This window comes from Erythrolamprus reginae, chromosome 3 (genome assembly GCF_031021105.1).
Source record: "Erythrolamprus reginae isolate rEryReg1 chromosome 3, rEryReg1.hap1, whole genome shotgun sequence".
Classification (NCBI taxonomy): domain Eukaryota; kingdom Metazoa; phylum Chordata; class Lepidosauria; order Squamata; family Dipsadidae; genus Erythrolamprus; species Erythrolamprus reginae.
Window position 1 is genome coordinate 178,085,598 of NC_091952.1, and position 144,179 is coordinate 178,229,776.

At 40.3% G+C, this 144,179-nt stretch overlaps 2 protein-coding genes across 8 annotated transcripts in view; both read left to right on the forward strand.

Annotated features, from left to right (window-relative positions):
* The first annotated feature begins 22,066 nt into the window (after positions 1 to 22,066).
* HIVEP1 (HIVEP zinc finger 1) lies at positions 22,067 to 117,131 on the forward strand. Of its 7 annotated transcripts, none has more exons than XM_070747260.1 (10): positions 22,067 to 22,226; positions 24,168 to 24,303; positions 30,237 to 30,366; positions 71,428 to 71,481; positions 79,190 to 85,044; positions 99,152 to 99,279; positions 103,105 to 103,280; positions 104,727 to 104,828; positions 111,755 to 112,272; positions 115,272 to 117,131. In XM_070747260.1, exons 3-10 carry the CDS (start codon positions 30,321 to 30,323, stop codon positions 116,427 to 116,429), a joined length of 8,037 nt encoding a protein of 2,678 aa, XP_070603361.1. In that variant the 5' UTR covers positions 22,067 to 22,226; positions 24,168 to 24,303; positions 30,237 to 30,320; the 3' UTR covers positions 116,430 to 117,131. The 7 variants fall into 7 exon arrangements, with proteins under 7 accessions (XP_070603361.1, XP_070603367.1, XP_070603366.1 ...); XM_070747266.1 differs by having other exon boundaries at positions 99,155 to 99,279; XM_070747265.1 differs by lacking the exons at positions 22,067 to 22,226; positions 24,168 to 24,303 and adding an exon at positions 26,228 to 26,310.
* Positions 117,132 to 142,684: 25,553 nt separating this feature from the next.
* The window catches only part of EDN1 (endothelin 1), a 10,596-nt gene continuing 9,101 nt past the window's right edge, over positions 142,685 to 144,179 (forward strand). The window contains exon 1 of the mRNA XM_070747268.1: positions 142,685 to 143,026. Within this exon, the coding sequence (XP_070603369.1) occupies positions 142,963 to 143,026 (64 nt within the window). The 5' untranslated portion in view covers positions 142,685 to 142,962. The remainder of the gene's footprint in view (positions 143,027 to 144,179) is intronic.

A 144,179-nucleotide genomic window follows, 5' to 3' on the forward strand; every position in this document is an offset into this window, starting at 1 on the left:
TCTAGTCTGACTGGCATCCGGTTCTGCCAGCATTGTGAACGTAAAGGGGGCACTTCCCGTGCCTGGTTTTCAGTAACTGCTGATTCATGCCTGGGAAAGCCCAGGGAAATGGAATAAAAATGCTCCGGCGAGCCTCGGGAGAGACGACCGCAGAGGGGGGGGCTCTAGAAGCCCGATTGCGTCAGCAGAGGTCGGCCAACCCTGTGATAGCAGAACCATACCAGAAAACAACAACAGACTTTTCTTATAGAGGTTTGGCTGCGGTGAAACTTGAAAGCCCTTAGCAGTGGCTACGGTTGAATTAAAATTTAAAATAAAATAAAAAGGGGAGAGGAGTAATAATGGCAAACGTAGCAGCGCGGCGCTCAGTTTTCTCCACAAGTGTGGACTCCTTCCCGCGCAAATTTGAGGGTGAGGAAAGGCTCTTCCCCCTCCCTCGCGAGGCTCTTAGACTGGGCCGAGACTGAGGACACCGAGAAATGGGTTCTGGCTGTTGCCGAGAGACGAAGAGGAGGAAGCGGACTGGTTTTCCTGCGGGTCTCTGCAGTCCAACTCCGCCTACACGTGGCCCGCTGCAGCCCGGGACTTGAGAGGGTCTTTTGTCCTGGTCTCGGGTGGGAAGTTGCCGTGGAGGGTGTTGCATTTCGGATAATTCCCTACATGGCGACGGGGGGGGGGGGGGGGGGGGAACCCACCGTACCCATATTGGCCGTCCGGATCATGGTAAAAAAAATAAGGCAAAATAATAAGACTTTCAAGGGGAGATTGGACTATCGTTTGTCTGGAATAATGTAGGGATTCCCGCTTGAGCGGGGGTGGGGTGCGGGGTGGGTTGGACTAGATGACCTACAAGGTCCCTTCCAACATAGATTATTATTATTTTTTTGTTATTATTATTTATTAGATTTATATGCTGCCCCTCTCCGAAGACTCGAAGATGATATGTAAGTAGGTAGGTAGATAGGTAGGTAGATAGATAGGTAGGTAGATGATAGGTAGATAGATAGATAGATAGATAGATAGATAGATGATAGGTAGGTAGATAGATAGATAGATAGATGATAGGTAGGTAGATAGATAGATAGTAGGTAGGTAGATAGTAGGTAGGTAGGTAGGTAGGTAGGTAGATAGGCAGAGGCAGGCAGATATGAAAAGAAAATAAAGAAAGGTGTTTGAGGAAAGTGCCTGCATTATTATTATTATAGAACAATATTCCTCCACCTGCCCCAAGATCGCTCACTTCCCATCCTGATTGGTTATTATATCAACTTTTGGGTCAGGATGGTGGGTGACCTCTTGTAAGATTTGGATTTGGTTGTGTGTATTTATGTGTGTGTGTGTTGTGCTGACCTTTTAAAATATAAACGGTTGGCTGAGGTCCGGAGTTCTTTAAAACTATGCAATAAATAATTAATTGGGGTGTACTATAAAGGGAGCAGTGCATTTTACCCAAAGACCTAAGGACAATATCACTCATCCAAAATGAAAAGCCCCCTTTGATTTTGACAAGGCAAAAAGACATATTTATAAGTAGGGTTAGAAAGAATCAAATGTCACGCATTTTGAGCACACAAACACATACCAGTAATAAACAGCAAGACAACAGATGCTTTTCAATATTTTGTCAAACCACAGAGAATGTAGTGCTAGGAAAAGGCATAAATACCAATATTAAATTAGGTTTGATTACTAAACATTTCACATGGGATTACTGTACTAAACATTGTTCTAAATGGGATTGTTTAGTTAATTGTGCATTTAATTTAATCATTTTTCAATATCTGAATATATATCACTATTTAGGTTTATCACGTTAGAATGGTAGTGCATGGAATTTGATAACAAAGTACAGTATTATGAATTTAGATTGTTTAATACAGGTGTGAAGGATTTGTATCCAAAGGTGGGGAGGTACCTTGGCTCCAACCTGTAAGCAGCTTTCCCTGGTGATTCCCTGCTCCATGATCATATGAAGATCTATCGTATTTTAAGACGCCCCTTAGTTTTTGGGGAGGAAAATAGGGAAAAGAATCTGCTTGCCCCATATTAATCTGGCTAGTGTCCTTAGTCTAGTCAGCTTCAGCACATTATTTTATCCCCTGGTTAGGGCTTTAAAAAAAACGTTATTTGGAGAGAGTAACAATGAAAGAGCTTGCAAGCCAGTAAGAGCTGGAAACATCATTAGCACCTAGAAAGAAACATCTGGAAAAAGTACAGCAATGAAAAAAAACTTGCAAAAATTTAGGGCTTGGAAAACATTCTTCGCAGAGAGTAACAATGAAAGAGCTTGCAAGCTGGTAAGAGCTGGGGACATTGTTAGCACCTGGCTAGGGCTTGAAAGAAACATTCCAAAATGGAAAAAACCCCTGCAAAGACAGGGTTTGGAAAACATTCTAGAGCTGGGAACATGGTTAGCACCTGGTCAGGGCTGGAAAGAAACTTATTCAGAGCAAGTTAGAGTAATGAAAAAATCCCTGCAAAGACTTAGGGCTTTGAAAACATTCTTCACAGAGAGAAACAATGAAAGAGCCTGCAAGGTAAGAGCTGGGAAAATAGTTAGTAGCTAGTTAGGGCTGGGGAGGGGGAAAAAAGCTACATTCAGAGTATAAGACACACCCAAATTATCAACCTCTTTTAGGGAGGAAAAAGTTGCATCTTATACTCTGAAAAATAATATGGTACATTTGAATTCAGGAGGTTCAATGATGTGGCACAAGGGTACAATAGATTAAATTCATTTCTGACACCCATTCAAAAAATGCTAGGATGGGAAAGAATATATCGAATAAATTGCTAGTATTCTGGAAAGAACAAAAGTCTGCTTTTATTATTTTATAAATAACTCAAGATAATGGACATATCTAATACAGTATTCCTTCCTCCACCTATTTTCCACATAACAACCTTGTGAGATGAGTTAGTCACAGAAGTGGTTTGCGTACATAAGGCAAAACTAGAAATCCCAGTTTGGTTTCTACACAATTGCTTTAACCAGTAGACCAAACCAGGTTATATTCAACGTAGATCTATCTCATGAGATTTATTCTGCATAATCCAAGTTTTGTTACAGATAGCAATAGCAAGCTGTGGAAGACTTTGTGTTGACACGGTGAAGGTGGCTTATATTGATAACACAAATCTTTCTTACACTGTGTTATAAATTTCCTTCCAGTCATTTGCCATAATAGCTATGTGAGTAATTCCATTTTTCCATTACACCCTGTACTGAATTCTAGTGAAAACAATTATGTTTTATTGAAGCCACAGTCATCAATGCTAATATGCAATTAATTTAAACTTTTCAATCTGTGCACATCAAACATTCAAATGATGAGTTTAGAGTCTGATAGGAGGGAGTCTTGGAATGGCATATTGCCCAATGAATAATTATTCGGTTCACTTTTTTCACTAGTTTTTCTTTCAAAATCCAACATCTGGTAGTAGTGTGGGCTCACAAAACATGTGGTGTCTTCCTCAGGTTGCATAAGAAAACAGGTTCTCCCCCACCCCCCTTTTCTTTTGCTCTCCAATTTGGATTTTTAATCTCAGCTATACTGAAATAATTACTCTTCTCCCTTTTAAAACAACACTTCAGTCTGTATCTGGTTGTTGCGGACATAATCATTATATTCTCATGCCTACCACAGGATCATGGACTCTCACCGCCCCTTATCTCATTAAATTCTAATGGTGCTTCAATTGAGAGTTTCCTAACGTTAGTCAAAAAAAAATAAATCCTAAAGACCTGAAAGCCATTTGCAAAGCTTGGGGTTGTTTTGAATCTGTTGATATTTGTTGCTTAGGTAGGGACAAAATAATTTCAGTCCAAAAATGGAAAATTTGAGCTGAGATAGATAGAAGCTTGTTTTGATATCTTATGACTACAATTGAATGCAAAATTTCTGTTGCCAAGCAAGACAATTATTCTGTTTTATCCAATTTTGCAATCTTTCTTGCCACAGTTATTAAATGAATCACTGCAGTTGTTAAATTACTAACAAGCGTGTAAAGTAAATCTTAACTTTGTTTGCCAACTTTGAATGGTTATTAAATTAAAGGTTATTTTAAAAATAGGAATTGCTCGTATAGTACAGTACTCTAAAATTTGTAATTGCTTGATGATTGCAGACTCCTACATTTGTAATCCTTGCTAAATTTCAGTAGAAATTTGCCCTGGATAGTCTTAGAAAGAAATCAGCAAGCAAATAAAATGTTGCCTGGCCAGAAAAAAATAATCAAATAACAACTACCCAGTGTGAGTTTGATTTAATAACTACTATTTTCACTGCATCATCACATTTCCCAAGTTTGTTGAACACATTAATCTTACATAATTCTAGGCAGGAGTTGTACTCATTATTTTTACTATGATGCTTGGTCAAAAATTGGCAGAAATCTAAAATCACAACGAAAGTCATATGATAATACCAAATAGTAAATATTCAGGCTAGAAATTCCATTCTTGGAATTTCAAAGATTAATTGCTAATAAAATTATGAAAATTGTGGAGAAGAAAGAACAGTTCTGTTGCCAAGAATCAGAGAATGTGATGATTATTAAACCACTCTAGAGAACCAGAATGTACCTGATACAAAATGCGCAAGCAGAACAGCAAACCTACGAATAATTTTGTACAAGCTTATTTGGATCAGGAAGATAGCTGCAAGTGCAAAAGTATTGGCATTCCCGTCGTTGGGATGCCATTAATACAATGTTCTATAGATCATGGATACTGACATTAATAAACTGGGGAGTGGGGAGATTCATTTGTCCTTGTGAGAATAAAAGTATTTTAGATTTTTAATTTATTTTACAAATTGAAAAATTCTTGGATTCCATGAGCTGCAGACATCAATAACAAAGTCTGCCCAAATTAAAAAAGTCATTAAGCACTCTGTTTACTCTGTAACTGCTCAACTTCATGAAATGTATTGAAAGGCAGACTCTTAAGAGACATTATGAAATTTAAGGCTTGCCATGTCTTTGAAAGTTTAATGAAGATTTTAATTTACAGCATACCGTATATGGTCATAATTAGTTTTGCATACTGATCACAATTATAGATGCGTTTATTTTAATGGATTTTATGTATGCGTGCTTTTCACTGCATTTTTAATTTTTAAGAAGAGAATGACACCCACTTGTCTGAAATGGTATACAGTCTCCTGCTGGAGTAGGGCATTGAACTAGAAGATTTCCATGGTCCCTTCCAGTTCTATTCTATTCTTAAAAAAATTCTAAAAATCTCCACATTCTAAGTTTCCCGCCTTGCAATGGTGACAGAGAAGCAAGAGATTTTCAATATACCAATGTCATATCAAGATGCTGATGATAAAAATGGTTGTGTACTATCAACTTATCAGTAGGATGGTATCATATTGACAATGTCCAAATTGTTGTGTTTTCATAGAAACCAAAGAGATTTAAAACTGATTTTTTAAAAGTACACTGAAAAGTTTGGACATATTCACAGAAAGTTATCAGTGGTTGCTATTCTTGATCCCTAAGTACTATTGCCAGGATCAAAGTCAGCATGCCATTAAATAGTTGCTGTTTGAAAACGATAGTGGAAGAGTATAGTACAGAGGTGTCAAACTAAAGGCCCGCAGGCCGGATCCAATCCATTGGGTGCTTAGGTCTTGCCCATGGGGCCACCCTGGAAACAGCAAAGAACTGACCCATGGTGTGTCTGCCAATGAAAATGGGCTTCCAATCTATATTTTCGGCTGGGATAGCCTCAGTGAAGAGCTGCAAAATTTTTTACTACCACACTGTGGGTGTGGCTTATTTTGTGGGTGTGGCTTGCTGACCATGTGACCAGGTGGGAGTGGCTTGATGATCATGTGACCGGGGGTGGCTTAAAGGTCAGGTGACTGGCTTAAAGGTGGCCAACTTGACATCACTCACATCAAGGGTTAGGGTTAGGGTGCCTGGCCTCTCCTCGCCTCAGAGATACAATTTCCCTTACTATTACTGAACATCCAATATATACTATTTAATTCTATGTATATATGCCATATGTGTACATACATATTACACACAGGCACACAAAAATATACATTATCTACTATTCAAACTATACGTGTATGTCTACATACACACATGCATGCACAGCTCTTCTAAAATTATACACATACAACCCCATTTACTGCGATAGAAAAAACATACCCAGAGCCCAGAAGGGAAAAAAGAGGGGGGGAAATCAACTTTTTTCTACCGGTTCTGCGTACATGTCCAAAATTTTTCTACTGGTTCTGCGTACCTGGCCGTACCCATAGCAGCCCATCAATGGATAGCCTCCTGCAACCCTCTACTAGCTGAAATGGAGCTCAGGAGCACTCGGGCCACCACAGGTGCCCCTGACACGAGTGATGTCATATTGGCCACACCCACCCCAGCTCCCCAAGGTCAAACACAGCCCAGATGTGGCCCTCAATGAAATCGAGTTTGACACCCCTGGTATCATCGTCGGCCCTTGTATTGCTTGTGAACTTCCAGGATGAGTCCTTTGTCTGATCCAGCAGTCATCTCCTTATGTTTCTGTACATTCTTGTGCTCCTTTGTTTTATTTTACTAAATATTAAGCCTCGAAAAGGAAGAAAGACATCTGACATCCTGGCAGCTTGATTGCCCTTTAACTATTTCTGTAACGTCGCCAAGAAAAGCACACAGATGAATCAGCAGGAGTCGGGACCAGCTGAGAAAATTCGTTCTTCTTTTAAACATCTAGTTTATGTATAAACATTCCGTCCGGAGACTACTTTCAAAATATGTCAAATTCGATAATAAAGCCTCTGTGTCTCCTAAATTTAAACTGCTTCCCTAAATATTGTCTAGTCGATTCTTGGCAAAAACAAAAACTATTTTTTTCCAAGAGTGGTCCCAGTTTGGCCTATACTGCTGCAGGAGCCTCCTTTTGTTAGGAACATTTTTGCTGTCAACCACAAAAAGGTGGATCAGTAAACAAGTGGCAAGAAGTTTATAAAAACAGTAAACCAAGAGACACATTTAGAAAACCCTCCAACCTCCTTCAAATGTTACCTTCTAAAAACATTTCTGGGGCCAAATTTCAGTGTAGCTTTATAAACAATAGCATAGAATTCTCAAAGGTCACATAGTACAGTTTTAAAGAGTTCAGGTTGTAAGTTGTATCCAGCAATTTCCTCTGCTGCTTTTAATTAAGGGTTTGCTAATGTACAACATACTCATATGCTTATAAACATAAATTGCACAGTTAAAGAAATCTTGCGTGCCTGAACAGCGTTATTATAACTATAATATAAAATAAATCACAGCTTTACCATGTCAGGTGATCTGCTACTCCACTGGTAATTTTTCAGACACAATAAAAAGCTTTGTCATAAGGTGTTTTATAGGTGGCACCTGTCGCCGGAAAGACTATCCAAAATGTTCCCAAAAGGAACACCTTGGAAGGATGGAAGGATGAGTCAACCTTGAGCCGGTGATGAGATTTGAACCACTGACCTGCAGATCTAGCAGTCAGATTTAGTGGCCTGCAGTACTGCATTCTACCCACTGCGCTACCTCGGCTCAATAAAGTGGACCAATAATGTCTCCGGCTAGCCCCACACCTTTCCTTCTAATTGTCGGAACTCTCGGATATATTCCACTACAGGTCTACCTTCCGACTCTACCCCATTGCTGCACGGCTAAAAGCTCCCCATCTGACTTTTGTACCGTCGTAGTGTCTTCAAAGTGTTCTTGTAATGCTGATATGAACAGGCTGAAATCGCCCACCTCTGTTGCATGGTCACTGTACAAATTAATGACCCATTCAGCCGCCTTGCATTCCATGACAGCTGCTACGACCATCACCGTGGCCCATTGTGAGAGGAGTATAAATGTCTGAATTTGTCCAGATGATCGACGACTTGGCTCAAAAATAGGGTCACCCTGTCAAGGATACCATCAAATGATGCCTTCCTAGCTGGGGGTTCCCAACGAACTGTTGGGTCCAGCCCTCCGACCAGCCAAGAACTAGGTGGGACATGAGTGTCATGCCCCATGGGTGTTATTCATGTCTCCTATTGGACCCATTGGTGAGGGGTGGTGTCTTCTTTGGGCCCCTGGCCAATTCCCTAAACCAGCATACCCTAGCTCTGACACCCCCTCCCCTCTGGCTGCCTGAGGTCCTGCTGTCCCTTGTAACAATCCTACAATCATTTGTTTTCTTGAAAATAGACTTGATAGACCTATAGAACAGTGTTTCCCAACCTTGGCCACTTGAAGATATCTTCAAGTGGCCAAGGTTGGGAAACACTGCTATAGAAAGCAGCAAAAAAATGCAATCAACCCATCGCAGGGGTGGGCTGCTGCCCAGATAGGGGGGAACACAGAGCACCCAATTTGCACTGAAAGATGTTGAAAGAAAATGCAGGGCGTCCTGCGTAAGCCACAGGCACAGTGTGGATAGTAAAATGTTTGGTAGCCCTTCACTGACCCATCACCTCCACTGACATCATCACCATGCTCCTAATTGCCCTCAAGGTTTATCAATCCATCCAGGAATTAATGAATAAAATATATTCATTATGATGATGCCATGGCCTGCAAAAAGTTTACCCACTTCTTTATACATTGCTAAAAATCCCATTTTTCTATCCTATGTATTTAATATACTCCCATATAAGTGATATTCCTTTCATCATCCCTAAAAGCTTTTGAATCTGACCAGGGATAATTCATCTGAGCAGTGAGAAATCAGCATTTGTGTGCTACTGCTTCCATATAAGTTTAGCCTGATTTTTCTTGTGATGCTACTACTGAGGGTTATTTTTGCACATTATCATTTTCAAAAGGGCAATGCCTTTTTTCTATACCACATTATCTACCACACACACACACAACATTGAAGTGGTGAGATTCTTTAGGCTAGTTTTATACTATAAAAGATTCCTAGTTGTCATTACCAACCAAATTGTAAATGTCAGAAATTGGTTTCTGTGGGGGGCATTTTAAACATGGATACCAAGAATTACTCCCAAAGCCAAACCAGGTCCCTTTAAATGCATAAAGTTTGCAGACACAAATAAAAACAGGTAGGAAAAGGCCAGAAAGTGGATCTGAGCCACAAATTAACAAGAAAATATTTTCCTTCTCAGATTTTGTTTCTGTGCTAACAATCTGTCTCAATTACAAGGTGTGTGATGACACTCTCTTAATCTAAACATCTGTAGAAAATTGAGTTATACTGTTTATAAAGATGATACATTATAATTCATCATATGTTTAATATGTTGTTCTTAAATCAAGGCGATAAGTTCAAATATATATAGATAAAAGGAAGAATTTCACTGAGGGTCCTCCGAGCAATAGCATCAGCCTTTACAACAGAGCGCATAAAAGAGGCAGTAATGTGCTCCCTCCTGGCTAGGGAATTCTGGGAGTTGAAGTCCAGATGTCTTCAAGTTGCCAAGGTTGGGAAACACTGTGTTAGAGAACATTTAAATACACGTGTGGCTTAAATCCTATTATAGTCAATTTAAAAAAAAACAATTGCAGAAATTACTCTATAACTGCTACTTTTTGCTGTCGAAAGACCCTTGTTTTCATGGATATGTTTGCTTTGTTTTAACTTCGAAGGCTTTGGATTAGTGCAATGGGCATTAAATTAAGAATCCGTTGAAACAATTCTTCCAGTAAGGTACAATCAGCAGCTGTGCACAATGAAGTGCTGAATCAGATTTATTAGCCCAAAGGGCAGGGTTATTAACACTCTTCTCGGTTGTTTCCAGTGGCGCTGTTCCAGCCATGCAACGTATCTTCCATTTGCGGAAATTCTGTTTTTAGCCTTTTATGTGTGCCAAGGCCAATACTTTTACCGTGCTTGTGCAACTCACTGTACAAGTCCACACACAAGGCATTTTAGAAGCCCTTGAAGTACTTTTAGGAAGCAGGGAAGTTCAGGCTCAGATGTGGCTTCTGAAATACACTCCCAGCCCCTTACCATTACTTGGGTGGGGCAACTACTTGTTGAAGTTCATAATATCTGTACAATTCATCAGGTGTATGTATGTGGGGGGGGGTGTAACTGTTTTAATATGGATTCTTTAATACAACATGGGGCTACCTTTGAAAAGTGTTTGGAAACTTCAGATCGTGCAGAATGCAGCTGCGAGAGCAATCATGGGCTTCCCAAGGCATGCCCATGTTACACCAACACTCCGCAGTCTGCACTGGTTGCCGATCAATTTCCGGTCACAATTCAAAGTGTTGGTTATGACCTATAAAGCCTTTCATGGCATCGGACCAGAATATCTCCGAGACCACCTTCTGCTGCACAAATCCCAGCGACCAGTTAGGTCCCACAGAGTTCTCCAGGTCCCATCGACTAAACAATGTCATTTGGCGGGAACCAGGAGAAGAGCCTTCTCTGTGGCGGCCCCGACCCTCTGGAACCAGCTCCCCCCAGATATCAGAGTTGCCCCCACCCTCCTCGCCTTTTGTAAGCTTCTTAAAACCCACCTCTGTCATCAGGCATGGGGGAATTGAAACTTTCCCTTCCCCCTAGGCTTATAGAATTTATACATGGTATGCTTGTTTGTAAGATTGGTCTCTTAAATTGGGGTTTTTTAGATTATTTTTTAATATTAGATTTGTTACATTGTCTTCTTTATTTTTGTTAGCCGCCCCGAGTCTTCGGAGAGGGGCGTCATACAAATCTAATAAATAAATAAATAAATAAACAAACAAACAAACAAACAAACTAACTAACAAACATGATCTCACTTATATACTTTTTCACTAGAGCAACACCGAGGAAAACCTTTTATTCCAATGGAGGGTTTACTGAACCAAATCGTTTGAATAAATCACCTGCATTGTCAAGGTTGCAGACGATCTGCTTCAGAATAATATCCTTGCAAAGCAATTTAATACTACTTCCCTCCACTTAACCGAAGAACAACAAGGAGATTTGCATCAAAACCTACAGGAATTGGCGCAGACAATCAGCTGAGACCTTCTAAACACTCATTACTATTTTCGGACAGACCTCAGCAAGAGATCCATTTCATGACCTCAAAAAAAAAAAAAGGATGTGCTGAGAATCTTTTCCTGTCTACCTTTTAATTTTGTAATGGGAAACTTTTATTTTCTCAGCATGTGTGACATTTTATAAGGAGTGCTTTTACTAAAATTGCCTTTATGTTTTTTTAAATTATCGTGACTGTATTAAAGTGCCCTACTAATGAAAATTATAATTCTAACAGAAACATAGTTGTATCCTTCCTAGTAGTCTTTCAAATATCCTTTGTTAGGGTAAAACAAGAACACTTACTCTAGGGATTTTGACTCCTATGGTTTGTGGGATAGCATTGTTTGGACATCCTTCAAATTAATTGTGAAACTTGTCGATTTACAATTTTTATTAATACAATACTATATAAGGGCTGAAATAAGTAAAATTAATAAAGACTGAAATTAACTAATTGGTTATTGAAATGGATGTCCATGTGCCGCCTCTATGTTGCTTGAGGCAGGCAGGATTCCCTTGAGTACCATTTGTTGGGGGTCAGGGGAAAGGGAGGGTCTTGCCTTGTCTTTCTGCTCAAGATCCCCATGGACAATTGGTGGGTCCAGAATGCTGGACTCAATGGGCTTTGGCCTGATTCAGCATGGCTCTTCTTATGTTCTTAACTAGAGCATAAAACAGGAAAGTATTGAATCTCGTAAAATGGCAGATTGGTGTAGGAAAATATTAGAATTGACATTGCAAACATTTGTTTATTGAGGTTTAACACAACTCTTTTAATGTTACATTTATATACAATGCATCAGGGTTGGGCTGCTGCCCGGACCGGGGGGGGGGGGGGGGAATGGACACGCAGTGGGGTAGCAAAAATGGAGCTCCACCCCAGAGCACCCAATTTGCATGAAAAGATGTTGAAAGAAAATGCAGGGCGTCCTGCATTAGTCACGCCCACAGTGGGGTAGTAAAACTTTTGGTAGCCCTTCACTGCAATGCATATTATTTAGCAAGTGAAAAGTACATTTTGGTACAGAATCCAGTTACAATTTTGTTTTATATGTGGTCCTATTACCCTTAGTCTTGGCTGTAAGTTTTTTTAAAATCATCTTTTTCCACTATTCCTTACAAAGGAAAAGTAAATGATAAGGATACTGTATAATGTCAAGGCTCAGAATGAAATTTATTTTATACAGACTACCAGGGAATATATCTACACATACATTAAGCTCTATACTACCATTATCATAGCAATTTTTGGACATTTCTGTTATTTCTTTATAATCTTGTATGAACAATTGAGCATTGGATGGAATCCCTTCTGGATATACTAAAATGGTTTAAAATCCTACTTTTAACACAGTTGCCAAGAAAGAAAAAGTGCTATAAACTGATATATTTTGAAATAAATGTAAGGAAAGAGAGCATTGTTCCAATATAAGTTAAAATTATGACAGCTGAACTTACAGTAAAAATAATGGGAGTCTGAAATATAAAATATCAGAAATTCCCAAGCGTGTGACATAATTATTCTCTTGGTACACAACGTCTGTGGTTCACTTGCTATAAATTTCCAAACTGGTTTTTGTTCCTGATTCTCAGTTTGTAGAGCTCTTTTATTGTTTTTCTATCATTTTTATTTATTATGATTTTTTACTGCTAGGATTACTGCATTCACGATTAGCAAACTAAAGTTATATTGTAGAACTGGCTTTAAAATATATATATTTTAACACTGACTTTTGGTTCAGAGAAGACAATGAAGAAATTTATGGTCAGGCAATTATTTTATTCAACTTGCACTTCTGAAGCATGAATCTGCACACCCTTTGTGCTGCTGTATGAGGTGTAGGAGATACACAATACATACGTTTACATGATTTAAAAAGAGACTTAAGTGATCTCCCATTTTTCTTGCAATTGTAATTATGACATGTGGTCAACACAGATGTTAAAGCACCCATGATGCTTCCAATTCCTATCTTCTCCCACAATTACAACTATGTGTTGGTGTGTGATGCCTGGCCCTGTTACATATTTCAGATTTTGTGGGGGGGGTTTTAGTAACACAATTACAGAACAACAATTGTGTGTGAACAAGTGGTAGGCATAACAACTCATCAGAAATATATATTCTCCATTCTGATTTCAAGATTATAAACGGGGAAATGCTGTAAAACAAAGTCTGTTTATTATAACTAATGGTTTTATAACTAATGTGGGTCTTGTGGATCAAATTCTCCATTCTCATGTATTCAACCATAGAAATCAAAGAGGCCAGGCTGCAAAATCTGTTGTCAAGACCACCATGGTTGGGCCCCAGATCCAGCTTTCACACATGAAATTGTTGATCTAATCCAAAAATGTGTATTATTTGCTGACAACATCATTGATGATGATTTCTATATATCAAATGCTAGGGAGAGAAGTTAAGTATCATTTGATGCCAATAATTTCTGTTATATTTTCGTGTAAATGAAGAGGTGAGTCACAAGAACAGTTCAATACCTTTATTGTCTATTAGTTAGAACTAATACGGACTGCCAACAAGCTGCAGGGAAGCCACTTTTAAGGGCTTCCCTGAAGCTTGCTAACCACTGAGAGGAGTTTATTTCTCCTGCCACTAGATTAGCCAATCAGCAGCGGGTATGCAAATAATCACTACGTATGTCCATACGTAACAATTTCTGATCCAGAAAGATATGAATCAGTACTGATGTTTAACAGGGCTGATCCAACTTCAGAATTAATCCTAAATTTAGATTAAATTATGGGAAGTCTCACATTAAGGAAAACAAAGATAAAGTGACCAAATTAATTATGAATCAACTTGCTGTTATCCTTATAACTGTTTGGTGGTGAGAAAAAAATGCAATACTGTATTTAATGAGTGAATGAGTGAATAAGTATGATTACATGCCATGGGTGTCTCTTCCTTGATTTTTAACAGGAATGCTTTTCATTTATTCTATTTGAATGCTGCTTATTCCTCCTTAAAAAGTAATTTCCCCTTCTTAAGAAATACAGTGGAAGGATTATTTCTTAAAAAATGACTGAGCTAAGACAACAGAATAACTCAACGAAGTACTCATCACATTCTTTGCTCTTGAGCTCAGCACTTTAGTTTTACAGTCAACTGATGGGCGAAGGAAGGGAGAGAGTCAAGAAGTTGCAAGCTAGGAGACTGGGAGGACATCACCCTTTGCTTCTGTTGTTGTTGTTAGTTGCAAGATCGTGTCCAACCCATTGCAACCCCATGGACAGTATTCCTCCAGACCTTCCTGTTCTTTACCATACTCTGGAGATAATTTAAGTTCATGCCTATTGGTTCAGTGACTCCATCCCCCCACTTTGTTCTCTGTTGTCCCCTTCTTCTTTTGCCCTCAATCTTTCTCAGTATTAGTCTTTTCTCCAGTGAGTCCTTCCTTCTCATTAGGTGGCCAAAGTATTTGGGTTTCATCTTCAGGATCTTGACTTCAAAAGAGCAGTCAGGGTTGATCTCGTCTAGGACTGACCAGTTTGATCACCTTGCAATCAAAGGGACTCACAGGAGTCTTCTCCAGCACCATAGTTCAAAGGCCTAGATTCTTTGGCGCACAGCCTTTCTTATGGTCCAACTTTCACAGCCATAATATTGCAACTGGGAAAACCATGGCCTTGACTATATGCACTTTTGTTGGCAGGGTGATGTCTCTGCTCTTTAGTATGCTGTCTAGATTTCCCACAGCTTTCATCCCCAGAAGCAAATGTCTTTTAATTTCTTGGCTGTAGTCCCCATCTACGGTTATTTTGGAGCCCAGGAAAATAAAATCTGTCACTACCTCCATCTATTTGCTAGGACTTGAGCGGGCCAGATGCCATGATCTTAGTTTTCTTAATGTTGAGTTTCAAGCCAACTTTTACTATCTCCTCCTTCATCAACATCAAGAGGCTCTCTTCACTTTCTGTCATTAGAGTGGTATCATCTTTGCTTTTACCCCTGTATATATCTTCCCGTACATATTTGCCCCACTGTTTATATAGGAAAGAAAGTTTGTATGGAATAGCTGTGAGAAAACCTCCACTATAAATAAGGCTATGGAGTTTTGCCACGTCCACAGCAGATTTATTAGAAACTTAACCTTGTCCATCACCATTGGCTGTACTGGCTGGGACACCTGTGGATTACAGACTTGCACTTCAGCTAGGACAGTGATGGCGTACCTATGCCACAGGTGGCACATGGAGCCATATCTGCCAGCACGTGAGTTGTTGCCCTAGCTCAGCTCCAACGTGCATGTGTGTGCTGGTGAGCTGATTATAGGGTCATACAGAGGCTCCTGGAAGGCATTTTAGCTTCCAGTGAACCTACGGGGAAATGGGGAAAGGCATTTTTACCTTCCCTCGGCTCCAGCCTTTGGAGCCTGGGGAGAGCAAAACAGTAGCCTACTGGGCCCACTAGAAGCTGGGAAACAGGCCGTTTCTGGCCTCCAGGGGGCAGGGGAAGCTGTTTTCGCCCTCCCAAGGCATTGAATTATAGGTGTGGGCACTCGCGCATGTGTGATAGCACACGCCCATGCTGTTTTGGCACCCAAGGAAAAAAAGGTTTGCCATCACTGAGCTAGGACAAATATGCCCCAGTGGTCACTTTCCCTCCCCCATGTCTCCAGGATGTTGTTTTGATCTTATCCTCAGTTGACATATACAGCAGCGTAAAGTCAATGGTTTTGCTTATCATGCTGGGTGCACCTGAATTCAGGGCACCACTTTCCACTCTAACAGCCAGAATTGAGACTTCAGAAGAAGCAGCAAGATAGGGATTAGCAATGGGAACAGCCAATTTTATGCTGATAATAGTTTTCTGCTGTTTTAAAGATGGTTGGATAGCACTTTAACTGTGCTTTGGGAAAAGAGTCTTAATTCTCCAACATCTAGAGACCACAGATTCCTCTTATTTGCTGATTACTGTAATCCCTTATTACAAGCATTCTGTTCCTCTCACTCCTTCTAACAAGTGTGGGGAATGTGCAAACTTTATTACTACATTTATTTGTTTTAAGAAAACATATGCAGCTCATCAAAATCAAGTTTTTTTTTCTATTATATTATAATCACAGTATAATCTTTAAATTTTTTAAAAATAATCCTTTAAAATACCAAAGTAATATTTAACATACTAAAAAGTACATTCGTCATACATTAAATCAAAATGGTAAGGTATCAAGAGATAACGAATCTTAGAAAATAAGAACAATTTTGCCCAACATTTAAAGACAATAGTAGGTGTTGTGGTTAGCTCTGGCCCAGCTCCTGCCCCAAGGAATGTGCATGTGGATGTGGGGGAAACATCCACATGCCGCAGGCCTGTTTTGCTCCTGATGGAATCTGCCGATGAAGCCTCCTCTGACCAAGGAGGCATGAGTGACAGGGAAGAGGGGAGTTTGGCAGACAGCCCAGGAGGAGATTAATCATCTGTATCATCCTTGGATTCTGAACAAGAATTAATGACACATCCACGCATGCGTAGAGTGATGCATTGGAGACAACAATTGAAGGATTATTACAAGAGAAAATGAGGCCACCTGTGGTTGGGTGGGGCTGCTGTAATTAGTGCTACAGATAACAAGAACAGTGTGCTGGTTTAGCCTTGTGGCAGTTTATCTGATTCATTGTTTTGTCAAGATCATGGTTTTTGTGCTGTTCAAGATTGTGTGTGGACTCTTTGGACTTTAGAATTGGACTCAATTTCCCAGTTATTGGGTGAGCAATTGGATTGCATTTAACCTGTGTCTTGTGTGTACCAGAAAATCCCTTTGACATTTAAAAATGGAGCTGTTTCTGTTTTTCTGTTTATAAAAACTTTTGGGTTCTCCTTTTATCGTGTGGTGTGTGTCTTTCTGGACTAATTACCCTGTAATTATGGGCGGTTGAAACACGCCGGCAGAACAAGTAGCAGGTAGGAAGCATGTCCAAATGACAAACATATTCCAGAATTGGGGGACAGTTGCTGCTCCTGGATCTTTGCAGCAATCTTCACATGGAAGGGTAGGGGATAGGGCTTCTAGGATTACTTTGGTTTTAATGGACTTCTCAGAGTAACTAGAGCACCGTCTTCAGATAACGTACACTTATTAGTGACTTTGTAGTTTTATACCACCACTTCGAATTGGGACCATTGATGAATTGGAAGCTACCTATTCTAAACTGTTATGAAGTTAGACTATCTATAGAAACATCTTTCCCTCATTAAAATAATTTCCCTCCAGTTTTTTAGGTTAGATTATAGAGGTGATATCATCTGGATAGTCTACCTACTATCATGAACATGCTTGGAAATGTACCCAATCAAGCAGCGGCTAGCTTTACCATTCAAAACGGAGCAAATAAATTAAGAATGAAGAACAAAATCTCTTCCAACCCCCCCCCCCCCAGATCTCAAGCTGAAAGCTATGAAAAATACATATGAAGGAAAAAAGCTCCCAGTAGTGTTTTCAGTTTTTAAAAAATGGAAAAGGGACCTCTGTCGTGATATGCAAATCTTTTCTTATATTGCAAAATCTGAGTAAACTACACTTTCAGATGATGGACAGGTTGTCTTTGACTTACAACTATTCATTTAGCAACCATTTGAAGTTATAGTGACACTTAAAAAAATGTCCTATGACCAGGTTTCATATGGCCATTGCAGCATACTTGTGATCAGGTGATCAGAGTTTGAACACTGGGTATATATTTATGCCAGTTGCATTATCTGACATGCATTTATGCCAGTTGCATTATCTCGGGGTCATGTGATTCTCATTTGTAACTTTTTCCAATTCAAGCTACTATAGGGAAATAGTTTGACTAATTGGAAATGTCCTTGGCACTAAAATTATATTTTTCTAATTTACTCATAATTGAATAATAGTAATAATGACTATGTGAACAACCAACCAGAATTAAAATGACTAGCAAAACAAAAGCAAAAATGGTATCAATAGTAATAGATACCTTGGGTGCAATCCCAGAAAAATCTGGAGCACCACTTTAACACCATTGGCATTGACAAAATGACCATTAATCAATTGCAAAAGGCAGCTTTACTTGGTACAGCTTATATACTGCAATGATACCTAAATAACATTATTAAACAACATCTGCCTATCCTAGGTTCTTCAATGCCAATGCTACTTGGAACTTTGACATTTTGTTGTATTTTTGGGGAAAGCAAATTTACCAAGTACTCGGCACTTGAAATAATTGCCCCACTTGGTCAAATGGTACATGAAGTTCAGCCAACATGTACATTTTATATGGCATTGTAAATATACTATAGTGAATATTTAAGAAGCAAGATGTGCAAACTGTGTAAGTGTGCCCTTGGTTGTGATGAGAACAAATGATCTCTTATGTTTTCCCGAAAATAAGACCCTGTCTTATATTTTTTTTGAACCATGAAATAAGTGCTTAGCCTTATTGCCATGCACTCAAAAGCCCAATTGGGCTTATTATCAGGGGATGTCTTATTTTGAGGAAAACAGTATACAGTGATCCCTCGAGTTTCGCGTCCTCGAGCATCGCGAAAGGGCTATATCGCGAGTTTTCAACCCGGAAGTAAACAACACCATCTGCGCATGCGTGCCCTTTTTTTCTATGGCCACGCATGTGTAGATGGTGGAGTTTCCCCAGCTGGGAAGCAATAAGAGCAACGGGGTGGGCGGGGGAAGGCCGGGCGGCGCGCGCGCGGGGGCCGCTTCCCAGCTGGGAAGCAATAAGAGCAACGGGGTGGGCGGGGGAAGGCCGGGCGGCACGCGCGCGGGGGCCGCTTCCCAGCTGGGAAGCAGCGAGAGCAACGGGGTGGGCGGGCAAAGGCGCGATGATCGAGGGACCACTGTATACTATATCTGTATTTACAATATATCTATGTGTGTGTATATGTGTGTGTGTGTGTGTGTGTGTGTGTGTGTATATATATATAAAAAATATGCACACACACACACACACATATGTATATACAATATACACTGTATATTGCCTACAAGACAAAGGCTGTAAGTTCAAATCCCAGTCAGGGCATGGCTAGCTGATGAGGCCAGAACAAGGCCAAAATAGATCTATTCTAGTCTCCCTTAATTTTCAAATTCAGCAAAAACATGTGACAATATACATTATACTACACATATAATATTCACTGGCAGAACTTTGATGCATATACTATATTAGTGAAATTATACTTCATTTTTCAAGAGCAAAATTAAGTATTAAAAATACTTGATTTAATTAAGAAATTAAGTAAAAATCCACAATAGAAATTGAAACCATATTCGGAAGCTATATGAAGTTTTACAATAATTTGACTGGGTCAATTAGCTCTTCCTAGACAAGAATAAATATTACCAATAATTGTAATGAAGACTAGAGGTAACGCTATGGGCCTAGCACATTCTTATTCCTAGGTAGCAATCCAAGCTGATGGTTATCTAGTGCAATAACAAACTGAACATGGCAAAATGGGTAAATACATTTTATACATCTATCAACTCCAATCAAGATGTGCAGTAAGTGTTCAAAATCGAAGGTTTCAAGCGTCATTCAGTTAACTCTGTTATAGAGCACAGTACCAATAAGGAAAGAGGCATCTGGACTATTGTAAAATGGCCCTCACATAATTAACCTGTTTAAAAGTAGATCCGATGTGGGATGTTGAAACCTATGTAACTTACCTAGAAATGAGATCATGGGACATTTCCACATACAGAAGATAGCCGCTAAGACCTGGGACCATGAATGATTGGTTCTTAAGAGTTATTAATGCATTTTATACTGTTTTATGGTTGTTATTGTAATTCATATTTGTTTATACTGTCTTTGGGGAGCATATAAATTTCACAAATACATACATACATACATACATAGATACATAGATACATACATACATACATACATACATACATACATACATACATACATACATACATACGACTGAACAGCTAAAGATCTTGCAGGCTTTTTAAAGGAACAGGCAAGGGATTTTGAGTGACTGAACTAATTGTGTTTAATCCTTAGAGGTCATCAACTCATAGAAAGTTTACTAAAGTGAAAATAAAATAATCTCCAACAATAATTTACAGCCTGTTTCTGAAAGCTGTCTTCAGTACTTGAAGGGCGATCTGAAGGCTTTATTGATGGCACTTAAGCAAGGCAGGCTTAAGATTCAGGAAATTTACTCGAGTCAATACTGTACATTCAACAGGGATTACAATAAGGTAAGCACTGCAGAATAGAATGAAAGCTTTATTTGGTTGAAAAATTTATGTGCTACCTTGAACTTTTATTTTAAAAATGAAGAAAGATGTACTTCCAATTTTTTTTAAAAGACACATAAATGTGCGCATTGTGTTATTTTAGAAAGGAGTGCGGAAAGCTTTGTGTTAAAATTTCCTGAGTTAGTTAACCTTACGTTGTGTTTGAGTTACATTCGAATGCCTTGCTGCTTAGTCTGTTCAAAAAGTGTTTTGAACTTTACATTTTTATTTATAAAGTTTTATTTATTTATAAATGGCTTTAGTGCATTTATTGGAGTTTTTTATATTTTGAATTAGTCTAGTATTAACGTCGATTTCTAATATGCTATGTCTATGTATACTGCTCAAAAAAATTAAGGAAACACTCAAAGAACTGAATGAATGAAATGAAATATTCTCATTGAATACTTTGTTCTATACAAAGTTGAAGTGCACAACAGCATGTGAAATTGATTGTCAACCAGTGTTGGTTCCTAAGTGGACAGTTTGATTTCACAGAAGTTTGATATACAGTACTTGGAGTTCTATTGTGTTGTTTAAGTGTTCCCTTTATTTTTTTTAGCAGTATATTTATTTTTTTTATGTTGAATGGGTCCAAAGAGGGACCACAAAAATGGTGGAAGTTCTTTAGCATAAAACGTATCAGGAAAGACTTAATGAACTCAATCTGTATAGTCTGGAGAACAGAAAGGAAAGGGGGGATATGATCGAAATGTTTAAATATGTTAAAAGGTTAAATAAGGTTCAGCAGGGAAGTGTTTTTAATAGGAAAGTGAACACAAGAACAAGGGGGCACAATCTGAGGTTAGTTGGGGGAAAGATCAGAAGCAAGGTGAGAAAATATTATTTTACTGAAAGATGCTTGGAACAAACTTCCAGTAGAGGTGGTTGGTAAATCCACAGTAACTGAATTTAAACATGCCTGGGATAAACGTATATCCATCCTAAGATAAAATGCAGGAAATAGTATAAGGGCAGACTAGATGGACCATGAGATCTTTTTTCTGCTGTCAATCTTCTATGTTTCTATGTAAGCTGCCCTGAGTCTTCGGGAATGGGCGGCCTAAAAATCCAAACAAGCATAGATAAATGAAACAACTATTTGTTTAAAAATCTAAACAAACAAACAAACATAGATAAATGAAACAACTATTTATGTTTAATTATTTTTCTTAAGAATAAAGAGTATTTATGCTTGTTTCATAGATGTAAATGTATACAGTCTACTATAAGACACTGTAAGAAAAGCCAATATAAAAAAACTTGTTCAACAATGTATATATGACATTTTTTTCTTTTTAAAAACCAATAAAAATATTTTTTTTAAATCGAAACAAGCAAGCAAACAAACAATAAATAAAACTAACTAAAAATAAAATAAAATAAAGCTACCAGACTCATTTCTGTGTATTTATTTATTACTTTACCCTTATTTAAACCGCTATAGATAATCACCTTCGGTGACAGCATTTATTGTTATAGTATTGGTTTTTAGACAATCTTGAGGTGGGGGAAAAAAGTCGTATTGCACGAACAGCAATGGAAAACCAATCAACCAATCAACCAAACCAAGTTTCCCGTGGCTAAAAGCAAGGCTTTCGTCGGGGAAACTCCTTCCTTCTTCTGAGGGAAAAAAAAGAGAGAGAGAAATCCCGTTGCCCTCCCTGACGCTCTTCATAAAAACAGCTGATGATCGCCGTGCAAGCCAATCAACGGCGCGCAGGGAAAACTCCGGGCTGGGCCAAAGGGGAGCAGGAGGGGGGCGGAGGTAGAGAGAGAGAGAATGAGAGAGAGAGAGAGAGAGAGAGAGAACGTGTGAGCGAGCTTTAGGCGCCTCCCCTTTTGATTTCCTCTCACGCCCACTTCCAACAGCGAAGGGGGTTTGCCTTCCTTTTCTTCTTTTCGGCTTTTGTCGTTTCGCTTGGGGGAGAAAAAAAAACTTCCAACTGAGGAGAACCGGCGCCGACTTGGAGGTAAGTTCCTGGATTTTGGAGGGGGGGGGGGATTGACAGCGGGGCGGGAGAGAGAGAGAGAATAAAAAAGGGGGCGCTTTTCTGCCCGCTTTGCCTCGGTGCGGGCTGTGCATAAATGTCTGTGCCCGCGCAGTTTTGGCTCGGTCTGTCGCAACGGGAAGGAGGCGGAGGAGGAGGAAGGGGGGGGGGATTAAAGCGTGGCTCCTCAGGCGAACGGGAAAACCCAACCAGGAAGGGGGCGGAGGCGGAGGAGGAGGAGGCGCCGGCAAAGCGCAGCCTGCATATGACCTGCCAGCAGCAAAGGAGGAACCTCCGGGATCTCCGCGTCAGCAGCAGCAGCCCCAGCGCATGGGAGGGCGGGGGTGCGTGTCTGGGTGCCGGAGGGATGGGCCTCTGCAAGGGGGAGGGCGTGTGTGACGGGCACCAGGGCTTGGCGGAGGCGGCTGGCCTCGGTAAGGACTCTTGCCTGGAGAAGTTTGGACTTTTCCCCCGGGGAGAGGGGGAGGGAAAAGCACCCCAACCCCCTCCCGCCCAAATACATGGTTTCGCCTCGGAGAGGGGCGGCATACAAATCTAATAAATAATAATAATAAGTCATAATAAGTCATAATAATAATAATAATAATAATAATAATAATAATAATAATAATAATAATAATAATAAATAAGTCCTAGGTGCTTGGGAAGCGCCCGACTGGTGATAAAATACGAAATCCAGCATAGTGATCTCGTTTGCTGTGTTGTGTTGACATAATAATAATAATGGTTTGCATTTGCACCCAAACGGACCCGAGGAAGCTTCTCTTTCCTCCAAGGAAAGCCGGCAGTCCAGGAGAAGGAGAAAACTGATGGGGATCGCTCAGCCGCAAGGAAGGATCCCCCCCACCCATTTATGAGCTGCTTCTCCCCCCCCCCCCCACGGTTCGTGCATAGGAGGGTGCTAGGCGTTGTGGGTGTTGCCGGAGGGAGAGGGCAGCTTCCAGGCAATGCTTTCATTGCACCAGTAATTTTAGTAGAAACATAGAAGATTGACAGCAGAAAAAAAGACCTCATGGTCCATCTAGTCTGCCCTCATATTATTTCCTGTATTTTATCTTAGGATGAATATATGTTTATCCCAGGCATGTTAAAATTTACCAACCACATCTGCTGGAAGTTTGTTCCAAGCATCTACTACTAAAATAATATTTTCTCACCTTGCTTCTGATCTTTCCCCCAACTAACCTCAGATTGTGTCCCCTTGTTCTTGGGTTCCCTTTCCTGTTAAAAACACTTCCCTCCTGAACCTTATTTAACCCCTTCACATATTTAAATGTTTTGATCATGTCCCCCCCCTTGCCTTCTGTCCTCCAGACTATACAGATTGAGTTCATTAAGTCTTTCTTGATATGTTTTATGCTTAAGGCCTTCCACCATTCTTGTAGCCCATCTTTGGACCCGTTCAGTTGGACCTGTTCAATAGTAATTTTTATTTATTTATTTATTTGATTTTTATGCCAGTGTTTCCCAACCTTGGCCACTTGAAGGTATCTGGACTTCAACTCCCAGAATTCCCCAGCCAGCATTCGCTGGCTGGGGAATTCTGGGAATTGAAGTCCAAATATCTTCAAGTGGCCAAGGTTGGGAAACACTGTTTTATGCCACCCTTCTCCTTAGACTCAGGGCGGCTTACAACATGTTAGCAATAGCACTTTTTAACAGAGCCAGCGTACTGCCCCCACATTCTGCGTCCTCATTTTACTCACCTCGGAAGGATGAAAGACTGAGTCATCCTTGAGCCAGTGATGAGATTTGAACCACTGACCTACAGATCTACAGTCAGCTTCAGTGGCCTGTAGTATAACACTTTATCCAAAAGGATTGTATGTTAAGTGCAGATGAAGTCTTCTGTCCTGTTTTTATTCACCGATTCTCTTGTTTTGTTTTGTTTTCCCTTTCTAGAGAAAATCGGTTTAATACAAAAACAAACAAGCTCCAGGGTGATGGCACCTTGCCCAGGCTGTGCTTAGCCTTAGAAGGCACCTTCTGCTTCAAATCACTCCAGAGCAGAGAGTAAGATAGTGGACAAGCATAACAGGTAAACACGGTGCAAATATAAGCTCACGTAAATAGAGTGGTCTTTGAACACAAATCCACCTTCAAACTACTTATGATTTGGTTAGTGATGAATAAATGGGAGACTGTAGTAATAGCAGGGCATCCAATTTCTGTAGATGTGGAGTACTTTTGACCTGCAGAAAGGGCTGTTCTACAGCTGTTGCCACCCTTCATTTGTGGTTATGGTGGCCCAGATGGGAAATTTTGCAATATCTTTTGATATCCTTATCCCTGAACTGAATGGCAAGACTTTTACAGAATTGTTTCTTTTTTCTTTTTCTACAAGAAATTGGATGCTGTTCCTTTCAGAGTGAGGCATTCTTTTAGGTAGACACCAGGTTGGAGGAATTCAGAGATTGGCTTGATTTTCCTATAACATCAAAAAATATATTCCCAGTCATTCTCAGATTGTTAACCTTGAAATGCAAGATTTACTCTAGATAGTATAGTTGGCCTATTGTTCATCAGTATCTGTCCCATTGTTCTAAAACATAAGTTAGAATGACACAATAATAGAAGAGGCTTCCATTATGTCATTGTTCCACCTTATTTATGTAAATAAGATAGAACAATGAAATAATGGAAGCCTCTTCTACAATCTTTGTTTCTATAAAAACTCCCAACTATTTTTTATTATGTCCATGTATTTGTCCATTAAAGGAAAAAACAAAAAAACAAAATTAAACTGTATTTTGTAGAAAGGCTGTGCTAGTGTTCCTATAACTAAATAGCAGCTCCAGCATTATCGTATAACATTTCATAGCTTATTAAAATCCACTATTAAATCTTGGTCAAGGACAGAAAAGTACGTATTGGAAAGTGTCCAATACTTTTCTGTCCTTGACCAAAATTTAATAGTGGATTTTAATTTTAACAAGGTAGGCAGAAAAGAGATCACATAGTGCTTCCTGTTTGATGAATGTCTCACAATGATACGATTTTTCCTGGCACTTCTTGTTTTAAAGTATGTTTCCTCAAACCATGTATAATAATAATTAATAATTTATTAGATTTGTATGCCGCCCTCTCCGAAGACTTAATTAGGAAAAGAAATTTAAACAAACATTTTTCATTCACTTGGGAAAGATGGATAATTCCTTTTTTTTTTTTTAAAGAGAAAGTGTTTGCATAAAGCTGGTCACTCAATAACTGCAAGTGAAATATAACTTGTAAAATTGGAGTTCAGCTAGCTACTGGGTAGTGGGGCAGTGTTGAAAAGTAAAATACTGTACTGTACACTGCCCAAAATATAATAAAGGGAACACTTAAACAACACAATATAACTCCAAGTAAATCAAACCTCTTTGAAATCAAACTGTCCACTCAGGAAGCAACACTGATTGACAATCAATTTCACATGCGGTGGTGCCCATTCAACTTTTTCCAGAACAAAGTATTCAATGAGAATATTTCATTCCTTCGGATCTAGGATGTGCTATTTGAGTGTTCCCTTTATTTATTTATTTTGAGCAGTATATTTATAGTGGAGTTCAATCCTTTGACTTCCAAGTCAGCCTGCCTGGGAATTCTAGGGAGTTGTAGAGAGAGAACAACCGCTAGAAGGCCAGGCGGGGGAAGATAGTTTTGAGGTTTAAAGAAAGTTCAAAGCCAGGACGGTTGATAATCCAAGGACACAGCCTCCCGCGAAAGGTCCCAGCTGCCTTGCAAAAAACCAGGGCTTCCCAGATAAGCCACTTGTTGCTCCGAGCTGTTGGGATCCTTCGGGGTGGGAGGATCTAAACGGTAGCGAAGGAATTCCCCCTCCCCCTCTCCTCCCTCCCTCCCTCCCTCCCGCTTGCAAGTTCTTAGTTTCACTTCTGCCCTTCCTCGTACGAGGTCTAGAGAGGAAGCGAGGAAAGCCCCTCGGCCACCCCTTCCTTCCCCAAGCCCCGCCCCTTATCTCCTCGGCAGACGGAGAGAGGGGGCGGGGCCCGGGAGACCCGATGACGTCACCCGGCCCTCTTCCTGCAATAGAAAGTGAAGGAAGGTAAAAAGCAAACCCTCCCCCCCTCTCCTTTCCATTTATCTCCCCCCCCCAAAAAAAAGGTCCGGAGGTGCAGCCGGTCGCGCCCTCTACGCTCTCCCCCCCGTCCTCCCTTACTAGAATGGGGGAAGAGAAGAGGGAGGGGGGGGGAGAAAGAAAAAGGGAAGTCCAGCCCCAGCCCCCCCATTCTTTTAACCGTGTGTCTCCGCCCACCTGACACCTTCTTTGAACCCCCTTTTTTGGCTTATGGATTGTTCCTGAATCCTCTTGTACAAATGCCCCCCCCCCTCATTTGCGCTTTAATTTCTCCAACTTCCTCGCCCGGACCTCCAAACTCTGCTTTTTTCCGCGTCCCCGATTGTAACGTGCCCACCCACCCTCACCCGCTTCCCCTAGCGCCCCTGCAGGCAGGGTGTTTTCTCCGGTCCAACTGCTCCCGGACCCCGGTACCGCCGCACCCTCTCCTACCCGGGCTTTTGTATAGCGGCGGAAGGGGATGGGGAAGGTGGGCTTGGAGGGGCGGCTAGGTTCAAGCTTGACTGCTTAATCCTGGTTGTAAAACGTCGGAGGGAGGAAAGGATGGCCTCGGCGTCTTGGTCTACTACGGGCGGGAAAAGAGGCTTTGTTGGGGGGGGGGTTCTGCAAGGGAGGGTGGAAGCCGGGGAGGCTGTTGACGTGTAGCCCGTGGAACATGTGGACTACGCGGAGAGGCGGGCAGTACGATAACGGGGAAGGTTCGGCGTCGAAGCTCCTCGGCGGGAATACGAAAAATGCGTTAGGTGTGAAGCGGCGAGCGAGGGTTCCTCTCCTGAAGGGAGGAAAAAATGACGCGACACCTGCCTCTCGGGAGGCAGGCGGCAGAGGCTTGGCTGGAGCCGGAGTTCCTCGGTACGAGCAAACACCTCGCACGGACGTGAAGGAAGGTAGCCGCGGGGGAAAAAGAGCCCGGAGAGACGGCAGGCGAGGGAGCTCTCAAGTTGGGAGCAGATGCGGGGAGAGTTTGGCGGCGTGGAGGGAGGGGCGGTGAACTTCCCGCCAGGATGAGGCGCGGTCCCCGAGGAGACGGCTTACTGGAGGGTGCGTAAAGGGCCGGGGGGGGGGGTGTTGGGTGTGGGACGGCCACGCTTGTGCAGCCCTCGAGGACCGAGGCGAAATGTTTCTTGAGGCTGAATCTGCTGGGCACAGCAGAAGAGCCTTCGCTCATTTCCCAGCCGTCCCCCTTCGCCCCCTGGGGCGTTTTTCCGAGTCCCCCTTTCAGCTCATTCCTGGCTTGAGCCTGGAGCGGCTGTGAGGTAGAGTTGAACCGAGGAGGAGGTGCTGAAGGGGGGTGAGGGGCGCTGCCGTGTTTATATACGTCTGTGTGTGTGGAGCCGGCGGAGGGATGCGTATGGCAGAGAGAGGGGGGAGGCCTTAGCGAGGAAGAGGATTGTGGGGAGGGTGGGTTTATATATATTTATATATAGCGCCGGGTCATCTTTGTGGAGGAGGCTGTCAAGTAAAAGGAGGATCCCAGCCGCCGCCGCCGCCGCGTTGGGGGTCGCCGAGCTTCCCGGCTGCTTGCCGCGGTGGCTGCTGCTCTTCACGCCGGCGCCGCCATCAGTGGCGGCGGCAGCAGCAGCAGCAGCTCCGGCTGCCTACTGAGCAGGGTTGCGGGGGGGGAGGACTCCAGGAAGGGTGGCGGAAGGAGAGACCGAAGCGCGTACAACCCCCACTCCCCACCCCGGGGGGTCTGCCAGCTTCCTCTTCTTTTAGCACCGCGGAGCCTCCTTTCCCTCAGAAGCTGAGGGGAAAACAAGCCCGGTGCCCCCTCCCCCCTCTAACCATGAAAGCTTCGGGCCAGGGAGAGTCGGGCTCGAGGCGGGAACGCGAGGGCCGGAGAGGAGCCTGCGCGGCTCGCGTTGGAGGCTTTGGCTGGCGCGGTTCGGTTTGGCTCGCCTTGGCGCCTTCGCTCCCGTTTCCTCCCCCTCCTCCTCCTGGCCTTTTGGGCTCCTGCGCGCGCTTGTGATTCGGTGGGCGTCCGCAGCAAGGTAGGTTTTTTGGGGGGGGGGGGGGGGGGGCTGTGGCTGCCGGGGCAATCCCTGTTGAGTTCTCCCTCCCTCCCTCGGGTCGGTCCTGGTTTGCACTCGTTCTCCTCCACCTCCTGGCATGTGTGCTGTGCTTTGTTCAGTTCTGCGTTGCACAGGGGTTTTCCCAGGCTCCTCCCTCTTTATTCATTCATGTTTTTTCCCCCCTTTGCAACAGTGCTTCTCACAGGGCTACCCGCCGTCACTGCGCCTCATTTCGTTTCCATTTGCTTCTGTGTTGTTAATTCCAATGGGGGTTTTCTGTCCCACCCGCCACACACTATTCTTTCTTCTTTCCCCTTCCTCAGCTACTCACATAAAGAGATACTCTATGTTTTCCTATTTGCAAGGAATTGTCACCCAAGCGTCTTTTATTGTCCTTAACTATTCTAAAAACAGAAGGGAAATCCTGCTGGTGGCCGGCGGAAGTACTACTCTAAAAAGAATAAATATTATGTAATGTGCTTTTTATATATCGAGTCTAAAAATTCTTGCCAGGGTAAAGGATTCATTTGCCATTAATAGCGGACCTGTCGGTACTCCAGCATCTGGGATGAATTGTGAGGGAAAGACTGATATTTTTAAATGCTGTTTTGTCTAAGATGTGGGCAGCATATGTTTGATAATAACCACGACAGCCAATTAAAGAACTAGCATCTCTCATAGGGGTTTTCACATTTTTGTTTACCTAGCATGGCCCTGAAGAGCCATAGCATTTTAAAAACATAGGAGTTTTGTAACTAAGGGAGAAATAAGTTCACCTCATATTGGGGTCAAAAAAATTAACTCCTTCTCTATAGTACTATATATATGCATTTGTGAATCTCTCCTTTCCCTGGATTATATGATTCCCAATAATTATTTCAGGGGGGAAAGGTGGCTGTACATTAAATTTCCCTCACAAATTTAATCATTCTGTTGAAGTGATAAACCCTGAATAACATATACACTCTATTAAAAACTAACTGAAATGAGTAGTAAAGGTAAATTCGAATTCTTTTTCCCTTGAGCAATACAAAGCACATTTTGTGTTTTTGCAGGGTGCATAATTTGTGTTTGATGGAAATCCAAAATGAGTTGCTAGAACTTTTGTTTAAAGACCTTTTGAGTTCTGTCTGAGATCTGGGAAAATATTAGCAGAACAGATTTGAAATACCATATTGGATTATTCATTATATGCACATAATAAATATTTCTGCAGTGGAGTTTTAAACTATTTGTGGAGATATCTCCTTCATGAAGGGTTTTACAGTTCCTTAAAAACTGTAAGATTTAATAATTTTGATCTGGCCCAGCCACTTTGCCACACTCTTAATATTAGAACCTATTATTCTGGTCACATATTTTGATGACCCAACATGGTGACATGGTATACAAAACTCTGCTCAGGCTGGCATGACAGAGGATTGTCTTTTTGAGATACTTCCATTAGAAGTGGGTTGAAACTTTAAAATAGTTTTGTTTTTAATATAATTGTGGATTCGGTTTCAAAGTGTTCTATATGTTTAGTAAGTCATAATTAATGTATTGCTTTTTAAGTTGAGCTTTTTTCTTGAGGTGATTGTGGGGAAAATTATATTGAGTATAAATAAAGAATGAGATAGTTAAACATTTGGTTCTAAAATACATTGTTTTTAAAGATTATGCGAGCTACACGTTAATGGGCTATTTGCTTCTGTGCTATTTTCTGTGCCTATTCTATAAAATGCAACATGAAGAAGTAATTACTTTGCATGTAAAGTTTAACCTGGTCTACTGTGATTACTGGCTGTCCATATTGTTATAATGTAATAGGTTGTTAAATTGATATTGTATGTTTAGATCACTGCTTCTGACATTACTTAATCTAATCTTTTCCTCCCCCAGTATGTGGATTAATTAACCCTATTGGCACATTTATGGATCTTCATTTGATCTATTCTCCATTTCTGCAAAACTACCTATGATTGGATGAGAATGCCTCGAACAAAACAAATAAATCCTAAAAATTTGAGAGGTAAGAAAGAAACATTTATGTAGGAGTGTTAATATTTCAATGAATGAATTTTAAGAAAAATAAAGGAGTAATTTTAAAACTCGCTTTCAAAAATTAGTGTACTGTAGTGGCAGTAATTTCAAGAAATTTTGCACTTAAATCTATCTTTGACACATGCACTTTGGTCTGTTTAGTAATCTGTTTATTTATTTAATTTTAAAGGTTAATATTAGAACATTAAGTTCATACATGGTATGGTTCCTGATATATATTGAATGCAACCAGACTTTTGAGGCACCTATCACATTTCAAATTGGCTTTGGTTGTTGTTTTCCTCAAAAAACATTCTAATTTCAAATGCTTTGTATAATTTACATGAATTACACCCATGTCTTGTTTAGTGACTAAGTTACATTCAAGACTAGCTGTTGAAGTGAATGGTCACTAAATGAACACATGAACACAGAGAAACACTGCAAAGACCTCTTGTCATCTCATTCAGATAAAGTTCTTCATATAGTTGGTTGAATGTTATTCTCAGATCTACATTATTGTTAGGTGCATGAAATTTGGTCATGAATGCAGCTTGGTTGGAATACGTTTTGTTTTATTATCATATTTGTGAATAGTTGCTAACTGTGGTAGTCATTAACTGAGGAGTGGGTGGAAAGTACAAGGAATACGCATACACACATATACATATACCCAATCTTTAAATTAGGATTTGTGATTATTTTATGCCTTGGCTTGTCCAAAGGAAATACACAGTAGTTTCTGGGTCACATATTACACAAAGGTGTTTTTTTTCCTGGTGTGTTCCTCTGTTTGTAAAAACGGGTAAAAAACCCCCAAGAGTGCATTGCTAAGTACTGTTCCTTCACTGCTTGTCACATACATACATTTTGTTGGTAGGATTAGTAAATAGATTAGTTGGTTTAATTAAGAGTGGAATGAAAATTATACATTTGGAAGGTGTCTTTCTATGTACTACTTTGCATTGTCCTCTCTAATTAATTCAGTAACCAATCAAAAGGTAACACTCTTAGTACTGTTTTTTAATTTCTCATTCATTAAAATATATTATTTTATTACAATCAGCTTTTTATTTGAGATTTTTCTCCGTTTGCTAAATGTATTCCATCTGTAAAATAATGCGCCCCCATTTTCTTAAAATACTAGTATAATGCCCTGTCTTGCAGTGAAATGCTTTGCTAAAAAGGTGATATATGTAAATTATTTATGAATTAGAAAATTTGGTTCAAGTTGAAGAATATAATTTTTCTATTAATAGGTATTGATCTCTTCTCAGATTTTCCACTTACACTTTTGCAAAACGTTTTGATGATTCCGTCCAATTTTTGTTAGCCCTCCAATTTTTGCAATTATCCTTTAATTTGATGCTCCTTAGGATTAGAGGTACTTGCTGAGCTAAGGAAAACGTAACTGTAGAAATTTACTTTCTTAACATATTTATCAACTTGTTAAGTTTGCAAACTTGAATCCTCATCCTTATTCTCCTTATCCTGTATGACTCCAACTTCCACCGTATGTGAATTTGATAATGAAGCTTTTCCTAACCACTCATGGAGGATTCTGTCTCTGTGATCTTAGTTTAGAATCCATTTTCACTTTGGCATTCATAATTTACAAAAAGACCTGTCTTATTCTAATACAGAGGTTCTCAAACACCAAGCCGTGGCCCACAATGGGGCCATGGAAGTGGTGGGTAAGCATGTGCATGCACAGCTCCATTTGTGTGAGCAGCGGGCACATATACCTGCCACTTGCATGAATGGAACTGCGTGCATGTTCACCCAATTCTCACCCAGAACCATTCTCTCTCCTTTCCCAGGTTGATCCTCCAAACCACTGTTCTAATACAACTAAGTATGTTTAACAGATATTAAGAATTGAAATAAATGGTTAAATCTTTTGCAAAATAAATTATACATAGATTTATGTCTTTTCTCATATAGAGGTCATGGTGGTTTACATAGCAACAATAACTCTGTGAATTAGTTTGGACTGAGAGATAATTCCCAAAGTCCGTAGTATATTTCCTGTAATCCTCGACTTCTACAGGTAGTTCTTGACTTACCACCATTCGTTTAGTGATCATTCACAATTAGAGCAACATTGAAAAAAGTGACTTACGACTGGCCCTTACACTTATATTGTCATAGCATTTCCAATGTCACGTGATTAAAATTTGGGACATGGCAACTGGCATTTATTTACTATGGTTACAGCATCCCAGGGCCATGTGATTGCCATTTGCAACTTCCCAGACAGCTTCCAAAAAGCAAAGTCAAAGGAGAAAGGAAGATTTGCTTAATAACCACATGATTCACTTAACAACCCCAATAACAACCATGGCAAAAAGGATTGTAAATTGGACAGAAGTCATTTAGAAACTGTTTTGCACAGCCATGGAAATTCTGGTCCCAATTCTGGTTGTAAGGTGAGGACTATCTATACTTTAAATACTTTAGTTCCTTTATTGCCTGCTGCTAAGGATGAAATATACTGTTTAAAAAGTTTTGGCCTAATGGCAAATAAGATCACACTTGTTTGCTGCAAATTTTCATTACTCAACAGCTCAAAATATTGCACAGATATATCAATAGAATGTACATTCAAGACAATTGGAATAATTAGCCAAATCTCACTGGCAAATAAAAAAGGGAAGAAGAGCCAGCTCAACAACATATTGGTGTGGTCTCTCACTCTCTTGTTAAAACAGTATTGATTTGCTAGGGTAGAAACATTGTCTGTGTCAAAACAGTATGAAGAAATGTTAACCAGTTTTTATCTAAGGCAGGGATTCTCAAAGTTACCAAGACTGCAAATCCTCTAAAAAGTTAAATGAATTTTTGCCAGCTCTCAGGAAAAACAAAGGATTTCATTCAGGCTAGGATTGAGCAAGAGATAAATGAGCCCACTTGTATTACGAAATTTTAAACTTTAATAAATGTTTTTACACTTTACTAATACTGTACTTACTAACATGTAGACTTCTACAGATGCTCCAAAGAATATGGATGTATTATTATGTACCATGCCTGCAAAGATGGTAGAAAAAACATTTTTTTCCCAACAGAAGTAAAACCCCATCATTGATGGTCAATGTTAATACATCACTAACATGGAATGAATAAAAAAAATTAGGTACTACATCTTGCAGAATTAGAATATTCTCCATGTTAATGCCATTAAAAGCTGTATTGCATAAATTACATAGTGATATAATCAAAGCAAGTCACAAAACCTTACAGATAATGTTGTTAATGATAAATTTTAATAAATACAACATTCTCTTACAACATTTTGTAAAAAAAAATATAAGTGATTATAAACATTTTCATTTCAAAAATTGTGTATAAACATCAAATAAAATGTTTTTTTGAGTTCACAGAATCCTTATGCCTCTGCCAAAAAATGAACAGATTGGTAAGCATTCAAAAATTCAAAAAACAAGCTCGATAGAGGAAAATTTAAAAAGAAAATAGCAAACCTCTTGTAAATATTCCTGGGAGTTGCAAGTTACAGTTTGAGAATTGTGATAGGTTGCCTCTTGAATAAAATAAAAAGGATTTTCTAAATTTTGTGCTTAGAATAAATACTGTGACTTGAGTATTGTCTCATAGCATGTCATAAGATTTTATAGGATTACATGTTAACCATGGCTTATATGTTGGCTACTGATGCTTTAAAATGGTCACCATTATTTGACCAAAAGGTTCAGCAAAGACAAAAAGAAGTATGCTTGAGTTTTGCTTGCAAGGGTTTCAAAGAAATGCTATCTGATGCTAGATATGCTATCTGAATCTGAAACAAAAAAGAGAGGCTTTTCTAGCAATTTGATTCCAGTATAAACATATTTCAGTTTTGGAATGAACATAATGCAGAACATCTTGACGCAATCCCATCTGTGCTTGTAATGGATCAGAACTAGGCTGAATTACAAAATCTGGAGAAAAGCTGCAGGAAAGAAATATTTTGCCCCATTAAGATCAATATTTTTATTTCAGAAATTGACATATGCATGGCTGTTTTCAATTTAAACTCAGGACCCAACATAATATGAGTAAAAGAAATGGTAGGATAAGTTCACTGCCATATTCATGTGTGAAAAACAGTATTCTCCTAGTTGCTGGGTAAAACACAAATCAAAATCCCATGATCCCAAAAATTCTATTCATATTTATTTTATTTATTTATTTTATTTTTATGCCGCCCTTCTCCTTAGACTCAGGGCAGCTTACAACATGTTAGCAATAGCACTTTTTAACAGAGCCAGCCTAGTGCCCCCACAATTTGGGTCCTCATTTTACCCACCTCGGAAGGATGGAAGGCTGAGTCAACCTTGAGCCGGTGATGAGATTTGAACCGCTGACCTTCAGATCTAGTCAGCTTCAGTGGCCTGCAGTACAGCACTCTACCTGCTGCGCCACCCCGGCTCTTTTATCACCTTAAGAGCTAGGGTTTGCCTCGGGAATTATTTTATTCATCCTTCTTGTGTAGTTGCTATTTCCCAGAGCTCCATAATTATGCACCTTACTGAGAATGCAAGGCTAGGATCTTTTAGGGCATGCCAAAAATTCAGAACATGTTTACCTTAATTTTGCTGGCGTGTCACTCCCCATTCTCCCAATCTACCCCCCTGCCAAGGACAAAAGAGGTCTGTCTGGATCTTGGGTCTGGACTTTTGGAAATTGCCGAGATAGCCCTCCTGTCACAGCACACACACCACGGAGTTTCTGAAAATTGCATGAGAGTGCTTGCATGATTTTGGAGACCACAGGCCCCACATGTTAGCAAAAAACAGAATGACTTGTCATCTATGATGTTTATGTCATAGCTTTACCATCACTGGGCTAGATAATGTTGTTCTCATATTTCTGGGAATAACTATAATGATGTCTGAGAAGAACCTTTTAAGTGAACATCCCAACTCATGTTGCTAATCATCATGTTCCTGTGTTAGTTACTGTCCTGGGGTTAGATATTTAAGCTTCGTGTGATTATTGAACAGCAAGTGAAGGCTATACTCAAAAGAATATCATGCTTTTCTTTAGATTTAGAATTTTCCTTTCCAAATAGAAAGGGAGCACGAACACATTAGTGATCTAGCTTTTGGAAAGGAATATTAGTCTCAGCGGGTGGTGGTTCATGGCTGACCCTATCTTGGCTTTGGAGCCAAGTAAAGTTCAGCCTGGTTGGAATTTGGGTAAGACATCACTGGTAAGAATCAAGATTAATAAGGAGTCTTATACAACTTTTTCTGAGTAACAAATTTTTTTAAAAGCACAAGTTTTTTTAAGTTCACCAGAGAATGCTATTTAATAAAATATACGGTATTAGCCATAGAAAGTGCTATCTGACTCCTTATTCCTCCCCTCAACTATACAGTAGACTAACACAGTTCCTCTACAAAGACTAAGGGTGAGACAAAAAAGAAATATAAAAAACAATAATGTCCTGTTATTGTCCTAAAAAGAAAAAAAAATTAAGATTTGGGCCCAGGAATTTCTTTTGAGCTCACAAATTGAAACTGGTTTTATATAAAAATCTATTCTTGGATACCTTTATTTTCTCAATTGGTAAAGTGAGAAAAGTTGTTGTGTTGCCAGTGTTAAAAATGGAGATTCAGTAATCCTTGGCAATATCATTCAATTTTTCTCCAAATATACTAGTTTAGCCTGATCTATTTCCTACCCAGCTCTGATCTACTTAACAGATGCTCTAGGTTATACATATTTGAGCCATAATAAATATGTGAATTTTCCAGATGGTGCAACACATTTTATTGTATTTTTAAAAACTTCTGTGCTATGAGAGTTATATTAGAGCAGTTTCATTTGTCAATCTGTCGCTTATCCTCCTGTTATATTTACTATTTGTAAGAGTAGACTGCCTAACTTGAAAAAAAACCCCTACACTTAAATTTTCTGTATTGCTCTATAAGCCATAATATTTAAGTTACATCAGGGTGGCATATAATTGGGTTGAAAGTTTTTTTTCATTTCCCAGTAGAAAAAATGCTGTTGAAATGGTAGCATTAAACATTCAATATTAGTAATCATCCAAGCTATGAAAACAGTTAAAATGTATTCACAAAATTTTAACAGGATTGTTTGTCTTTTCATTTATTTATTTTATCCCTTCAATTTCTATGGCTGCTCAGTTGCAGAAAACTTTTGTTCATGTCTCACTGAACTCAAGGCTTTGTTAATAGTGAAGAAGAATGAGTAATACTTTCCTTGAAAATTGCAAAAAATATTCTGAGAACAAATTTAAGTTTCTAAGTAATGTAACTTGCTGACCAATAAATTATAATGCTTGCAACACTATCCCAAACCCACTTTAGAAAATTAGAGAAAGCAAGAAAAAAATGGTAAAGTCAGAGACCTGTCATGTTAGCTTTACTAACATTTTTTGGAGTCTAGCAAACATAATCCTTAAAGTTTGGGGGGGGGGAGATAGTAAAGCTACAATTAATGAGAAATCTAGTGTAATAAATTGATTAAATATGAATGCATGTTTGTTTGAACATTATATACTGGTAAGTAAGAATTGGTTGAAAGCATAAAAAGGAACACAGCAACAGAAACTAAAGTTAAATATCTGCAATGGGAAGACACAAAATATCCTTAGAATAAAATGATTAAAATGTAAAAGCAGAATAGTATAATGTAAACTATTTAATTGCATCCAACAAGTGTTAATTGTGAGCAACTCTAATAATAGTCTGTTCCTAAAAGGTGTATTAACTACAGGAACATAAGGATATGTTTTTTCCATTTTTCCTTAAGCTTTTACCTTTTTTTAGAAGTGTTAAATATTAATTCCAATGAAAATTTAAGGGACAGCATTGTCTGAAATTATTTCTGATTTGTGGTTGTTTTGTTCTTTGTTTGAAAATTCTGTAAAACTAACTGTTCAATGGATGAGAGATAAAGCATGTTTCATACCAAATATTTTAATACTGTAATTCAAAATAGTTCTTGCCTCTAATTCAGTTAGGTTAGAAATATAATTTTGTAGTTATGGTATTTGATTGTGTATATATTGCAGATATGGTGGTTGAGTTGTGTTGAATTTGACTTGTGAGAAAACAAGGCCAATTGGACTTTATTTTAAATTGTGCTTGCAATTCTAATGGAATTCCATGTTTTTTCCCTTTTCACTTTTTTGGGTTATTCTTCTAAAAAAAAAAATCTATTTCTGCCATTCTCTTCCTTTTTCTTCCTTATCTGTCTTCACTTAGCAACTAATCCTTTGGGATCCTCCCTGTGCACTTTATGAAACAGGCAGTTGAATACAGTCATGGACTTGTACCTGCTTGTTAATTTGAACTCTGTGCTTCTAGTAAACAATGCTGCAAATGCGTCTCTCGAGTCAGTACCCTAACGAATCGGTTTCTCTCCCATAGGCTTTGGAAACACAGCTTTGGCAACTGTAGCAAAAACAGTTTTGAGGTGGGGTTGAGGATTCTACTTAACCGAGAGCTTTCCACCTTTCTGAGAAATCATCTGTTTGGATATTGTTTCTTTTAGGTTCAGTGCTTAATTCTGCTCCATTATTGAAATAGGATTTTCCAGATTACTTTGCTTAATTGCTTAATAAATATTTTTAAATTTATTTATTTATTTATTTATTGGATTTGTATGCCGCCCCTCTCTGGAGCCTCGGGGCGGCTAACAGCAACAATAAAGCAGTGTACAATAGTAGTCTGATGTTAGAAACAATTAAAAACCCATTAATATAAAAAACCAAACATACATACATACCATGCATAGAATTGTAAAGGCCTAGGGGGAAGAGGGTCTCAATTCCCCCATGCCTGACGGCAGAGGTGGGTTTTAAGCAGCTTACGAAAGGCAAGGTGGGTGGGGGCAATTCTAATCTTTGGGGGGAGTTGGTTCCAGAGGGCCGGGGCCGCCACAGAGAAGGCTCTTCCTCTGGGTCCCACCAAGTGACATTCTTTAGTTAACGGGACCCGGAGAAGATCTACTCTGTGGGACCTAACTGGTTGCTGGGATTCGTGCAGCAGAAGGCGGTCCCTGAGATAATCTGGTCCGGTGCCATGAAGGGCTTTATAGGTCATAACCAACACTTTGAATTGTGATCGGAAAGTGATTGGCAACCAGTGCAGACTGCGGAGTGTTGGTGTAACATAGGCATATTTGGGAAAGCCCATGATTGCTCTCGCAGCTGCATTCTGCACGATCTGAAGTTTCCAAACATTTTTCAAAGGTAGCCCCATGTAGAGAGCATTACAGTAGTCGAGTTTCGAGGTGATGAGGGCATGAGTGACTGTGATTCTCCCCCTAGGGTAATGGACGGACAGATGGAACTGTCCTTGGGAGGTAAGACCCACAGCCACTCCATCTTGTCTGGGTTGAGCTTGAGTTTGTTATAATTTTGACCTGATTGTTTTTGGAAAGGAATGCTCTTGTTGGAAAGCCATAAAAGGAAACAGTTAAGTAAAGTCTAGGTTGTTTTGGAAAGGATCAGTCAATGACACTTCCTCCTAATTTTTATAATGGCCAATATCAGTCCTGAGTGACTTTTATGCTACTAGTGGACAGTGGACTAATGTGCTCCTTTCTCTCATACAGTTGAGATGTTGACCACCATCACTATCAATTCACATCAGAAAAGAAGAACAATTTGTATAACAGAATAAGAGGGGCTTGTTTGTTTAAAGCAAAAGTCTTCTAAAGAGACTTTTCTCTTCTCTAGTAGGTTATCGTAGACCAATATTTATGAATCCAGCGTGGCAGTGCTGAAATCTAAAAAAATTCCCTACTGGTTCTGTGGGCATGGTTGGTTTGGAGGGCGTGGCTTGGAGGTCAGGTAGGCATGGCTTGGTGGGTGCGGCTTGGTCATGTGACTGGGTAAGTGTGGTGAAACTCACTTAACAATACTCTTGCTTAGAAACCAAAATTTTGGGCTCTATTTTGGTTGTAAGTTTTTTTTCCCCTTTTCCTTTCCCTTCCCTTCCTTCCCTCCCTTCCTCTCTTTCTTTCTCTTCCTCCCTTTCCTTCTTTCTTTCTTTTCTGTCTCTCCTTTCTCTCTCTCACACACCCAGCAGCAAGGGCGACAACAGAGCTTGCTTTGGTTCTCTGCCATCCTGGAACTGCCGCACCGGGGAGTTTTCCTGCGCAGCTGCAGTGCCAGCACCAGTGGCAGCTGCAGAGCATATCCTGCACTTCGAGGGCACAAGGGTGGCTGATTGAGCCCGGAAGTGGCACTTCCCCCACCATGGGCTGGATATGGGGGGGTGGAACCTGAGGGGAAGGCAAGTGGGGTTTTCCTCCTTCCCCACCAGCATCCGTCTTACCTTCTGCTGTTGCTATCAGTGTCAAGCCGCTGCCGAACTTGGTGATAAATTAACGGCTTGCCACACAATCTATAGAAGACCTGACTGTTGTAGGAATTGGGAGGAGTGAATACCAGGAGGGAACAGATGCAACCACTAGGGCTGGAAGTGAGGAAAGGACTGGCCACGCTGGCACAATCTGACTGGACAACATGACACGTTTGTGGGTGGGGACAAGGGATGTGAACTTTCAACCGAGTGGGAAACTCAGATTCAGGTTTCCCTGTGTAGGTACCAGAATGGTTGCAGAAATGAATTGGAGCTTTGAGGAATACTTTGACTTGGCGTCTGAGTTAGTTCGGATATTGTCTGGAATCTTCACATTCAGATTGAGAGCAGCAGAGGTGGAGGCAGAGGGGAAGGCAAGCGGGCGGCAGTTGGACGAGCCCAATGGATCTTCCTTCCCTCCTCCAGTGCCAGCATTGGCTTTAACTTGTGTTGTGGTGGTGGCTACAGCGCTGTCGCTCTGGGATGGCAAGCGAATGTCCATGCTGCTGCACGTGCACATACATTGGACTACTGACGCTCCAGCATGACATCAGGCTGGCTGGGATAGGCATGTGCATCCCCAGGATATCCCCTTGCAGCATGAGCAAGCGGTGACCGGGGAATAAGTTAAGGGGGTGTGGCCAACCAGCTGTCGCTACCAGATTAGCAGAGCAACGACGAGCACTGGTACAGGTACACCCAAACCGGTTAAAACTGTTAGCATTTCACCCCCTGCATCATGGATAGTTTTATACAGGTCATCTTTCCTCTTTGTTTTTATTTAGATTTCTAGGGCTGCAAGGTGTATAACTGGTACTGCATTGCCAATACCAAACTGGGTAGTACAGTGGTACCTCTACCTGAGAACGTCTCTACTTAAGAACTTTTCTAGATAAGAACCGGGTCTTCAAGATTTTTTTGCCTCTTCTTAAGAACCATTTTCTGCTTAAGAACCCGAGCCCGGAAAAATTTCCCAGGAAATTTGAGAGCAGCACGAAGCCCCGGTAAATTTCCTGCCATTCCTCCTTTAACCCTGGCCATCTCAGGCTTTTCTGGGCTGCTAGAGGAGCCTTTCGGGGCGCTTAAGGAGGCTTTGGTAGCCCAGAGCGAATGAAGCATTTTCCTTTCTCTGGGCACTTGGAGAGGGAATAAACCACTTCGCTGTGGTGACACCCTCACGCTGCCTCCTATACACCCAGCGCGAGGTTGCCTCCTGGACCATCTGGGCACGGAAAGGCAAAAGGGGGCGCTTTGCCCCGGCCGGATCAACTCAGCTTCAGCCAAACTGAGGAGTCACCACAGTGAAGGAAAGGCACTGGCTACAAAGCGAGTGAGCGAGAGGAGAGGGGAGCCCTTCAGCATGGGAAGGAAGAGGAAGCAGGTAGCAGCAGCAGCCGCCTTTCGGTCAAACGAGCGGAAGGTTTTCCCCTCTCACCCACCTGGGTTTCTCTCTCCGGCGCAGTGTATGGGAGGCAGCCTCACGCCGGGTGCATGGGAGTCCCTCTTTTTTTTAAAGCCTTAAAGTTTTGGATTTTTTTGATTCCCCACCCCTCACCTCCTTCCTTCGGCAGTGACTGTCCTCTTCTTCCTTCTCCTCCTCCCACCCAAATTCTGAGCTTTTATTTCTTTCCCAATGGGTTTGTACACATTATTTGCTTTTACATTGATTCCTATGGGAAAAATTGATTCTACTTACACACCTTTCTACTTAAGAACCTAGTCATGGAACGAATTAAGTTCTTAAGTAGAGATACCACTGTACAGTATTAACTTTTTTCCGATCTTTTTTTAATTATTGGAAATGAAAGTATTGAAAATCAATTAAACTCTTTCATGTACAGTATTAGATATTTCATGGGGGGGTGGGTTGCTTTTTTAAAGATGAATTTGCACCAGTAAATATAATGTTACTGCTGTGATTTGGTATAAGCCCATCTCTTGGGATCAGGGCTGTGAATTGGACACTTCTGGCTTAAACTATGCAGAAGAGATTTAGACAATATGGCAAAGTATAGCCAGCTGAGTTTTATAGTCTCTTCTTTGGGGCAGCATCTATGGCGAACCTATGGCTACAGGTGGCACACGGAGCCATATCTGCTGGCAGGTTCATTACCCTAGCTCAGCTCCAATGTGCATGTGTGTGTCGTCCAGCTGATTTTTTGGCTTGCACAGAGCCTCTGGGAGGGCGTTTTTGGGTTCTAGAGAGCCTCCAGAAGGATAGGGGAGGATGTTTTTACCCTTCCCCGGCTCCAGGGAAGCCTTTGGCGCCTGAAGAGGGTGAAACATGAGCCTACTGGGCCCACCAGAAGCTGGGAAACAGGCTGTTCCTGCCCTCCAGAGGGCCTCAGGAGGGGAGTTGTTTTCGCCCTCCCCAGGCATTGAATTATGGGTGTGGGCAATCACGCATGCGTGATACTGTGCGCACATGCTCTTTTGGCACCCAAGGACAAAAAGATTCACCTTCGCTGTCCTAGACTCTTTTCAGAACAGAAGAAGACCTGGATAAGAACAGTGGAACATATCCTAGCCAATTATAGCTTCTCTCTATATACATTTGTCCAGTCTCCTTTTAGAACAGTTTAAATTGGTGGCAGTATTAGTTCTGATGGCAATAATATTTGCAGCTTAATTGACACAGCTTCAACATTCTGACTGATGGAAAAACCATTTATTTATACCTGTATTTCCACATTATACATTCCCAATCATTGTATGTCCTTTTCAATACTTTCTTTAGCTTCTACCTTTTGAGGTATTTGATGCTCAGATCTATGTATACTGTTCTAAATGAAAACTCAACCAGATTTATATTGGCTTTCTAAGATTTCAACCACAAAATTTGCCTTTTGTTTTGCTTTTATAGTAGCAACATGGGATTGATATTTTACTGAGCAAGGCTTCTTTCCTGACCAGTCACAGTTTTCAACTCATTAATGTTTGTGTAAAAGCTGAATTTTTAGAGCCAATATGTGTTACATTACACTTGCTTACATTTTGCTGCATTTGCCATTTAAAAGCCTATTTCCCCAGTTTGTGGAGATCCTTTTGGAACTCTTTGCAATCTGTTGTTGATTTTATTATGTGAACAGCTTGGATATCATCAGAAAACCTGGCCACCTCACTATTCTTTTTCAACTTCAGAGCATTTATAGATAAATAATAATGAATTAGCCAAGCTGTGATCCCCTGAGGACTCCACTTGTACACCTCTCAGATATGAAAATTATTGTTTTCGACCTAATCTCTTTTACTAGTAACTGGTCCATAATAGTGTTTGTCATCATTTCTCATGGCTGTTGAGATTGTTTAAAAGACTGATGAAGGATTTGAAAATCAAATTGTGCATTGCTTCATCCTTATTCTTATCAACAGGCTTGTGGTATTTTTAAAAATACGGGAAATTAATACAATAAATAAGAAAAATATTTCTTATTCTTCCATAATTTTTATGTTTTGACTAATTAGTGAATAATTTCTTATATCAACTTAATCTGTTTTTAAAACCGATGTTACACTGACTGTTTACTGGTACTGAAGAACATATGGCTAATAATCGCCTCCTTTAAGTGATAGAAAATAAGCCCTAGCCACAAGGCAGATCCTTCTCTTAAACATGATGCCAGTTCTATCTTATTCAGTTTAATCATCTGGAAAAGAGAAAAGAAGCCCAAACAAATATTGTAATCTTTACTTTTCCATAAGTCCTGCCTGTATCTTTAAGACTGACAAATTGAAAATATTAATAAGACAATAATTTGCTATGGTTACAATGATTTGGTCTATCTCAGCAATTTGGCTTCAGGGTAGGCTTACCTGTTTAATTTTTAATCTGTCTATACATAAAGTTGGAATTTAATGTAAAGATTTACCTACTTGCCTAAAGAATTTCAAAACTAATTTTTCTTTATGACTGGCTCTTGCCCCAGAGAAATATAAATCCGGGATCACATTTGATAATAAGTGGAGTTATAATTAACCATTCTATATGGTAATTCTCCATTTAGGAGTATTGGATATGTTCACTGCCTTGAGTTAAATATAAAAATAATAAAGGTAGGATATACCTAAGCAGCTGTTGCTTGTTCCAAATATATTTTCTGTAATTTTGGACTATAAGACACACCAGTGTATAAGATGCACCAAGATTTCAGAGAGGTAAGAAGAAAAAGTTTCTGTCCTCCCCAGCTCCCAGGAGCACTCCTCAAGTCTCCCAAGCCCTCTGCATGCTCTGTTTTTGCGAAAAAGGGGTGGGGCTTTGGGAGGCCAAAAATGGCTGTATTCGGTGTATAAGACACACTGACATTTCCACCCTCTTTTACGGGGCATAATGGTGCATCTTACACTCCAAAAAATACGGTATATTGAATTGAAATTAAATATGCAGTTATCTTCCGATTTTGAAATTTTAAGAATTTCAGTAATTTTTTTCAAAAATTTTAGCTGGATAATAATATGAAAGAAAGGTGAATCATTTTTCTTTATACTATGAATATATCTTTTATTGATCTAAAAATGTATCTACAAGTTTGCTTATTAAAAACTATCTGCAAAGTTAATATAAGAACAATTAACACTAATAAGAACAGTCAGGTTTCAATAATAGCATAGTCGTATAAGTTGGCATAAGAAAGAATATATTGATTATTTATTTTGAGTGATTCTCCTAACTTAGTAATTACAGACCCCAGAAATGCAGTAGCAATGTGGTTCCCCCCACCCAACTCAATGCTGCATACTAGCTAGATTCCTTTAGATAGGGAAAAAGTTCAATAGTAGATTCAGCTTTACGGCCCCAAGCCTACCGGCAAAGGTGCATTTTCAAAACCTTTCAAAAAGCCAGGAGGGTGGGAGTGGTTCAAATCTCCGGAAGGAATTGGTTCCAAAGGACCGGAGCCACCACAGATAAGGCCCTTCCCCCAGGGCCCACCAGACAGCATTGCTTGGCTGATGGGACCTGGAGAAGGCCCGACTCTCTGGGATCTGACCGGCCACTGGGATACGTGAGGCAGGAGGCGGTCCTGTAAGTAATCTGTTCCTAAGCCATTTAGGAATACTTGAGATATGACTGTACTTGAGATATGACTGTAGTGGAGCCTGCTTATCACAGCTACAACTGGTCATAAAGTGAGATGTCCTTATTTATCACCCCTACCCCCGCTGTCCCTAATACAGCCATGAAATGAATGCACAGGTTGGTAAGTGGAATACGGGATGCCTTGAATGGAGGAGGTCCTTAGAGCAGTGTTTCCCAACTGTGGCAACTTGAAGATATCTGGACTTCAACTCCCAGAATTCCCCAGCCAGATATCTTCAAGTTGCCAAGGTTGGGAAACACTGCCTTAGAGACTTATCTTCAGGCCCGCCTGGCCTAGGCCTCGCCCCTGCCCGAGATACTGCAGGCCTTTCCCTCCCCATCATACCCTGCAGACATTTTCTTCCCTCACCAGGTCCCTATAGGTCTTAGGCCTCAATCCTACCCCACCAGCACCCACAACCTCCTCCTTTTGAAAATATCTACTCTGCATATTAAGGCAGCAAAATGGAGCAGTTCCTCCCTTGCAAGTGCTCTTGTAGAAGTGGCTGCCATTTTGGTTTACTCACAAGGAACTATGCTAAAAAAAACAGCCACTTCCAAGAGGCAGCCTAATGGCCCAGGGATCCATGGCCTGATCTCCTTCTGCAACATGAGGTCTGAGATTTTCAAAAGATAAATATGTGATGGGGAGTAGGCCCAAGGCCTCTGGCATTCTGGTGGGACAGGATATGTGGGGGAGAAATGTTGGGGAGCACTGAGGCCTCCCCACAGTCATCCTAATGGCAAATGACTGTGGGACACTGCAGCAGCCATAACTTAATGGGTTAAATGACTGGTTGAATTTTGAGGATTTCCATCCACTGATGGGAATCCAAAAGTATAAAAGACCGCATAAAATGCCATTAAGAGTTCCACTAGGGTGAGGATGTCACACTCTTTTTATCCTACTCCTGTGCCAGGCCATCTGTTAATATGACTCTTTCTGGCATATAGTCAGCTAGATGAGAATTCAGGTGCCCCTCTTTTTCCATGATCCTCTGTAATTGAGGGATCACCATCTTTACAACTTTCCTCAAGAATGGGAAGCAAATTTGGATAACTACTGTATTACATATTACCAACCTTCCATAAATAGGGCGATAGTGGACTTAAGGCGACTTTCTTGAAAAAGAGGCATATCAGTGTCTCTTCATACTTGTTATTTCTGCAGTGAGATCTTAACTGCTACCCAGATCCATCCCACTCTGACAGCCTAAACCAGCCAGGTGAGCAAGCAATAAATTTAACGGAACAGGCATAATAAAATAACTTGCCCACACTTACTTGAAATTCATGTTAGAAATCTCCCTGTTAGCATGGTAATGACCCAGTGGTATCAGCTAATCAGATATTGACCATGCTTTTAGCTTGGAGTAAATGTTAGCAATTTTATCATTGCCCAGTTAAAATATTCAGTTAAAAGGTCTCAGCAGCATTTCATTGGAACTTCCAGGCCAACATTCCTTAAAGATTTCTAGGAGACTTTAAACACTATAGGTAGATTGCATTCTATATATACAATATGGATGGGGGGGGGGGGGGGAAAGGCTTGTTGCCCTTTTCACTGCGGCATATAAATGTATCTCAGCTTGAAATCTGTGTCTATATTATCTTCACTAGTGGAAGACATATAAAGTATCCCTGGAAAAGAGGAGCCAATGAAATGTTATTCCTAGTTTAAAGAGTTTCATTATACAGTACAAGAATTAAAGGTTGAAAGAATTTGTTTCTACATTTCTTCTCCAAAGTGAACTGGAATCAGTTCAGAAAAAAGTTTAGGAAAAATCAGGTAAAAATAAAATAAACCTGAAGAGTCCTAATTATTTTTCTTACTTTTTGCATGGACAAAATAATTAAAGATGAAAACTGATATGCTTAATTATATTTTACACATATGCCAAATATTTTATCTTTGTGTCTGGAAAATTGTTTTGAAAAAGGGCTGAATATGCTATCTCCACAGCATAGTTTTAAAAAGTATTTAATTTTTTTAAACTATTAAGGGGAGGGAGAATGGTTGAAACAGTGTTGGTTTCATATTGTTGTGTAGCTGCTTGTATGAAAATGTAAATTGCAATAGGAAAATTGTTTGAATAAAAGTTTAATTCATGATATGTATATGGTTAATATTTATAAATTCCCACAAAGTTCCAAATTCCTACATGTTGCTAGGAACAATAGTACAAAATACTTTACAATGGAAAAGTTGATATAAAGTGAATGTTACTCATTCACCAGCATCAATCTTATTTTGAATTATTGTGCATTCACTTTTAATGAACCTCCCTGGTCAAACCATCTCTTCTTAGATTGCAACATGTGCTCGACGGATTACAACTACGGCGAAGTCAAATTATAAGGAAATGATAAAATTTTAGACATTTTAATATAATTATATTGACTGTATGTTGGTTACTTTTATGTTATTAAGATTATCATAATATAACATGAAAATGAAAATAAAGATGGAGAAAAGGAAAAGGAAAGAAGAAATGTAGGATAAAGGGGAAAAGAAAAAAGGGTTGACTTCCAACTTTTTTCAATGCAATGGAATGCAAAAATATAATTACAGCCTCAACTTTTGACTTTTACACATTTGGTAAATACTAGCCATTTCTATAAAAAAACTAATCAGCAAATCCTAAATTCAATGTTTTATGTTTTTTCTGTCTTGAGCAAAAAGTTTAGAAGACAAAATACATTATTTTCTCTGATTAAAAAAGTTAATTTTGTCATCTCTGCTAACACTATCACTTTTTCCATCCATTTTTTCCATCTTCCTTTTTTTGCACATAAACAATTTTTACTGCAGTCAGCTTATACAATAAGAAAGCTCCAGCTTTGTATACAAATTATATCAACATTCAATTTCCTCTAATAGTGAAATATCTACGCTTTAATGGAGCATTCATTCCATTTTTATTCTACGTTATATATTTATTCGCCATCTAGTGTGTCAAAGTCCTAGGCAGTTGTTCCTTCAGTTTCCTCCTGTTTTTCTATATCTGATGTTTGAGATTGGTCCAGATCAAGTTGATTGTCAGAATCCATTATTTTTTGCTTTTGTTTGTGGCACAGTGGGAGTTTATTCTACATACCTTGTCTATTTCTAATTCACTTTTTCCTTCCCATCTCTTCTTGTGTCTTCCTCAGCTGCCTCAGGGACAGTTGAAAACTATAGCTTCAGTTCTTTGTGTGATAATTTCAACAGGACTATGTTGGCTAGATCAGTGATTTTCAACCTTTTTGGAGACGCAGCACATTTTTTACATTTACAAAATCCTGGGGCACACCACCAACCAAAATGACACAAAATGACACTCTAAGACACTCTCCTCTTTTTTTCCATGCCTCTCCATCCCCCGTGTGTGTGTATACACACTCTTGAACCATTTCCAAAAACATGTGAGGGCTGGGGGGGGGTTTCTCTCTTTTTATCATATGCTTTAAATCAAGAGTCACTCCTCTCCCTCTCTTTTGTTTCTCTCTCTTTCCTCTCATTCTTGTATCAATCATTTTCTCATTTCTCTTTTCCTCCCCGTTTTGCTCATTTCTCTCTCTCTCTCTCCCTTCCTCTCCTTTTCTTTCTCTCTTGCATTCTTTCTCTCTCATTCTCTCTCTCTTGCTTTCTTTCTCTTGCTTTCTGTCACACTCTCATTCTCTCTCTTTCTCTCTTTCTTGCTTTCTTTCTCTCTCACTCGCTTTCTTTCTCTTTCTCTCTCTCTTGCTTTCTTTCTCTCTCTCTCACTCACTCTCTTTCTCTCTCAGCAAAAAGTTGCAAGACTGGAACCTGAGCTTCTTTCTTCACGGCACACCTGACCATGTCTCGCGGCACACTAGTGTGCCATGGCACACTGGTTGAAAAACACTGGGCTAGATCATCTACACTCCAAGAAATCCACTCTATTTTTTATGTGTTAAATGTCCCCTGAAAGTTGATGAATTTCTTTGTAAAGTTCCTTTGAGAGCTTGTCAATTTTTACTTAAATCTTTGTTTCCATTGCCTGAGTTGCTTGAAGAGTTTTATTTCAATATTTTTACAAAATACTTCTTATTCACGCAACCACTCATTTCTTGTTTCATTCTAGTTGTCATGTTATGAATTCACAAATTATCACATAAATATGTTATAAGCTTTATTCTGATAAATCAATAGATTATAGGCAATATTCTCCTTTTCAATTCCCTCTTTTTATACTTACACATTGACAGTAATTATAGATCTGTCATGTGCAAAAAATTAGGTTGGTTGCAATGTAGATTTATTCAAGCTTATACACAAGAAATTGGTCAATTAAAGTTCAATACTAACTTGGCATTAGTTAAGAGTTAGCATAATTTAGAAGGGGTTGAACTTGGAGTGCTTGTGGGAATACAGCAACTCTAAGTTGGTAACATGTTTAACTCCCCCCCCTCCCAAAAAAACAAAACAAAACACACCGCCCTGTCTTCTACAGAATCTGGGCACATATACTGTACATGTAATTGGAGCTTTTCCTTCTCACACAACACACTTCTTAAAATCAACACTTACAGAGCTCTTTAGCGGATCAAATAGGCTTATTAAAGGGAAAAATAAAGTCCCCCCCAAACTTCAAATCCCTATGTTTCAAAGATAGAGTTAGAAAATAGTTTCAAGCTTTCTTATTTTTGCTCAACTCTTAACACTCCCATTCCTCACCTTTTTCGATCACAGAACCTCTACAATGACACGTTTATCAAAAAGGAAAAGCAGGCTGAAGTTGAAAAACTCTTTAAAATAGTAAGGTAAAATATTGTAAAATATGCAAAATTATATGCTTAAGAAGTAGAAGGCTTATTTAAGTGTCTGTTTTAAAAGTATTTAAAATGGCTGGGTTTTCCATGGCAAACTTGTTTGTTGCCCTGCTTTCTAGCTATGCTCAGTTCCAGAGCCTTTTCTGCAAGCCACAAGTTGGATTCTGAAGATTTTTCCTTTCTGACAAAAGTTTCTTCAAACTTAGGAAACTTGCTAAGCCTAGCCGATAGAGAATTAGACTCTCAAAGTTTCTCTGAGGTCACATTCATATAGCCATTTTTTTCTACTAGAAATCAGGTGTAAGTTGATTGCTGAGAAAATTCAACAGACTGCATATTTATGTTAAAAAGATCCATCTTAGGAACTCAAGTGATCTGTGCTTTGAAAAGCTCAAATGTTATGCACAGTATCCTTGATATAGGTTTTTAAAATGGGAATTTCATGTACAAAACATAGATGAAATGTTATGGTGCCAACAAGACTGCACAACTCCCACAGCAATTGAAATGCTGCTATCATGCAAATACAGGTGAAACTTAAAAAATTAGAATAGCGTGCAAAAGTTCATTTATTTCAGTAATGCAACTTAAAAGGTGAAACTTAATATATGAAAGAGACTCATTACATGCAAGGCAAGATAGTTCAAGCTGTGATTTGTCATAATTGTGATGAATATGGGGTACAGCTCATGAAAACCTCAAATCCACCATCTCAGAAAATTAGAATACTACATGCGATCAATAAAACAAGGATTATACTTAGAACAATATCGGACCTCTGAAAGGTATAAGCATGCATATGTGCACAGAACTTGGTTTGGTCCTTTCTGCAGCAATGTGGCATGGCATGGAAGCTATCAGCCTGTGGTGCTGCTGAGGTATTGTGGAAAACCAGGATCCTTCAATAGCGGCCTTCAGCCCTTCTGCACTGTTCAGCCTCATGTCTCTCATCGTTTTCTTGGCAATAAAGGTCACAAAATGGGACACAACTCACTTGGCAACTGTCTGGCTTATCAACAGAAATTTTGGGCTCAATTGTGGTCGCAAGTGGAGGACTACCTGTAGTCAGTATAGTGTGGATAAACTGTGGCTCTAAATTATAATCAGGGGCGGGCTACTGCCCAGATCGGGGGGGGGGGGGGTGAGACAAACGCAGTGGAGTAGCAAAAATGGAGCTCCACCGCAGAGCACCCAATTTGCACTGAAAGATGTTGAAAGAAAATGCAGGGCGTCCTGCATAAGCCATGCCCTACAAATTTTGGTAGCCCTTCACTGATTATAATGTAGATTATTGGCTGTTTTTCTGAATTAATAGCATTACTAAGTAGTCATTTATAAAATAAAAAACTATCACTACAATAAAAATACAAAATTATGTAAAGCGTTCTGCTAACGTTAACATATTTTAATGCAATTTTTATATTTAGATTCCAAAAGAATAATAGTGTAATGATATTGGTAACAGATGGATATTATGACTCAAATCAGTCACTTTTTTTCAGTCCAAACTATTTCAAAGGATTGTAGAAGAATAAATGAATTATATACCATATTCTTCAGAGTATAAGGCGCAACTTTTAACCTCAAAAAAGTATGTCAAAACTGGATGTGTCTTATACACCGAATGTTGCATGGGGGGGGGAGTTGGGGTAGCAGTCAGCAGCAGTGGCAGCAGCCTTTCCATATACTGCAGTGGTGGCTTTTCATGCGGTTTGGTGGCTGGCTGCCACCGCAGCCGCCAAAACATGAGAAAGCTGCAGAGAAAGAGCTGCTGCCACTGCCATTCCTGCTCAAAGCCTATGAGGAGTCGCTGCCGCCACTGCTGGCCACAGAATACGGAGTGAATTTTAATATTTAAAATTGTCTTTCTAAAAAAAGAATCCAACTCCGAGTTGGGGTTGTCTTTGCATGATGAAACCTATTCTGTCTTCCTATATCCCGGTTAATCAACCGGTTGTTTTGTTATTAAAGAAAGCAAATGGTTTGCAGGGTCATTCGGTAAACCATTTAAAAAACCCCATTACGAATAGATCCCAACCCCACGCCTTTTTCTCGCCTGTTCCCAAACATGCTCAAATGTAAAGCAAGGGGGTTCAGCCTGCTTACCACAAAGATGCGGGATTGACTGTAAACCTTTTAAAAAAATAATAGAGCATTACAGAACAGGAGGCACAAAGTTACAGAGAACCAGGAGCCCCGTCAGGACTTCTTCCATCCCACAAACCCTTCCAGGCAGATCACTGCACCTTCTTCTTTCCCCCCGTCCGTCATGCAGGCATGCCAAGATGAGTTGCTGGTTAGTTGGTGACAGCAGATAGGTTGGCTCTCTCCTCCGCAGATCAACCGAGCCTGTGTGGTTGCTGTCCCAAAGCCCTCCCCCCCAAATCGGCAGAGAGCTCCTGGGTGCTCGGGAATGGCAAAAATGCCTCCATTTTTGAAAAAAAAGAGGCTGTTTGTCATCTTTTTTTTTTTTTGCATAAATGGGGGTGGGGAAGGGATCTGGTGACCCTGCAGACAGCTCTATTGGGGACTGGGGGAAGGCAAAAATGCCTCAATTTTTGTGAAAAAATGGGTGGAAAATGGCCCATTGAGCTGTTTTTGCCTCCTAATTACCTCACCTAACATGACTAGAGGGGGAATTATGGGAGTTGAAGTCCACTAGTCTTAAAGCTGTCAAGTTTGAAGACCCCTGAGTTAGGGGTTAGGAGTGCAAGGGTCTTCAAACCTTGCAAGTTTAAGGCTTGTGGACTTCAACTCCCATTTCTGAGCTAGCATAACTGGTGGAGGAATTCTGGGAGCTGAAGTCCACAAGTCTTGAAACTGTCAAGTTTGAAGTTTGTAAAAAGTGTACATGGTTTTAAAAAGTATATATGGTTGTAAAAAGTATTCTGCTACACTGGTATTTTATTAAACAATATAACACTACAGCATTTGGTTCAGAATACTTTTTTCCTTGTTTTCCTCTTCTAAAATCTAGGTTCGTCTTATACACTGAAAAATACGGTATGTCTTTTGAATGGTCAGGTGGAATATAAATGATAATGTGCTTAACAAACTTAAAACCTGCAAATTCAAGTGGATATTGGGATGCAATAGATAATCACAACCAAACCTTTTGCATTATAGATTTTTATATACTTTTTTTAAAAAGGGCATGGAAAATGCTACATATTGCAATGTATGCTTAAATCATCAAAAGTTGACTTAAAATGATTGGTGTCTTATCAATTACTCATACAGTAATTGATTCCATTCCTACTGAAGAAAAAGCAGATGTTTGTCAGTTATTGCTTCCTTTTTCTCACTTGATAGCAGCCAGCAGTTAACTGCATAGCTGGGTTGGCACATTATATTATTCACGAGTTACATTTTCATGGGTGTAACCTACTGAATGAAATCATGATTTAGCTTGTGGTGCAAAGACAACTCACATGAAGGTAGAAATATATTTCTGTGATCTAATTGTTTAGTTGATTTCAGTAGTACAGTAATTCTATATCCTGTTTTCCACTTGGTGCTGTCAAAATGACTTATTACAGGTGTTTGTGATAACTTTGGATATATTATTTTAGTGTAGGGCAATAAAAAGATTTTCAAAAAGTATACAGGTTCTTAACCTGGAAAACGTACACAATAGAACAGCAGTAAAGAAAGGCATAGCTTTTATTGGGTAGGAGGGCAATTGATGAACTGTGATCCATAATGTTGTGACATAAATCTTGCCATGACATAAATCTTATGACTTTTGGCACATGAAGTGTGAAAGATAGATTCAATGTATCATTTTTCTTTGGTGCTTTGATTTGGAAGCCTATGGATTTGACTGTAAAACATTATGCTAAAATAAGGGTACAATGATGATGGTAGTGATATAAAGAAAGTTAACTGGAACTATGGTAGCAAGGATCACTTACCACCATCCTTTCTGGAGAATCTTTTGCTTGACAGTCTTACTGAGAAAATCAGATGGTTCCTAGCATCCCAAGTACAAAGCCTGCAGTATTATTATTTTTCTTTTATGATGAGACTTTGTATCATAAAGAACCATCTACCGTATTTAAATGATATTTCTATACAAATAGAAATCTCTTTGTATCTCTTTTCTATACAGTTTATTCATGGTGGTAGCTTCTAAATTGGATTGTTGAGTGGCCATTGTTGCTTCTTCTAGGCCATGGGTGTCAAACTCATGGCCAATGGACCAGATGTGTCACATGTTGGCTATGCCCACCTCTGGTTTAGAGAAAGGGGAAAAAGTCATGATATGTCATGTGATGACAACCTGACTGTGAATTTGCCACCCCTGTTCTAGACTAAGTAACCTTTCTTAATTGACTGAATATCCTGATTGTTTTGAAGCTTGAATTGTGAATTGTTCTGAACATAAACCAAGTCATTAAAGTGACATAACATCTATAAATGTTTCTGACTGTGGGGTTTTCTGAATAGTATAGATTCATCATGCATAGTTGCCTTTCTTTTACTGCATTTTGTCCAATGCTGTGGAAGTTCTTCTGGGCATTCATATGATACATAGAACAGCATCTCTGTTTAACAATATTATTTGCAAAGCTTGTACTATTCTAAAATGCTTTAATACCTCCATTAATGTGTAACTGTCCTGGAAAGTAGACAAGAGAGTGCCATGATTAATTTGCCCCAATGAGTTCAGTGGGTTTATGGAAACAATGATTAATTTTCATAATGTGTGTGAGGACTTTCCAGACCTAGGAAGCTTATTAAAGGCTTATTTATGTCTGCCCAATAATCATTTCAAAACCTATGTTACAATTCTGTTTCCATGCCTGCTTAATGAAAAAAAACCCTACTTATAAGTAGAGAAAAATCTCAAGAATAACGGCTATACCAGGCTTGGACAGGGATTGCAAGCTCAAAAGTGATCCTAAAAAACAATGTTTGTAATTCTATCTCGTACCTCATGTAGACTATACTATTTAAATAAATTTTAACAATCTGGACTGTGATAAGTCAACATATAAATATAAAAAGCAGTGATGACGAACCCTATTTGGCTCAGGTGCCAAAAGGATGCATGTATACATGTCCACACCCATAATGGAATGCCCTGCGCATATGCACAACCCCTGCGCTGCTCCCTACGCATGTGTACAACACCCCCCCCCTGCATTTGCGCACAGGCCTCACTGAAGGCTCCAGACTTCCAGTAGGCCTGTTGGGCTGTTTTTCGCTCTCCCCAGGGTTCAGGAAAGCCTCTTGAAGCCTGAGGATGGGAAAAAAATGGCCCAATCGGAAATTCAGAAATGAATCAGAAGTGGAGCTGCCTTAGTACTTACTGTACTTCAGACAGTTGCGAGCAGGCCTCGCACACCTCAGCCCATTTTTTTCTGCAGCCTGGAAGGCTTTTCTAGCCGATAACAGAGCTCTGGATCGATTTGGAGCTCTGTTATCGGCTGCAGAGGCCTTCAGGAAAGCCTTGCTGGCTGCAGAAGAAATGGGCCGAGGTGTGCAGGGCCTGGTTACAACTGTCCAAAGCTGAAGACCTGACAGGGAAAAGTAGGCTGGGGTGACTTACTCAAGTGAGCTTCCAGTTGGGCTCTTGAGCCATTTTTGCCACCCCCAGGCTTTCCGGAAGCCTGGGCAGAGTGAAAATGGCTGAAAAGCAGTTGGGCAGTACACATACGCCTGCTGGAGCTGACATAGCCTTGTGGGCCCTTAGATATGACTCCGTGTGCCACGCGTGCCATAGGTTGACCATCATTGTACTAAAGCCTTTTCTTGTCCCTCCATAAACATTTATTTTTCCACCCGCAAGAGACATTCCAAGACTGCACTTTTTTTCCACCCGCAAGAGACATTCCAAGACTGCACTTTTGTTTCCCTGGGTCCCGCCAAACAATGTCGTTTGGCGGGACCCAGGGGAAGAGCCTTCTCTGTGGCGGCCCTGACCCTTTGGAATCAACTCCCCCCAGATATCAGAGTTGCCCCCACCCTCCTAGCCTTTCGTAAGCTCCTTAAAACCCACCTCTGTCGTCAGGCATGGGGGAATTGACATGTTCCTTCCCCCTAGGCTTATAAAATTTGTGTATGGTATGCTAGTGTGTATGATTGGTTTTTAACTTGTGGTGTTCTTAAAATTAATTTAATATTGGATTTGTCTTGTATTGCTGTTGCTGTGAGCCGCCCCGAGTCTGCGGAGAGGGGCGGCATACAAATCTGATTAAACTTAAACTTAAACTTAAACTTCCCCTAGGAAAGAAACTCTTCTCTATGGTTTGCCCTGAATAGTCCTTCCACCTGCCAGTGTATTTGCAAAACAGATAGATAGAGAGGGTGGGGAGGGGGCTTACCATCTCTTTCCAATACATGGCCACTGGCCCCTCTGTAGAAGAAGATTGCTGAACCCTGCATTAATCTCGATGCGGAAACTGATCTAATATTTCAGGCTCTTGCCTAATTAAGGAGAAACTTCCTAACAATGAGGACAATTAACCAGTGGATCAGCTTCCTGTCAGAAATCATGGGCACTTCATCACTGGAGTTTTTAAAGAAAAGACTGGACAACCACTTGTCTGAAATAGTATAGAGCAGGGGCCTGGACTAGAAGACCTCCAGATTCTATTCTATTATAATTCTATTCTATTCTATTCTCCCTTATTCTATTTCTATTCTATTCTCCCTTATTCTATTTCTATTCTATTTTATTCTCCCTTATTCTATTTCTATTCTATTCTATTCTCCCTTATTCTATTTCTATTCTATTTTATTCTTCCTTATTCTAATTCTATTCTATTCTCCCTTATTCTATTTCTATTCTATTCTATTCTCCCTTATTCTAATTCTATTCTATTCTATTCTCCCTTATTCTATTTCTATTCTATTTTAATTCTATTCTATTCTATTCCCAGAAGTCTGTAAAAGCAATTCTTTGTTGGGTGGTGTTCCAAAAAAAACAAAACAAAGGAAGGTTTTAGTTTGAAAAACTTTTCAAAGATAGGATATCGTTGTATTATTGGGCTTCGATTTTACACTGGAGGATGACAAATACGGTGCTTCAAACCCTGGCAATCAAAGGAGCGGAAGGCAAAGCCTTTCTGGAAGGGTTTGAGAAGAAGGTTCCTCTCAAGCCCTGGAACGTACTTTGAGTCCTAATTTGCCATTCTCTGAAGCAATCCCCCCCCCCACTTCCAGCTGCCCCAATGCAGACCAGCGTGCACAGGCTTTTCTAACATGACGAAAATCAAATCAGATTCATTGCTGCTTCTTTAAGACAACAATTAAAGAGGGAGGAGTCGGAGTGATGTTTTGACTGCTGGCATTTGTGGCCTCTTTTCTTGGCAATGTTTCATATTCCCTTTGCTTTCGTAAGAGGTGGACTGCCTTTACTGTAGCTACTGTTGCCATGGAGAGATAGCGGGGGAGGATTCCTAGGATCCCTAAGCCTGCAAGAGATTATGTCTTAGAATTGCGCTTTGAATATAGCATGATGTGGCAGGGCAATTCAGGTGTATTGTGGCATTATAATTATAATGATGACCTGTCAGCTCTCGGGTAATGTGACTATTAAAAAGCTGCCTACGTATTCTAGACTACGAGAAAAAGGTATAAAGGAGTGGGTATGAATTAATTGGAAGGAACTAGGAACAGGAATTATTTCTGTGCTGTTTTAAAATGTTGCATTTCCTTTTATTTTTACAAAGGAGAAGTTTATAATATTAAGATAGCTATAAATAGAAAGAATTCTTGGGTGATATCTGTATGAAGGCTCGATTGCAGTTTATATAGCCATGTGAACAAACTTTAAATACCCAGATTTGTAAGATTAATTTGCTTTAAAATTCGGAATAGAGTATATTTTTGCCTTTGGTTGTAATCCCAAGTTTTACATTGCAGTCTAGCAGAATGTAAACAGAAATATGCATTTCTGCAGTAAGAGTAAACACTGCCCTTAGTGCAGTTAAAGTCTTTTACCATCCCAAGTGTTAGTCACTGGGACATTTTTAGCATGGTAAGTTCTTCTAGGGTTTTTCTTTTCATTTTCTCCATCAATTATTACTTCTCTAAGTGGCATTTAAAGAAAAGTACATATCGCTACTTTTACTGTAAACTCAGTTGGGAATATTTTTTTCAATCATAAATTTTGACAATTTCTTTTTCTGTAATCCTAACGTTTCAATACAGTGTTTTGGAATATATTTATTAAATTTAAATTTATGTTTATAATTAAGAGAATATAAATATGATTTTGCCTTTAGTATTCATATTTTTATGTTTGGTAGCTTGCAAATGTTCTGTCAACAACTTTGAGTAAGCTAAGCATGCTGGGTTTTGAAAGACCAAGTTTTCTAAATGCAGATAGTCCTTACTTTTCTTCTTGCTTCAAATCTTGAGATATTTATGTCACTTATGCAAATAATCACTGATGGGGCTTGGATAAACTAAAATAACTCTGTGAAACAGTTAGTTACCATGTGCCTGAGTGATGTTTGGTTCTTGTGTAGTAGATGCTTTAGACACCAGGTGGGACAAACAATCATTTATTTTTGAATGCTTGCGCTAATATATATTTGTTCCAGCATTCTAGCCATATTATCGATTTTTATAGTCTTTTTAAAAAAGATGAAATAAATATTCAAATTGTATGCACATCTGGAAGAAGATAATACCATATTTTGCAATAATTCATAGAAGAAAACTGGTTATGGTGATTTCTTAAATACTGTACAGTTAACTGAAATATATTAATAGGTAATAGCATTTATAGCAAAATAAATTGCTTTTTAAAATGAGAGATGTAATCCAGATCTGTTTAAAATTATCTGTTAAATTTACTGTTTTGTATAAGCGCAAGTAGTGATCAGAATTGATTTTGTTAGCTATACAAAGTATGTCTCTGTGGCTTCTTGTGTTTGTATAACTTCTGATTATTCTTTCTTTAGCATAGTGTTGGGGAATACTGTGCTACAAACTATAATGCTGCTTTATATTTATGTACTAGCTTTTTGTTGCGGTTCTGATATGTTTTTCTCCAGCTTCATAAATATTGTACAACAATTGCTGTTTATAGCTATCAAATGTTTTTTTCCCCTTTAGGGAGGCATATAGTTGTTTTACTATTAAGCTTCTTAAGGGCTTGAGGATCTAAAATAATTTGTTTTTTGGAGGGGCATATATTTCCCAAGTATTTTGGATTGTTAGCTTAAGTAGTAAAAGTTATTTGATAAATAGATTAAAATCAAAACTGTTTCTTCATCTTAACAATTATTTTAAACTGCATTTTTAGCTGAAAGAAAAGAATAAACTGTTTGACTTTGAGGTTTCACAGTGCAGATTTTCAGTAAATAATTCTTGTGCAACGGAAATAAAGCATGACACATCTCCTGGTTTTATTGCAAAATGCCCTTATAATTGAAGGGAACCATGGAATGTCTTCATCTGTATTATGTTGTGTCTTGAAGTGCATAGTATGATTAGAATTATATCTCATTACAATTACACAGTGAATTGTGACAACATCCAGCACAACAGCTCAGAATTCCAGTTCATTACATACACAATATAGTTTGGGCAGGCAGGAACAGCATATAGTACTGAACAGCACAATCAAATAGCTGGCATTGTGTTCAGAAACATCTGTGCAGTTTGTGGCATAGACCCTTCTTAGACCAAATTGGACATTTCAGAGAAGATTGTGACGAATAAAAGGGCTAGGATCCTATAGGACAGTGTTGGCGACCCATGTTGGCACCGAATACTGAAACGGGAGCATTCGTGTGGGTGGGAGCGCTGGAAATTGAAAGGAGCAGTTCCCCAGTGCTCACATATGTGTGAAGACAAATTTGCGCATTGGAACCTGGAAGAGCAATGGGTGATGGCTGGCATTCCTGGAGAGATGGTTCTCCATGCCACTTCTGGCATATGTGCCGTAGGTTCGCCATCATGGCTATTTATTTATTTATTTATTTTATTTATTAGATTTGTATGCTGCCCCTCTCCGTAGACTCGGGGCGGCTCACAACACAATAAAAACAGTTCCTGACAAATCTAATAATTTACAATTTAAATTTTTTTAAAAATTTAAAATTTAAAATAGTTAAAAAAACCCATTTTTAAGCAGACATACCTACAAACATACCATACATAAATTGTATAGGCCCGGAGGAAGATATCTCAGTTCCCCCATGCCTGACGACAAAGGTGGGTTTTAAGAAGTTTACGAAAGGCAAGGAGGGTGGGGGCAGTTCTAATCTCTGGGGGGGAGCTGGTTCCAGAGGGTCGGGCCCACCGCAGAGAAGGCTCTTCCCCTGGGCCCCGTCAGCCGACATTGTTTAGTCGACAGGACCCGGAGAAGGCCCACTCTGTGGGACCTAATCGGTTGCTGCGATTTGTGCAGCAGAAGGCGGTCTCGGAGATATTCTGGTCCGATGCCATGAAGGGCTTTATAGGTCATAACCAACACTTTGAATTGTGACCGGAAACTGATCAGCAACCAGTGCAGACTGCGGAGTGTTGGTGTAACATGGACATACCTGGGGAAGCCCATGACTACTCTCGCAGCTGCATTCTGCACGATCTGAAGTTTCCGAACACTTTTCAAAGGTAGCCCCATGTAGAGAGCGTTACAGTAGTCGAACAACGAGGTGATGAGGGCTACAGGGCTTCCAGAGCCAGATGAGCAGACAGATAATTATTAATCAATTAAACATCAACTAGACAAGAACTAGAAGAGTGGTATTGAAGGAGGAATTAGGGAGGATATGTCAAGTAACGTCCAAAGTGGAAATTGATGATAAGAGCTCTTGGGATTGTGATTCCTAATCTGGGAGAGTAGCTCCAACAGATCCCAGAAACAACATCAGAGATTTCTGTCCAGAACAGTGCAGTTCAAGGAACAGCTAAGGTCCACTGAACCCTCAAACGTCCAGGTCTCAAGAAGAGGATGCGAGAAGATAGGTGAGAAGGGAGGGATATGGGAAAGTCTGGAATATATTTTCAAGATAAGCAATTGATACATATATTCAGTATACAATTATAATAATAACAGACTTGGAAGGGACCTTGGAGGTTCTCTAGTTCAACCCCCTGCTTAGGCAGGAAACTCTACACTACTTCAGACAGATGGTTATCCAACATTATTTGAACTATATATTCTGACCCTGTGGGAAATGAAGAAATGCTAACCATTTTTGAGCATTATAAATTGGCTTATTGCATCACTATATTTGGGTATAAAAATTTATTGTTCTGTTTCTAGTGATAGTCCAGAGAAAACTGAAAAAAATAAATCCCCACCCAAAAGAATAGAGGAGGGAGAGAGAGAGAGAGAGAGAGAGAGAGAGGGAGGGAGAGAGAAAATGAATCAGAGAATAAGCTATATAGGCACATAAAATCATCTTGTAGCATTATTGTGACCTCCAACAATTAAAGATGTGTGGGTCGCTCTCACAGAAATTAGATACTTCAGTTAAAGGCTTCTTCAAGGACAAGTTCTAATGACCTCATGACTATTTACTTACTTATTTTTCAACAAGTAGAAGAAAACAGGGCACATTTAAAAATGGCCTAAATAAATGGATATAAATGAGAGAGCAGAAGATAGCCATAAACAAATACAATGAGTACATAAAAATGTACTTGCAGAGTACTCTTAGAAACTATATAAAATGATGTACTTTAATCACATTCGAGGATGTTTTTTTTCAAATACCCTACTTAGTTATAAATACTGGTAGTTTCATGTAATATTAATATATTTTTCTAGATATGCTAAAGTCAGCTTAATACTGCCATCTACTGTGATAGATAAAGTATCATATATCTATATTTGAAACTTTTTGGTTCTATCTCCCTCCTTTGACTCACATAAATCTATTTTAAAAACACTTTTGCTTTTGATAAGCCACTCTTGTACTTGAATTATAGTTCCTTCCATTCAAACATCATATTAAGCCTAAATTTGTTTAAAGCATGATTTTTTATCAAGTCTAAGTTATTTCTGCAAATGAGTAAAATAATGATGAATGGTTTCTATTTCTGTCTTAGAGTATTTGCCTTGCGTGTCTCAGGACTGATGAAGAGTTTAGGCAATATACAAACAAATATCTATAAATAATCTAAGAAGTCAAAATTACAGTATATCTCATATCGTACATTACATTACACCTCAGGTGTTATTATTAAATTAACAAATGCTACTTTTACATTCCTTTTTATTGTTCTTAAATTAACAATATATTGCTGCATATACATCAATTTGTGCATGATATATAAATCAGAAAGAAATAAACCATATTATGGCTTAGTGTGATTTATAGAAACATTGTCCTGTTCAGTGGACTAAATTTATTAAAATTTGCCTTCAGTAGGAAACATGAAAACACAAGGAAAATTAGAGAAATGCAAAGTACATTATGACATTGCCCATTGTTTATTTGCTGATAATTATAATAAATATATTTTACTAAGGAGATACTAATTCACAAAACCTCATACTATAATAAGTTAATCTTTAGGTTTCCATAGGAGTTCTCCCCTTCCCTTCCCCCCATTTTAAAGTCCCACTTTGTAGTCTGTATTGATGTAACATTATGAGTTATTATATCTTGTCTTGAGTAGTAAACTTTAAGATCAGTGAACAGATGCAGCAAGCAACATTCTTTTGGCGGTTAATATGATGATAAAATTTAATTGTAATGTGGCACTGATGTACTACATAATAAAGATTGTCAACAATGGCCAAATGTTCAACTGCTGATAAAAAAGACTTTTAGGTACTTCTGGGTCCCAAATAATTGCAATCTCATTACAGAGATCTAAAATGGAAAGCTAGACTTCTGAAGGTTATGTTAAGTCTCGTAAGAAGTTCCAACTCGTGGGTAGTTGGTACTTTTTGAGGGAAACAAGGCTCTGCAGGCAGCTAACCATGATTGAAAATGGACTCTAATTAGCTTGGCTAAAACCTTGTTTTTGAAATACGATAAGAAAACCTGGGTGCAAGTAGGGAAGGCATAGGATGAGGCTTAGATAGTGTTGTGGTTAGCTCTAGCCCAGCTCCTGCCCCAAGGACTGTGGATGTGGGGGAGACATCCACATGCTGCAGGTCTGTTTTGCCCCCCCCCCCTGGTGGAATCTGCTGATGAAGGCTCCTCTGACCAAGAAGACATGAGTGACAGGGAGGAGGAGAGTGGGGCAGACAGCTCAGAAGGAGATCAATTATCTAGCTCCTCCTTGGATTCAGAACAAGAGTTAATGATACAGCCACGCATGCGGAGAGCGATGCATAGGCAACAACAACTGAGAGATTATTATCAAAGAAAATGAGGCCACCTGTGGTTGGGTGGGGCTGTGGTGATTAGTGAGGCTGCTATAAATAGCAGCCTGTGGGTTTGGCCATTGTGGAGGATTATCTGATCGTTGTGTTTCGTGACTGCTTTACTGACTTTGACCTTTTGTGTGCTGCTTTTTCCCTGCTTTGAAACTAAACCAGAGCAAAGTGTGTTTCACTTTGGGAAAGAAGAAGAACTGTGAATTGCCTCACAGCTGCAAGCTAAGTATCACAGAACTGATAAGGGACTTGTACAAATTACCAGTTTGGTTGGAGACGAGTGCTCTTTGCTATCCCAAAAGAGGGCTTGGTTTAAGTGAATTTTCATTATAAAGGACATTGTTTTGAATTTTCAAACGTGTGTGTGTCTGAAATTTGTACCTGTGAATTTTTGGGAGGAGTCTACCAGAGAGCCCGACAGAACAGATAGGTTGATGTGAAAGGACTCATAAAATGGCTTTTGCAAATCTGCTATAGGTAGCCCTTGATTGAAAACCCGTTCCTTTACATTTACGACAGTTTCTCCCCACCCTCAAAGGTACTGATGACCTGATTTTGAACTTCCAATGGCTGCAACTCCACCGACCCCCCCACAGCCATGTGATTGTATTTTGGATGCTGGCAACCAACTCACCCTTACAGCCATTTGCAGCATTTCATGGTCATGTGACAATAATTTTTGGTGGGTTTTTGGGGTTGGGTGGGCAGTTTCTGGCATTTCTTTCCTGTTTTCAGCAAAAAAGAAAAAGAAAAAGGGCACTAGCTAAAATGGATTTATTTAACAACCACTTAACAACTGCAGCAACATTGTAAAATCAGGCTTGGTCATGTGACGACCTGCTTATCTGCAACAGTTTACTATCACAATTCCAGGTTCAACTACAGTCGTATATAGAGGATTACCTTTATTTGAATTAAGGGAAGGTGAAATTGTTCGGGCATAATCAAAGATATGGCACAGTGTATTCAAACATGCTCTTGAACTGCAAGAAATCTGACCCATGAGTATTTTTGTGCAGGTCCGCCCCCCATAGCATCAGTGTTACCACACTAGCAGCTCTTAGTTTCAAACTTTCAGCTCTACTTACTATTTTGTCTTGAATTACATATTTATGCCGTCAATTTGTGTAACATTATTAGTGTGATGAAACAATTGAGTGCCCACATTTTACTGGTGATCAAAGGTGGAGTATCATGAAGACTCTTTGAAGAAAAATGTGGTAGCTCAGCATACATTGCTGCTCGTATATGCACATATGAATCTTTGAAATTTAACTTCTATCTATGTGTTTCACACAATGAAAATAACAGCTGTTGGTGTTGCCTTCAGGTGTAGCTTGAGGCACGGTAATATCATTAAATCCATTTGTCTATTTAGCAATTGGTGGATTAATATACTGCATTCTGACTGGGGTTATTTAACTTCATAGAAAAGCTTTAATTGCTGCTGTTGCAACAACAGTTGTAAGAGTTATTTACCAACATATTACATCTGATGTTAGAAAAATAGTTGTATTAATACTCTTCCTATCTTAACACGTACAAGAAGTTACCAATTTGTATTAGCATTAACTTTTCTTGTATGCTGGAGGTTTGATTCTAATAATTACTTATACAAAGCTGACTCCTAGTGGTAAATCTAAGTCTATACAAGCTCTCATTGGTCTTTTGTTTTTTAGAAGTCAGGTCAATTTTTGGTACTATCTTTAATCTTTATATTGAACAGAAGTGTATCATTTAAATTTTCAATTTTAGAAATAATGAGGAATCCAATATGTAAGTTTTTCAAACTTTTGGACAGGAATGGGGAAGTTCTGATTTTGTGAGAAACAAAAATAATTTTTTGGAAGTGTATGATGCAGGTCATTAGAGAACCTAGTGCTTGGATACAGTAGAAACATAGAAACATAGAAACATAGAAGTCTGACGGCAGAAAAAGACCTCCTGGTCCATCTAGTCTGCCCTTATACTATTTTCTGTATTTTATCTTACGATGGATATATGTTTATCCCAGGCATGTTTAAATTCAGTTATTGTGGATTTATCTACCACGTCTGCTGGAAGTTTGTTCCAAGGATCTACTACTCTTTCAGTAAAATAATATTTTCTCATGTTGCTTTTGATCTTTCCCCCAACTAACTTCAGATTGTGTCCCCTTGTTCTTGTGTTCACTCAATCAAATCAACAGGAGAATTCCAATAGGTTTTGGTCATTGTACTTACTAATGCCAACATTCTCTATTTTAACAAATATTTGAGGATATGGAATATGGAGTGAACTGTGTGTGCCAGTTATGATAAATGGGAAGAAAGGAGAGGTTCATTGTGTAAAGGCTGAGAGGATAAAACAGTTCTTCAGTGAATTCTCAGAAGGAAAGCTGCGGGTCATACCTGATCATTCAGTCTGTTACCATGGTTATATACCATGGTCTTGTGGTCCTAAATGAGAAAGTCGCTGCAAATAATGAATCCATGTGTCTTTATAGTCTGTGAATTCCAAGATATTTGTGAAATACCATCTGCTTGTCCCCATCTGTTTCTTTGCAACAAATAATTAGAAATGCAGGGCTAAAAACACTGTACATTGTTTAGATTGCAATGAACTAGCATGAGAACATATAAATGTATCCAGTAATGTGAAACTATTTCATGTTTTAACAACATATTGGCTATCAAAGTCCATATAGTTGTAGATGTTTACTTGGCATGAATAAGGTTCACCATCACTGTTTTAGCTCATTTAGATCTTTTTCCACTATTTTTTTCAGGCAGTTCTGAATTTTCATGAATGAAGGCGAATATACTTGTCCCAGGACAGTGGTTCTCTTTCAAATGACCGTTTCACATGTGTCATCTTAGATCATGGCAAAAGACAAATTTCCCATGGTGTTAGGAACTAACGTTTCTATTTTGGCTCCTTGGAACATATTTTTACAATCTGACCAATCAGGCATTTGCAGTGGGGGTGTCCCTCTGACCTTTCTGCCAATCAGCTTAAAGTCCTGTTGGGAGAATTGGCGCTAGACTTATGGTTGGGGGTCACTGCAACATGAGGAACTCTATTAATGGGTTGTGGCATTAGAAAGGTTGATAACCACTATCCTAGGATAATGTTGAAGGATCAATCTGGGTTGGTCACTGGGACCAAAAGTTTTGTTTTCCGAGCTTTCAGACTCATGCTGGAGCCCATTTTCAGGGAACTTCTCTCTAGCTTAATTCTGAATTATTTTCAGTGCTAATACTGTACAGTGTGCATTAAAACAATTCAATGAAGAAATACAAGAGTGCACAGTATCCTATCTCAGACAGGATGGTGTAGAAATGCTTATGAAACCCCCCACCACCACCACCACCATAAATTAACTTCATATGGGTCACTTGAAAGGAAGACAGCTTGGAAATGTGAAGAAAAAAAATGGTCCTGCAGTGCAGGCTGACTTCTGTTCAACCTTCCTTCATTCAACCAAAAAGTCTGAAAAAAATGTTATACACATTTGCATAATATTAAGTCTCTTTGCAGTCTTGGACCCTTATATTACACAGTTCTGGGTTGTATAGAAAGCTCTGTTTGTGTTGCAGTAAACACAAGTACAACTCTCATTGGGAGCTGCCAACTGAATGCAGTCTTGTATCTGCAACATTATTTTTTTATTCCATGTTTTATGCTGAATGCTAAGAAGAGCTGCTGCATTTTATAGAACCATATGGAGGAAATGCATAGTTGGAGATAGAAGTGGGAATGTAACCGAAATAGAAAGATGTCAAACCACAAAGGCAAGGCATGGAATCATTGTAATTGCTTCTTTCATTCCCTTTTTGCTTTCAGCAGTCTGTAAAAGATGCTGTGAATTTTTGTTGTCTGAAACCCTGGCTTTGGGCACATGATAACAATAACCCCTAAAGTTTGCCACAAAGGTGGGACAAAATAGCATCATCATTGTGCTTTATCCTTGAAGAAAATTGTTGCCTGCGTGGGATTGAAGCTATTCATATACTTGAGTCTGATTGATTTAGATAGCAAGGAATAGAATTCCATTACTGGAATTAGAGTAATCTGTGCAAACCACACAAAGTCAAAGGTACACAGGATTCAAAGGCATAGGGTTGATATGCTCTGAAAAAGCATGTCAGCCCTATAAATTAAGGAGTGTTAGATAATATCAAAAATGAAATGCGGAATGCAAATACTTCAAAGCATTAAGAGGTTTTCTTTTCCTCAGTTATTTTGAGTAGCAAAGGATAGTCATCAGCCACTTCTTACCTTAGAACACTTGATACTGATTGTACCATTTGGAAAATGTTACAATGGTTTGCAGTGTATGGGGAATTCTAAATAGACACTGCATCTGCTTTCCGTGTTTTCAGAAATATTGGATTACTGTGGGCATCAATTTTGAAACATCACCGCTGATGGAGATTTCAGCTTTGATCAGCTAGATGTGGAGGTGGAATTGATTATCATAAACATTTACTGCGTAGGCAGTACTTATTTTCCATTATATATGTGTGTGTATATATTGCAAAACATTCATTGTGAAAATAACATTTTCATTCATAAATAAAAATTACAAAATTTGGAGTATCAGGAAATGCATATGCATACACGCACATGTTTATGACATGCAAATGCATAATGAAATACTTTGTGAAAGATTATTGGACTCTAATTTTGATTCAGATCCTAGTTCAGATAAGGATTCATTTGGAAGATCTCATTTTGACTCAGCAAGGTGATGTGAAAATAATAGCAACCTGTCATAGTTGTCATGGCAATAAGTTGAAACAGAGACTGTAAATCAATTTGGCAAGTTCACTGATAAAGAATAATAGTTCCAGATTTTTATTTATAACATACACATACATATATGCTGAGAACAAGTTTTAAATACTTGGGGCTTCATGAAATCAATTAAACAGGGCATTCTGAGTAGCTTTATTATAATATTCCTATATTGCTGATGATCACTGAGCACATGAAAGCATCTTGATTACTTGGATAATTTACTGATTCTACTTTAAGGAATCTGGTAAATATTTTTGCCTACGACCTTCATGTTACATATAAAATGTAACAGACATTGGGAATTAGGGAAAGAACTGTCCAATGCAGTCAAATATATAGCCAAGGGGCGGCATACAAATCTAATAAATAATAATATTAATAATAATAATAATAATAATAATAATAACCTTGGTTGATCTCAAAAATTTAAGAAGGGTCAGATTTCATTAATCCTTAGCTTGGAGGCCATCGGAATCCCTGGAAAAAGGTAGACCAAGAAGCTTATAAGGCATCCTGGAGCAAGACAGTACAAATCTCTATGCTCTCTACATGGGGCTACCTTTGAAAAGTGTTCGGAAACTTCAGATCGTGCAGAATGCAGCTGCGAGAGCAATTATGGGCTTCTCCAAGTATGCCCATATCACTCCAACACTCCGCAGTCTGCATTGGCTGCCGATCAGTTTCCGGTCACAATTCAAAGTGTTGGTTATGACCTATAAAGCCCTTCATGGCACCGGACCAGAATATCTTCGGGACCGCCTCCTGCCGCACGGATCCCAGCGACCGGTTAGGTCCCACAGAGTTGGCCTTCTCCGGGTCCCGTCGACTAAACAATGTCGTCTGGCGGGACCCAGGGGAAGAGCCTTCTCTGTGGGGGCCCCGACCCTCTGGAACCAGCTCCCCCCTGAGATTAGGATTGCCCCCACCCTCCCTGCCTTTCGTAAACTCCTTAAGACCCACCTTTGCCATCAGGCATGGGGGAACTAAAACACCTCCCCCTTGCCCATGTTGTTTTGTTGATTGATTGACTGTGTGCCTGTTTTTTATATACAGTGATCCCCCGTTTATTGCGTCCCCAACCATTGCAAACAGGGTACTTCGCTATTTTTCAACCCGGAAGTCAAAATACCATCTACGCATGCGTGCCCGTGGGCACGCATGCGTAGATGGCAACCGGGAGATCAGCTGCTGGGCGGCTTCCCTGAGTCTTCCCCCTCTTGCTGGCGTCAGCGAGGAGTTTCCCCACCGCCCACGCAAACTCCTCGCTGCCGCCCGCCCTTCGCCCGCCCACGCCGTTCATTCTCGCCGCTTTCGAGCTGAGTCCGGGAGCGAATTCGCTCCCGGACTCAGCTCGAAAGCGGCGAGAATGAACGGCGTGGACAAGCCGTTCCTTGCCGTTCGTTCTCGGCGCTTTCGAGCTGAGTCCGGGAGCGAATTTGCTCCCGGACTCAGCTCGAAAGCGGCGAGAATGAACGGCGTGGACAAGCCGTTCCTTGCCGTTCGTTCTCGGCGCTTTCGAGCTGAGTCCGGGAGCGAATTTGCTCCCGGACTCAGCTCGAAAGCGGCGAGAATGAACGGCGTGGACAAGCCGTTCCTTGCCGTTCGTTCTCGGCGCTTTCGAGCTGAGTCCGGGAGCGAATTCGCTCCCGGACTCAGCTCGAAAGCGCCGAGAGCCAGCGCCCCCCGGACCACCGCCTGTCTCCTGCTGCCCGGTTTAGCCAGGACACGAGCGGCGAAATGACTTGGAGGAATGTGAAGCTGAAACCGGCCGGTTTCAGCTTCACATTCCTCCAAGTCATTTCGCCGCTCGTGTCCTGGCTACACCGGGCGACAGGCGGTGGGCTGGGAGCCGCAGGCGAAAGGAGCTCGGGCATTGTTCTCCGGACCCTGCCTGCAGCCTGGAGAGGGAAAGGGCCGCCGCGGGGCTGAGCGGGCGGGGGTCCGGAGAACAATGCCCGAGCTCCTTTCGTCTGCGGCTCCCAGCCCACCGCCTGTCGCCCTAAAGCGGGGTGCGAAATGACTTGGAGGAATGGGAAGCTGAAACCGGCCGGTTTCAGCTTCACATTCCTCCAAGTCATTTCGCCGCTCGTGTCCTGGCTAAACCGGGCAGGCGAAAGGAGCTCGGGCATTGTTCTCCGGACCCTGCCCGCAGCCTGGAGAGGGAAAGGGCTGCCGCGGGGCTGAGCGGGCGGGGTCCGGAGAACAATGCCCGAGCTCCTTTCGCCTGCGGCTCCCAGCCCACCGCCTGTCGCCCTAAAGCGGGGTGCGAAATGACTTGGAGGAATGGGAAGCTGAAACCGGTCGGTTTCAGCTTCACATTCCTCCAAGTCATTTCGCCGCTCGTGTCCTGGCTAAACCGGGCAGCAGGAGACAGGCTTTGAGTTTTTGGCTGCGGGGGGAGAAGTAGGACTTTCCTAACTCCCTCGCCCCGCAGCCAAAACTCAAAGCCTGTCTCCTGCTGCCCGGTTTAGCCAGGACACGAGCGGCGAAGTGACTTGGAGGAATGGGAAGTCCAAATCGACCGGTTTCAGCTTCCCATTCCTCCAAGTCATTTCGCACCCCGCTTTAGGAGTCAGCGGAGAACGGTGCAACTGTTTTAAAACGATCGGAGCTTTCCAATGAGTCCCGAAGACAAACGTGTCTTCGGGACTCATTGGAAAGCCGCGCGGGTGTTTTAAAAGGTCCCCCGCCGACATGGGGGGCTCGCTAGCACCCCCTCAAACCTGGGTTGGGGGTTCGGGGGGTGCTAGCGAGCCCCCCATGTTGGCAGCGACGTTTTAAAACAGCCCCGCCGCCCCCAATCTTCGGCTCCTCGCTAGCGCTGCGGAAGTTAAAAACATCATCTGCACATGCGCAGATGGTGTTTTTACTTCCGCAGCGCTACTTCGCGAAAACCCGCTCGTTGCGGGGGGTCCTGGAACGGAACCCTCGCAACGAGCGGGGGATCACTGTATACTGTTTTTTATGAGATTATTAATTTAAATTGGAACTGGATGGGTGGGCATTGGATTTGGTATTGTGTACTGTACTGTTTTTTTATTATTGTTGTGAGCCGCCCCGAGTTTGCGGAGAGGGGCGGCATATAAATGCAATAAACCTAAACCTAAACCTAAATCATTCCTATCCCCCCCCCCCCCCCCAGTAAAATTACATGGCCATGGACATCACTAGGAGTTGAGAATGCTTCAATTTTTTTTCTTTTTCTGTTCAAGATAGTTGGAGAGTTAAGAGGAGAAAAGACTTAATATATAACTCTCACGTTAATTTAGATCAGGGATGAGAAAAATTCTGACATGCCAAGCTATCTAATTAAAGGAAGAATAGGCAATCCAAGTAAGAATTGGTAGTAGACATGCCTAGACCGATACGTTTCTTGCTGTTTTTAATTCTTTTCACTATACGGGTTAGACATTTGAATTCATGAGTGACTGTGTTTTAATTTGGTTTCTGTATGTTCTATTTCTGAGAGTTTTATTAATAAAAGAAATATCCTGCATTTTTATTGTGTTGTGCTTTTTTTTTTTGGAAGCTTAAAAAAGTTTGCCAAATGCAAATGAGTGGCTATGATGCTTACTTTTCAAATTGCAAAAAAATGATTTTGCTTTGAGTGTTATATTGTTTTTATGTGGGCAATATTTTCATTATGTGTAAACTACTCAGTAATATCAAGAATATTTTATAAATTACTTATTCAACAACTGTTAGCTGAGAAAATGTAATACTTTGAAATAAGTTTTGCTTTTTTTAGTTTTTCATATTTTTTTCTTTTAGATAAAATTGAAGAAGCACAGAAAGAACTAAATGAAACAGAAGATTCTAAAAAAGGTAAAATCACGTTCCTTCTTATTCTTGCCCATTAGCCTCATAATATAAAGAATGTGTAGTTCTGATGTGAAAAAAAAAGTTTAGTCTGATTTGGAATGATTTTAATGAAGAAAAAACATAAAATAATTTTTTTACAATAAAGCAATAAAAAGCTTGAGTTGTACTAGTGTGAAAAACATTTTTTCCCCAATGGAAAAATTAATGCTTCATGATATCCCAGAAAGTAATTATCACAATTATGTTATCATTCATCGCACATACTCTTTTAGGTTATTATTTTATTTTCTTCATGGCTGCACATATATGCAATACATACTGTGTATAACATGTATATTATGAATTCATTAAAATACAGCTTTACATCAGTGGTGGGATTCAAATTTTTTTACTACTGGCTCTCTGGACATGGCTTGATAAGCATGGCTTGGGGGTTATGGCAGGGGAAGGATACTGTAAAATCTCCATTCCCACCCACTCCAGGGGAAGGATAATGTAAAATCTCAATTTCCTCCCAATCAGCTGGGACACGGAAGGCAGAGAATAGATGGGGCAGCGCCAGTCAGAGATGGTATTTATTGATTCTCCAAACTAAAAATTTCTGCTACCGGTTCTTCAGAACTGGTCAGAACCTGCTGAATACCCCCTCTGCTTTACATCCTGTAAGATAGTACTTTCCATACTTGAAGTGCTATGAGTTATTTTGAGGAAAAGAAATTTAGAACAGCAGTGGCAGATTTCAGAATGGACCATAAGGATCAGTCTATTCTGATCTATTCGTTATGGGTCTAAAAGGACCTTAAAGTCTGCATCTTAATAAATCTCTGTGCTGTACAATATAAAACACTCAATTTTGATTTGCTAACTGACTAGAAAATTCATTTCTGGTGCAGAATTTCAAAGAACAGTCGCATTTGTGATTGCATGTTTTTAAAAAAACCTTTCTGGTTTTTTAAAAAAATAATGTATAAATGCCAGAACTATCAGAGCAGGGATTGTTTTGACAATAAAGAAGGAAGCACACTGTGTGTTTTGATTTAGTTCTTCAACTTTTAATGCTATTCTATCTTTGTTATGTAGGAAATGGTGAATGCTTTCCCCCCCCCCCGCCAAATACAGAATTTTCATAAAAATATTGACTATACAGTGATACCTCGTCTTATGAACGCCTCTTCATACAAACTTTTCAAGATATGAACCCTGTGTTTAAGATTTGTTTGCCTCTTCTTAAGAACCATTTTCACCTTACAAACCCGAGCCTGGGTGCATGGGCTCTCTTACTGCATGTGTGCTCTCTTACTGCCTCAGGGATTCCCCTGCCTTGTGACTGCCACCACCAGGATTTCTCATTTGCTTGCCGCCCCCGCCGGGATTCCCCACATCCTTTTGCTTGGACCTGCAGTTCCGATGCAGGGAACACCGGAGCTGCCCCATTCCCCTGCCACTTTCCCCTCTAGCCCTCCACTTCCTCTGCTCCCCGCGGCTGCCCCATCCCGCTGCCAAAATCCCCCCTAGCCTACCGTTTCCTTTGCCCCATCTTGCTGCCAAAATCACCCCTCCAAAAGCTTCCTATGCCACCCCAAATTGCTCCCAAAATCGCCACTCCAAAAGCTTCCTATGCCGCCCCAAATCGCTTCCCAAATCACCTCTCCAAAACTTCCTACATCACCCCAAATCGCTTCCAAAGTCTTCCAAAATCACCTCTCCTTTCAAAATGCCTCCTTTCTTCACTCCATTTGCCTTCGTTAGGACCTCGATTTGGGTGGCATAGTACGTGTTTGCCTCATTTCTCCTTGCTGCCTTTCTTCAATCCATTTGCCTTTGTTAGGACCTCGATTTGGGGTGGCATAGGAAGCGTTTGAAGGGGTGATTTTGGAGGTGATTTGGGGTGGCATAGGAAGCGGCTGGAGGGGTGATTTTAGTAGCGATTTGGGGCAACGTATGAACCTTTTGGAGAGGTGATTTTGGGAGCGATTTGGGATGGCATAGGAAGCGTCGAGGGGTGATTTTGGGAGAGATTTGGGGCAGCGTAGGAAGCGTCTGGAGGGATGATTTTGGGAGCAATTTTTGTCTGCCTTCGTTAGGATCTTCATTCCTCGCTTCCTCTCGCTGTCCATCTCCACTCCGTTAGCCTTCACTTTGTCCTCCCGCCGCTTTTTTTTTAAGCTTTAAAGTTCAGATTTTAATAATGAGTTTGCACACATTATTTGCTTTTACATTGATTCCTATGGGAAACATTGTTTCATCTTATGAACTTTGCGAACCTCGTCACGGAACGAATTAAGTTCGTAAGACGAGGTATCACTATACTTTCAAATGGTTATAGCATGTTTTGTGATGCTTTTCATGATTGGGAATAAAGATATTGACTGTATGTTCAAATGGTTATAGCATGTTTTGTGATGCTTTTTCATAATTGGGAAATACTTAGTTTGGACAGAAAAACCAACAACTTGCTCAGATCTAGCACATCGGTTGGAAGTTGATAAAATAAAAAAAAGTTATTTTTACTATAGTGCAGTGTTGAAAATATCCTAGAATCATTCTTGATGATTACAGCCAAGTATTAATCTGGTTTGTAGTGGTCCACAAGAGCAACCTGTGGAGGCCAAAATTATTCCATTCCCTATACAGAATAATTGATGCAACAGTTCCTTGGATAAAGATATTACAGAACTGCATGGGCAACAGATGTTATTCTTCCTTTCTATCCTTGCAAATTAGAAGAACCTATTATCTAAAGTTACAGATAATTTGTACAAGTAATTATCTACAGTTACAGATAATTTGTGTTGGAGGAAATCTTGAGACTCCTTTGATTGCAAGGAGATCAAATCACACATTAAATCCTCAAGAAAATTAATCCTGGTTGCCTTTGGAAGAACAGATACTGATACTGAAGCTGAAGCTCAAATATTTTGGCCACCAAATGAGAAGAAAGGACTCATTTGAAAAGACCCTGCTTTTGGGAAAGATTGAAGGGAAAAGGAGGAGGGAGATGGTAGAGGATGAGATAGTGTCATCAACATAGTGGGATGAGTTGGAGCAGACTCAGGGAGAGAGTGGAGGATGTGGATCTGGCATGTTATGGTTCATGGGATTGCAAAGTGTCAAACAGCAACAACAACAATCAACAGATAATTTTGATATTATCTGAATTTGGCTGCTATTCAATCAGTCATTTTGACTATCCTTAGCTTTGCTTTCTGGATTTTGGACCCAGAGTGGCCTGGGACTACTCCATTGGCCACATTGTAAAGATATAACCTAAAGCCATGGTGGCATAGTGATTAGAATGCAGTACTGCAGGCTACTTCTGCTGTCTACCAGCTGCCTGCAATTTGGCAGTTCGGATGTCACCAGGTTCAAGGTTGACTCAGCCTTCCATCCTTCCAAGGCTGGTAAAACAAGGACCCAGATAGTTGGGGTAAATAACGTGGCTCTGTAAACTGCTTAGAGAGGGCCTGCAAAGTGGTATATGTCTAAATGCTGTTGCTATTAAAGCAACCCAAGGAACTGGAAGAGAAGGATTGGACTGACCATATCTGGTTAGGCTGGTAATAGAAAGAGACCTATGGGAGGCTGGAATTTTTTTCCTCTGCTTGTAGGCGAGATGGGAGGGCATATCTAGATGTACTCCCAGGTATAATGGGTTCTATTCCTAGTTGCCCAGGTGAGCGTGGCATGGCTGAGGAATTGTATGCCTGGAAGAATTGGACATAGAGTGGGATTTAAGCAGATGCCCCAAGTAGTAGGGGATGTGTGCTAGGTAGAAGTACTCAAGTACTTGGGTAAGTTTGTCAACCATTTGGTACTGCACGTGTGAGGATAGTAATGATGTGGGTTCTGGATAGGAGGGCAAAAGTCTGTGGGATTGGACAGAGTGTAGGATGATTGGGTAGATGCGGTCTGCGTGACTGAATGTGCAGCAGGAGGGAAGCAAAGACATCTTGGGGAGAGATGGTAAGGGACAGAGTGGGCTGTTCTCAGAAATGACAGCTTCAGTGTTTATTACCTTCGCACTTAGTCCTGAGATTAGACCTTAGTATTCCTATCCTCCATCTGTTACTATTTAATGTAAAGTCAGCTGTAATGAGACTCATTGATGACTTAGTGTATTTTTCGCATTATGGACCATATGACGCACCTAGTATTTTCGCCCTCTGTGAAACCTAGTTTGCATTATTGAAACTCTGCTGTCTTTCTGTCTCTCTGTGTGTGTGTGTGTTTGTGCATGCTCTAGAAATGTGCTTTCTGGCTTTTGAGTGTGGCATCAGCCTTGATCCTGGGACAGGGAAGGTACAGTGGCTATTGTGATCTGAAAATCTCTGGTGGCTCTCTTGAGTTATGTGCTGAACATAGCCAGATGTAAGAGCCTATTAATGAAACTAAGCTAGAGGGATCAATTGCGATTTTTGCTATTGTATAAGCTTCTTTGCTGGGTAGCAGCTTCCATGCCTTTATTCCTCAACATTGTGGTTCAGTTGGTAGTGGATTTTCCCAGTTCAACTGACTCTTATGGGCCTAGAATCAGAGATGATTTGGGAGTTCAGTACAATAATGGGATATGATGCAGATTATTGGGGGCCTTATGCATAGCTGAAAGGTAACATACACTAGATCTGGTAATTGTTGTGGGCATTGATGATATATCTGGTTTTGAGGAATATTGCTATCAGTTCCTTGTCATAGACAAATGACTCCCCTGGAGACTTAGAGTTCTCAGCTAGTATCTTTTGTAGGAAGGAATTTGATTAATTTATTCTAGATGATTGATGGACCCAATGGAATCCAGAAGTAGCTTGGAAATGTTTCTGAAACTGTGTTGAATGACCTGTCCAAGGCCTTAGAAATGAACAGGTTGAAATGAACGGTCCTGGATCTAATATTCAGATTGTCTGTTTCTGTGAATCCAAGGAACCCCCCGCCCCTAGTTGTCAGAGAGACTCCATGAGATGAAATGACATGACATGCCTATATTGCCACTGGAGGAAGATAAATATCAAATATGGACACATATAAAATATTTATTAGTTTACCTTGTGATAATAAGAGCAGTGAAAATGGGCTTATTTCTTTGCTCTTATTGCATCTGCAGATAGTCGTTTTGCAATCACACTTCCTGCAATCTGGTCCCTCCTTGGTAAGAATCAGGTGGAGGATGTTCTCCAGAGTTGTTGTGAAGACTATTCTTAAACACCTTTTGTATAAGGTCACTCATCTGCTTGGAGTTGGATTCTGCCTGGGCAAGTCATATGGAATTGAACTGAGGTACAATCTCAGTTATCTGGAAAGAATTCCAACCTGTCAGTCCTGAGGAAGTGTTATTGAGAGGTTCAGCTTCATAGGGCCTTGGATGAAGTGGATCATCTGGATCTTTTTCAGTCTAGTTTCAGGTTAGCCTTAAACATCAAAACAGCATTGGTCATGCTTGCGCATGACATATGGAGGCATGGGATGGGAGTGGTGCATTTGTCCTTATTATTCTGGATCTTTCAGCATTCAATATCATTCTGGATTGGCATACAGGGTTGGCAGTAGGAGTTTTGTTGTGGTGGTTATCCTCTTACCTTGAGGGCCATTAGTATAGGGCAGGGGAAGGCAAAGTTAGCTCTTCTTTGACATGTGGACTTCATCTCGCAGAATTCCTGATCTAACATGATAGGCTCAGGAATTCTGGGAATTGAAGTCCACACGTCATAGAAGAGCCAACTTGGCCTACTCCTGATATAGGGAATTGAAGAGAGATCTAACCCTGGGCTTCTGCTTTGTTGAACTTCAAAGTTCAACTCTCACTAGTCCTATTTAACTCCTGTTTAACATCTGCATGAAACCACTGGGTAAGTGGTTTCAATATGTGGAAGATATTGAAACCTAGCAAGACAGAGTGTTCTTGATGTCTCTGGGTTTTGAGGCTTTCTGATTCTGACCTGTTCCATCTAAAACTCTGGATGGAGTAGCACTCCACCAGACAGAATTGGTGTGCAATCTGGGACTCACAACTCCTGCTTGGGGAATAAGTGGTAGATGTAGCTAGGGTGACTTTGCACAAATCTTCATGCACATCAGTTGCCCCAATTTGTTACATTGAGCGGTCCTAATGCCTGAGTCATTTCTTGTCTGTATTACTGTACTGCAATATGCTATATGTAGGGTGTCTTGAAAAGCATTTGGAAGCTTCAGTGCTTTCAGAATGCAGCATCACACAGTGTTGGGTACACCAAGATTTGACAAAATAATACCTCTACAGCAAGAGCCGATTGGTTCTAACATATTTCTGAGTACAATTCAAAGTGTTGTCTTTCACCATAAGACAAAATGGTACAGGGCAAAATTACTTGTGGGCTTTTGTCTTTTGTGAAACAATGCCATCTTGCAAGATTCAAGAATATTGTTGTGCCTTCCCTCTGGAAATCCCCCCCACCCCCAATAAATCTGGTGACACTGGGTATGTTGCTCTTTGGGAAGTCTGTAAAATCCTAACTTTCCCCATAAGGCAGTGATGGTGAACCTATGGTTCACTAGCCAGATGATTTTCGGCCTTGGGGAAGGTTGTTTTACCCCAGCGCGTGAAAAACCGCCCAATGGGAAAATGGAAGTTTGGAAAAATGAACTTCTGATTTGCCAGTTGTGCTGTTTTTCCCACTCCGGAAGCTTCAGGACAGCTTCCTGAAGCCCCGGAGTGCGAAAAATAGCCCAACGGGCAAACCGGAAGCCCATTTTTTTGAACTTCCTGCTTGGCTGTTTTTTCACAGTCCCAGGTTTCAGTGAGGCTTGCGCTCATGCATGGGGATGGGGAGGTTGTGCGCATACGCAGGCACAGCACAGGGGGATGCACATGCATAGGGGAGAGGAAATGGGTATGGGCATGTGCACCCCGCGCTAGTGCACTCACACACACCCTTTTGGCACACAAACCAAAAAAGGTTCGGCATCACTGCCATAGGGTTTAGGAAAGGGGTTTAATGAAACCCAGCACTGGACGTTGTTGACAGAGGGGGAAGGGGGCTCACTTTTGTATTTTATTTTATATTGTATTTATATTGTATTTATATTGTATTTTATTCTAAGTTTGTTTTATATATGTGTGTGTGTGTATTTTGCTTTGTTGTATTTATTCTGCTTTTATTGTTTTGCATTTGAGCCACCGAGAATTTTAGAAATAAATACATTTATGGAATATTCTTGTGTCAAACTTCATTTTAATCATATTCATATTAAATTCATTATCCAGAGAGTTAGCATTATTAAACTGTTCCTTCCAAAACATAAAACTATAGTAGACTGTAGTTAACTGTGCATAAATACTTAAGACTATTTTTATTTATTTGCTTATTAATCAGTATGCAAGTGGGCTGTAATGGAATAGTAAATGATGAAAGTGGAATAATAGGTATAGATACATTTCTTGTTTTCTTTTAGTCTCCTATAAAAAAGAAGTTTAAGTAATATTCTGTAGAATTCAAACAGATTATAAGAAAGTGGAGACTTTGGAATTGTCCAAATTGTCCAAGTTTTATGGGACTTTTTCTGCTGAAGCAGGTTCAGGTAAACTTGTATGAGTTTTTTAAAATTACAATAGTAGTTTAGTAGTTGCCAATTCTAAAAAAGCATGGATTAAAAAGAACTCAGTGTTGTGTGAATTGAAACTGCTTTGTAAACTAAACTGCTCATTTGATGATGTGATTTTTATTTCTTTGTATTTGGGCAGACATCGCCAAGGCTATTACAAGAGGGAGCACAGACACAGTTAAAGGTGTGAAGCGTAAAAAGATTGTAGCTGAGAATCATCAGACAAAAATACCCAAATCACCTTTGAGAACTCCAGCTCAGGCAAAATCTAAAGAAAAAGTAGAAGACCATTCAGCACCTTCTAAAATACTTCCTGATACTTCAGAGCTATTAAAAGAACCTCGTAGTTTGGCTTCACAAAATGGAAAACAAAATAAACAAAATGTGGGAACATTTAAGAGCGAGGTAGCTAATAAAATATCTACAATCGAGACTTTACTACAGACAAAACCATCTCTCTTACCTCAGTCCTTGGACTTAAATAAATGGTCAGTAGAAGAATACAGTTCAACTCAGCCACATTTACCAGTGAAGAAAAGTTACGCTAGCTGTTCAAGTATATCAAAGATAGATAACAATGAATGTATTAGCTTTGTTGATTGTAATAACTTGTCCTGTACAAATACTGCATTTGATGTTTTACTGAAAGCTATGGAGCCTGAACTGAATACTTTAGCATACGAGTGCCCTTCTAGTGGAATGCAGATTGACAAACTGAGACCAAACAGAACTGTTAACACCTCTTCCTCTCTTGCATCCAATACACAGAGTGCTCCAAGTCACGAGGCTTCATTACAGCAAAAAAATGTAGCCGTATCTCAGTTTTATCCTTGCACTTCACCGACTGTGCATGTAACAACATCAGGGAAGACTTCACAAGCACAGATGCACTCAGCTGCTCACACAAAAGAGCAAGTTCCTGCAAAAGGTGGACAACACAATCAGCAAGTAACTGCATGCCCAAATTTCACTAGTTCTGTGGTACAGCAACAGAACCAGGAAAGTCTCAAACTCCAACATATATACAGCACAGCAGTAACTTCTTCGGTCACCTCCCAGTCTTCTATTTCTCAGGCTTTTTGTCAAAATCACCTAGTAGCAAAGTCGTCTTCTCCTTTGTCAATTAACCCAGCTCTGCTACCCAGCTCTACTGCCCAGATACCTATAGCTCCTTTATACAATTCAGCCCAGATAGCTTCAGTCGTCAACCATGGCGCAGAACAAATATGTAACCTCCTTAAAGTCCAGAAGCCTAAAAAAATGGGAAAATATGTTTGTGAGTATTGTAACCGGGCATGTGCTAAGCCCAGTGTTCTTCTAAAGCACATTCGCTCCCACACAGGAGAACGGCCGTACCCTTGTGAGACCTGTGGGTTTTCTTTCAAAACTAAAAGCAATTTGTACAAGCACAAGAAATCGCACGCCCATGCTATCAAAGTGGGGCGTGTCCCCCAGCCAGACTCTTCCGGGCTGTTTCTCTCCCATGAATCAGATAAAGCACTTAGCATTCATTCAGACGTAGAAGAAAGTGGTGACAGTGATGATGAAGGCACAGCGGATGAGAGGCAAGATGAACAAGGATCATTAGAACTGGAAACGGCTCATGTAATGAAAATCCCTTTTAATTCTGGACCCTTGCGCAAAGGTAATCCCACCTCACTACGCAAATCAGAGCATCTGGTAGGCAATTCCTCATTTCAGGAGTCAACTATTCAACCAAGAAAAATTTTACCTAAGCTCATTGTTGACCCTATAAATATGTCTCCTTTACAACCTGATTGCCCCAAAGTAACAGTCTCCAACTCTATAGTGACAAATGTGAAATCAGATACAACTTACAGTGACTTGATAAAAGATTTTGATACAAACAAACATCAGAAAAAACAAATAGATATTTCTGACGAACAGCCCGGAACCCCTACAGGGGCAACAATACACGCACAGTTACAAAGACAGCAAGCAACAGACTGTTCTCAAGAACAAGGAAAATGTCTCCTGAGCCCTAGAAGCTTAGGTAGCACTGATTCTGGCTATTTCTCGCGTTCAGAAAGTGCAGACCAGACCATGAGTCCACCGGCTCCATTTCTGAAGGGACCCCCCACAACTGAAAAAGGCTTAAGTAAAATTTGTGGACCACGAATGAGCACCACAGTGGTTACCGCTGCACAGACTACTTGTACTGACAAATCTTTTCTTTCATCTGGTCAAATGAGACCACCTTTGGCCACAAAAACCCTTGAAGAACGCATTTCAAAATTAATATCTGATAACGAGGCGGTAGTGGATGACAAGCAATTGGACAGCGTGAAACCACGTAGGACATCCCTATCTAGAAGAGGCAGTATTGATTCTCCCAAATCCTATATTTTTAAAGATTCCTTCCAGTTTGACCTAAAACCAATGGGGAGAAGAACAAGCTCAAGTTCTGATATACCAAAGTCTCCTTTTACACCAACTGAAAAGTCAAAGCAAGTTTTTCTCTTGTCTGTACCAACCCTTGACTGTTTGCCCATAACCAGAAGTAATTCTATGCCTACTACCAGTTATTCAGCTATACCTACCAATGTAATACCTCCTCCACACCCACTGCGTGGAAGTCAGTCTTTTGATGATAAAATTGCCTCTTTGTATGATGATGTCTTTGTGTCAGGACCTTCCCCTCCACAGCTCCAGACTGGACACACTCGCACACTTGTTCGTCAAACAGCAATAGAAGATTCGTCATCCAGTGAAGGACACACATTTGGACCGGCGAGATCTGTAGACGAAAGTTACGGATGCAGTGTATCAAACGAATTCTTAATGGCAAGAAGCAAGTCATTTGTACAAGGCTCAAATTTGGATAAAATAAAAAAATCACATCAAGGCCGAGGGATAATGTTTGAGTGTGAGACTTGCAGAAATAGATATAGAAAACTGGAGAATTTTGAGAACCATAAAAAGTTTTATTGCTCAGAGTTGCATGGACCAAAAACCAAGGCAGCTATTCGAGATTCTGAACATAAAAGTATTGCGAACAGTACGCAACCACAAATCCTTCATTACCGAGTAGCAACGTCAACTGGTGTGTGGGAGCAGACATCTCAGATAAGAAAAAGGAGGAAAATGAAAAGTGTTGGCGATGAGGATGACGAAGCACCAACAAATGATACTGGTAGTCTGTCAAAGAATATTGCAGAAGTAGAAAGCCAAAATAAACCAGGAGATGCTGCCTCTAAACCAACCTCTGTCCTGGATTCATATAACACTTCAGTTCAGAGACTGGCACAAGATGGGTCAGAGACTCAAATCACAGAGCAAGCTACAGAGCCAAAAATGTTGCTGCATGGGAAGAATCACAGTGTTCCAATTGTGCACGGGAAAAATGAACTGAAAAGGCAAGGAGCTGGAATTTCTGTGATTCAGCACACGAATTCCCTAAGCCGACCTAGTTCATTTGAAAAAGCAGATTCTTTCGAAAGACTATCACCTATTTCTTTCCCAGCTAACAAGCCTGAGAAATTCCATTCCTTGAATAACGCAATTAAAGAAGAGAAACATCCACGCTTGAGCACTTCCCAAAGTCTTCAGGCAGCCGGAGCAATACGGCATCAAATTCATCATGAATGTAGAGTTTCTCCTAATGAAAAGAATGCAACAGTACAGCCACTAAGACTTGTCCGCCAACATAACATACAAGTTCCTGAAATACTGGTTACAGAAGAGCCAGATAGAGACCACGAATGCCAATGCAGTGATCTTGAGAAAACAGAAAAATTTAACTGGCCTCAACGAAGTGAAACACTATCAAAGCTACCCACCGAAAAACTTCCTCCCAAAAAGAAAAGGATTCGTTTGGCTGAAATTGAGCAGTCGTCTGCCGATTCGAGCTTTGAATCTACACTTTCTAGAAGTTTCAGTCGGGAAAGTAGTTTATCACGTGCATCCAGTTTCTCAGCATCTTTTGATAAAGATGAACTTGCTAAGAATGAGAATGCTTCCAAAGCAGACCCTGTTAATAAATCAATGGAATTCATCAATATTCCTCCCTGTTCAAACACACTCAGTGTGCCTGGTCCTCATTGCAGAGAAATGCGACGTGCTGCTTCTGAACAAATTAATTGTACCCAGCCTTCCGTAGAAGTATTTGACGCTAGGAGCAAGAGCTTTGATTACGGAAGTGTGACTGCATCGAAACCTGCGTCACTTAAAGAGATCTCCTCTTCCAAATTGAATGCCGGTAGCGGTGGCCCTGGACATGTGCCTCTTTTAGAAAGGAGGAGGGGACCTCTTGTAAGACAGATCTCTTTAAATATTGCTCCAGAAAAGAACCTGCCTGACATTGTCTCGCACTCTTCTTTGCAAACAGCTCTTCAAGCAGATACTTCAGCAGAGTCTTTTCAAAGGCTGCGAAGTTCCGAGACCTCTTTGGAGGACATTTCTTCAGGTGCTCAGCATCCACAAAATTATAGCAAGACTTTGCAGGAATCGGTAAAGAGCAACAACTTTCCTAACTTCCCCTCCACTCAACAGTCTGTAGGATCGAGTCTAAATCACCATGATCAGCAGTCCTCACTAAATCGTAATTCCCAAGCATCTCTTAAAGGATCAGCAGTAGGAGCTCAAAAAAATGCCAACCAGCCCTGCAAGCAAGAGGATTGTTTTGCACCTAAATATCAACTTCATATTAAAACCTTGAAAGTAGAACAGCAATACCCTTCAGGTCTTCCGGGAATAGTTGGCATGGATCAAGCTGGGCCTTCATTTAATAAATTAAATAATAACATGTCCAAGCCACATGTAGCACAGCCGTTGCAACAAACTGTTCCTAACAACAACAGTAGTTCAGTTTATCAGGCAGAACCTTTTGTTGTTCCTGTACGTATTCACAGTAATATTCCATCTTATGGCTTAGCTTGTGTTTCACCCATTCCTCAAATTCTAGTTACCCAGGATCAAGTAAGCCAGCCTCTTTGCATACTAAACACCGCATTAGTAGCAAAAGACCAGGATTCGATGCCAAAATCCCACAAAAATAACCTGAGGTGCTTGCCGTGTTCCCAGCCAACATCTTTGTTTGAAAACTTAGTTTATGAGAAGGAAGGCAAGGTGCCAATTTCATTAGGATCTTTAAATCTGATTCAGAAAGTGCCAGTGGGTGGACTTTTTCCTCAACAGGAAGCCACAGCTTCAAGTAAACGCATGCTTTCCCCAGCCAATAGTTTAGACATTGCCATGGAAAAACACCAGAAACGTGTTAAAGATGAAAGTGGAGCTGTTTCTATCACAGGTGCTGTATCATTGCATCCATTGAACATTAAACCAAATGAACTTAATAAGCAGAAGAAGCCACTTTTGGTCCGGCAGAGTTGCACCACTGAGCCCCTTGAAAGTTTCCCTTTGGATCAAGATGATGAAAGCGGTGGAGCCATAAATTCATCAGATGTCTTGCTGTCTGGTTCACCTAAATCTGCTCAGTCTAAAAGTTATTCATTTGTAAAAAAAGACTCCTTAGAACAAGATAGCCTACCAGTCTCTGGAACCACAGACTTTGCAGGCAGACGGCCTCATCAGCCTGTTCCACAGAACACGTCTTCATTTCCAAAAAATCTAGGTGACAGTCAAGAAAGGATGTCCCCAGAACTTAATGAAAACAACAAACTCGATATCCACAGCCAAGCAAATTCTGGAACTAATTTCTCTGCTGTAAATACAGATGATACACAGAGATTATCTTTTCCAAGCCTAAAGACAGCAACAAACTTTACATGGTGTTACTTGTTAAAAAGGAAACCAGTGCATCTATTACAACATGACCAACAGTCTTCAGCTTATTCTTCCTGGTCTACCAGTCCCAACAATTCCAACCCACTTGGTTTGCCAACAAAGATTGCACTTTCCCTCTTGAATTCAAAACAGAAAGAAGAAAAATCATCTTATACTCAAGCAATAAGCACCACCTTCAAATCTGACACATTGGTCTACTCAAGCAAATGGGAGAACAACTTACTTAAGGTATTTAATAACTGCATTGACTACACTTATCTTAAACGGGGAAATTCTACGTTTAAAGTATTTAAGTAGCTTTAAAAAAAAAGTTTAAGTTTTGCATTTGGGAAGAATTTTGTAGTACTGTACTCTGTATACTTTCATATTACTAATACAGTTTAATTACACTGCTAGTTACAACATGATCACATTTCATGAGAAGCATAACTTTAGCAGTAAAAAAGCCAGCTGATTCTGGAGTATGTATGTATGTATGTATGTATGTATGTATGTATGTATGTATGTATATAAAGAATTGTCCTAAAAATGAGAGTTCCAGGTATAGTTATAAAAGAAACAATAGACATCACGGTCTCTGGAACTTCATTAAAAAAATATTATACTAAGCTTTTTTTAGTTCCCCTGCTAACATCATTTAATTTTTGTAAAGTTCCATGCAACCACCCACACACCCACACCCACACACATTATTTGAACATTTCACATTTGCAGAATGGGATATATAATTTTAAATTTTCCAGATGAAGTTGAATCTTTTTTAAAAAGTGAGATGAAATATTAAAGCCTTCAGACTACTTTATAGTACAGTTTCCCCAAATTAGGGTTAACCATTCTATGGTGTGCAATAGCTAGATAATATCTGCATGAACAGATATCTTATCAAACTGAAGAAAATTTGAAGAATGTTTAGTTATTTATTTCAAACAATATATTGCCCCTCGGCTCCCAATGAACACAGGAAATGTATAATTTAAAAAAGAATACAAAACATACAGAAGAATGATGTGTGGGTCCAGAAAGAACATATAACCATTAAATAATATTAAAAATATATAACCAATAACCCATCCAACAGAAGCTCAAATTTTGGCCTAATCCAGAGCCTGGGGGAATAGCCAGGTCTTTAGCAACTTCCTGGACAGCATCATAGTAGAATTAACCTGTATATCTGAGAAAATATTGTTTTCCAGAGGGCAGATACCATAATAGAGAAGGCACCTATCCTGGGTACCACAAGATGACACTACCTAAGTGATGAACTTCACAACATGCCCACTCCTATCTATCCATTCTTTTGGAGCATAATGCAATTTAGAGTTTTAAGTGTTGATCACAACAATAATCATGACAGCAAACTCTTAAAAGTATCAAATAAAATTTTCAGTACTCAGTTCAATTTACAGATCTATTAGTAGCGCACATTCCATGAAGCACCTGCCAAACCATAGATGCTTCTATAAACAGTTGCACTAAAACTTGTTATGGCAATATAAGAGTAACTTGCACACACACACACACACAAAGTTTGTACATCAATTCTTAAAATAAGAGATCAAGAGTATACATTCACCACCTACAGGTATAAATCAAATTGTCCCATTTCCACCACCACCACCATCCCACCAATGTTTTAAGTTTAGTTCCAAGACTACTATTAAATGAAGTAAACGGTTAAATTGCCACACACCCCTCTTAGATCCCTGATTGCTAGCCAGGTTTATTTTGTGTTAATATTTCAGATTATATAAGAATTCTGACTTCAGTTGCCCAAATTACTTAATTTACTGGAAAGAGCATGTACTTATTGTTTTTTGTTTATTAGCCTCTCCTCACTTCAGCATTACTTTTGTAGCATTCTTCTCAGTTGAAAGCTGGTAAAACTCAGGTCATAGATGCTGGGTTTATTTAATAGGAACTAAAATATAGCAGATTTATAACTTTGGTTATGTAACTTTATTAGGAATGCTCAGATTAAATCTGAAAGATATAAAACAAAGAATAACTGTAAACATAAATGTCATCTTCAGAAATTACATGTAATGTTCTTACGAGTTTATACTTACCAGTACTTTTGAAATGCCCAGTGTTAATGAGAGGCAAAACATGGAAATATTCCATATTGAATGAGGTTGATCTTTATGTAATTTATTTTTTTGAGGTAACTGCAGAAGTTTATACTACAGGCATATTGCCACTATTGTTTAGTATGTTCTTTGCCTTTTTTTCTTGATAGCTCGTCAAATACAGTGGTACCTCATCATACAAACTTAATTGGTTCCAGGAGGAGGTTCGTAAGGTGAAAAGTTCGTAAGATGAAACAATGTTTCCCATAGGAATCAATGTAAAAGCAAATAATGCGTGCAAATCCTTCAGGAAAATCCCAAACTTTAGAAGGGAGGCGAACAGAGGGCAGGGAGGAGCAGCTAAAGGGGGCGGGTGGAAGAAACAAGGCTAGGCTAAAGGGTGAGTGGGAAGGAAGAAAGGCAAGGGGGGGTGCCCCTCCCTTTTCTTTCTTCAAAAGACACCGTTTCAGTGCCTCTGCAAGCAAGCTGTTCTCTGCAAAATCTTTCCTCCTCCAAGCCGCCCCTCCCTTTTCTTTCTTCAAAAGACACCGTTTCAGTGCCTCTGCAAGCACCCTGTTATCTGCAAAATCTTTCCTCCTCCAAGCCGCCCCCCTTTTCTTTCTTCAAAAGACACCGTTTCAGTGCCTCTGCAAGCACTCTGTTCTCTGCAAAATCTTTCCTCCTCCAAGCCGCCCCTCCCTTTTCTTTCTTCAAAAGACACCGTTTCAGTGCCTCTGCAAGCACCCTGTTCTCTGCAAAATCTTTCCTCCTCCAAGCCGCCCCTCCCTTTTCTGTCTTCAAAAGACACCGTTTCAGTGCCTCTGCAAGCACCCTGTTCTCTGCAAAATCTTTCCTCCTCCAAGCCGCCCCTCCCCTTTCTTTCTTCAAAAGACACCGTTTCAGTGCCTCTGCAAGCACCGTTCTCTGCAAAATCTTTCCTCCTCCAAGCCGCCCCTCCCCTTTCTTTCTTCAAAAGACACCGTTTCAGTGCCTCTGCAAGCACCCTGTTCTCTGCAAAATCTTTCCTCCTCCAAGCCGCCCCTCCCTTTCTTCAAAAAAGGGGAAAAAAAGAAACTCCTTCATCCCAGCAGCAGCTGCTTGGGTTCGTAAGGTGAAAATAGTTCGGAAGAAGAGGCAAAAAAATCTTAAACACCGGGTTCGTATCTTGAAAAGTTCGTTAGAAGAGGCGTTCGTAAGATGAGGTACCACTGTATTTACATGAAAAAAATATGAGAGGGGAGAACTGTTATATCAGGGCACAGTTTAAAACTGAAGAAATGCATGATACCCACAGTCACTCTGTTTTTCCCTTCAGAGTCCTCACTCCTAGTGAGGAAGAAGCAGTGATTTTGACTTCAGTAAAAGACAAGAAGGGTTAGCTTTCTATGATTTTACTCTCATTTGGATTGGAGTATTACAAATTTCATAATGAATAAAGTGAGCATTCTGGCTGACTCTTTCTAGATTAGTTTGGTCTGTTTAGTATTTGGATAGAAGACTATTAGAAAATTCCTGGAGAGTTGACAGTAGTGAATGTATTGTTGTCAAGAAAACTTTAAGGCTCTGCTTATGCAGTTAGCAGGAATCAAACTTGACTTGAGAACATTTTTAACTTTTGAACCATATATACTATTAGTAAAACTCATATCAGTCAATGGAATTTACTAGTATGCATTGGCTATTAAGCATTCTATAAGCTGTTTCTTTTCTTTCCTCCTTTGTCCAACATCATTTCCTTTTGTTATATTTCCATCCTATTCTCCCTAGAGCTGGGTTGAGAGCATCCAGGAATGGCTCTATCTTCTGCATGGAGACTGAGCACGTGATCTTTATTTGCATATCTGGTCACTCCTTCCTCCTCTGATGATTCCCAGTTCGGCTCAGTCTGCATGCTGAAGAGACTTCTTGAAGAGAGCTGCGCCTTTGGGCAGGATTTCTCCAAATCCTGAGCTTAAAGTTCTTTTCTCACTTAGGGGATTGCTTTGCAATCAGGCAACCTTTTGGTCTGCTGATTGGAAGCCTTTTATTGCTGGCTTGCTTAGTTGAGGTCTCAGCCTGCCATGATTTGTGGTGAGAGCTTATTTCCAGGATCTGGCTCTTTAGTGAGTGGAGGCCCAGGCATTCCTGCCTGGAGGGCGGAATGGGACTATATCATTTCTCAGTCTTCTGCCTTCTCAAGGAGTTTCCTCTTACCAACATCATCATGCACAAACCATGATACAGGAGTACTGGCTAGACCTCTGTGGATTTTTCTTCTCTTGCTCCTTCCATGAGGAGTGGGAGCTCCTCGGCTGAGGAGGAAGAATTCCAGACCCTTTCACAAGATCCAGATGCATCACCTTTAACAGGCCTTTTTAAGACAGATTTATTTAAGTCATTACTATTTATTTGTTTGTTTGTTTGTTTGTTTGTTTGTTTGTATGCCGCCCCTCTCCAAAGACTCGGGGCAGCTAACAACAATAAAGAAGACAATGTAAACAAATCTAATATTAAAAATAATCTAAAAAACCCCAATTTAAGAAACCAATCATACAAACAAGCATACCATGTATAAATTCTATAAGCCTAGGGGGAAGGGAAAAATTTCAATTCCCCCATGCCTGACGACAGAGGTGGGTTTTAAGGAGCTTGCGCAAGGCAAGGAGGGTGGGGGCAACTCTGATATCTGGGGGGAGCTGGTTCCAGAGGGTCGGGGCCGCCACAGAGAAGGCTCTTCTCCTGGGTCCCGCCAAATGACATTGTTTAGTCGACGGGACCCGGAGAAGGCCAACTCTGTGGGACCTAATCGGTCGCTGGGATTACTATGTAAGGCCAAGGCCTCAACTAATTTGGATCATGACCATGTTTCAGAATCAGCCCAGAGCCAGGGGGATTCAGGTCATCTGCTCTTTTCTGAGCCTATGGTGGCAATGTAGGTAATTTCATCTCCCAAATTATTCAGGGACAATGGGCCAATCCAGGAGTGTGATTGTCACCTTCTAGATCTGAAAGGAGGTTTTACAACATAGCCTTAGATCTGTCTGGTACATTGGAGGTTCCCACAGTGGACAAACCAGTGGCTGCCATGGCTTCAGTGGTGCTCATGCCTGTAGGGACAATGGATTATCTGAAGGGGGAAGACAAAAAAGACTGAATTGTCCTTAAGAAAGGCCCACCAGGCAGCTACCACATCGGCTTTAATTTTTCAATAGGGCATTATTGTTCTGGCTTCACTAAACACAGGATCCGATTTCCCCAGAGGATGTAAGAATTCACCAGGATATGAATAAGTTGGTGGCTACAGCTGCGTTTTCAGCAGATGCCATTCTGAATGCAGCTAAGTTCGCATCCAAATCTTTAGCATTGTCAGTAACAGCCTATAACCTGTTCTGGCTTAAATGTTGGCAGGCAGACAACAAAAACTAGTGGAAGTTGGCTTTGGGCCCTTTCACAGGCAATAACTTATTTGGGGCAGCCCTCAACCCCATCCTGGTGGAGATTGGGGCAGGGGCAAAGCCATGCCTTCCCTTTACCGAGCAAACACACGATTCTCACCTTATTTTAGGAGACAATCCATTTATTCTTCAGAGTCGGAAGCAGCATACCAAGGCAGACAGGATAGACAGACGGAGAGGTCTGGATTCCGGGGACGCCAACAAATGGCCCTTTTGAGGTGGAGGAAATCACCCCTATCATCATTCAAAATGACTGCAGGGCTGTTCTGCATCTCGGCAGTGGGCTCAACTTCCATGTCCATCAATGGGAGGCTACGGCATTGGACAAGTGGATACTCAGCACAGTGCGATTAGGTTTGGCTCTGGAGTTTCTCTCTGCCTCCACAAGGTTCTTTATCAGTTGCCCTGTATCCAGAGATGCAGCCCAAAGAAGCCTGATGGACTCAGAGATTCAGTAGTTGCTGGAGATCTGTGCAATTCAACCTGTCCCTCAGGGGGAATAGGGACAGGTCTTTTTCTGGCTTTTTATGGTAGCTACCACATCTGCACAAGTGTCTGGAGTATAAACGCTTTAAAATTCAGTCACTCCAATCAATTCTGGGAAGTATACGACAAGGTGACTTTCTCACCTCCATAGATCTCACAGAGGCATATCTACATATTCCCATCAGACTGGATCTCAGATAGTTCCTTCGTTTCTCATAAGCAGAAAAGCACTATCAATACAAGGCCATGCCGTTCGGCCTATCCTCAGCACCAACAGCCTTTACAAAGATATTGGCAGCTCTGGCGGCTCACCTTCAATCTATTCCAATCTGAGTCCAATGTTACCTGGATGACATCCTGATTCAGTCCCCTTCAGCAGGTCAGGTGGAAGCAGACTAAGGATAACAGTCCAGGTCCTTCAAGATCATGGCTTTTCGATAAACAGTAAAAGCCATTTTGCTCATACCACCAGATTACTCCATCTGGGAGCCATAATAGACACGTCCGTAGGCGTGGTCTCTCTATCTCCAGAGAGACAAGACAGCTTGGAACAATTAGCGAGGCACACCATACCACTCACATTCTTGTCACAGCTCCTGGGGAAAATGATGTTGTGCGTTCTCATTGTACCCTAGGCATGACTCCACGCCAGGGCGCTGCAATGGTTTATCCTGCGATACAAATGCTCCAGAAGCAGCAACTCACAGCACAGAATAAGAGTTTCCCACAGGTACTGCAGTCCCTTCATTGGTGGAGGTCACAGTCCTTCTCCTGGGGATGACTGTTCAAGGATCCAGACCATCTGATCATCATGATGGATGCCAGCCTTTAGGATTGGGGAGCCCATTGCCAGTCACAGATCACCCAGGGCCGGTGGACCCAGTCAGACCTGTCTCACAGAATCAATTGGCTGGAGCTCGGGGCGGTTCATCTTGCCCTGAAAGCTTCCAAGGATGCCATAGTGGGTCAACGTATTTTGATCTTAACAGACAACGTGACAGCCAAGGCCCCCATCAATTTCCAAGGGGGAGACTCATTCCAGGTCACTCATGGCAGGGGCGATGGGCAGAGAGTCCCTTCAGCCCATAAAGGCAGAGCACATCTCTAGGGTCCTGAATGTGCAGTCAGATTGTTTCAGCAGGGTGACAGTGGATCTTTCAGAGTGGCGTCGGCACCCTTCTCTTTTTCAAGAGCTGACAGTTCATTATGGGAGGCCAGTCACAGACCTGGAGGAAAGAGTGACAGATATGTAAATAAAGATCACGTGTTCAGTCTCCATGCAGAAGATTATTATTCAATTACTCAATCCTAGATGCTCTCTACCAGCTTTACTAGAAATGGCATCCAGGTAGGACCAATGCCCATTCTATTTCATGCACATAATTTTTATTTTCTGTTTCTAGCTAGCCTTTCCACTCATCCTGCCTTCACTATTTCTTGTTTCTTACTGTTTTGGTTGATGTTTATGTGTTTAAATATATACAGTAAGTATGTGTATATAATATATGCATGTACAGTGTTCCCTTGATTTTTGCGGGGGATGCGTTCTGAGACCGCCCGCGAAAATCGAATTTCCGCAAAGTAGAGATGCGGAAGTAAATACACTATTTTTGGCTATGAACAGTATCACAAACCTTCCCTTAACACTTTAAATCCCTAAAGTGCAATTTCCCATTCCCTTAGCAACCATTTAGATTATTACTCACCGTGTTTATTTATTAAAGTTTATTTAAAAAATATTTATTAAAGGCAGACGAAAGTTTGGTGATGACATATGACATCATTGGGCAGGAAAAACCGTAGTATAGGGAAAAAATCCGCAAAGTATTTTTTTAATTAATATTTTTGAAAAACCGTGGTATAGACTTTTCGCAAAGTTCGAACCCGTGAAAATCAAGGGAACACTGTATATGTGCTTTGCATGTATGTGTGTCTGTGTGTGTAAAAACAGAATGCTATAGAGATAGGGAATATAGACAGAGAAACAGAGATACTATAGATAGTAGCTGGATAGCATAGTGGTTAGAGTGCCACATTTTAATGCGGGAGAACTGGAGTTTGACTCCCAGCTAGTACCTACATTACAAGTAGGGTTCTTTTGGCAAAGATCACCTAATGTTTCATCTGTTTACGTTATATAAGGGTATAAACTAAGGAAATCATGCCAGCTCAGAGATAACCAGGATTAACAAAAGTCTGTGCTAGATATTGGGGAACCAGGACAAACTGATGATAAGTGCCCGACTGGAACCAGCCATACATGCATGAGACAGAAGATTTGGAATTGATGGAATGCTACTGCAACAATAGACCTAATGAGTGGGGATATATAAAATGTATAGGGGAACTATGAATGGACAGATCCACACTAATTGATAAACAGCTGTTGTCATAACTTGAATCAGACCAACTACATATTAGATCCTGGACTCAAAGAAATCCCAAAGAACATCTGGATTTGCAAATCTAAAGCTGGAATGTTACTTCCACCCATTCTATTACAGAGCACAACAGCTGATACAAGGCATAATACCATGGATAAATTAGCTATAGTCAGCCCTCAAGACTCATTACCAAGGCTCTTTGGAGCAGTATCATCAGTTAGCATGCTTGAAGTTATCAGTAGAGCCTTCAGAGCAATCCCTACTACTCATAATTCAGTGAACTAGTATGCACCATAGCAATTATGGAGATGGTTGATTACACAATCAAGAAAAACAGCAATACACAAAAATCAGAATCGGAGAAAGAGAAGATATGTTGGAGGTAAGGATCAAGTCAACACAGAGAGAGGTTAATCAGCTGGAGGAACTAGAGAAGAATGTAGCCTCAGCTACTGAAACAAATGCAAGGGCTGACTTCACCTGGAGCCCTTGGGATTGCTAAACAAAAGCTCAAAGCTAAGAAGATAAATTAGGCTAAGAAGATACATTAGAGAACCAGAGGCCAAGATAATAAAATGACCTGTTTTCTCAAGAACTATCTAAGGTGTACTCCCAACTGCAGTGTTACAAGACATTAACAGCAAAACCACCAAGAACAAAAACTGAATAGTACTAGAAGGACATATGAGAGAAAATAAAAATACATAACACCAGTGAAAAATGGCTGTAGGACCTAAGAGCAGACCACAGCAATTTTCCAGAACAGGAACCAGTCACCATCCCAGTAGCAGACATCCAACAGTGGGCCAAAACATGAAGATCTGGAGAGCACCTGGCCTAGATATAATTCACATTACCAGCTAAAGAAACAAACAGCAGTGCATGAAGTTTGTGTAGATGAACTAGCAACCTAGACTGAATAACACAAGGAAGGACAGAGCTGATCATGAAAGACCCCACAAAGAAACAGCATTGCCAACTGTAGGTCAATAACCTGCCTTCCCGCAACGTGGAAAGTCCTAATAGGCATTAGACAGAAGTTGTGGGATCATATGTGCCATTTTTGAACCTCACAGAGGTTCAAAACACTTGTTGCTCATACATAGAGGTCTAAACAAATGGATGGAAGACCTGACCAAACCACAAGTGGTAATAGATAAGAACCAGAAGATAGCAGTAGTGATGACTATAGGGATGCCAAGCAACATCAGAAGATGTCTTTGAAGATGAAAAAGTACCAGGCTCTTGAGAAACTATAGATCAGTGATGGTAAACCTTTTTTGGCTTGGGTGCCAAAAGAGTGCGCGTATACACGATAGCATGCATGTGTGTATCCACACCCATAATGTAATGCCCTTCCCCCTGCACATGCACACAACCCTCCAGTTGCCCCCCTGTGCCTCACTGAAGCCTTCAGAGTTCTGGTAGACTTGTTGGGCTGTTTTTATTTCCTCTCCCCACGGTTCAGGAAAGCCTCCTGAAGCCTGAGGAAAGCAAATAATGGCCAAATGGGCCAACAGGAACTTTGGAAGCAAACTTCCGGTTGGCCCATTTTTCACCATTCCCGGGGTTAAGGAGGCATTCCTGAAGCTTGGGGAGAACAAAAATGGCCAAAAAGAAGGCCAGTATGCACAGGTGTGCTGGAGTTGACATAGTGCTACACCTTGCGTGCCCTCAGATATGCCATAGGTTCACCTATAGATGATGTGGAAAGTAACAACTAGAGTGGTCCCACTGATGGTAGAAATACTTTGAGCTGTGATTTCTAAACAGAGAGAGTGGCTTCCACAGATTCTAAGAACACCAGAGTGCAGGGCTACCATAGGAATAGCTAAGATATTACGCAGAACTCTTAAACTCTCAGGCCTATTTTAGAGGATCTGAGATTGAGAAACAAATGTACTACACAGAGAGGTGAGGATTTTGTATATGTTTAATTTAATGTAATAAACCTTTGGAAGAGTATCTTAAATACAGCATTTTCCTATAGAAAGATTGAATCTCTCATATGGGATTTTAATAAAAGTAATCATTATTATTATGTACAAACATATTACATAGTACATAATCCAAATCCTGATTCCAAAAATGATACCTGTGGCCAGATAGACACACACAGGAGTAATGAGTCACTTCAGAAGTCAGTACCAATCCTGTCAAATCTGTAGAGTACGGTTGTCAAACCTTTTGCTATGCCTGAGCCACATTGAGTGAAGAAGAATTGTCCTGGGTCGCATATAAAACATATAATATAGTTAATATTTATAAATTGCATAATGTTAAAAGTTTATCATCTTGTGGGACCGCATTACTAGCTGTCCAGGGCCACATGTGGTCTGTGGGTTTGGATGTACTTACAATAGAGAGTATCTTATCATCAGGAAAAGAAACTTGATATATAATAACAGTAAATCGGACCGGACCAGAATATCTCCGGGACCGCCTGCTGCCGCACGAATCCCAGCGACCAGTTAGGTCTCACAGAGTTGGCCTTCTCCGGGTCCCGTCAACTAAACAATGTCGTTTGTCGGGACCCAGGGGAAGAGCCTTCTCTGTGGCGGCCCCGACCCTTTGGAACCAACTCCCCCCAGATATCAGAGTTGCCCCCACTCTCCTTGCCTTTTGTAAGCTCCTTAAACCCACTTCTGTCATCAGGCATGGGGGAATTGAGACTTTCCCTTCCCCCTAGGATTATAAAATTTATGCATGGTATGTCAGTATGTATGATTGGTTTCTTAAATTGGGTTTTTTAAAATTAACTTAAATATTAGATTTGTTTACATTGTATTATTATTGCTGTTAGCCGCCCCGAGTCTATGGAGAGGGGCGGCATACAAATCTGATAAATGAATGAATGAATGAATGAATGAATGAATGAATGAATGAATGAATAAAATATCTGCCACATATTCAGAGTGCAAGGATATTTGAACATATAGAACTGTGATGGCAAACCTTTGTCACATGTGGCAGGCGTGGCACATGGAGCCATATCTGAGTACACATGAGGCATTGCCCTGTCAGTTCCAGCATCCATATGCGCGCTGGCCAGGTGATTTTTTTTGGAGTTCCAGAGAGCGGGGAATCCATTTTTGTCCTAAAGCTTGGGAAGGGCAAACAACAGCCCACAGCCTAACCAGAAATTCATTTCCGAAATTCTGATGGAACCATTGGGTCCATTTTTCACGATTCACAGACTCCGGAGGCTTTCCTGAAGCCTGGGGAGGACGAAAATGACCTACCTACCAGCCAGTTGGCCTACTGGAAGTCTGGAGGTTTCATTGAGGTCTGCGTGCATGCATGAGGGGGGGCATTGCATTATAGGTGTGCCCCCATGTGCCCTTTTGACACCCAAGCAAAAAAAGGTTTGCCATCACTGGTCTATGTGAACTCTATGCCAGCACAGGATGAGATATTATCCTTCAAAATACTTAAGTTTCTTCAACATGGAATTACCTCAGCTCAGACTAATTCCATAGGATTGGAGGATTCATTGGTAAGATCATCAGCAACCAGGCTTCTTGGCTCGCTAAATTAGTTGTGGGAAATTAATTAATTAATTAATTAATTAATTAATTTACTTACTTACTTACTTACTTACTTACATACATACATACATACATACATACATACATACATACATATATATATGCCGCCCCTCTCCGAAAACTCGGGGTGGCTAACAGCAATCATAAATAGTATACAATAATAATCCAATACTAAAAGCGAATTAAAATCCCTTAATATAAAAAAAACAAACATACATACAAACAAACAAACATACCATGCATATAATTGTAAAGGCCTAGGGGGAAAAGGAATCTTAATTCCCCCATGCCTGGCGGCAGAGGTGGGTTTTAAGTAGCTTACGAAAGGCAAGGAGGGTGGGGGCAATTCTAATCTCTGGGGGGAGTTGGTTCCAGAGGGCCGGGGCCGCCACAGAGAAGGCTCTTCCCCTGGGTCTCGCCAAGCGGCATTGTTTAGTTGACGGGACCCAGAGAAGACCCACTCTGTGGGATCTAACTGGTCTCTGGGATTCGTGCCGCAGAAGGCGGTCCCTGAGGTAATCTGGTCCGGTGCCATGAAGGGCTTTATAGGTCATAACCAACACTTTGAAATGGAAAACACAATCTGGTTTATTTGCATAGTTTATGTAGATTGCAGAATTTAGTTTTCCTTGACAAAAACATTTGGGCTGTAATGTAAGGAAGACGTACCCCTTCATGTGACTGATGTGCTATGACTTTTCTTTCAAGTACCAGAAAATAAGGAATTCTATAAAATATTATTTTCATTTTGGAGCCATTTTGAGAGAGCAGAGCAGTATTTCTTTTTGTAAAACGGAGAACATTACCTGCCAGCGTATTAGTCTTTTAAAGGCTATTTTTGATACAGTTTCCATGGGATGTTTCCATGCTGCTGCTTGCCTTTTCCATGAACTATCCTTGTGCTGATGAAAACCCCATTAGGGTTAAGTGGTAAATAATTTGAAAATGTGAAATTTGCAGTCAGTCAGGATTACATGCGTGATGACGTCAGTGGAGGCTATAAGATTTCCGTAAAAAACAATAAAGAAGGAATCAGTTAAAAGAACATCCTTTTTAAAAGCTCTACCCAAGTCTGCAGAATTGAATTTGTTTTTAACTACAAAAAATATAATTCAAAATATGAGTATTTGAACTTATTCGGAATTGCAGTGCATTTTGATTGCATATGCACTTTTCTGATAGTTCATTATTTCAACTAGTGCATGAGCAGAAGCTTCTGCACAGAAGTGTTATATGTGCGTGAACAGGTAGAATCCACTATTAGGTGAAGCCTATGCAAATTTTGTTGTCTAGTAGTCTTGTCAAAAATGTGAAAATAATTTTCCAATATAGTGAAATTCCACACTCATATTTTACATCTATTTTACAATTTATAACTATAGGATACATCCCTGCCTTGAACTATATAGATGGATTTATAATCTGTGCATATGTAGGAGAGACTAGGCCCTTGAAGACGAATTTTAATAATATACAGTATTTCTCTGTGATAAATCTGACATGCAACAATAGGGGCTGACAGAAAGAGCACAATGCATATATGTAAGGTTTTTTTTAATTTATAAAAGGCATAATTTCAGTCCTAATTGCATAAATTATCTCAGGGACCGCCTTCTGCCGCAGGAATCCCAGCGACCAGTTAGGTCCCACAGAGTGGGCCTTCTCCGGGTCCCGTCAACTAAACAATGTCGGTTGGCAGGGCCCAGGGGAAGAGCCTTCTCTGTGGTGGCCCCGGCCCTCTGGAACCAACTCCCCCCAGAGATTAGAATAGCCCCCACCCTCCTTGACTTTCGTAAGCTCCTCAAAACCCACCTTTGCCATCAGGCATGGGGGAACTAAGATAATCTTTCCCCCTAGGCTTCTACAATTTATGTATGGTATGTCTGTATGTATGATTGGTTTTATAACAAGGGTTTTTAGCTCTTTTAGTATTGGATTTTTACATTCTGTTTTTGTCACTGTTGTTAGCTGCCCCGAGTCCACAGAGAGGGGCGGCATATAAATCCAATCAATCAATCAATCAATCAATCAATCAATCAATCAATCAATAAATAATCCCATTGTAATCAGTGGTGCTTCTACCTACATAAATCTACTTTGTCTCAGGTGTTTGAACTAAGGATAATTATTTTCGATCTTATATAGAAATTATGTGTTGCTTATGAAAGCAGTCTTACAGCTGATATTGATTGATCTATCAATCATGTTAACAAGGCATATTAAATCATAATATAAAAGGAACTCATTTGTAATGTATACTTGCATTCTGAATTAGTTAATATTAGATGCACAAATGGATTGGATTTTACCCTACTTATAGAATAATTTTGCCTGAGGTGGTAGATTTGATTTGTGTATTAACAAATGCTACTAATCTGCTAGTTAAACTTGTAAGAGTTGATTTACATTTATCTCAGCAGGCATTAGTTAAACAAAAGGCAGCAAAGAAATTCAGCAATAAAGAAAACTCTGAACTAAGTACTGATCAAGATATTGAGAACATAGTCAAAAATGAGCCAAGAAGAGTTAAAATATTTGATGGAGGGTGAGTGGTTTCTTTCCCTAAAGTGCTATGACTTTATTGATTATTTTGAACTGAAATCTGATTATTTCACCCTCTGTTTTTGTGTGGAATAGAATTTGAATTGCATTATGCAGAATTGATTATTTTAGTCAATTTCTAGCAAATTTGGTGAACAGCTTTTGGGGTAGACTTTAGAACAGTGATGGGCAACCTTTTGAGCTTGGTGTGTCAAAATTCGCCAAAAAACTGAGCATAACTCGGGTGGTGTGTCACCTTGAGAAAAAAACATAATTTTGTGATATTTATAGTTTAAATAACAAATATGCATAATTATCTTTCTCTCTCTTTCCTGTCATTCTCTGCCTCAATCATTTTCTCATTTCTCTTTTTTTTCTCCTCTTTATTCTATCATTTCTCTCCCTCTCTCTTCCTATCTTCTATCTCACACTCTTTCTCTCTCTCTCCCTTCCTTTCTTTCCTTCTCTCTTCCTTCCACTTTTTTCTCTTTCTCTCTCTCTCTCCCTTCCTTTTTTTCTCTTCCTTCCACTTTTTTCTCTTTCTCTCTCTCTTTTCCTTCCTTCCCCTCTTCCCCTCCCTCTCTTTCTCCCTCTCTCCCTTTATATTTATGTCTTCCTTCCTTCCTCTCTTCCTCCCTTTCTCTCTCCCTCTAGTTCACTTTTCTCTCTTCCTCCCTTTCTCTCTCCCTCTCGTTCACTTTTCTCTCTTTGGCGAACCCCCAAACTGTTCAGATTCAAGAAAAAGCTTATCAAGGGGGGTGGGGGGTTGTAAAAATCTAGTTATGAGCCGCCAAAGGAGGAAGCAAATGGTGCGATGTCCACGCAGGGGGTTTTTTCAGACTCTCTTTTTTGCGAGCCCGGCATGATTTTTTTAAATTACAAATTAATAACCCGGAAAGGGTTTACCTTAGCACCGTCTCCTGTAACACCGTTCTGGAAGGCGAGCAGGGAGCAGAGGGGCGAGGGCAGTGTTCCCTCTAATTTTTTTTCGGGGTGGGCGGAAAAGTACAGTGTCTGACTGACAGTCCCTTTGGGACTGGGCGGCATATAAGTATAAATAAATAAATAAATAAATAAATAAATAAATAAATAAATAAATAAATAAATAAATAAATAAAGTGTGGGCGTGCGCTATCACACATGAGCGAGTTCTTGCATCTATAATTATATCCTTTCTATGTCTCCCTCCCTCTTTCCTCCCTCCCTCTTTCCTTTCTATCTTTCTCTCACCCTGCCTTTCTCCAAGCCCTTCCTTTTCCCTCTCCCTATCCTACTACCCCTCACCCTCCTTCTTTCCTCCCTCCCTCCTTTTTTCTATCTCTCCCTCCCTTTCCTCCTTCCCTCTTTCCTTTCTATCTCTCCCTCCCTCTTTCTTTTCTATCTCTCCCTCCCTCCCTCTTTCCTTTCTATCTTTCTCTCCCCCTGCCTTTCTCCAAGCCCTTCCTTTTCCCTCTCCCTATCCTACTACCCCTCACCCTCCTTCTTTCCTCCCTCCCTCCTTTTTTCTATCTCTCCCTCCCTTTCCTCCTTCCCTCTTTCCTTTCTATCTCTCCCTCCCTCTTTCTTTTCTATCTCTCCCTCCCTCCCTCTTTCCTTTCTATCTTTCTCTCCCCCTGCCTTTCTCCAAGCCCTTCCTTTTCCCTCTCCCTATCCTACTACCCCTCACCCTCCTTTCTATCTCTCCCTCCCTCCCTCTTTTTTTCTATCTCTCCCTCCCTCTTTCCTTTCTATCTTTCTCTCCCCCTGCCTTTCTCCAAGCCCTTCCTTTTCCCTCTCTCTATCCTACTTCCCCCTCTCCCTCCTGTCTATCTCATCCTCCCTCTTCCCTTTCTCCCATTCCCTCCCTCTTCCTTTCTATCTTTCTCTCCCTGCCTTTCTCCCTCTTTCCCTTCATCTCTCCCTCTCTCTTTATCTCAATTCCCTCTTTCTCCCTGGGCTGCTGTGCCTGCCCTGCAGCCCCACCACGGACGGACTGCCTTAGCATTGGCGCCCCCCCCCACACGCTGCAGCTGCCGGACCATCAGCAGCACACACACACACACACTGCGTTTCTCCCTCTTTTCCTTCATCTCTCCACGCACACGCTGGCAGCACACACACACGCGCGCGCACACCCCACACATGCTGCGTTTCTCCCTCTTTCTCTTCATCTCTCCACGCACACGCTAAGCTCCCGGACCATCAGCGGCACGCACACACGCGCACACACACACACGCTGCCTTTCTCAATCTTTCCCTCTTTCTTTCTTGCTCTCTCTCACTCTCTCTTCCTTCCTATCTTCTCTCTCTCTTTCTCTCCCCCTTCCTTTCTTCTCTCTTCCTTCCACTTTTTTCTCTTTTCCTTCCTTCCCCTGTTCCCCTCTCTCTCCCTCTTTATATTTATGTCTCCCTTCCTTCCTCTCTTCCTCCCTTTCTCTCTCCCTCTCACTCACTTTTCTTTCCCTTCCTTCCCTCCCTCCTTCTGTCCTCTCCTCTTTCCCTCCCTCTCTTTCCCTTCTTTCTCTCCACATCTCCAGCGTGCAGCTGGCTTTGCTGACCCGCACAAGTCTCAAGCCAGCTGCCCCGGAAAGCCAGGAAGGTCCTCCTGCCCCCCCCCCCCGCCGAAAAAACCCCGGAGGTCTGCCGCCACCAGCCTGAGCCTCCCGTTGCTCCACTCAGCTTCGCTGTGGACCTCCGTTGTGTTTTCGGAGGGAGGGAGCGGCGGGAAAGCCCTGTGCTGGCCAGGAAAGCTGGCTTTCCGAGAAAGCAGCGCGCTTTTCAAATACAGTACACTGCTTTCTTACAACTCTTTCCTGGGCAGGGGGAAGGGAGGAGGCCTGCAACCCCTCCCCTTGCTCCCAGCGGCCCCTGCGAGCCAACCACCGTTCGATGCTTGGCACCACGCCAATCAGCTGGGAGGCGGTGTTCTCGCCCCTCCCAGCCATCGCAAATATCGGCGGGGCGAAAATCGCCCGGCCTCTTAATTAAGGGGAGAGGAAAAATAATAATAATTGTGGTTGCAATTGCACTCCCTAAAGCTCCCTGTTTCTCCGGCGGCCGCGTGTCACCGAAAATGGCTAGGCGTGTCAGTGGTGACACGCGTGTCATAGGTTCGCCATCACTGCTTTAGAATAACAGGCACCTGAACCAAGTAGAAACATCTGACAGTTTGACTGTATTATGATGTTTCTCATAGGGTGTCTCAAGTCACAAAACATGAATTTTGGGAAAGCAAATTCATGAGGTTAAAAGGAAGTGTAGTTTGGTGAAAAGTAAAATAGAAGGGTTAACTCCAGAGCACAAATCTGTAAGTGGGCAGTAGAAGTCGCACTCCAGTGTCCAAAATCACATGTTGTCCCAAAACAAGCTATTTATTTTGTTAAAAATACATTCGGATTTTCAAGATAACACACAGAGAGACATAAATACAAACAGAACTTGCAAGCAAAATACCCCACTGTGCTTTCTCTTAAATAATCTAGGACAGTGTTTTTCTACTTGACAACTTTTAGATGTGTGGGAAATATGACTGGGGAAATTCTAGAAGTTGATATCCACACATCTCATTTGCCAACTTTGCAAAACACTTCTGAAGGATAATTCCTGGCACTCCAAATTTATCATTTTCCTTTAAAAAAAAAAACGGACTGTAGTGCTGGGCTGCTGTTCTCACGTTTTCAAATTGTAATTTTTCTTTTTTTAAAAAAAATAAACTTTTAAAATATTGCAACATCAGGGTTGATGAGCTGGTTTCTACAGTATTTCAAGTGTTTCCCAAATTCTATGCTTAACATTTATTTCTATAATACTATTGCTCACATTAGAATATTTTCTGTCCCATTTAAACTAGATATAAATCGAATGAAGAATATGTCTATGTTCGTGGGAGAGGAAGAGGGAAATATATATGTGAAGAATGTGGGATACGCTGTAAAAAGCCCAGCATGTTGAAGAAACATATTCGCACGCATACAGATGTTCGGCCCTATCATTGCAATTATTGCAATTTTTCCTTCAAGACTAAAGGTAGTTCAGTTGTGGATCATTGTTTTAGGTCCCCTCCATCCCCAGGATACAGGGGTCTCCAACCTTGACAACTTTAAAACTTGTGGACTTCAACTCCCAGAATTCCTCAGCCAGCTTTGCTGATTGAGGGATTCTGGGAGTTGAAGTCAACAAGTCTTAAAATTGCCAAGGTTGGAGCCCCCTGCTTTTGCAGATTTATGCTTGACATGTCAGATTTAAATTAATACATGATCAGAGTTTTCTGTAAATTATATAGACTTTATAAATGATAAACTATAGAGGTGATAGAGATTTTTGCAATTTTTAAAACTGTTGCTTCAGGATTCGGGAGGTTGTTATAAAGCGATGAGAACTTCAAAAGAATTTATAATGGACCATGACTATTACTTAAGTATGAATAAGACTTTCCTTGCCTGCCAAAACACCCAGGAGGAATTTGGGGTATGGAAGAATCTGCCCCTTTTGAGAAGACTTCCTGTAAATATGGTCGTACAGCCATTTATCAGGCAGATATACCCTGCAATGATATTGATTTTGCCATTTTTATTCTTGCAATTAATTCAGGCTTGGCTCAGTATTACAAAATATAATTGTGCTGATTTGGGTAAGCTACTGTTTTGTCTGCCTTTTATAAGGAGTTACTGTAGTTAAGGATGTATAAGAAAAATATAAGAACATTCTGAATGCATTTGATCATTCAAAATCATGATTCATTATCTGGGAACAAATTAGCACTGTGTGTTAGGGGCATGCTAGGTCTATTTGTTCCACTATAAGTCTAAATAGTTAAAAAAGAAATTAACCTTTTTGTAAATTATATAAAAGTGAGATGACATTCTCATCAGAGCTTTTGGGTAATTCTGCTCCCTCATAGCATTTAACATTAACAAACAGATTTATTTTATTGCTTATTTTAATTAAAGGAAATGCAAATATAAAGTTCAAATTTTATAGTAGAAAAGCTATTGCATGATATTATAAAATTGTTTCTTTTAATTATGTCAAGGCTTGTTACAACTTTAAATCTGATCATTGTAAAGTATAAGAAGCACTGCAAAAAATATCACTAAAATGACAAATTTCAGAAAATCAGCAACATTCTGGGTTACTTTCCTTTAAAAGTCTCCTTTAAATCAAGCTCAACTCCTGGTGTCTTCATAGATAGACATCATTTTCTTGACAACAGTGTAGAAATAGTTAGCCATTGCCTTTTTAACCACTGTTATATTTATAAGCCTTGTCTTGCTTAGTCTAGGAGTATCAAAAATGATATTTAAATCCTTGGGAGCAAAAGTAATTTATTGACTTCCTATAAGTTTCTATAATTTATTATAAAGCTATCATATGATATGTGACAGCTGGCACGTTTATGGTAATGATCCTATGCCACTGTGCATTCAACTTTAAAAGTAAAACAGTACATTATTGGTTTTGTTTTTATTTTAGGAAATTTAACAAAACATATGAAGTCCAAAGCGCATAGCAAGAAGTGTATGGATTTGGGAGTCTCAGTGGGATTAATAGATGATCAAGATCTAGAAGACTACGGTAAAGGTTTTCATAATTCTTAAAATTTCAATTGTATATTTGTTATTTCCTTTTCTCTGGTAAGGCTTCTATTCAGCTGCTTTCACGGAAGAAGCATTTTAGATACATTACACAGCAAATTTATTTAGGGTTCATATGCATCTTAAATGGTGCAATTCTGAAATTTAATTTACTCACCAAATTTCTTTTAGTAATAACATTGGAAAAAGATTTTGAAAACTCACAAGCCTCCATTTAATCCAACTTGAATTAATTCAATCCAATTTAATTCTGACTGATCTAAACAATAAGATCAAAATCTCTATTTTGAGATCCTAATTAGCTAGAGGATATTTTTATCCACTGAGATTTGTAATACCTTTAATTAGGAGTCTCGCAAAAGAGGATCCATATAAACGTTTATAAGCTACCCCAGAATTGCATCTGGACAAGATGGATGGCACATAAATCCAATAAGTAATTAAAAGTTTTGAATAGTTTTGAACCTTTAACCTTTTTCAATCTTTAAAAATCAGAGAGAATTCTATTTAGTAAAATATGTGCTGTGTATTTGTGGCGTAAGCCTCTTCCCAGAATATCTAAGGATAGTTTTTGGATAACAATAGTCCTTAACTTATGATCAGTTGTTTAGCAACATTCAAAGTTACAATGGATCGGCAAAAAAATAATTATACTCAGATTTGAAGTTCTGACAACTCTCCTGCATGTAGTCACATTTGGAAACACATTTACAGCCATTCCTAGCCATTCCACGGTTACGTGATTGCAATTCACAATATTTTTTTTTTTGCTATTTACATAAATGACTATTGCAGACAATGGGTTCACCCAGCATTAGTTTAACAACCAATGCAAAACTGTTGTAAAATCAGGGCAGTCGTGGATTCTTTGACTGATTACTGTCATGCTATATGACAGAAATGTGACGTCTATATGTATACATTAAGAAAAATACAATTTAAATTTTAGATTTCTGTTCCAGATCCAAACCCTGAAGCTTCTTAGGTTCATGAGCTAAAATGTTACAAATATTTTTAGAAAATTGATAGGCATGACAACAAAACATGATGGTCTCAAGCTGGCCAGGGAGATTCTAAGTTATAGGTAGTGCTTATCTATGTAATCCCAGGGAGTGGCTTTTTGTTTTATATCTGCAGCCAACAGTCTGATTTTTGTGGTTGTCTGGATTGTAGCCTATATTGTAATGAAGATAATTGCATTTTAAATTACCATTTAAACACTTAGAATTCTACAGTTCTTCTTCAGCATAAATTATGAATTTGTTAATAGTATTATTCCATTAAATATATGGATTATTTTCGCTAGGGTTTTTTTCCCCATTATTTCTTATTTGTTTCATAAGAATTGACAAGAAAACATTAAGGCTAATGCTCACATAGAAATTTAAACCATGAAGTTATTCTTCATCCTTGAATGTCTTTTATTTGGTTTTCCTATATTTTAAAGCGGAAGAATAACTTTAAGATTGGACAGATTTTGAGCGGAAGGAGGAACTAGAATGTATCTTTTAGAAAAGCTATTGCTGATCAACAAGAATTTGGGAACTTGTCCATCATTGTTGTCATATAGTATCAATTTGGTTTTGTGAGACTTGCCGATTAATGATTGGGTTTTTTTTAGAACAGCAGGATTGGTAGATTCTGTGATTGTGTGATGTTTTCTGGTTTCAAATTCGCTATCATTTGGATACTAGTAAATACCACTTAGTTTCCCTTTTATGTTCCCAATCACCCTTTCATCTTTCATCTCCTGATCTAAAGAATGTTCTTCCCACCTAAAATATAAGGTTAATATGTTTGGAATGCTGGCTTCTGAGCTAAGCTGTCAGGCCAGGTGAACCATTCAACGTGATATAGTATAACTTAGGCGTATCATTTTCCACACTGCTTGCCCAAGCTTTCACTGCACATTCCATTTAGATAACAAATGCCCAATCCCAAATTCATTTGTTTGGAAGAGGTTTCTGTTGAATTCTACAGAATTTCTATAAAAGTATATCCAGGACTAGTTTCAGGTCACTCACAATTAGATCAGAATTTCAGAAATGTTTAAAATGTGACTCTTCTCAAAAAATGTAATTGATACAAATAATGTTTGTGAATACTAGCGAAGATTAATACTATTTTAATTTCTGCAGAAGAAATTGCAGCCTAATGTCAGCGAACCAAATAGCATTTGAGAAATAATTAGTATTATGTGAAGTTAGAGGGTTTTGGCCTGACACCTAATTTATCAAACGGTTTCCCATTAGGGTATTTGTTTTGGTAAATAATAATGGTAAAATCTATATATTTTATAGCTTATGGTTGATGACAGGAGCCCCATCAAGAGTAGGGAACTATTTGAATAATACTTTAAACTGCTTTTTTTAAAAAAGGGAGTGTGACAGCTAGTAAGCAGTTTTCAGGATAAATTTTAAATCTCTGATGCTTTTAAGTTGCTCCAGTATGAGCTTCCCCAATGGATATTTTCCACAAAGATTCATTGTTAGTTTAAATAATAGTCATATTGTATCAAACTATAGCTGGAATTTCCTTGAGACTTGTAAATATTCAATGATTCATAAATACTTTTTCAATTTAATAGCAATTAAATCACAGTGTAAATAGCTTGGTTGAAGTAGAAAAACATTAAGTACAGTACAGAAAGAACAGTTAACTTATTCAATATTATATCATTTCTTCAACATTTATCATTTTCATCAACTCTAATGTTTAAAGTTAGTGTTGGATGACATTAAAAAGTCTTTTAGTGAAGCTCCTAAGAAGTATTTTATTAGGGAAAAGGGAAGACTGCACAATCCTAATCATATATTAACAGATGCTTCAGACCTTACTAATAACATTTTTAACAAGATAAGCATCTCCCATTAGTTGTTACTCAGTACTGGAGCATGTAGTGGGAATAATTATTCCCTTTATTCTCAAAAGCAACTGATTATTTGTATTGTTAAATGTTTGCATTAATCACGATAATGAGTCATATTCAGAGTTCCAGAATGAATCTGAGAGCAATCAACAGTAGTTCTTCAATTGTTTGGAATCTATACTTTTTCTCCCAAGTTGATCACTGAGAGTTTAACAACAGCATTGTTTATTACAGGTAGTTCTAAGGTTATGATAACTGATTCAGAAATAATTAGGCTAACATAAATGGCAAATTTTTGTGAGATAGTAGAATTTTGTCAAGCGGAATACAAAATGAAATCAAAAGAACAATTGGTGGATATAATTGCTAATGTGTTTCTTATTTTACTGCAACGCTCTCTACATGGGGCTACCTTTGAAAAGTGTTCGGAAACTTCAGATCGTGCAGAACGCAGCTGCGAGAGCCATCGTGGGGCTTCCAAGATTCGCCCATGTTTCTTCAACACTCCGTGGCTTGCATTGGCTGCCGATCAGTTTCCGGCCACAATTCAAAGTGTTGGTCATGACCTTTAAAGCCCCACATGGCTTTGGACCAGACTACCTCTGGAACCGCCTGCTACCGCACGAATCACAGCGACCAATAAGGTCCCACAGAGTTGGCCTTCTCCGGGTCCCATTGACTAAACAATGTCGTTTGGCGGGCCCCAGGGGAAGAGCCTTCTCTGTGGTGGCCCCGGCCCTCTGGAACCAACCCCCCCCGGAGATTAGAATTGCCCCCATCCTCCCTGTCTTTCATAAACTACTCAAGACTCATTTATGCTGACAGGCATGGGGGAGTTGAGATATTCCTTCCCCTTAGGCCATTACAAGTTATGCATGGTATGTCTGTGTGTATGTTTGGTTTTATAATAAGGGTTTTTAGTTGTTTTATTATTGGATTGTCACATGCTGTTTTTATCATTGTTGTTAGCCACCCCGAGTCTACGGAGAGGGGCAGCATACAAATCCAGTAAATTATTATTATTAAATTATTATTATTTATAGTTATTAAAGAGGTTTAAAGCAGGATTGGGTTCTGGCTTACCTCGCTGCCAGTTTGCTTCTTCATGCACCACATGGGCGTAGGCCCGCAGGCACGCGCAGTGCTACAAATCCAGTTTCTGTGCATCCACAGAAGCAAAAAACAAAATGGCACTGCCTATGGCGTCACTGAGAGAGCCAGTTCAGGGGTGTGTCCAGCCGATCACTGCTGGTTTGGCGACGGGGGGAATTCCCGCTACCAGTTCTATAGAACCAATCCGAACCCGCAGGAACCCACCTCTGGCTGAAAGTAAACAAAAGTTTACTTTTGAACATACTTCAACATGAAATAAAATTGTGTACAAATGGTGAACTTGGACTTTCTAAAATATATAAACTTTTATTGAGATTTGAAATAAAAGTAGATGAAATTAAAGATAGTGTGATGAAGTGGACTAAAAGTTTTAATTATAATATACAGTTGCAACAATAGGGAAATGTTTGGTGGAAAGGATTAAAATTTACACTACATTATAATCCTAAAGAGAATTTTTATAAAATGCATATGTTACCATAGAAATTGTCTTGAATGTATAACGGCCCTTCATATTTATGTTGGAAATGTGAACAACAAAAAGAGATATTTTACAGTACAGTATTTTACAGTATACAATACAGATATTTTTTGTGTCGTGCTTGCTGAATGAGGACGACTTAGGACTGATCCTCAGAGTTCTGGCTGTTGTGGAGACCCTGGTGTCATGTTATCAAAATCTGGGGATTTGGTGCCTAGCTCATGATGATGATATCACAGCAAGCTTATGAGTGCAATTTCTATTGTTTTCTGCCAGCTTTCCAAAGGTTAAATCAATAGAGAAATCAGAGGTTGCTCCTACCATTTTTTCACCCCTTCTCCACTCTCCATAGCGAATGCCTATGACACTCCCCACCCTTCCGTGGCACTAAACAACAGCTCATGCTTTGTAGCACCAGCATGTGGCTATATTCTCCCCCACAACCTGATTTCCTGGGACTTCTGCCCCCATCCTCATTGAAGTCACATGCAATTCTTGCTTAATGCCCCACATACTCCTGGGGTTACAACAGCAGCCAGGATTGTTATCACTAAGCGATGTGGTCACTTTGCAACTGCATCATTTAGGAATGGAAATTCTGGTAATGTGAGGACTGAATAGAATCCAAATCTTAACGTGACTATACTTGGTGATTTTGGTTCAGTCGAGTAGCCTCATATGTTAGGAGAGATACCCTCCCAGGGGTGGATTCTAACTTACCTTGCTGCCAGTTCGATTCCTCCCCCACCATGTGGGCTTCATGCCATGTGGGCTTTGTGCTGCATGGACTTTGCACCATATGGTCTTTGTGCCGAGCTCACATTTGCAGTGCTTAAAAAACAAACCCATTTGTGCATGCTCAGAAGAAAAATAAATAAATTCAACCTCCTCCCCCCCCCCCCCCCCCCCAAATGATGGCGGTGGCCATGGACCAGCGCTGACCAAACCGGGTCTATAACATCATAGTGAAATCAACAGTGGGTTGCTACCAGTTTGGGCAAACCGGTCCGAACTGGGGGGGGGACCCACCTCTGTACCCTCCTCATATGTCGTGCCTTGAGATATTAGGGTCTTTAAAGACAGCTTGTATATTTTTTAAAAAGCACTTATATTATATGAATCTTTATATTATTTTAAACTCGAAAGAGCCTGTTTTCCCTTTTCCCTTGAAAGATATATAGAATATAATGATCTCTTAAAGTAGAATATTCTATCTGTATTCTATGTCAGTAGCATACTGTAGATTTTTACCACCGATTTTTACTTTGGTCCATAAAACCCCTCTTCCTCTCATATTCATTTGACCCATGACCTGAATCTAAATCTCCAATTCTAATGAAAAACCAGCTTTAAACAATTGAGGTAAAATTGGACAAGATTTTCAAGTATAGCAATCTATAAGCAAATGGAATTATTTTTTGGCAGTGGAAGAATTTATTGGATTAAATAAATAAACCATGATCCTTGAATGAAAAAGTAGAGTAAAAAAAAATCAAGTAAATTAAAATAAATAAGAAAAAGCAAATGAAAGAGTCAATTTGCTGGATTATTTAAAAATATGAGCTTCTGCACTGAAAAAAACTACCATCGTTATCCCTCTGAAAACTGTTTTAAAAAGATGGTTGCTATCCATCTGTTACACTGCATAAACTTTGCTTTCATAGGGTTTTATTCAATCTTAGTAATGTCTTAGTGACCTATATATGGTTAGTTGATTAAAACTGAAATATGATGCACTGTATCTTAAGGGGGTATTTTGCATCTCTATATATTCCCCTTTATTTTATTTTGTTTTTAAAAAGTCTGAATGCTTCTTCCACCTTCTACCGGTTATGGAATCAACCACTTTTAAGTTTTTCAGTACAACATGCTACTTTTTAACTGGGGGGGGGGGGGGGGGGGTTGGGTTTCATGTGGATTTCTGCATAAACTTCCGTATACTTGCATGAAGTTAATGTTCAGGAAAGGAAAGTACAGTGTTCCCTCGATTTTCGCGGGTTCGAACTTTGTGAAAAGTCTATACCACGGTTTTTCAAAAATATTAATTAAAAAATACTTCACAGGTTTTTTCCCCTATACCACGGTTTTTCCCGCCTGATGACGTCATATGTCATCGCCAAACTTTCATCTGCCTTTAATAAATATTTTTTAAAATAAACTTTAATAAATAAACATGGTGAGTAATAATCTAAATGGTTGCTAAGGGAATGGGAAATTGCAATTTAGGGTTTTAAAGTGTTACGGGAAGGCTTGTGATACTGTTCATAGCCAAAAATAGTGTATTTACTTCCGCATCTCTACTTCACGGAAATTCGACTTTCGCGGGCGGTCTTGGAACACATCCCCCGTGAAAATCGAGGGAACACTGAAAATGCAATGCAAAGAATTGCCTCTGAACCGCTAGGCTGTTAGATGGGAATTTAAATTTTGTTCTCTTTCACAGGTGAAAAGCAACGGCTAAATTATGAACAATCTGGATTTGATCCAGAGGATTCAGATGGGCCAGAAGATGAAGACAATGATAACGAGGATGATGATGAAGATAGCCAAGCAGAATCCGTTTTATCTGCTACTCCCTCTGTTTCAGCCAGTCCGCAGCATCACCCCTCGAGAAATGCTTCTCATGAGGTTTCAAGCGCTGATGAAGAAAGCAGAGCGTTGGACTGTTTCTCCAGGATTCACATAGACTCTGTGGATGGCCTGCCAAAAGCACTTCTCACAAAAATGACAGTACTTAGTACAGTGCAGTTGGACTGCAGGAACTCAGGGCCGCCAGTAGCAGCTATCTCCAGAGAAGCAAAAAAGGAAAGCATGCAAGACAGAGCAACAAGCACGGAGCCTGCTGTGTCTTCAGAAACATTTCATGGGTCACCGTGTCATCAAATGTATGTGGATTTGCCAGGTACAAAAGAGGTCTTAGGAGGCACCACTCCTTCTATTAGTACTACAGCAACATTGAAGGTGAGAGGAAAGGGTTTGTTTTTATTCCAGAATTTATTGTAAGGAAAGCAGGCAATGCCTCCTGTTTTATTGGCAAAATTATGTTTTTCTTGCATATAGATATTAATGCCCTTCATGGCATCGGACCAGAATATCTCCGAGACCGCCTTCTGCCGCACGAATCCCAGCAACTGGTTAGGTCCAGAGAGTTGGCCTTCTCCGGGTCCCACTCCCCCCAGATATCAGAGTTGCCCCCACCCTCCTTGCCTTTCGCCAGCTCCTTAAAACCCACCTCTGTCGTCAGGCATGGGGGAATTGAAATTTCACTTCCCCCTAGGCTTATAGAATTTATTCATGGTATGCTTGTATGTATGAGTGGTTCTTTAAATTGGGGTTTTTTAGATTATTTTTTAATATTAGATTTGTTTTCATTGTCTTTTCATTGTTGTTAGCCACCCCGAGTCTTCAGAGAGGGGCGGCATACAAATCTAATAAATAGATAGATAGATAGATAGATAGATAGATAGATAGATAGATAGATAGATAGATAGATAGATAGATAGATAAATAAATAGATAAATAGATAAATAGATAAATAGATAAATAGATAAATAAATAAATAATCATGCTGATCTGAACATTTACAAAAATTGAGTCACTACAAAATTTGGAAAATTAGACTGCATGTTGTGCACTTTTAGTGAAACAAAATATATAGGATTTATTTTTGAAAATGACACACTGATATAACTTGCATCCATACTCTTAATGGCTGAATTTAGGAGAATGGGACTTGCCAAGTAACCCCCATCAAATGTACAGAAATTCTTCATTCCAGTTTTTCCTGCCCAATCTGGTTGAGGGATTTGAAAATGTAGGATTGAAGAATCCTAGTTTCAATATTCACATTAAAGTTGTTTTTGCGTAGTCCAGCTGAGAACTAAGATGCATATCACCTTCTGGACTTGCTATGTTCTACAAGTTGGATTTGAATGATCTTGAATTGGGGAAAACAGTGGTGGGTGTGGATGTGGCTTCATTTCTGTTATGGTTTAAAGCAGAAATTGGTTTTTTCTGCAAAATAGTACATCAATTAAATCTGAAGTATCCAATTACTTTGAGCATCCCTGCTGTTTACATCTACAATTTTAATCTAACCATGAAATGATGTACAGAAGAGGACTCGAGATGTATTTGCCAAACACTGCAGGCTAAAACATTTGATATAAGATTCATGGGAATTGTGATTAGAATTACAGAAGTTCATTATTTTACTTATTTTGTCGCAATATTATTATTATTATTATTATTATTATTATTATTATTATTATTATTATTATTTCAGTACAACACAGCAAACGAGATCACTATGCTGGATTTCGTATTTCATTACCAGTCGGGCGCTTACCAAGCACCTAGGACTGCGTGATGTAGCGGCGAATTATGTTTGCCGATCCCAGTAAAGCGGCCTTTTGCAATTGACAGATGGAGATTTTGTCAATTCCAATGGTTTTCAAATGTCCGCTGAGATCCTTTGGCACTGCGCCCAGCGTGCCAAGTACCACTGGGACCACTTTCACGGGCTTATGCCAGAGTCGTTGCAGCTCGATTTTTAGATTAATAATAATAATAAAGAATTTATTACATTTGTATGCCCACCCCTCTGTAATGCTATCTAGTCCAGCTTTATATCAGATTGTTATTGTTATTGGTAATCCACTATATTGGATGAATTGTCAACCATATTTCTTGCTTTGATCCATTTTGGATTTTAACAGCATTTGAAAGAGATTAAGCACCTCCTTGACTCATGTGTTTTGCTGCCCTTTTCAAATCTTTCCGTTCCTTCTTAAGCCTTCTTTTGGACTGTGAATACAAAAATAATAATAATCTGTCACCCGGTTGCTAATGTCCATTTTAGCAAGATGGTTTAAAACAAGGCTGTATCTTATACTTGTATACAACTCAGTGTTATCATCTCTAATGGTACAGGGACAATTTATTTCTCAAATAGATTTTATCCGTCAGATAATTTCAGTCAGTATTTGTGAAGTCCAAGTCCCCTCAATTAAATGCCATCCATTGGGATCCAGGAAACATGCCCTCATTGTTGTGGAGCTACACACTTTTTGATGAAATTTCTTAAGAGATCCATGTGATTCCCATCCTGATAATGCTCTATAGTATGGCTGCTCTTCAAGGCCTTAGGGTAGGGTAGTCATAAAGGACCTTCAGTTATATTTATGGAATGTGGCTTAGCTGAACATAGATGAACATTTTCTTATATTTAAAAAAAAAATCTTAAATTAAACTGCCCAGAGCTATTCTGAAGTCAGGTTGCCTGTAAATTTAATAAATAAAATTGTCATTGTTGTTATTTTTGATTAAATTAAATCAGCCCTGCTTGGCTTGATTTTAACATCAAAATGTTTATTTTCAGTTTGGATAGCGTTGGGTGATTGTTTTGCTCAGTTCCATGGCACTTTCCACCTTGGCTGTGCAGTGGCCTGTAGAGAAGCCAACTTCATTTAAATTACTTCAGCAGAGAGAGATTTAATTGAAGGGCTCGTGTTGTGATTGTTTTGGTTTCTGAATGCCTGAATAATGCTACAATCGTGACATAGGCTGTCACTGGTACCAGTGGAAATATCATAAGATTATTTTTAACACCACTGCAAGGTCATATTGCATGGATAATTCTTTTAAAAATAATATGTCCTAGTTAACGTTGTAACCTTTTCATTAAGAATTTAGAATATTGAGAGCTTTGAATAGAGTTCAGTCATGTGTCAGTTGTAGAAAGACAGAGGATAGTTTAGGATTCTCAAAATCAATTTGAAATCAAATGACCAGGAACTCCACCCTTGTTTTTAGTCTAAAACATTGAAGAACTGAAACTCAGGTCTCTCAACTAAATCAAATTCTCTGCATTTCATCCTAAGAAGGAACTAGCAGATGCATTTTTCAGAATTATGTATTACCGCAAACACCTTTCTCATGCTTTCTCTTTTCTTCTGCAGAGCACAGCTTCTACTAGACTTCCTTCTATACCCGTAGACCAGAGTACACAAACTTCAGTGGCATCCCCTTTTACAGAGATGCAAGACCAAAAGCATGGAGAACACCAACAGACCATGACATTAGGACCTCCCAAAACTCATCTGTTTAGCCACCTCCCCTTGCATTCTCAACAACAAACTAAGAGTCCCTATGGAGTGGTTCCAGTGGGGGGGATCCACGTGGTGCCTGCTGGCTTAGCCACCTACTCTACGTTTCTACCCATTCCAGCTGGGCCAGTGCAGCTCGCTATTCCTGCTGTCAGCGTGATCCATAGAACTACAAGTGCTCTTGGCAATCCAGCCTGCGCAGTCTCCAGCACTGCAAATCACCTTGGTATAGCAGAAATGAACAGCGTGGTTCCCTGTATTCCTATAGGCCAAATTAATGTGCCAGGCATCCAGAGTCTGAGTGCACCAGCCCTGCAGCCTCTTCCATCCCTGAGCATGGAAACGGTGAAGATCTTAGGCCTGGCTGGCACTGGCCTAGCACCACAAATACATCATCCGGGATTAACGCTCAATGCCGTAGGGTTACAAGTGTTGACTGCAAACCCTTCTTCTCAGCGCACCTCTAGTCCTCAGGCACACATTCCGGGCCTGCAAATATTAAACATAGCACTTCCAACTTTAGCGTCTCCGGTGAGCCCTAAGACTGCAGATGATCAGGGGATTGGAGAACCACCAGCCTCCAGAAATAAAACTTGTGAAACGTTCCAAGTCCAGGGTTCTGAATGCTTAGCTACTCCGGACCCTCCTCAGATTGCCAGTGCTCTATCCTCTCAGAAGGCACCTGCCGACAAGCGGTACAGCATCGAAAATAGATTGGAAGTGGGCCCTGCAAGGGACTATCGGATGCGTGACGTCCCGGATAATCCGGACTCTGAAAGTTCTGACTCGGAGAGTCCCAAAAAACCAAAGTGCAATATTAGTGCTGTTCAGGTGGGACAGCCTTTTGGGTTGGATCCTCCTGCAAAAGTGAATTCAGACATTTTATCCAGTTCCCCCAGACATCAGATGGTCCCTCAGGATAAAGAATTCCATCGCTCAAAACGGCTGCCAAAAGTCGACTTGAGCGATGGCAGCAGTGATGATGAGGACAGACTAGTAATTGCAACCTAGGGTGGGTTTTGGTTTCATGTTGGGTTGTGTGTGGGGTTACGGGTGTTTTGTTTTGTGTGTTTTTTTTAAAGTAACACTTACTAGGTTTCTTTGCAAACCTCCCTTTTACTTAAAGCACATATTTTCTGACACAAACTCATTACTAATCTTTGTGCAATCATGAACTCTTGACCAATAATTGTTGTTTCTTGTCAGCTCCGGCCATTTTTTTGTACATGTTGTATAGACAATTGTGCCTTTTTTGTGTTTTATGTTTAGAAAACTGTACAGATTGTCAAAATTATATATTATATGTACATTAAACTTGAGTAGTTACTTTTGTTTCGTAAGTAAAAAAAATCTTATGTCAAAAGAAATGATTAAATTATATGTTGCACTGTTAAATGTAGATTTTTATGGCTGTGGGGCGAAGTTTGTATGTACAGATCAGTTATGTACAACTCCATATTTATTGTACCCATATTAGTCTGGGAGGGGGGAGGGAAAAAGTTCTGTCCATTTTTCTCATGTATGACATTAGCTTTACACTTAAAACAAAAATCCCATATCTGTGTTATTGAACTATTTCAGTAAAATTTTTGTTTACTGACTTTACTACTGGCTTAAGTTGTACCTCTTTCTAAATGAACCCACAAGAAAGAACAACTCTGTTCTGTGATGATGATGATGATAAAAACATTAAAATTGTAAATACATTGCTAATAATTTATCCCTTGTTCCTCTCTATCCTATCCAATTAGTTCTTAGAAGAGTTACTGGAAAAATGATATATTTCTTTGTTTAGCAGTATTGTAAAGAGAACTTCCAGAATGCGGAGTTTTTTCTTGTCTCAATAGATTTTTTTTTTAATATTCTCAAAAAACAACTTCTCTTTTTTGTTGTTAAAGTTCTTTATTAAAAGAAGGGGGGAAATAGAAGGAAGGCTCATGCTATTTCTTGTTAGGTTTGGCTGCTTTATTAAAGTCTGTTGCAAAATTAAATGTGGTTTACCTTTGTGACAATGGTAAACCCTTCAGGCTATTTTTTATTTTTATTGAACAGCAAGTATAAAGCCTTGTTTTATGCAAAAGTAATATTGAAAAAAAAGATCCTTATGTTGTTTCCATTTTTAACAAAGTTAAGATTCAAATGCTACAGTAGCTGTTCGTTTATGTTGTTAGTAGAGCTTTTTTGGTGAAGGGTGAAGATTTTAGAGCAGGGGTCCCAAACCCTATGAACCAGCACCGATCCGCAGCCTGCCAGGAACCAGTCTGCACAAGTGAGTGAAGCGCCCCATCTGTGCATGCATGAGATCCAGGCAGTGAATGAAACCATGCCACCGAATCCATGAAAAGACCACCCCCTGCAGAACCAATCTCTGCTGCCCCAAAAGTTTGGGGAGGCACCGCTTTACAACAGATGCGTTTCCTTCAGTAAGACAAGACAGCAAGTAAAATGGGAGTCACCTGCCTCTTTGTTTGTTTGTTTGTTTATTTATTTATATTTATTGATTTGATTTGATTTGACTTGAATGCCGCCCCTCTCCGAAGACTCGGGGTGGCTAACAGCAATAACAAGACAGCATACAATAATAATCCAATACTAAGAACAATTAAAAACCCATTATTATAAAAACCAAACATACATACAGACATACCATGCATAAAATTGTAAGGGCCTAGGGGAAAGAGTATCTCAATTCCCCCATGCCTGGCGGCAGAGATGGGTTTTAAGTAGCTTACGAAAGGCAATCCTTACCATTGAAGGATTGAATAGTATTGAATCACACAACAGATATATTTGGTGTGTGTGTGCATGTGAAGCTGTAAGGAATCAGATCCTATACAATCCTAGCCCATAGCTGGATATGAGAAGTTAGATTTAATATTTAAAGGCTACTTAAATATTATTTAAGTGATATGGAGCATATGCACCAAGACAAATTCCTTGTGTGTCCAATCACACTTGGCCAATAAAGAATTCTATTCTATTCTCATAAAAACATTAACAAGAATGTTAATATATAAACATTCTTAACACTAAGGAGAGGAGGGAAAAGAATGGACAAGTTCCCACTCAATGCTAGACTATATATAATATATAATATAATATATATATAATATATATAATCCTGCAAGAGATCGAGCCTGATTTTCTTGCCAACCTTTGCTGAAGGTTGTTTAGGTGGCAAAGATCTAATGTTGAGTAGAAGCTGCAAGGAAATCATGCTGAACACCAAGATGCTTAAAATCCAGATAAACCTATATTTAACAATATGAAAGGAGGCTTCGTTAGCAAGCACCATTAGATCACTGTGGTTTATCCCTGCAGAGCACTATTCTACCCACTTTAAGATTCCCCTGAAGCGAACGAAACAACTCTGCATTCCTGAAGTTCAGTCAGTGAAGCAAACTCTTGCATTGAGATGAGTTAATTAACCAGGCGTGCTTAAGCTTTATTTTGTAAGACAAGGTTTGTTTTGCCCAAAAAGGTCAAATGTTAAAGCAGACTTGTTTGATTTGCCACCAAACTGCTAAGAAGGTTTGTGTGAAGTTTCTTGCATCCAGAAAACAGCTGGTCTTGACATAACTTAAACACAGTGGTGAGCAATTTTATGAAAATGGTGATCGGAGTTGCCTGCCTGCTGAATTTTATGATGGTTTTCAACTGTAAGGGTCACAATGCCATCTGCTGAAATTCAAAAGTAATTCAGTGTTATCCCAAGGAAAGAGGATTTGTCCATTCTCTTTTCTATTACAGCTGTTACAATGTCCCTAATAAATTAAATTGCTGAATAAGAAAATGAAACTAGATTTTTCTAGTCCAACATCTTCCTCCAGACTATCTGATGTCATCCAACAAAATTTTCTCTTGAGCAAATGCTAAAGTAGCCCTTTGTATGAACATTTATTCTTTTTAATAAAATCCTCTGTAAATTTCACAATCAAACAAATCCAGATTCCCACTATTAACTTATTGAATTGGCAAACTGAGACATTTAAATTTCTGGAACATGATTGGGGTTTTTTTTTCAAAGCACAAGAAGATATTCCAGCCAGAAATGATAATATGATGCAAAATTAGGATCCATTTTCTTGAGTATGATTAGGAGATTTTCCCATCAGGAATTATTTGGAAACTAACAGACGTGTCAGTTTTTCCAATCTCAACCAATAATTATTTTAAGTAATAAGGGATTCCCTATGAATGTGATCATATTTATTATGGAAACCTGTAGAAGTCTTAATGTTTATTTAGTAAGTCTATCCATGGTGCCTTCCTTCTATAAATACTGGTGGCTGGGTGTGGTTTGATGGCTCAGCAATTGCCTGCTGTATAGAAACTTCCTGGTGAGTCAGTGGGGTAGCACCTGGGGTCGTTGATGTAACTGAGGTATGCTGATTAGTTAATGGTTGTAAATAAGGCGTGAGTAGTTGGAGCTTGCAGGCTACTTGATTGTTTTGCAATGTGTGTTCTGAGTCTGGTTTCAGTTTCTATGGTTGGGATACGTTTGAGGGCTGGTTTCCAAATGTCTGGTAGGCGGGAGGTATCATCACGCTTGTTCATATTTTGGGGATGTTTTTCTATCTCGATGGCTTCCATGATTATTCTTTTGCTGTAGTGTTCTGTTTTGGAAATTAATTTGGTACTGTCAAAATGAATTTCATGTCCTGTAGTTTTGAAGTGTTGGAAAAAGGAGGAGGTTTTTTCTTTTTTCCTTAATGCATTCTTATGTTCTGCAACACGTGCATTTACTCTCCTGTTAGTTTGTCCAATATATGTGGCTGGGCAGATTTTACACGGTATTTGATAAACTCCCTGGTTTTCCAACTAGAATATGAAAGATTGATTCCTTGAAAAGCAAAACAAAAAAATTCAGCTACACGCTGGCTTTAGAGCAACCTGTAGTAGTAAATGTTTTGGTTTCAGTCCATCAGATTCACTACAACCGCTAGCATGTAATTTATTGCTTGCAAAGTGCAAGAGAGCCAAAATAGACCCGAAACACCCAAGGCTACTTCAGAAGCTTAAACCATATCAGGTCAAAAAACAAATCGAGACAAGGAAGGGCTGGATTATTTCAGAGGGATTAAAAGGTCAAAGGCCTGCCATAGAAAAAAAGCAGACCAAATGCTGCATAAAACCCTGACTGCAACACACCCTAATACAAAAAATGCCTTTACTTCTCTTGATGATACATCCCTCAGTAGACAGTGTCTTGCACTACATTGTGGCCCATTTAGACACTTGCAGACTATCAACTTTTTATGATGATTTATTGGTTTTTGGGTTTGCTCCTCTACTTCCTGATTAAGATTTCTGCACTCAGCATACTACAAAGTTTGCACTTTTAAAATTTACTTAATAATCAGTCTTTTATTTGCAGATCTCTTCCTAATGGCAGTGTGTCTATTGTTGGACAAGACAATATTGCTTCCTTAGCAATCAAACTTTAAATCCTTAAAATGAAAAGTCGAAGGGCTGGAATTCTTCCCAAATTGTTTTTTTTTAAACCCAACTCCAGTGCATTTTATATCCTGAAGGAGCTATCTCCTCTGGTACAGATAGCATAATCTTATGTACACCTATTCAGATGTAAATGCATTAAATTAAATGGGAATTACTCCCAGGTGAGTAGAATATAGGAATGCAGTTTAATTTGCAACTTTATCTTCTTTGCAAGTACTAATCAGTAGCAATAAGGAGATACTTTCATTAAGAGCTTGAATCTGAAATAATTTGCGATAGTGTGGCTGATTTGAATGGTCACAAGTGGGAGAGTTGTATCTAAGTAATAGAGCACTGTTATTTAGTATAAATGCTAATAATCCACCTGGCTCATTTCCTTAAAAAAGTCTATTTAGTACACAGCAAATCTAACGAGTCAATAAAGAGCAAAATTAAAAGAATAATAATCTTAATTTTTTTTTTTTTGAAAAATACTTTATTTATTTACAAGCATAGTTAAAAACAGGGAAGGGGATTGGGGGAAGGGGGGACAGAACGAAAAGTTGGGGGTAGGATAGGGTGGGGGGGGAGGGAGAATTCAAAAACAAAACATTTATAATAGAATTGTAATACAAGTGAGTTATAATACACAAGTATCTTAGAAGAAATGTAATAACTAATCTTAATATTTATATATGGAAATGACTCAAATGTAGTATTTCTTAGTATACATATATTGGCATTAAAGTTCTAGCTGTGAAGAGGAAGAGAAAAGAAAAGAAGAAAGAGAGAGAGAAGAGAAGGAAAAAAAAAAAAGGAAGAAAGAGAGAGAGAAGAATCTGCATTTAATGCAGACGTTTTTATGGACGACTTTTGTTCAATTGTAGAGTGGGGAGTATATAGGTGATATAATGGGTGTGTATAAGGATTGGTTATTCTGAAAGTAGTCAGTATGTTTATAGTGTGTGTTAAGTTAGTTAGAAAACAGATAAAAAGAGATTTGATATGTTTTCTTGTTGCAAATTTGATTAGTTTTTGGTGCTTCTTTTCTAATTTATTTTAATATTAATTTAAGTGTTGAAGGTACTTTTGGGTGTGGTAACGTATGAACTTTACAATAAGAGTTTTTTGTATTTTTTCTGAGAAACCCATTTATGCCAACTTTCCCATGCTTCGTAATATTCTGAGTCTTTTTTGTTTTGTGCTTCCATTGCTATTTTAGACATTTCAGCACATTCATTAATTTTCGTAATTATTATAAAGAAAGAGGGTACTTGATCAGATTTCCAAAGAGAGGCATATGATATTCTGGCTGCAGTTATAATTTGTAGTATAAGGTATTTTTGTGTCTTAGTAAGGTTTTGTCTGAATATCCCCAAAAGATAGAGCTCAGGTTTGAGTGGTAATTTGATTGACATGACTTGGTCGATTAGGGATTGAATTGTTGTCCAGTATTTTTGTGCAATTGGGCATGTCCACCATGTGTGGTAGTAGGTTCCAGGTTTGATCTTGCACTTCCAGCAGGTCGGTGAAAAGTTGGGGAACATTTTGGATATTCTTGCTGGGGGCAAATGCCAACGATAAAACATTTTAATTTGGTTCTCCTTGTAAGACATTGCAGTTGTCATTTTATAATTTGATGTCCATGTTTTCTCCCACTCAATTAAGTTAATCGTATATCCAAAATTCTGAGCCCAAGCTATCATACAACATTTCACTTGCTCTTCGGGATTTTCTTGGATTAGTAAGTAGTTGTACAATTTTGAGATCATTTTTGTAGAAGGACCAAAAAGAATCGTGTCTATTACATTATTATTTTGAAATCCAAATAGCTTTTTGTGTTGTTCGTATTTTAGTTTAATTTGTAAATATGTTAACCAATCTATATTAATTCCTTGATTGTTCAATTGTTGTTTAGAAATAAGAGCATCTGATTCGTCGAGTAGTTGTTGGTATCTCAGAGTTTTAGAGTACGAGAAGAGATTGGGAAAAGTTAGTATTTCATTGGGGGATATCCATTTTGGTATTGAGGTGTAGTAATTTTTTTTTATAGTAAACCAGATTATTATTAGTGTTTTGCGTAAGTAATGATTTTTGAAGTATTTGGGTATTTTGTGGTAGTCTGCTGTCAAGAAAGTATGCCACCCAGCAAGAAGATCAAATCCTTCCAGAGTTAAGAGTCTTGTGTTTTGGAGCGTAATCCAATTTTTAATCATGGTTAAAATGGTAGCTTGATAATACATATAAAAGTCTGGAAGTCCAAGTCCACCCCTGGATCTAAGGTCTTGAAGGTTTTTCAATTTTATTCTGGCCTTCTTCTTGGTCCAAATAAACTTCTTTACTTGTTTGTGAAGAGTATTAAAAAAAGTTTTATTCAAATTTATTGGAGCAACTTGAAATAGGTAAAGAAACCTTGGAAGAATGTTTGATTTTATGGCAGCTATTTTTCCCATAATAGATAAGTTTAATTTTGACCATCTGTTAAGATCTTGTTGTATTTCTTTAACTAATCGTTCATAATTGTCTTTTTTGATCGTAGCATAATTCGAAGAATAATAATCTTAATATGCCAATATCTTGTAAGATGCTTCTCAGAACAAAAAGCTCAACAAATTTTAGAAAACTATCTTATCCAAAATCTCTTTTCTGCACACACTATAGATATTACCTCCAATATTGTATCTATTATAGCTTTTTCACCCCAGATCCAGTATCCATACTATTTGAGCATTTATAGCAGTGATATCTAACCTTGGAGACTAAGACTTGTGGACTTCAACTCCCACACTTCCTCAGCCAGATAAAAGCAGTGCAAAAAAAAAGAAGTTACCACTGATTACTACTAAATTCTAGCTTGCATTTTACTGCATTCCAGGGGTTGTTTTCTTTTTTCAAATCATAAAAATTGTAGAGTGCAGCACCATCTTGTGGCTTCATTCTTCTACTAAAACAATATCATTGCTAGAGGATAATCAGTCTTCTAAAGGTAACAGCCATGGTTTTAAAACAACTCATACCTGGGATCAGCTCTAGAAAAATGTGGAACAAGATATGGAGGGATTATACACTTCTCATATCTGCCCATTTAGGAGGAAAGCAGAATGAAGAGCATTCATTCCCAGATAAAGAGGTAGTTTCCCCCCAATGCGATATTTATTTACGTACTTATTTGTTTGTTTGTTTGTTTGTTTGTTTGTTTATTATTTTGTCCAATACATGATGAAGGTTATAGAAGATATACTTATAGTAAAATATATCAGAGAAAGAATAGAAGAGATATAGGAATAAAATATAGGAATAAAACTTCAGAATGCAGCTGCAAGAGCAATCATGGGCTTCCCCAAATATGCCCATGTTACACCAACACTCTGCATTGGTTGCCGATCAGTTTCCGGTCACAATTCAAAGTGTTGGTTATGACCTATAAAGCCCTTCATGGCACCCGACCAGATTACTTCAGGGACCACCTTTTGCTGCACGAATCCCAGCGACCAGTTAGGTCCCACAGAGTGGGTCTTCTCCGGGTCCTGTCAACCAAACAATGTCGCTTGGCGGGACCCAGGGGAAGAGCCATCTCTGTGGCGGCCCCGTCCCTCTGGAACCAACTCCCCCCAGAGATTAGAATTGCCCCCACCCTCCTTGCCTTTCATAAGCTGCTTAAAACCCACCTCTGCTGCCCGGCATGGGGGAACTGAGATACACTTTCTCCCTAGGCCTTTACAATTTTATGCATGGTATGTCTGTATGTATGATTGATTTTTATATAATGGGTTTTTAATTGTTTTTAGTATTGGATTATTGTCATATACTGTTTTATTACTGTTGTTAGCCGCCCCGAGTCTGCGGAGAGGGGCAGCATACAAATCAAATCAATCAATCAATCAATCAATCAATCAATCAATCAATCAATCAACAAACAAACAAACAAACAAACAAAGATATAGGATATAGGAATAAGGTATAGGAATAAAATATATCAATGAAAGAATCGAGAAAGGATGTAGGAATAGAACAAAAGATATAGGAGATATAGGAGAGACAATAGGACAGGGGACGGAAGGCACACTGGTGCACTTATGCACGCCCCTTAATGACCTCTTAGGAAACTGGAGAGGTCAACCTTGGATAGTCTAAGGGTAAAATGTTGGGGTTTAGGGGATGACACTACGGAGTTCCACGCTTCGACAACTTGATTACTAAAGTTTTATTTTTTTACAGTACTCCCAACCCCCAGCTTAGGCTACAGCTTCCCAGGTGACATATCTCCTGTCTAACAAGGCAATTGAATGCATTTCCTATCTTCCTATACATTTTGAAGAATCTAGCAAAGGTTTGTCATCAAGGCAGGATCTGAAGAAGAAGAGGGCAGCACACCTTCCTTCTGCTAAGTAGATCTAGATTTGGGGTCCCAAAGGTGCTTTTTCCCCTAAGGCAATTGACCTTTCCCCCCCCCTTTGTAAAACTTTTGCTTCCAACACACACACACACACACACACACACACACACAAAAGTTCAGTTGCCTTTGTAAAAAGCATCTTTGGGGAAACTACATCTTAGATGATTGAGAATGTCCATACACATCCAGATTTGGAGTATTCATTTATTTAGGGTTTACTTTTTATAGTATACAGTATAGACATTCAATGAAATAGAACAGACTGTCAATGGGAACAGCTTAAAAAAGACAAATCAACAGCAGCAGCAGCAGTACGATGTACTTTAATCCCAATAACTCAAGACCCAACACAGCACAAAGTGGGACAGGTTGGTTCACTCTCAGAAGTTGCGTTTCAATGGAAGACGGCATGTTGAGTCATCAAGATGCCATCTTGATACCCACTATGGAAGAATGATAAGGTGTCCCTCAATATAATTTTCTGTTGCAATGTGAAGGTCCAAAAGTCCTACATGAAAACACCAGGTGGCTTTTAAAATTTAATATTTGGTCTCCAGGCAAGGCCAACACTATAGCACTTTTTTTCATGACATAGGACAGGAATGGCGAAACTTTTTTTGTTCGTGTACCAAAAGGTTGTGTGTACATGTGCTAGCATATGTGCCCGTGCCCACATTCATTCCCTCCTTCTCAGGCATGCACACACACCCTGTGCTCTCTGCACATGTGCACCCCCCCATCCCTGCGCATGCACGCAGGGCTCACTGAAGCCTGGGATGATGAAAAAATGGCCAACAAGTGTTGTGGTTAGCTCTGCCCCAGCTCCTGCCCCAAGGAATGTGGAGGTGGATGTGGGGGAGACATCCACATGCCACAGGCCTGTTTTGCTCCCAGTAGAATCTGCTGACAAAGTCTCCTCTGACCAAGGAAGTGTGAGTGACAGGGAAGAGGAGAGTTTGGCAGATAGCCCAGGAGGAGATCAGTCATCTGTATCATCCCTGGATTCTGAACAAGAATTAATGACACATCCACGCATGCGTAGAGTGATGCATAGGAGACAACAACTAAAGGATTACTACAAGAGAAAATGAGGCCACCTATGATTGGGTGGGGCTGCTGTAATTAGTGCTACAGATAAAAGTGCAGCCTGGTGTTTTAGCCTCGTGGCAGTTTATCTGATTCATTGTTTCGTCAAGATCGTGGTTTTTGCTCTTCAGGATTGTGTGTGTGGACTCTGGACTTTAGAATTGGACTCAATTTCCCAGTTATTGGGTGAGCAATTGGATTGCATTTCACCTGTGCCTTGTGTGTACCAGAAAATCCCTTTGACATTTAAAAAGGGAGCTGTTTTTGTTTTTCTGTTTATAAAAACTTTTGGGTTTTCCGTTTATCGTGTGGTGTGTGTCTTCCTGGACTAATTACCCTGTAATTACAGGCGGTTGAAAAACGCCAGCAGAACAACAAGTAAGCCGGACGTTCGTAAAAATGGACTTCCAGTTTGACTGTTGTGCTGTTTCTCGGGCAGCTGGGAGCCCTCATCACTCATTCTGTGCAGGAATCTGAAGTTGCTGATGGAGCTCGCTAATCCATCTGACAACTGCATCTGGCTGGTAGGCGCCGGTGGCACATGTGTGCAATGCAAACTATTCAATATTCATGGTTAGGCTTGTGTGACGTTGGGGAAAGAGTGGAGTTGCGGGATGGGGCATGTAATTAGTTAAATAGGTGGCAGGAGCACTGGGCGTTTGCTGTTAACAACGATCCATTCAGAAAGCATGATTGGTAGTGAGTACCAGAGGATTTGGGATTAAAGACTGCGTTCATCACACCTGCTGTGTTCGAGGTTTTTTCCCCCCCACTGAGAGCATGCCTTTGTGTTCATGATTCTTCCAAAGGGCTGCGGAGATGGCAGAAGGAACGGAAGCTGACAGATGTTACGTGACATATTTTATATAAGACAGTCTACTGCGGGGATGTCCAGGCTTGGCATCTTTAAGACTTGTGGAATTCTACTCCCAGAATTTCCCAGCCAGCACTGGGGAATTCTAGGAGTTTAAAGTACAGTCCATGAGCCTTAGAGTTGCCAAGATTGGACACTCCTTTTCTACTGTCTGAAAGGCTGTCCCGGCCAAGTCCAATTTAAAGGTTCAGAATTATCATAAGGAAAAATAGGAATCGTGGTGATCACCACCACCACAGCAATCACTTAGGTTCTGGCCTGAACAGCTCACCTCTAACAGTCTTAGTCCAACTCACTGTGGATATCTAGATTACAGTTCTATTTAGATTATGGAATTACATCCACCTGTCCATCATGTATACCTATTTATTTATTGCACTGCTTTTGTGAGATGCTTGTTCCAGTTTCCACCAATGCTCTTCTGGTCATGAGATACATGGTCATGAGATACAAATTGTATTGAGAAAAAGTAATAATAAAAGGGGGGGGGGAGGGAGGAAGTGCATTTTTAAGGGATCCCAACTCCCATAACCCCAAGACATATGAATGCACTGATAAAACATGTTGTTATGAATGTATCTGCTCAACCTTTTCTTTTTTAAAAGAAAAAATCCAGATATAATATTGTGTTAGTTTGCCAGTGAGGATGTTTCTTCCCACACATACATTCCAGGATGATATCTGCAAACCCAGCTGCATTCCTTTTAGGACCACAGGGGAGGAGAGAGAGAGGGAGGGAAGGAGAGAGGGAAGGAGGGAGGGAGAGAGAGGGAGAGAGAGAGAGAGAGAGAACCATTGAACTCTTGAGCAATTCTACCTATGGGGGAGGATGGATGGGATGGGATACACATATTTCGTTTGCCCATCTCCCTCCTGGTTTTGGAAATAAAATCACTGACCTTTCCAATGCTGCTGAATTGGTGTCTAGCAGATAAGAGGTCAACACTTGTAATTTCTCCATCGTTGCTGGAGGAAGCTGCTCCTTCTGGGGAAGAAGGTCCTGTGAAAGCATAAAGATAGGCTGTATCCCCACAAGATGCTTAGCCCAGTGATGTTTTCTGAGTTTGCTCAAAACACTGAACAATGAACCAGCCATATCGGAAGACACATGAGGTGTTACCCTATGTCCGCTCCAGCGCAAATGTGCAGCTAGCCTGCTGATTTTTAGTCTTGGGGAAGGCCGAGCTGACAACTCCCTCAGACCTCAAACCACTAGTTATTATACAATGGAACCGAATGGAACATACTTAGTAAACCTGTCCAGGGTCACATGGGTAGCCGCTCAGCATGCCTACCTGTTCACTTAATTTTTAACAATGAAGACCTGAGATAAAAACTGTATTTTGTATTTTTCCCTGCCATACAATACAAAATAACGAAAGTGTGTCACAAGCATCAAAGTTGATTGGTGGCGAAAGGATCAACCAATGATATCACCATTGCCCAGAGTAGGGGCTCCTTTGGTATCTCTGTTAAGTTGCCCACTGAACCAGTGGTACCCATCTATCTACTTGCGATTGCCTGATTTCTGACTCCTAGGATGGCAGGAACTGAAGCAAGTGAGAGGAGCCCAACCAACTATGCGGCAGCAACTGAGTCTTGAACACAAACCTGCTAATGGATTTTGTGAGCCACCTTGGTCCAACTATTTGTAAATACAAAGAACCCTTTCTATTGGGAAGTATTAAAGTGACAATAGAGCAACGTGTTCTGTATTCAAATGGGTGATTCTAGAGAAAGTACAGCCAAATCTCTCACTAGAAACATAGAAACATAGAAGACTGACGGCAGAAAAAGACCTCATGGTCCATCTAGTCTGCCCTTATCCTGCATTTTATCTTAGGATGGATATCATTAAGTGTCATACCACATGATTCTTGACAAATGTATATTTTATTTTATGTACGCTGAGAGCATATGCACCAAGACAAATTCCTTGTGTGTCCAATCACACTTGGCCAATAAAAATCTATCTATCTATATATATATGTTTATCCCAGGCATGTTTAAATTAAGTTACTGTGGATTTATCTACCACGTCTGCTGAAAGTTTGTTCCAAGGATCTACTACTCTTTCAGTAAAATAATATTTTTTCATGTTGCTTTTGATCTTTCCCCCAACTAACTTCAGATTGTGTCCCCTTGTTCTTGTGTTCACTTTCCTATTAAAAACACTTCCCTCCTGGACCTTATTTAACCCTTTAACATATTTAAATGTTTCGATCATGTCCCCCCTTTTCCTTCTGTCCTCCAGACTATACAGATTGAGTTCATTAAGTCTTTCCGGTACATTTTATGCTTAAGACCTTCCACCATTCTTGTAGCCCGTCTTTGGACCCGTTCAATTTTGTCAATATCTTTTTGTAGGTGAGGCCTCCAGAACTGAACACAGTATTCCAAATGTGGTCTTACCAGCAATCTATATAGCGGGAACATAATCTCCCTCTTCCTGCTTGTTATACCTCTAGCTATGCAGCCAAGCATCCTACTTGCTTTCCCTACCACCTGACTGCACTGTTCACCCATTTTGAGACTGTCAGAAATCACTACCCCTAAATCCTTCTCTTCTTGCAACTTAAAGTCAGAGAAGAACAGTCACAGGTATGAACAAACTCCCATCAGTCCTTTGAAAAGGAGGGTTTCAGTATCTAACCCAGATGTCTTCAAACTTGGCAACTTTAAGACTTGTGGATTTCAACTCCTATGCTGGCTGGAGAATTCTGAAAGTTGAAATCCACAAGTCTAAAGTTGCCAAATTTGATGATCCCTGGTCTAACCTATTGAAACCCTATGTGCTCATGATGATATTGAACCCACAGCTCATGTATTATTAGTTTGTAAGACTAGAAAGGATTACACTTCTCTATATTTCTAGGAAGGACCTAGGAGACCTACTGTTCTTATTGACAGACAATGCCCAGAAAAACAGGAAAGTTGAAGACATTGTGCCAAAATATACTTAAAATGAGTGTACTCTGTCTGTATGTTGTGTGTGTATGTTTCTGTGTGTATACGTGCACACAAATTCTATAAGAATGGTGGAAGGTCTTAAGCATAAAACGTATCAGGAAAGACTTAATGAATTCAATCTGTATAGTCTGGAGGACAGAAGGAAAAGGGGCAACATGATCGAAACATTTAAATATATTAAAGGGTTAAATAAGGTCCAGGAGGGAAGTGTTTTTAATAGGAAAGTGAAAACAAGAACAAGGGGACACAATCTGAAGTTAGTTGGGGGAAAGATCAAAAGCAACATGAGAAAATATTATTTTACTGAAAGAGTAGTAGATCCTTGGAACAAACTTCCAGCAGACGTGGTAGATAAATCCACAGTAACTGAATTTAAACATGCCTGGGATAAACATATATCCATCCTAAGATAAAATCCAGAAAATAGTATAAGGGCAGACTAGATGGACCATGAGGTCTTTTTCTGCCGTCAGACTTCTATGTTTCTATGTTTCTATAAGTGTCATTTCTATGGCTTTTTTTTTGTATTGCTGAATGATCATGATTACTTAAGTTACTAAAAGCATTATGTCAAATGTGTCAATCGACTTTTTCCTCTAGCGAGCATTGAATAATTTACCATCTCGGTTAAATAGCAATGCCCCAATAATGAAACACTTCATACTTTGTCTGTATGACTGTAACTGCTGCATCTTTAGGAGAAGATTCAATAGATGTAAAGAACAGAAAATAACAATAGCATTTAGACTTATATACCGCTTCGCAGTGCTTTGCATCCCTCTCTAGAGGTTTACAGAGAGTAACTATATTGCCCCCAACAATCTGGGTCCTCATTTTACCCACTTTGGAAGAATAGAAGGTTGACTCAACCTTGAGCCTACTGAGATTCAATCCGCCAAACTGCTGGCAGTCGGTGATCAGCAGAAGTAGCTTGCAGTACTGCACCACCCAGGCTCTATATTTTATTTATTTATTATTTGTTTATTTTGTCCAATACGCAATACATACAGAAGAGAATAGACTTGAGGTAATATATATAAAGAAAAATATAAAATAGAGGAGAAGATATATGAAAGGAAGAAAATATATATGATATATGAGATAAAGGAAAGACAATTGGACAGGGGACGAAAGGCACACTAGTGCACTTATGTATGCCCCTTACTGACCTCTTAGGAACCTGGAGAGGTCAATTGTGGATAGTCTAAGAGAGAAATGTTGGGGGTTAGGGGTTGACACTATCGAGTCTGGTAATGAGTTCCACACTTCGACAACTCGATTGTTAAAGTCATATTTTTTACAGTCAAGTTTGTAGTGGTTAATATTAAGTTTGAATCTGTTGCGTGCTCTTGTGTTGTTGCAGTTGAAGCTGAAGTAGTAATTGACAGGTAGGACTTTGCAGCATATGATCTTGTGGGCAATACTTAAATCGTGTTTTAGGCATCGTAGTTCTAAGACCCAGGATTGTTAGTCTATTTTCGTAGGGTATTCTGTTTCGAGTGGAGGAGTGAATAGCTCTTCTGGTGAATATTTTTGGACATTTTCAAGGGTGTTGATGTCCGAGATGTGGTATGGGTTCCAGACAGATGAACTGTATTCTAGGATGGGTCTGGCAAAAGTTTTGTAGGCTCTTGTGAGTAGTGTGAGATTGCCGGAGCAGAAGCTGCGTAAGATCAGGTTAACAACTCTAGAAGCCTTTTTGGCGATATTGTTGCAGTGGGCTTTAGCACTTAGGTCATTTGATATTAGTATTCCGAGGTCTTTTACTGAGTTTAGTGACATTCCAGATTTGCTATAAATTGCTTTGCATTTTTCTACACAACAATGAGCTAAGTGAATGTAATCATCTGTTAGAAATGTTTGTGTAAATTAGAGAACTGAGCACCGAGCCTGTGAATATTTCAGTGATTTATTGGGTAAGTGTCCACAAATATGCCTGAAATAAGGGATCCCTCCCCTCTGCATCTTTTAAATTACGACTTCATCAACTTTGGAAGAATGCAGTGGGAAGGGAGGGCATGGCATGGGAGCTCTCTAATGTGGGGTGAGTGCCCAGATTCGGTACTGAGCTTTACCATACCCCTTTCCCGCGGGCTACCCAACTCTTCCGATGTTGAAGCAAGGTTGTAATCCAATGTGCCAGAGCTTCCAGAACTGTCAGCTCGAATCACTTCTCAAACAATGCCCACCATTAGAGCACTAGGCCTAAGAATGCCAAACCCGGCCTTACAATGGCATTTCCTAGTTAAAACCCAAGCCTGTCTGTAGAAAGCAAATTGCAGGGCTAATTAACTGTTAATGCCTGCAGATGTTTGATGTTTAAGAATATATGTTTTGTGGCCTGCAACAAAGGATGATCAGGGGCTTCAAAGGGCCACTAATCCCTCACAGAGTTGGCTCCCAGGGACAAAAGGTGTGTGGAGCTTCAATGAAGGCCTGAATGATGGAGATCATCCCTTATTTCTGACACCAATTCTGAATGATTAGGCTTCTAATTATGGGACTGTCATGTCCTGTGGCTCCACAGGATGAAAGAACCTTCCTAGATAGGGTGGAACCTTTTGAGTCCAGGTCACAGAAAGACATTTGAAAAATGTTCGGAAACTTCAGGTCGTGCAGAATGCAGCTGCGAGAACAATCATGGGCTTTCCCAAATATGCCCATGTTACACCAACACTCCGCAGTCTGCACTGGTTGCCGATCAGTTTCCGGTCACAATTCAAAGTGACCAGACTATCTCAGGGACCGCCTTCTGCTGCACGAATCCCAGTGACCAGTTAGGTCCCACAGAGTTGGCCTTCTCCGGGTCCCGTCGACTAAACAATGTCGTCTGGCGGGACCCAGGGGAAGAGCCTTCTCTGTGGCGGCCCCGACCCTCTGGAACCAACTCCCCCCAGAGATTAGAATTGCTCCCACTCTCCTTGCCTTTCATAAGCTTCTTAAAACCCACCTCTGCCGCCAGGCATGGGGGAATTGAGATACTCTTTTCCCCTAGGCCTTTACAATTTTGTGCATGGTATGTCTGTATGTATGTTGGTTTTACAATAGGGGTTTTTAACTGTTTATATTGGATTATCATATGCTGTTTACTACTGTTGTTAGCCGCCCCGAGTCTACAGAGAGGGGCGGCATACAAATCCAATAAAATAAAATAAAATCATAGAGAAATCTATAACACAAAACATAGATATGAAAAGAGACCTTCCGGAATCACAAAAGTCATTCTGCTCCAAACATATATATGAATATATACACAATTATGCCTAATAAAGAAGGATTTTGTTATAATATGGCTGTGACTGAACATTCACTTTCTTCCTATTTAAACTGTTTATAGGTTGTTGTGGAACTAAAATGGAAGGCTGGATGCCTGTTTCCTAAATTCTTTAAATATGCACTGCTCAAAATAAATAAATAAAGGGAACATTCAAATAACACATCCTAGATCTGAATGAATGAAATATTCTCATGGAATACCTTTGTTCTGTACAAAGTGGAATGTGCCGACAACAAAATGAAATTGATTGTCAATCAGTGTTTCTAAGTGGACACTTTGGTTTTTACAGAAGTTTGATTTACTTGGAGTTATATTTTGTTGTTGAAGTGTCCCCTTTATTTTTTGGAGCAGTATAGTAATAGGATGTATGCCTAATAGCGAAAAACAAAGGAATAGGATGTAACAAAAATGTGAATTTCTGCACTAAATATCCATGTTCCATCCTTCCCGCCAAAAAGGTTCATGGCATTTTCAGGATTAATACTGGAGGGGTGAAAAAGTATGAACTGGTCTCTCTATCTTGAACAAAAACTTGCTGGTTAAATAAAGCTTTGCGTGGTACAGCAAATACATTTTGGGTTACTGTTAATTGAGCTATTTCTCAAAGCACAGAAATAGTCAAGAAAAAATATTTCACACATACAAAAGAAATCCTGATCTTTGCTGGGTTCTTTTAAAATAACAGATGCCCCAGGCTAGTAAGGATTGTGTTTTTGTTGCTTTGTCCATTTATCTTTGCCTTTAACTATACTTGCTGTTCAAGAAACAGCAGGTGAAACTGTGCACAACAGGAAATGTACCTGATATCATATGTTAACTGCAGCATGTCAAGTGTCGGAATAACAGTTCTGATAAGAGCAAAGAACGATCTTTACTCCTAGTTGTTAATTTGATATTTCATTAAGCCACAGAGTCCAGGGAGACAAATCAACTTAGCAACTTGATGATTACATGATCCACAAGTGCTTCCCCACCCCATCCCAATTGGACAAGTAAAATTTACTTGGGACATTTTCCTAGCCGCCTGCCTAGGACCCAACCCTATATAAAAATATTCTTCAAAACCTGTGAAATCATTTTTTATATAAGCCATTTCCTTCCCTACTTTTAAGCATAATTCACAGATATAGAGGTACCTCTACCTAAGAACGCCTCTACTTAAGAACTTTTCTAGATAAGAACCAGGTGTTAAATAATTTTTTGCCTCTTCTTAAGAACCCTTTTCTACTTAAGAACCTGAGCCTGGAAAAATTTCCCAGGAAATTTGAGAGTGGCACGAAGGCCCGGCCAGTTTCCTGCCATTCCCCCTGGGTTTCTCTCTCTGGCGCAGTGTATGGGAGGCAGCCTCTCGCTGGGTGTATGGCAGGTGTGTGCTTCTCCACACTGCCTCTGAGTCCCTCCTTAAAGTTTTGGATTTTTTAAATTCCCTTCACCTCACCTCCTTCCTTCAGCAGCAACTGTCCTCCTCCTCTTCCTCCTCCTCCTCCTCCCACCCAAATTCTGAGCTTTTATTTCTTTCCTAATGGGTTTGCACGCATTATTTGCTTTTACATCGATTCCTATGGGAAAAACTGCTTCTACTTACAAACTTCTCTACTTAAGAACCTGGTCGTGGAATGAATTAAGTTCTTAAGTAGAGGTACCACTGTATATATACTGCTCAAAAAAATAAAGGGAACACTCAACTAACACATTCTAGATATGAATGAATGAAATATTCTCACTGAATGTTCTGTACGAAGTTGAATGTGCACAACAGCATGTGAAATTGATTCTCAATCAGTGCTGCTTCCTAAGTGGACAGTTTGATTTCACAGAAGTTTGATTTACTTGGAGTTATATTGTGTTGTTTAAGCGTTCCCTTTTGTTGTGGTTGGCTCTGCCCCAGCTCCTGCCCCAGAGAATGTGGAGGTGAATGCAGGGGAAACTTCAACATGTCATAGGCCTGTTTTATTGCCGACAGTGTCAGGTAGTTCAGTTTCCTCGGACGAAGAAGAAGATGGGAGTGACTTGGAAGAGGGAGGCTTGGCACACAGCCCTGGAAGTCAATCTTCATTATCTTCGGTAGATTCGGATGCCGAAGTCTTGGACCCACGCAGGCGCAGAGTTATGCGTAGAAGAGACCAATTGAGGGCATATTAAAGGAGATAAGAGAGGCCACCTGTGTTTGGATGGGTGTAATTAGTGATGCTGATATAAATAGCAGCGTGTGGGTTTGGCCGTTGTGGAAGATTATCTGATTGTTGTGCTTCAGGACTGCTTTGCGGACTCCGTACTTTGTTTGTTGATTTTTCACGACTTTGAAACCAAAGCAGAGCAAAGTGTGTGTGTGTTTCACTTCGTGGAAGAAGGAGGGCTGTGATGTTTCTTCAGAGCTGCAAGCTAAGTATTTAAGGACTGATTAAGGGACTTGTACAGACTACCAGGTTGTTTTGGGACGAGTGCTCTTTGCAATACAAAAAGAGTGCTTAGTTTATTTTGAATTTTGTGATAAAGAACATTGTTTTGAATTTTCAAACGTGTGTGTGTCTGACATTTGTACCCTTCAATTTTCGGGAGGCTCATACCAGAGAGCCTGGCAGAACACCTTTATTTTTTTTGAGCAGTATATATTGTTAAAAACTCCTCCAGATTTGAGGAAATTATGTTTTCCTATACAGTGATCCCCCGCTCGTTGCGAGGGTTCCGTTCCAGGAGCCCCCGCAACGAGCGGGTTTTCGCGAAGTAGCGATGCGGAAGTAAAAACACCATCTGCGCATGTGCAGATGGTGTTTTTACTCCCACAGCGCTAGCGAGGAGCCGAAGATTGGGGGCGGCGCGGCTGTTTGCCGCCGGCATGGGGGGCTTCCTAGCAGCCCCCCAAACCCGGGTTGGGGGTCCGGGGGGCGCTGTCTCTCGGCGCTTTCGAGCTGAGTCCGGGAGCGAATTCGCTCCCGGACTCAGCTCGAAAGCGCCGAGAGACAGCGTGGACAGGCCCGTTCCTTGGCGCTGTCTCTCGGCGCTTTCGAGCTGAGTCCGGGAGCGAACTCGCTCCCGGACTCAGCTCGAAAGCGCCGAGAGACAGCGTGGACAGGCCCGTTCCTTGGCGCTGTCTCTCGGCGCTTTCGAGCTGAGTCCGGGAGCGAACTCGCTCCCGGACTCAGCTCGAAAGCGCCGAGAGACAGCGTGGACAGGCCCGTTCCTTGGCGCTGTCTCTCGGCGCTTTCGAGCTGAGTCCGGGAGCGAACTCGCTCCCGGACTCAGCTCGAAAGCGCCGAGAGACAGCGTGGACAGGCCCGTTCCTTGGCGCTGTCTCTCGGCGCTTTCGAGCTGAGTCCGGGAGCGAATTCGCTTCAGGACTCAGCTCGAAAGCGGCGAGAATGAACGGCGTGGGCGGGCGAAGGGCGGGCGGCAGCGAGGAGTTTGCGTGGGCGGTGGGGAAACTCCTCGCTGACGCCAGCAAGAGGGGGAAGACCCAGGAAAGCCACCCAGCAGCTGATCTCCCGGTTGCCATCTACGCATGCGTGCCCATAGAAAAAACGCACGCATGCGTAGATGGTATTTTGACTTCCGGGTTGAAAAATCGCGAAGTACCCTGTTCGCAATGGTTGGGGACGCAATAAACGGGGGATCACTGTACTCTGAATTATATTCTTCATTTTAGGGTGTCATTTACGAAATGTCGGTTGACACAGTGATGTCTCTATCAGTGTTCAGTAGTGGGCTGCTGCATGGACGGTCTGATACGCCGTAACGGTAGGAAAAACGATGCGCATGCAACTCTGCATCCCCAACTCATGCACATGTGCGCCCATGTGAGATTTGGCTTCTGCACATGCACAGGAAGTGAAATCTCATGTGAGGATATTCCCGTGTGTGAGATTTCGCTGATTTTTGATAATTTTTTCTGCTTCTGTGCATTGCACGGCAGCAAAGCAATCACCAAAAGTTGGCGAAATCTCAATGCGCAGAAGCCGAATGTCACCTGCACGGAAGCAAAGAAATCGCACAAAATTAGCGAAATCTCCCAAGCGCGATCATCCTCACGTGAGATTTCGCTTCCTGTGCATGCACAGAAGCCAAATCTCACATGGGCGCAGAAGCCAAATCTCACATGGGCGCGGAAGCCAAATTCACATGCGCGGAAGCAAAGAAATCGCCCAAAGTTGGCGAAATCTCCCAAGCGTGATTATCCTCGCGTGAGATTTCGCGTAGAAGCCGAATCTTACGCAGGTGGACGCATGCACCCCGGATGCCTGTGTGCCTGCACCGGTCATTGGGAGCACACCACTAGCTCCAGCGATGGGAGCCCTTCACTGAGTATGATGATTGCTCTATGATCATTCTTCCTAAATACAAAGTTGGGTGTTTGAATGTCTATTAATGTAGCCAAACGCAGAGGGATTTTAGAGACAAACTGGGATTTTAAAGGGGCCTTTGGAGGGAAAAATTGAGACCCCTTCCTTCCTTTCCGTTCCCCTCTGCCATCCTCATCCCTTTGCCTTCTGCTGTTTTATGTCTTTTGTATACAGTAATCCCTCGCTACTTCACCATTAATCTTTTGCGGATTCGCTACTTCACGGGTTTTCAAAGGGGGATTAAATCCATTAAACCCATTGAATAGAATAGAATAGAATTTTATTGGCCAAGTGTGATTGGACACACAAGGAATTTGTCTTGATGCATATGCTCTCAGCATACATAAAATAAAATATACATTTGTCAAGAATCATGTGGTACGACACTTAATGATTATCATGGAGGTCAAATAAGCAATGAAGAAGCAATATTAATAAAAACAAGTTACAGTTATACAGTCAACATGGGAGGAAATGGGTGAAAGGAATGATGAGAAAAACTAGTAGAATAGAAGTGCAGATTTAGTAGAAAGTTTGACAGTGTGGAGGGAATTATTTGTTTAGTAGAGTGATGGCGTTCGGAAAAAAACTGTTCTTGTGTCTAGTTGTCTTGGTGTGCAGTGCTCTGTAGCAACGTTTCGAGGGTAGGAGTTGAAACAGTTTGTGTCCAGGATGTGAGGGGTCAGTAAATATTTTCCCCGCCCTCTTTTTGACTTGTGCAGTATACAGGTCCTCAATGGAAGGCAGGTTGGCAGCAATTGCTTTTTCTGTAGTTCTGATTGTCCTCTGAAGTCTGTGTCGGTCCTATTGGGTTGCAGCACCAAACCAGACAGTTATAGAGGTGCAGATGACAGACTCAATGATTCCTCTGTAGAACTGTAACAGCAGCTCCTTGGGCAGTTTGAGCTTCCTGAGCTGGCGCAGAAAGAACATTCGTTGTTGTGCTTTTTTGATGATTTTGATGATGAAAATTTTAAATCCATTAAAAATTCATGAAATTCTTCTACAGTACTACTGTACTCTATTAAAGAAACTGGTAGGATGTCACATGTAGTTCCAGTTGGAAAACATTATAGAATGACTGTTTAATGCGAAGGGTGGGTTTTAAATGTCCAAATACTCGTTAAATACATAAAAAACCATCTTTTCTCTACTTCACGGAAATTCATTTTTCACGGATGGTCTTGGAACGCATCCCCCTCGAAAAACTTGGGATTACTGTATTCTCCATATTTAAAATGTTTTAACCATTTTAAGCCATCCAGAGTTGCTAGGAATTGGTCGGAATACTATTATTATGATGGTCAGTGGCATAGTCAGTCTGATGTTTAGATTGGATTTGGCATATTTACCCGCCCATCAGAGCTTTCCCAAGGACTTGGGGTAGTCAATCCTTGATGTTTAATAGCAAATAGCACTTACAGTATATACTGTTCCATAGTGCTTTACAGACTTCTAAATGGTTTAAAAGAGTCTAGGCTGCATTAACAGAGGGATAGAATCAAGATCACGTGAAGCGTTAATACCACTTTATAAGGCCTTGGTAAGGCCATGCTTGGAATACTGCATTCAGTTTTGGTTGCCATGGTGCAAAAAGGATATTGAGACTCTAGAAAAAGTGCAGAGAAGAGCAACAAAGATGATTAGGGGATTAGAGGCTAAAACATATGAAGGACGGTTGCAGGAACTGGAAAGAAGGACCAGGGTAGATATGATGGCAGTGTTCCTATGTCTCAGGGGTTGCCACAAAGAAAAGGTAGTTAGGTTGTTCTCCAAAGCACCTGAGGGTAGAACAAGAAGCAATGGGTGGAAACTAAACAAGGATAGAAGCAACATAGAACTAAGGAGAAATTTCCTGATGGTTAGAACAATTAATCAGTGGAACAGCTTGCCTCCAGAAGTTCTGAATGCCCCAACACTGGAGGTTTTTAAGAAGATGTTGGATAACCATCTGTCTGAAGTAGTGTAGGGTTTCCTGCCTAAGCAGGGGGTTGGACTAGAAGACCTCCAAGGTCCCTTCCAACTCTGTTGTTATTGTTATCGTCAGCATAGGACTGCTTTTTTAAAATAACTTTTTAATGGGGTTTAAATTTTAGATAATGTTTTAGTTTTAGATAATGTTTGACATCTTTTTCTCTCCCTTTGTATCTATTTATATTGTGTTTTTTATTATTGTTGTATGCAGCCCTGAGTCCTTCGGGATTGGGCGGCATAGAAGTTAAATAAATAAGTAAGTAAGTAAGTAAGTAAGTAAGTAAGTAAGTAAGTAAGTAAGTAAGTAAGTAAGTAAGTAAGTAAGTAAGTAAATAAGTAAATAAATTAATAAATTAATAAATTAATAAATTAATAAATTAATAAATTAATACATTAATACATTAATACATTAATACATTAATACATTAATACATTAATTCACCAAGAATCTGGGTCCTCATTTTTATCTATCTCGGAAGGATGGAAGGCTGAATCAATCTTGAGCCGGTCAGGATTGAATTATTGGCAGTCAGCAGAGTTAGCCTGCAATACTGCATTCTAACCACCATGGTTCTTAACATTAAAGGTATTGTTGCAAGAGTTATTATTAGCTGTTCATAAGAATGCGAACGGCTGCCAGTCCTTCAGCTCAGGAGTCTTAGCACACTGGACCAACACCAGCAGATGAACATGGCTCCCCAAATCGACACAGATTATGGAAACTTCACACTGGACTTCAAGCATCTTGCAATGTGTGCCTCTCCATTCTTCCTCCTTGCTTTGGGTCCTTGGTTTCCAAATGAGATGCAAAAGTTTCCAGAGTCTGTGTTGACCCAGTAAGTCCAGGATCAATGCAGCCGTCTACCAGGAGATTTTGGAGCACTTCATGCTTCCTTCTTCAGATGAGCTTTATGGGGATGCTGACTTCATTTTCCAGCAGGACTTAGAACCTTTCCCCACTGCCAATTGCACCAAAACCTGGTTCATTGACCGTGGGATTACCGTGCCTGATTAGCCATCAAACTCACCTGACCTGAACCCCATAGAGAATCTATGAGGCATTGCCATGAGAAAGATGAGAGACATGAGACCGAACAATGCAGAAGAGCTGAAGGCTGCTATTGGAGCATCCCGTAACCCTTCAGCAGGGCCACAGGCTGATAGCTTCCATGTCACGCTGCATTAAGGCAGTAATTGCTGCAAAAGGAGCCCAAACCAAGTACTGAGCACATATGTATGCTTAGACTTTTCACAGGTCCGATATTGTTCTATGTACAGTCCTTTTTTAAAAAATTGATCACATGTAATATTCTAATTATCTGGGATGGCGCATTTGGGGTTTTCATGAGCTGTACCCCATAGCAATAGCATTTCGACCTACAGGTATATACTCCTGCATAGTGCTTTTACAGCTCCCCTCTCTAAGTGGTTTACCGAATCAGCCTATTATTGTCCCCAACAATATGGGTCCTCATTTTACCCAACTGGGAAGGATGGAAGGCTGAGTCAACCTTGAGCTGGTGGTGAGATCTGAACTGCTGAACTACAGCTAGCCTGCAGCGTTGCTCTCTAACCACTGTGCCACCCTGCTCCATAATCATCACAATTATGACAAATCACAGCTTGAGCTATCTTGCCTTGCATGCCCCGAGTCTCTCTCTCATATATTATGTTTCCCCCTTTAAATTGCATTACTGAAATCAACGGACTTTTGCACAATATTCTATTTTTTTTTAATTTCACCTGTACACTATCCACAGGTTTGTTTGTTTTTTGCAATCATCTGATGAAACCTTTGTCAAGGCACATATGAAGGGCTACCAAAGTTTTTACTACTCCACCGTGAGCATGGCTTATGCAGGATGCCCTGCATTTTCTTTCAACATCTTTCAGTGCAGATTGGGTGCTCTGGGTTGGAGCTCTATTTTCACTACCCCATTGCATCCCCTGCCCCTGTCTGGGCAGTAGCCCACCCCACCCCCCACACAGCAAAAACGTGATACACACACACACACACACACACACACATGACGGTCTTGGCATATTTGGGTTTCTTCCCGTGTAAGTTTCAGAGATTTCTGACAACGTTTCGACGAGGTCCCACTCGTCATCTTCAGGCTGGTGCTTTTGTCCTTGTGCTAGGGCGAACACAAGGACAAAAGCACCAGCCTGAAGATGACGAGTGGGACCTCTTTGAAACGTTGCCAGAAATCTCTGAAAATTACACAGGAAGAAATCCGAATATGCCAAGACCGTCATACATGTACCCGTGAAAATCTACAGATATATATACTGTACATATATCTCAAAAAAATAAAGGGAACACTCAAAGAACACATGCTAGATCGGAATGAATGAAATATTCTCATTGAATACTTTGTTCTGTACAAAGTTGCATGTGCACAACAGCATGTGAAATGGATTGTCAATCAGTGTTGCTTCCTAAGTGGACAGTTTGATTTCCCAGAAGTTTGATTCCCTTGGAGTTATATTGTGTTATTTAAGTGTTCTCTCTTTTTTTTTTTGAGCAGTGTATATGTAACGCGTGCGTGCTTAATAAAGGAAAGATATAATTAGTCTCCTTATTGTTCGGTTCTGCACTAGAAAGAATTCACTAGGGGGGTTGGAAGGTTGTGGTGGGGAGGGGGACCCTGCCGTGGGTTCTAGCGAGCAGGGCGCCCCCTGTGGGCAAAGCCCCGAAGGTGTCCTTCGCCCTCGGGACTCTCCCTTGCCTAAAAGTCTCCCCGCCGCGTATTTATTTTCCTGTGTAACCCTGCCAGACGGCGTCTGCCTCTCTGAAGCTTGCGAGCGATTTCCTTTCCAGCCTGCCCTTATCTTCTCCTGCACGTTGACTCCGGGTGACTAATAACACAATAACATAATAAACTCGGGTTTGTTTACGCCGCTCTCCGGGGGTGCGTATAAAAGGAGCCGCCGAGAGGCCGAGCGCAGCCAGAAGCGTCCGAGGAGCCTCGCTTGGAAGAAAGCAGCGCCTGCCCACCTGCTCCACAAGCCCGTCCCTTCTTTGCGCGCAGGCTGCCTTAGCGGACTAGGATCTTAGCTCGGTGACTTTCGGTGGATCGAGCGATCGGAGGTTCGCTCCGCCTTGGAACTCGCCTCGAGGAGTCAAGCGGGTTTTAATCAGGCGTCCTTTTGCATTGCACCGACCCTGAAGCGGAGGAACCGTCGGGATGGATTACGCGCGGATGATCCTTCCCCTCCTTTTGGTGATCGGCCAGGGAGCTCAACACGCCGGTAAGTTGAAGGGTCCTTTTTGAATTTCTTCTGAGAGGGGCAGATCTAATAAATTATTATTATTACTATTATTATTACTATTATTATTACTATTATTATTACTACTACTACTATTATTATTACTATTATTATTACTATTACTATCATCATCATCATCATCATCAACAACAACAACAACATATTTTATTATTTTATTTTATTTGTCAAACATGTATAGGATAGTAGTAGTTTGTATTAAACATAAGTAAACAGTAAAAGAGGACAATTGGACAGTAGGACAGGGACGGTAGGACAGTAGTGCGCTTATTGGGGAAATTCTTCTGCAGATGGATTTAGCCCAGGTTGGGCTTTGCCGATAGACTGCAGCCGTCCAAGGCAGATGCTCTGTCTGGTCCAAAGCGTTGTACTCCCCCACCCCACCCCATCCAGGTTAGGCGCTTGCAAAGCCTCATCAATGGGGCAACTCCGATCCTCCAGGCGATTCAATCAGAAATCGTTTAGCATCCAGATTCTTGAGAGGTTGGCGGGATCTACCGCTCGCTTGAAGCGGATCGGCCGTGGCCGATTACCTGGCTTGAGGTCGGGGAGCCAGTTTGGGCAGGAGAATTGTTTGAAAGATATACTCCCAAGGAGGGAGGTGGTAGAGAACAGTTCTGCCTGCTGGATTCATTAGCTGTCTATAGACGAGGGGTCTCCAACCTTGGCTGCTTTAAGCCTGGCGGACTTCAACTCCCAGAATCCCCCAGCCAGCTTTGCTGGCTAGGGGAATTCTGGGAGTTGAAGTCCCCCAGGCTTAAAGCAGCCAAAGTTGGAGACACCTACTCTAGACGATTACATTCAAGAGTTGGAAAGTTTATAGAGATCCAGGCAGCAAAATCTCAGGACACTTGAGCGGGCAACTGAGAGCGGTTGGACAAAACCCTAAGCAGAATTAAAGAGACTTTCACATTCGCTAGCTAGCAAACCCTCACACTCAACTAGCGCTGATGATGTTACCCAATCGGGTCACGAAACGTCTGATAAAAACAAGCAACCGAACTTAGACAGCAGCCAATAATTAAGAGAGCGCGAATCCATTGATTTTAAAAGAGGCGAGGTAAAATGGGCTTGAAAACTGCTTGAAACCGCCCCGAAGGAGCCACTACGATTGTAT

Coding starts and splice junctions, on each gene's coding strand:
- HIVEP1 (XM_070747260.1), top strand. CDS start 30,321: ATGAGAATGCCTCGAACAAAACAAATAAATCCTAAAAATTTGAGAG. Junction 71,482..79,189: donor AACAGAAGATTCTAAAAAAG/GTAAAATCACGT, acceptor GTATTTGGGCAG/ACATCGCCAAGGCTATTACA. Junction 112,273..115,271: donor GTACTACAGCAACATTGAAG/GTGAGAGGAAAG, acceptor TTTCTTCTGCAG/AGCACAGCTTCTACTAGACT.